Source organism: Dromaius novaehollandiae, chromosome 1 (genome assembly GCF_036370855.1).
Source record: "Dromaius novaehollandiae isolate bDroNov1 chromosome 1, bDroNov1.hap1, whole genome shotgun sequence".
In the NCBI taxonomy this organism is placed as follows: domain Eukaryota; kingdom Metazoa; phylum Chordata; class Aves; order Casuariiformes; family Dromaiidae; genus Dromaius; species Dromaius novaehollandiae.
In genome coordinates this window covers 135,711,304-135,819,465 of record NC_088098.1, presented here as the reverse complement: position 1 = coordinate 135,819,465, position 108,162 = coordinate 135,711,304, and the positions used below count along the sequence as shown (strand labels likewise).

Sequence of the window (108,162 nt, the reverse complement as noted above, 5' to 3'; positions counted from 1 at the left end):
AGAATGAATAATAAACAAACATATATAAATTAAACATATTTACTTCCAAGACTGGTTTGCATTTTAGGAACATGATTAACAACATTAGCCACACGTTGCTAATGATATTGCAAGGGAATAGCAGGTAATGTGATTTCTCCTGGGCCAGGCCTTATCTCAGCACCAGAGCTGCTATAAACAGAATCATTTATCGTTTACTTTTTCTGCAACTCATGCGCGTTTACAAAGATCATCTCCCGTGAAAGCTCCCAGTGGGTTGGCCTATTCCTAGAAATGCACCAAAGAACCGTTGGGAGAAAAGACAGTGCTCCGCACGACGAGGAGCGTCCCACAAACATGCTCTTTGCTGGGATTTATCCAGCACGCCTACCTCGGGTCATGACCTTCCTGACTTTTAAGGAATTGCTTGGCCTATAACTAGGAACATTTGCAGCAGCAAAGATGAACACGTGCGTAGAGCGTTAGGCAAGATCCCAAATTAAAACCTGCAGAGGAGCGGTAAAGAGGGATTTCATCCCCATAAACGGGGTTCTTTGCCATTAGTGTTAAAGCAAAAAAGAGAACAGGGTGGGTTGTTGGGGTTTTTTTGGTTAAACTGTCCATGCTGATCCGTTAAGATCCATTGGTGAATATCACGTTGTCTTTCCCTACTCCAGCATCCCTGCGGCGGTCTCAGGAGGAGGCGGTGCTCTCCGCGAGGCTGCTGCAGAGCGCCCGCACCTCCGGCCGCCCGGGCAGAGCGCGCCTAGAGCCGCGGGCGCCGCCTGCAAGCCGGGACGGCGGGTGCGAAGCGCTGAGCGCTGAGCGCTTCGCAGTGAGTCCCGCCGCCGCCGCGGCTCCCGGGCAGGCGGGAAGCCCTGGGAGGGCCGGGAGGGGCGGCGCTTCCCTGCGGCAGGCGCGGAGGAGGACGAGGGCGGGCGGGCAGGCGGGCGACTGGCGACTGGCGGCCGCGGCGCTGCGGAGCCGGCGCGGCGGCCGCACGGCGGAGGCGGGCGGCGGGGACGGCACCTTGCCGCCGCAGCGCCGCCCCCCGCGCCTCCCCCGGCGCCGCGGGCAGCCGGTGCCCCGCGCAGCCGCCCGCATGGAGCCGGGCGCGGCGGGGGCCGGCGGCGGGGCGCTCTTCCTGCCCCTCAGCGACAGCGAGCAGCAGCGCTACTCGGAGCTCTTCGCGCGCTGCTGCCCGCCCGGCGCCGCGGCGGCGCCCCCCGAGGCGGCCGCCGGGGGCAGCAGCGTGGGCGAGCTGTTCCGGGCCTCGCAGCTGCCCCCGGACACGCTGCACCAGGTGGGTGAGGGCCCCTGGGCCCCGCTGGTGTCCGAGCTGCTTTGGGGACGGGGGGGACGGAGCCCGCGCAGGGCGCCGCGGGCGCGGGGCCGGGCGCGGGCGGTGCGTGCGGCTGAGCGGTGCGTGCGGCCGCGCCGGAGCGTTTCCCGTGTGATCGGCGGCTGCCAGCACTGAAACGCTGTCGGAACCGCGCATTTCTTCGCGCGGCAGCGACTGTAAATGATGGCTTTTTCTTTTTTCTGTGGCTGCTTCCTACCCTTTTTTTTAATTATTACTATTTTGTAGGCAAACTACTAATATTTCTCATATTCAGCATATTTATTTTTCTTCCTGCTGTTTATCTGTAAGGGAGAGGTGATGCGCTGTTCATGATTTTGCACTGAGTCACTGGAAGAAGTTTGCGTGTAGCCCCTTGGGGTATATCTACATGCAGCCTCCCAGGTCCGTCCTTTCATGGGATTCCCCAGAAGGACCTCCTAATGTCCTAAAGACAACTCTATTCATAGGTCTCTGGATGCTTTCCGTTGATTTTATTTGTGTGCTTTCACATCAGTTTTAAATGTTTTGGTGGAAGAGAAATCTGTAAGTAAAGTGATGTACTGTTTATACATCTGTAGTTAAAAGCAAGTACATTTTGGTGGAAAACAGGAGGCTTTCTGACTAGTCGAGTTCTAGAAGAGGTTCGCAGGAGAGGTTATGAGGGCAAAGACCTCATTAGTTTTGAGGTCAGTTTGTGAGAAAGCTCATGTGATGCAGTTGCCTGCAGTGGTGAAGAACCGGACTTGGTCTTTTCCACCTGTGGATTAGTATTTTGACTAATGCACTGTAGTTGCATAATGCTTCTGGGAATAAACTAAATGTAGGTAGAGTAATGCTGATTTTTTTTTTAATAAGCTGTAAGGAATTTTATTCTTCAGTGGTTTATTTTGTGCTGAGGTATAGCTAATACCTGGCCATGGTCAGAGGGTACTAACTTCGTCTGTTCTTTTCCTGAAAACTGTCAGGCCACTTCTTAATGACTGTGTATTATATAAATTTATATTACACAAGTGATTCTGAACTAAAATAGTGATGATTTCTTACCTGAGCGAGCATATTTTTCCCCTCTGAACTTGCACTATTTACACAATGCACAAAACCCCCCCCACATTATCAGGCACTGTAGTACTGCTTTATTTTGAGTTAGACTGTGGTCTTAGTCTCATGGTGGATTCAGTGATGAAAGCAGAGATTTATCACCAACAATAGGTCTTTGCCGAGAGGAAGAAGAACTCATCTAATTTCAAACAAAAAGGCATATTTAAGAAACTTACAAAAGCCCAGTTAGCAAATTTCAGTAACTTTGGTATTAGTAATTTTATTAAAGCTTTTTTTCCAAAGAGGTATGGAAAAAAAACCTCTTATTTTTGCTATGTAGATCTTTACCATATCATTTAAGTGAAATTTGTTACCATATTGGTACATGACATTTTTGGGGAGTTTGTGTGGGCTTTTTTTTTTTTTTTTTTGACTGCAGCATGTAATTCAAGCCTGGCAATATTGTCTTTTTTGTTCATCTTGTTGCTTTTACTATTTTAGTTTATTCCCAGGTATATTTATGATGTGCTGAGAATGTTTCTTGGAAACAAATCTGTAATTGGCTTTAAGAGTACTCAGATAACAAGGCTTTGGGGGTTTGGGGCCGTTTCCATTTCTTCTTCCTGCCCACTGCCTCTTGTTTGTATGGCATTATTCACCATGGAGTTCTGGTCTGGGACTAGAGCTCCCATTCTCAAACCCCCCTACTCTCAAGTATTCATACTAACATGTACAGGAACTTAAGAAAAAATAACTAACATAATGTAAAAAAAAAAAATGGAAATGTCGATATTCTAACGGGAAGAAAACCCCCACAACATTGTTGTCGGAGATTTGCTCATCCTCTGAAAATGCAATCTAATAGTTTCTGTTAAAAAAAAGTACCATTCTAACAATGATGGGAACAAGGCATAATGGTGCATGATGTCTGTTTTCTACTAGTACAGGAAACACCCATTTTAAACAGAGGCAACTTGTTTGCGTTTCCTTTGAAATAACTGGACAGTGAAAGTTTTCTTTAAAAAAGGAAAAGAAGCCCATTCTTTTAAAATCCCTGTGTTTCACAACTAGTGCTTAGTACGCAGGTGTCCCTACTGACCCATTAAGTAATAGTCATGCTTAGTTTTGTCAGGTCAAAAATGTGGAGATTTGGATTAGAAACCAGTTCTGGATTTCAACTAAGCTGTGTCTGCTCAGACCAGAAGGTGCTTAACACCATTCCCAGGTTTTTGTTTGGACTAAGAAGGCAACTATGTACCATTCTGTAAGATATGTGCAATTTACAGATTTTTATTCTCAAGGTATTCATTGGCTAGTGCTTTTACAAATTAATATGCTTGCAGAACTGGCTTTCAGTGACATGGCAAAGTCTTGAAGCTATGCTGTTTTCTTCAAGGATTTATAGTTGTGTAGGAAGTGGGATGGGCTTTAGAGAAGGAAGAAGCCTTTCATTATACAGCATTTGATCAAGATTTCTTGTTGATCAGGAAGATGCTCTCATGTGTCAAGGGAAATGATCTTCCACATTCCTGAACTGTGAGACTGAGTTTTGCGGTCTAGACAAAAATCAGGTGGGTGCACGTAGGCTGGAGGACTGTCGTTGAATATGGCAATTGCCGTAGGAAAAGCAATGGCATGTGCTCCCAGCCAACAAGCAGGCAAAGATTTTGTTTTGTTTTAAGGTTAGTTGCATGATTCAAGAGGTTGTTTAGATGAAGCAGGCTAGGTAACGGAGAACAGGGAGGTAATGGGAGACAACATGCCAGCAGAGGAAATGCTGGAATAAATTGAAAAAATCCAAGAGCCACCAGGTCAGTAGGAGCAGATGATGTGCACCCAAGAGCTCTAAGTCTTGCTAAGAATGAAGTGATTGAACTTCTACTAAATAGAGTTTTGTTAAAATCAGCTGTTCTGCTGAGCAACAGAATATAGCAGAGATTGTACCTGTTTGACTTTTTGTAAAGAAAAGATCAAAGAATTAGTAAGAATAATTTCAGTTCGGGAAAAACGGTTGAAGTCATAACTAAAATTAGAATTCTGAGACACTTTAGAGGACTGAACTGGGTATGACAGGGGCAGAATGGCATGGGTTTTTGAACTGTAATACCTCCCTCATGTGCGGAAATTCTTGGACTATCCATATAATGTGGTTAAAGGCAGAACCATTAACATGTTTTATTTAGACTTTCACAAAGCCTGTGGTAGATCTTTCACCAGAGGCTTTCAAAGTAACTCTAAAATGTCTACAGTCTGTTGCCTGAAAGATCCATGCTAGGATTGTGGGGGGTTTTTTGTTTTTGTTTTTTTTTAATTTTATGTCAAAGGAGGAAGGAAGAGACTAGTCATGCGACATGCAGTTATGTAGACTGTCAGAAATGAAGGAAACTGAACAGTATCAAGTGGACTTAGTAGATTTACCCATGTTGGTCAAATTGTAAATGGTGTTTCCAAGTCTTGGCTCATAAAATGGGAAAAAGGAACCAAATCTAGCCCAAGGAAAAAAATCCCTAAAAAATAAACATTCTGAACTCACTGGGGTCACAAAGATATCACTGAAGCAAAGGCGATCCCGCAGAATACTTTGTTACGCAGATCCATATTGGTAATGCTTATTATTAGGGGAGAAAGAAGGCAAAGGGACGCTAGCAGGGAGAAATGATTACATGTTGGAGCAAGAGGCACTGCTGGTGACTCTTAGTAGATGACAGCAATAGATTAGCATGTCCATAAGGACAAACTATCTTTGGGATTGTAGCCTTTTTTTTTTTTTTTTTTTTTTTTTAAAGAATCTGTTTGATTGGCTAGGAGGATGGCTATGCCCCTTTGGCATGCTGAGAAAAATGAGATGGTGGTGATCTCGAAGGGTGTATGCGAGGCTGAGGAGTCTGTCAGGATGTCAGTAACAGTTCATTACATTTATGCTCCCAGAGTGTATTAGGATGTTGATACCCCACACTAATTGCTGCGCCCCAGGTGGCTATTATGGTTGTTTTGCATTGTCTCATTTTGGGCAATCAAGTGTGACCTGATTTTAAAGCTAAGCAGCAGTGAGTACAGCATCTGCCGCTTGGATTGCGTGATCCCAAAACGCATTCATTAGGTATACAAAGACTGATATATAGATTCCATATAAAATAGTACTTTACGTAGTTTTCACCTACTGACTTGCAAAGGAAAGGTATCATGTGCTAGTTTTAATATTTATCAGTATTACTGTGCATGTGTGAAGATTTTTGACTGAGAAATTAGGGAACAGGCTGATAGGACTCAAGTTTTATGCTGAAATGCTTCTCCTTTTTTGTTAGTTTTTGATTTACTTGATTAATTCATACTTCGTTATATGACGTGTACCTTTAAATTAATTCCCAGTTTTATAAACCTTAATCTTATTTGTAGGCTTCTATCAGCAGAAATCCAATTTTATTAAGAAAATGCGTTATTTCCTTTATGAATGAACAAACTGCATTATTTTGAGCTCCAAGGATGCCAAGTACTGACCGTATGATGCTGTAGCTACACAGACGCTGCATTATTTAGTCGGAGCTCTCCTTCTAGTTCTGTGTGAATAGAGAATGCAGACCAATGATCTTGCTTTTCTTCCGCATGGTTTGTGAGTTAATTTGTGTTTATGGTGACTTGTTTCCATAGTTACAATGAATTTTTTAACCATTTTGTGTGTAAAAAGTAGAAGTGTGAATATATTTTTAAAATTGCAAAACTCGTATTTCACTGGAAAAATGCCAGTAAGGTGTTGACTTTCGTTTACTTTTTTTTCCTTAAGCCTAAATTACTGCCTGTACGATAGCAGGAATGGGATTAGCTGTCAGCCTAGACAGCTAGTTTCCCTAGACAAAAAAGAATAAGAACTGTGGTTAGAATATGAGCTTTTGGAGGGAGGGAATTCTGGATTTACCATTTCTTTGTCAAAGATAAACTTAACTCTGTTGTGTACCTCTACGGAATTTGACACTAAGTTGCTCTTAGTCTGAAAATGTGATTTAGAAGACTGAATAACAGTGAGTCCATCAAAAAAGTCATGTTGGGTAGGAATACACATGGAGAAATCATATCCTACTAACATCTTTAGGTGAAGAAGAAACAAAAGGGGGAGTGCAATTTGAGTAAGCAGTATAGCACGAAGAGAAAAGGAAAACTGACGTCTCAATACCGGTAGTTCTGGCCACAGTCCCCTAACCTGTCGTTGCCTTTTTAGAGTCATAAGCTCTATTTATGCAAGTAGGACTATGCAAAATCCAGATGTAAATAACGTAGTAGTATTACTTAAAAAAACCCTCCTAAATTAGACCAAGGTAAAGGATAATACTTCTCATGAGGCAATCTTGATGATAAATTCCATTAAGAAGCATTCAGAGGTCCTAGTACATCTTTTAAACTATCATAGACATAAACTCGTACTTGATTCCAAGGCACTCAAAACTCCTGGCTGAGCTACATAGTAAAAGATTTCTGGATGCTGGTATTTCCTCTTTCTCATGTGTGTTTCAAATTGGTCTCTAAAACCAGAGAATTCCAGAATTACTTGTCATATACTTCCAATACGATGGTGAGAATTAGCATGATCAGGGTCTGCCATTCTAACCTTATTTTCCAATGAAATAAAAACTTGCTGTGCCAGTAATCTTCAAAAACTGTATAGGAGGGATGGAGGAAAAAGATCCACTAGGACAAAGAGGAATTTACACTCTCATTCTTCATGACAGTTTGCTGTAAAATGATTCAGGAAACCTAAATTCTTCTCTGATCTTTTTTGTTGTTGTTGTTGTTACAACTGTTTTTGTCATGGCAGTCAGATAAGTGTGGTGGGTTCACTAAACAATTGAGTAAAACCTCTTTTAAGTGTTCATCTACAATATCATGCTGTCAATATTCTAAAGTTTATATCCATGTTAATTGACCTTGTTCATAATCTATTTTACGAAGGAGGCATTATGCATAGAATTCACCTGTTTTATTGGCTGCATCTACTGCAGACACCCCCACAAAGAAGGATTGGTGTAAATTCTGAGAACATGAATTTAGCTGAGCTAAACTTAGCAAAGATAGATTTGTGAAAGATAGAAAACATTTCTGTGACAAGAAATCAGGATAAATAACCTATTTAAATTTAAAACATTATGAATTGAGAAATTTCTCTTTACAAATGTTGCATCAAGCAAACACGTCACAATGCTTTAATATCTAAGCTGACTAACTGTATATTAAAATAAAAAATCAGTAAGCAATACATGTTCAACTTTTGAAGACAGAAAATTCAATAGGTGAGTTACTGCATAATTAATTAGGAGAGGCTACTCCAGCTGTTGATAATAATACTCTCCTCTTCATGTACAAAGGGAATATTTTCTGTTTTCCAGTGTAGTCAACGTTATTGGTCAGTGATCGTTGAATAAAATTTGAGAACTCTGTCGGGAAGTCTGAAAGCAGGAAAAACTTGCTTTTTCTCCTGCAATTTAGATATGATACCGCAGCAGAAGGATATGGGAGGATGAGATGCATCAGTTCTATGATTCTGTAGGACAGAGTGACTAGAAATAATCAGATAAATCACTAATTGCAAATTATACTTTTTTTTTTAAACAGAAGTATTTAAAATAGAAAACATGCTTTCAGTAAACTTACAAATATTGGAATAAATAACAAAGATACAGTTTTATTTTTCTAGCAGATGAAAATGGTCTGTGTATTTTTAAATGGATTCTAGTTTTCATTTAAATTTAACTTTGCATAAATCACAGGTGGAAGAAATCTGTACCTCTTTTTAAGACAAGGATAATAGAGCATATTCCTTAAGAAATAAAAATTAAGGCCATATATTAAGCTATGTAATTGCTGAAGTACGTTTAAAAGCAGCAGCTTTGCAGAGAAGGACGGGGCATCCTGGTGGACAGCAAGATGGACATGAGCCAGCAACCCGCCCATGTGGCAAGGAAAGCCAAGGGCATCCTGGGCTGCGTTAGGCAGAGCATTGCCACCAGCTTGAGGGAGGGGATCCTTCCCCTCTGCTCTGCTGAGGCCACAGCTGGAGTGCTGGGTCCGGGCACTCAGAAAAACCCCAGAAAAAGCTGCAAATGGTTCTTATAGTATCTTGTGTTTGTATCTGCATAATCCTGTCATCTGAATGTGCAACTCGTATTGTCCTGTTTTTTAACAGGAGATGATACGGAGCTAATCTTTTGAACAGAGCCACACTTGAAACATTGGATTCAGACTTTATAATTACTATTGGCTTGGTGGCACTGAAAATTTAGAGTTGGCTAATGGGAAACATTAGGTGCAGAAGCTGAGCTAGAATTGAGACTGTCTGAACATGGCCCTTAGTAGCTGCCTGTTCATTATGATATAAGTCATGAAGCTGAATTACACCTTTGGTAGCAAATGTCTGTAAAGAGTTACTTTATTGTTATTATTATTTTAAATTTCAAGGGTTTTGGCCTCATCCTTTCAGATTTCGCCCCCTTCCCCAAAGTCTCCCTTTCCACACCAGGAAACATTTATCAGAGAAGGAGAATGTTTCCTTTCGGATCAGTTTAGGTATTGGTAACATTTCACATTTAATGCATTATTTACTTCTGGCATAATTTACAGAATGATGTCCCAAGGAAGCCAAGATGATGGTCTTTCAGAATAAAACAATGTGTCTAATTGTTTGGAAAACAGGTCGAGAGCTATGAACTAACAAATACAGTCAGAATTATTTTGTTACCAACTTGGAACAGTAAAAGGTTGAGTGAAGTACTTGTAGGTTTAAAATGCCAAAAATAAACAGGGAGGGAGGCAACCTCAATCCAGTAGGTTTTTTTTCTTTCTCCTTTTTGAATAATTGTTGCCTTTAAAAGGGCATCTTATTGTTTCCTTAGATGTAGGCTGCCTTTCCTTTGGTACCTACGTGGGAGAAAATGCAAATACAAGATGGGCTATTAAATGTGCTATAAAATATTGTCATATACTGGCCATTGTCACAGTAGACAATATAGTCTTTGATTCTCTTGATGTTGCTCTTTGAAGATCCTGTGTTCTTTAGCTGAATTGAGGATGAACACATGGTTTAGACACAAACAAGTAGATTCTCACTGACTAAGCGATGCATTTCCACACATAAGGTGCAAGCATGTTGGATGAAATTATAATTTTAGGTTTTTGTTTAGTGATGAGGAAGGGAGAAATTTAAGCTGCTTTTACAAGTGGTGTGTTGATTGGAGCTATAGTTGCAGTGAGGTGGTATGTGAAAGAAGGGCAGAATGTGTCCTTTACGCACTGTATGCAATGAAGTAATCAGCTAACATGGTTACGCCTTGAGTTAAGAAATCCTATGATAACTCTTCAGTCTTATAAAAATAATCTCAGAGCTCTGAATGAAAGAAGATTTTAATTACTGTCATATTGATTAAGACAGCTAAAGAGGAAATGTTTTGGATGTTTGCTGCATTGCTTTTAAAAACACCTGCTGTAGTTGTAAGCTACTAGGGAAATGAACTCAGAAAACGTGCCAAGTGTGATAAAACAGGATTGGTACAGGGAGCATCAAGTTTTGGGGGTTGCCAATCTAGAAAATCTCATGATCGTAATTGGCAAAGGAAGAAATTTTTATTTTAGAAAAAATTACATAATGAAATGGGAAGTACAGGCTGTATTTGGTTTTATGCTTGTGGTAAAAAATGCATCTTATGTCGTGGTGTCTCTCTTTTCTTCTGTATTAGTAAGCTCTCATTTTGTCTGCAAAGCTGAATGAAATTCAGAATTATAGTTTCATGGAAAATACCAGAATTTCTTCTGGTCTTAAAGCAAAGTTGAAATAGCAGAAATGGTCACACAAGAAATTGATTCGGAAGTGTTAAAAAAAAAAAAACACACATCATTTGAGTTTACGGAACTAAACCAAAACACTTGGTTTTGAACAAAACTTAAAGTTGGAAGATGACTAGATGTGGTGCCTGCCATCTATCTAAGGAGGATTTGTCAGGGTTTCCATACGTGTTCACCATCAGTTCTTGGATACTAACTCTTGCCATTTTTAGGAACTTGAAGAACTTCTTACCGCTTCTTTCAGAATGCTACATTTTTCTTTTTTTTGTTCTGTTAATACTATTTTAAGTATAAAAGATTGAGGGATAGGAGGTACTGAACATCAGATCTGCCATGCAGAGTTGTCCGTAATTGATTCTTATCCTGAGACATTAGAAGCAAAAAAGTTTAAGTCTCTGTTTCTGTCACTGATGAAGCTTTGGAAGACCTAGATAACAGTGGCTGCTAGAAATGTTCTCCTACTTAGGCTTAGCTATGTGAACATGTCCCATATTAACAGGAATATTCCTAACCATCCATTCTTCTCTTCTATAGACTTTGAATTCAGTATTAATGTTAGAAAGGCGTCCTGAAAATTTTCTTTTGGGCCCAAAATACAGTAACTCTCTTCTGGAACAGAAGAAGAGGAAGAAACTGAATACAAGGCTATTTCAAAATAATAGCATTTTTCTCTAGAACATAGTGGACTGACTTTAAGCTTACCTGCCTGGTTTCCTTCTGGGTTTGATAACTATGGTGTTGATGCCTTCCCACAGCTTTTTGTGCTTCTGATGCTTACAGGGGACCTCTTATGTTTCTGGTAGGAAGCATAAAGAACAAATAGACTGATACTAGTTTCCCTCTATAAGGAAATAAAAAAAGTGGAGGCATTATCTGAATATGAGAGACCTAGGAAGTAGTAGGGCAGCAGTGAGTCTGGTTAGAGTCTGTGACTGTGAAAGACGTTGGAGAGAAGGCTTAAAAGAATCAGCGAGGTGACCAGCATGTGCATTGGAGGATATCTTGTTTGGTAGAAGATCAGAAGGCAAAAACAAATAAAAAAAAAAAATCCCAATTTCATTGTCAGCTTCTGTTCTCTGTTACTGAGTAATAAAAGTCAGGAACCAGGAAGCTGCTTGTTTCTGTTTTTTATTAGATGCTTTAGATACCCTGGTGATGAGCATGTTATAAATATAAATGTTTACTGCAGCTAGGACATGAAACAGACTGGAACCTGGTAACCTTTAAAAAGGGATAACATAAGGTTTAAAATTATGCTGATGTCTGGAGCTTCCTACGGAGTCCTTGAGCAGTGTGATGAAACGCAAGTCAATAGCAAAAAAAGCAAAACCAAAAATAGTGCAGAGCCGAAAGGTTACCCAGTTTTTAGGCTGAGTTTCTCATGAAATGGCAAAGTTAGAAATGAGGAGTCTCATCTTTCTGTTTTCTGGACCTGGGATATTATGGGCGTATACCACTGTAACAAATGATATGCTTGGCTTTTTTTGTGTGTTTGTATTGTAACCTGGTGCTAGCCACACTTAGCTACAGACTTTTTTAAAAACAGCACTAAATTATTATCCTGAAGATATATTATCCTTGTAAAGTAATACAGTCATGAAGTCATGCCTTTTGAAACATATTTTGAGTGTTTTGAGAGGAAGGAACCAGGACAGGAGTCAGGATGTAATGGTGTTATATAGAGTCTGGTACCTCGCAGTACGATAGGCTTCAGTTTAACCGGCCAGAGGAAATACTGTTTCAGGACAAGAAGGAGCAGCCTTGAACCATACTGATGTCAAAAAGAAAATAATTCTTAATGTTATTTGCATTGAATTTTCAGTGATTTGTTTTCCTTCTCTCTGTTCTCAGCTGCATCATAATAACTGTACCTTTATTTGATCTAATCTAAATCAAGACTGTTCTTCTTGAGAGGAATATTCTCCTAAGGAATATTTCTCCTCAGGAAATATTCATTAACTCTTTTTAAAGACACATTATTTACCATACATGTATTTGATTGCAGGGGATGTGTGTGAGGGAGAAGACTTCAGGCTTGGCGCAGTAAGGTGCCTTATTTTACTATAACTACCAGTTTTAAGCCCTATAATATAAGTAGGGCACTCTGGAATTGGCGTAAAGGTATTCTGTTCAGATGCTGAAGGACGGTTCTTAAAATAAACAACTCTCAGTAGGTGAAATAACCAAAAGGGCAAAAGTAAAGGACAAGATTGTGGATTTTTTTTTCTTTTTTGCTCACTATGCAGTATAAATTATTTGGCAGTATCAATGTACAAATTAATACTGAGACAGACACAGTAAGCTTTGGGTCCTACTAGTAACTTGGTCATTCAATTGTAAGTTTAGTTTCAAAATATGCAAGAGTTTGACCTATTTTAATACAGAGAAAGGTAATGTGTCAAGGGCTGTAGATGTGAAGTACATTTAAAGAAATGGATTAGTGGTGCTATCTAGTTTTCCATGTTCTCAATTCTCTACCTATTAACAGAATTTTCAATTAGGAATGTCTTCAATAGATAGTTGCAGGACTGTCCTATGGCCAAATTGGCAATCATCCAAAACAACGTGCCTTCAGTTCCACAGCCCCTTCTAGGTGAGTGGCATGATTAATATGTGACTGTACAGAGCACAGAGAAGCACCTAGTTTGTTTAGAGTTGGTCCAAATGATTTTATTACTCCTAGTGTTTGAAATACTGTTTTGCTTTGGCTGTTGCAGAACACCACTTTTTCCCAAGAAATATTGTATAGCAATTTTCATTCATAGAAGAGGTGAAAGCATTAAGCCATTTCAAAACCAGTTCACCACTGCTGTATTATGGACAGGGCTTTAGTTTTGTAATGAGAAAGCATAGTTGTGTACTTCCTGGGGAAAGGTGAATTTGAATCATTAGCTAATGTATGTTACCATAGTGAACCAGTTTCCAAACTTACTGCTTAAATAATTTTAATCTAAAATACTTTTCCTTCCCGTGAAATGTGAAATACAGAATGTTTGTTTTGGTTTGCTACTGATGCTCTTGTTCTGTTACAACTTTGCCCGTCTGTGGTATTAATATCTTTTTATGATATATTTCGTCCTCTGTTGTGTTTGCTTTTTCTAGTAGTCTGTCTGTCTGTCTGGGAGGATTGCTGCGAGTGGAATTCCCGAAGTGCTCATGTGCGATCGAAATGCCCAGCTTACTCCTCCCTGGCAAAAGTAGCTCATTTATCAACAAGGTTGCAAGCAGAATGTGATAACTAGTTATATCCTTTTGTGTACATCCATTAGTCTCATTAGATACCGAAATAGACAGTCAGCATTTTATGGTTGATGGTTTTTGGAAGGTTAAACAGCTCAAGACACACTTGAGTTTTTGTATGTGTGGTTCTTTAGCAGCTTGCTTAATGTGTCACCATGCTTTTTATGCAACACCAGCTTTCATCTCCTGCTGAGAATGACTTACCAACATTTTTTGTTGTTGTTGTTATTGTTATATAGCTAGCCATGTCTATATATTCCTGACAGGTCTTGCCATTTATTACATAACTGTATAGTTTCATCTCAAGAATGAGCACAAATGAGTTATGGTCTCCTCTGTTACTGTTTGATCCACTTCATCTGTCTTAATCTAACATTTGCCAATTTCCCATGTCATAGTAGGGAAGATCGGTTGTGGGTTGTGGTTTGTTGTGTGTTTCTTCTTCTTCTTTTTTTTTTTTTTTTTTTTTTTTTTTTTTTTTTTTTTTGCAGCCTGGTTTGTGAAAGAAAATAAGGCTTGTGCAATAACACTGTTAGTTCACCCCAGTAATAACGTCTGAATCCGTTAACTATTTCAATTAAGTTTCACAGCAAATTGAGAAACTCTGAAGACGGATGAAGTTCCTAGCAGTTATGTCTTTTGGATGATTCTTAGGAACTTGATCTGTGCATTGGTCATTTGGTAAGAGATGACCCTGTTAGTTTTCCTGCTGAGGGAAAGTTCCCAGGGTGAACCCAACCCGTATTCAGCATCAGAGAATCTGTATGGGAATATCACCTCAAGACAAGGGTCCAAAGAAAACTGGGATTCATTGGTTCTACTGCTAACTTTGTCTTAGAGCGAATGTCATTATTAAATAGTAATTTGGGCATGAGAGAAAAGACTGTTGTAGAACAGCATTTTAAAAGTTACCTTGCTAATGAGTAGAGGGGAACGAAAGGGGAAGGTGAGTCTCTATCTGCTCTCTGGGGCTATTTTTATGATTCTTTTTGCCCTTCCCCCTTTCTCTTCCTATGCCGCTCCACCTGCTCTGCTCTTTTTCTTCCTTTTGATCCCAGCTGGCAATTTCAATAAGCCAAGAAAGCTGCTGCTTCAGCAGTTCTCTGCATCTGCCAGGAAATAAATAGTGGGAAGAGAAACGGAAGGGATGTGTTCTTGGTCTTTTTTGTCAGCTTTACTTAGGGCTTTTTTTAATTGTGCACATCGCAAAAATGTATTACTGTGACACAATTTCCTTCTAACTAGAGCTGAATCCTGTCGCCTCCTCAGTTTCCTTAACTTTCTGGCATGAAGAAAAACACAAGTACTTCAACATTCATGTGTTGGAACTGGATTCCGTTTTCTACCTCTGTTAAATATGTCATTGCCATTCAGAGGTTTAGTGTCGTTCCTTTAAGGCTTGCCAGGCGTTATTTTTTGTCTGCATACATCTCTTTCTCCTGGAAGGCTTTGTAAGGTGTTCTGCATGCATGCAGGTAGCTGCAGCCTCAAGTTGATCTCTGGCCGGCTTTGCCGGTTTGTCACTGGGTCCTATAAAGTCTTTCAAACTGTCTTTTTGGGAAGCTGAAGATTACGTGCCAGCACTCCTTTTGCTCCTTCTGTGCCGGTACCTTTTCCTAGGGTTTCCAGCCTTTGTGGCTGCCATCTACCTGAGGGTTGTAGAGAATGTGCCTGTTGATTGTTTATTTTTTAAATTATACTTAGACTCAGGGTTCCCTTTACCCCAAGTGATGTCTTGCCTTATGTCTGGGATTCAGATGAACAGGTAGATTATGCTTGGCAAAACATACAGGTGAGCCCCTTACACACATAAGGTGCCAGCTCAGCATATGGCCACTAATAACTGCTTTTAAATTAAATAGCCCACCTTCACTGTCAGTTGCTCATAATTTTCTCCAGTTTCCCTTTTTTGGCTGAAAATAGACTTTTTTTTTTTTTTTTTTTTTCCTGAGAGAGAGAGAGAGAGAGTGTTGGTGAAGTCTGATTCCTCTTTTTTGTGAAAGGAGACATTGATTTTTCCACTCATTTTTTAACAAGTTTGGTTCATTTAATTAAGCTTCTCTGCTGATTTCTCTTCAGAAAGTTTCATTGCTTGTGGTGCAAGAACTGTTTTTACTGCAGTGTCTGAGCTGTGGGACAGACTGTCTGCCTGATTCTCCTTCATAGTGAGACTATATCTTAAAACAAAATGTCTGTCTTGCAATGGATATAGCTTCTTATTTATCTGCATATCTATTATATTCTTAGTTAAAGGGGATCATGTCACTTTTTGAGAGTATTTACAGACTTTTATTTATGTATAGTTATCCCTTTGTAAAATTCAGTGCTTTTATTATGAATAAAAATGAGTAAGAGATTTTCATACTGTGTTCCTCTCTCTGTTCTCTATTTTTCTCAACTTGGAAGGAAAGTCTGCCTCATTTTCAAATTTTCATTACAGAAATGTTTAGGTATAAGCACTGCAGAGAGATATTTCCTTTTTTCAAAAACCCCACAGCTATTTCCAGTGGAGTTTACAAATAACAAACAATACCATTCATCTCATTGCAGAAGCATTTCTGTTGTTCTTAAGTAATTATTTTAATAAAAATTATGCAACAAAAATTATTTAACAAAATCTAGTTTTGAGCCACATTTTGCTTGACAGTATCTCTTTTGGCTTGTCAATGTGTTTGAGGGTTTAAACTGCAAAAATGTTTGCGACATGGTTTGTTTGAAAGACTATTTGGAAGGTAAAATAATTTTTCAGCCACTTAATATGGTATTGTTAACATTCTTACACAGTGCTTTGAGGATTATTAGTCAATATAAACACTTTTGCTTAAGATGAGCTAGTTTTTTATGAAAAATCAAAGCCATGTATTAGTAAAAGGCCCTGTAAGGTACATGTTGTCGGTTTCTTTGAAAACAGTGAAATCCTATATGCTTTTTTCCAACCAATTTTCCCAATCTAGAGAGCGCTTTATTCTGAAAATACCAGTGCTTAGCTTCTGTTGAGATGTAGGAAACAGCCAAGGAGCCATACATCTGTCTCTTTAGCCTTACTCAGGTATGTCTGAACAGTTGCCCACTCTTTCCTTCATTGACTCTGCCATTTTCAGAGCAAGAAACTGGTGGAGAAGAGCACCGATCTGCAGTGATTAGGAATGTTTTTAATATACAGAGAAAAGAGGGTTTGATCATTGATAAAAGAGACAGCTCAGTGAGACAGGACTTTGATTATCACTTTTATTTTTCAAAGCATTAACAGGGAATAAAAGAAAGGATATTCAGCAAAAGCATGTCTGAAAGTTTGTAGATGTTAGATGCTACTCAAAATTAATGGTTTGTTATTCTGTGAAAAAACTACAGACCTGATGAAGTAGGGTCAGAGGACGTGGCCCTGTCTTATAGGGGAATGGCTGAATTCCCATCCCCAACCCACTAGCTCTCCCTCACCCCTTGCCTTGCCCACTTCATTTTTTCTCGGGAAAATGGCAAGTGGTAGCAGGAGCACTTCATAGCACTTTTCATAGGCCAGTGGTAGCATAAGCTTTAACTGGGTCAGAAATACTTGTGTAGTGACTAGCTATCTGATGCAGTGTCAGCCCAGAAGAGGAACTGGGTTACATCAGCCTTCTGCTGAGGGCGGTATCGATTAGACTTCTTAAAAATTGGAGGCTAGGAAGTTCATGACTCTGAGACCTCTCCACTTCTTTTGAACTGAATAGAAACCAAGGCTAATGGGCTTTGGAAATTACTGGGGAGAGGGATTGGCACAGTGTGATCATGTAAGGCTCATCTGCATAGGAACTGGACTAAAAATAGGTGTGGAGAAGACCTAATGTGGTCACTAGGCCATTTTCTTTTCTACAGCAACAGGTGGTCCCATTTCTGTAGCATTTCTGAACAGTTTCTTGACTGCTGCTGATAGAAATTACAGAGTTTTCATAGGCAATGTGCTCTAGTGCTGCCTTATCTTTACTATTGGGAAGGTTTTTTAAAGGCCTATGTTGCTTTATGTCATATCTGCAGATGGTGTGAAGAACAGATAATTCCTCTCCCTTCTAGGCTGGCCATTTTTATACCTCCCTTTAGTTAAATGTTACTCCTTCAGTAATGTTGTGAACTGGCATTTCAAGTTATGCTTGTTTGGACATTTTTGCAGCAAATCTTGATAAAATAAAATTTAAAAAAGAGAATTTTTCTTCCAAGAAACTTGAAGTAGCATTTGTTAATGAGGAATGGCACAAATAGTCACATCTGACATAAGAATGAAAAACATACACGTGTGATTCTTCAAAGAATGGGAAACTTCATGTTGGCTATGTCTATCATGTCCTTGTGATGCACTCTGGGCAGACGTCCCAGTTCTCCTGGCTTCCAGGATGCTCTGGCCCCATCTGCCCATGTGGGACTTGGGTACATCCCAGGCTCAGGGCCTGTCACGCAGGTCTCTGTAGGTACCTGCTGATCCCCGGGGTCCCTGTGTGCACCACGTGCGGCGTTTGTCTGCTGCGGGCTGGCCGACAGCACTGATTCTTGTCGTGGGCCTTGATGTAGGCTGCGTTGATTTACCTAATTTAATTTCAAGTGAGGCTGCTTCAGCTGTGCTTGTACCTCTCTTCGTAGAGGCACACTGCCGTGCGGGAGGCAAGGTAGGGTCCTAAAGTTGAAAACCACCCTCTAGCTCTTGAGTAGTGCAAAATGCGGTGTTACAGGTCCCTGGACTCTTTTGGCTCTGTGCATCTGCAGCACTCCAGTGTCCTTTTAAAGGTGGTGTAAGAGTTGTAATATTTGCAGTGTGGGGAGAGGCCCGCCTTACTGGCTTACAGGTGCCTGCTGTGCACCAGGGCCGTATGCGGGGCTGCGCTGGTGTTGCAGCGCCGGGGCCTGGCAAGGGGAGCGTGACCCGGCGTGGTGCTGCGCGTGCTGCCTCCCTCTTAGGGCAGGTCCTGGGCCGACGCAGTCGCCAGCCCACTCCGAGGTTTTCCCCCGAGTCTCTGCTCGAGAAGGGATCCTGGGAGCAAGAGTTCAAGCAGAGTTGACTAGATTCCTGAAGGAAGCCAAAACACACCTAGTGACCACGAGATTTTTGCCATCTGGGCAGTGAATTAGGTCCAGGGTCGTTTCCTGCCTGGAGACCAATCCCCATGATCGAGAGGGCTGATTCGTGCGTTCATAGAAATGTTTTATTTTCCACCTAGACAGGCTTGACCGTTACAGGCCCTAAAGATATATTGAAATGGGAGATCATATTGCTCGGGGTTTTGCCAGTTTGTTTTTAAATTCTGGTTTTAAAAATATAATTCCTACTGCCAATGGCTTTGTCTTGTAGTCACATATGTTCTTTGCTCCCTGAAACCAATCTTGGTTGCAGCCCAGAAAAAGAGGCCTGTTATCAAAAGCCCATTTTCGAAGAGCTCTGGTTGACGATATTGGCACAACTCCGTAAAACTAGCTCCTCTATACTGGAATGAATTCACAGTAAACTTGCTGAATAGGAAATGTTTCTTGTTCATTCCTTGAAAAATGAGCCATGTAATTGGGGCAAGATAAGGTGGGGGATTGCCATTTTACATGTCTGTCAAGATTTATAGAAGACAAGCAATTACTGTGAAAATAATTGTATTACGTAATGCTTAATGGGGAGACTTTTTAAAAAAAGTTAAATTCTTAAATTGTTTGTTTTGTTATCTTCCATTTTGTTCTTCTGGGACTTGTATTCTCAAAGTTTGATTTGACTCCAACTTGTTCAACGTGCTTTCTTTTTTTTAATACACTGTGTTCTCATCTGTGGGTCATGTTGTAGGTTTGGACCTAAATGGAATGTAAATATCTTACACAGGAATCCAAATCTAATACTTTCCAAAGTTCTTGTAGAAAATCAATTTCCTGTGAGGTGTGTCAAGACTTTTAAGGTTAATACTCTGTGGAAACATGTCCATTTTTTTTTAATTTTTTTTTGCAAGCTGGAAAAAAATCTGTTATTATGCAATGCAAATTAATCATTTTTGTGGGCTTGATGTGCAGTAGTTAGAGTTGTGTACCTCATTACAATTTCTTTGTTAAAAGTGTGAGGGGAAAAAAAGTATTTGAATATTTCAATTTGAATTGATTCCTCTTGATATAGACGCATGGAGGCAATATTTTCAGCGTCCTGAGAATTGTTATGAAAACAATTCTGAGGGTTTGAAAAACAGTTAGGGCCTAGTGTGCAGTGCCCAAATCCTGTGAGAGTAAAAAGAAAGGTACAAGATATAAATACCCTCCATCATAAACTATAGTTTATTCAGATGTTTTTTACAAGACATGTTCATTTTACATTTTGACATGACTTGGAACATTTTTCACAGTTTTTCCATGCTCTTTTTCTCAGGAAGCCACAAACAAACCATAGATTTCTATATTTCCTTACTGCTTTTTCAGAAGAAAAAGGTAGCACAGTTTGTCTTTGGCAGAATTAAAATCATCCTGGTTTTGTGCATACCTCAAAGAGAAAATGTGAATCTATAAGCATACAATTTTTTAAAGTTGTACCTTTCCTGTCAGCAATAAATAACTCTTTTTGTGCTGGTGAGGTATGTACAGTGCAGAGATTCAGAATTATTTGTGACATCAACCTAACCACAGTTTTGACATTGTAGTGAGTTTATTCTTCTTTTCAGTGGTACATGCACATGCATTCTGAGAATAGACTTTTTTTTCATATATGATATGAGTTTGTACTGTCAGAAACTTTTCAGGAAATTAGGTGCTTTGCTTCTTGTATAATACTCAGTATTACAGTTAATTTTATTGGTTCTAGTTAAAGCAAGCAATTGTTTTAATTCAGAATTAACATAATAGCATAGATTATTTAAAAAATCTTTTTATCTTGATGTAGTATTTTCCATAAAATCTGAGGGTCTTTCAGAGAGCAATTATTGCAAAATATGCATATACTGTTTTGTTTTGAAAAGAAAAAGTACTTGTGGGTAAATGTGTTGAGCTTGTTTGTGTTCAAAATAATTGCTCTTTCTAGAGGACAGAAATGCTTTGTTCATATATTACAAAACATTTTTCATAGAAAGTTAGCGTGACTAAGAAGTTGTGAGAGAAAGAAAGAAAAAACTCTTTTGCAATACTCAGCAGTGAGCCCACAACTCTGATGAGAAGTATGTCACAGATGGATGTACTTTTTCAGTTACTTTGCAGTTGGATCAGCGCCCATATATCAGCACCCATGTAAAGCCAGCATTTCTTCCCCATCCCTTTCCAAGCCCCACCAACTTATAAGGCAAAAAACAATGTCTTTTCTCAACTCTTCTTCCCTGGTATCCTCCTCTCCACCTACTCCTAAAAACAGTGATGAAAAACAATCTAAATTTATTTTAACTATTTACATATGTGGAAAAACACTCTCTCTTCTTGACTGAAGACCTAGTTTCAACAGCAAATAAAATTATTCACAGTTGAAAGATTTCAAGTGAACAAATGTAGCAATAATGTTTTTTCTGTTATTCTGTTTTATTTGTTTTTGTTTTATTTAGACTTTTAGTTTCAATAAACTCAGTAATTAGAATTCATCTGAAACTTGACTTCCTACTATAAAATAATACTTGAGACCTCCCAAGGTGACAGTACTTTCTGTAGTAATACGCTTGCAGTATAGTAACAGGTAACAGATAGGGAGAGGAATATTTGTTAGGTAGGACCAGAGTGAAAGGGAGAATCAGAAATAGGACTTTTTTCATTTAGCCTCAGAAATAAGACAACAAAGTAGTTGTTGAAAGTCTGCTAAGCCAACAGATTCCTGTGCAAAAACATTGAGGGAATTAAAAGCCTAATCAGTTTCTGCACTCTCAGGGGTTTAAATGGTTTAGGCATGGAAAATAGGGGAAAGAGTATATATTTGGTATGTACTAATGCTTTCGCTTATTCTCTGTTAGGGTCCAATCTAACAAAGCATTTAAGAAACTTAGGGTTTTTCAGCCCATGAGCATTCCTAGTGAATTCACATGGGGTTATTTTAATGTGAATCTCGCAGAGCAAAATCTTGTGAATTGTACAGCTCTTATATAAGAAAAGAATTTCTATCCCAGGCATACAAAGAGTTTGGGCTTACTAAAATATAAATTTATATTTAAGTCTTTTGTGATTTTGCTTTTTTAAAGCTGCTGTACTTGGCCCCCCTTGGTGAATGTGTTATGGAGTTTTAATTGCGTGCTAAACTATTTGCTCCACGGGATTTCTTTTTGATTTAGTGCACAAATTGTGCAAAGTATAAGGCAGAGAGTTATTAGAAGAAAAAAAGGCTGCTGCCTTTAAGACATGAATTGGCGCAAAACACAAGCTTGGTTTTTTGGCATCCAGCTTTCATTTACTTTAGGCTATAATTCACCTAGAGATTTCTGCCTAAATATGCAATCTACAAATGTTAAAGAATAAGAACGAAAATAAAGGAATGGAAAGGAAAAATGATTGTTTAATAGTTCATTCACTGTCCTGGTACATGGGTTTAATTTTCAGTATTGAAACAAAGTAATGCTAAAAATGAACAGATATTTGGAAAAGCTGCCTATGATAAGCCTTTACAAATCCTTTTTAATATAATGTGTAGTAATGTGCACAGATGTCTTTTTGTTTTTCTGGATTAATTCCAGGAAAGTCCTGTGAAAGAGTCATGAAAGCCTTGGAGCTGATATTTTAAAATGCCTTGGCTGCTGGGATATTTTGTCTTAATAGTGGAGGTATATTAAAATAAGCATGTTGTTACGTTAAGACCAAATGATAAGCTCTGAATAACTTAGCATTTCAAATATGTCGCGAGCCCCTGCACACGCAGCCTTGCCGAGAGCTGTAGAACAAGTTTTGTCACTGTGGTGTTTTTTATGTAGTTGTTTGTCAGGCCTGCTCTGTACGTTGATTTTGGTTAAAAGTAGCAATGAGTGGAAGTTTTACAAAGCCATTCTTTTCTAATGTACCCCAGCTGAGCAGTTTTACTTGAATGAAGGAACAGTGCAGAATAATTGCTTCCTATAGCAATTATTAAAGCAGATTGTAAATAATAAGCATGTGACACAACAAACTTTATGAAGAAACACTTGAAGCTGTCTTCCTAAGGCAAATGCAGATTTATGGTGCTGTTTTAGGACATTATCCAAACATGGGTAATGTTCTGTTCATGCATTGTCCCATTTGACTTCAGTGGGATTTCTTGCAGGCTTAAAGATTAACATTGGCTCATGTAGCTTGTGTGAAATGAGACCTACATCACATTTCACATCCTTATAAAATGTGCATATGGAAACAAAAGGCAGAGGTATGAGCTTTCATTTGTTCAATGTAAAGATGGCAAAATGTTATTTGTGAACGTGTAGTAGGAGGAAGCAGATACATGGGAATTATTTTTCAAGCAGTTAAATATTTTGTGTAGAAATGTGTCAAAATCTTTCTTAAAGGGCGGGGGGTGGGAGGGCTCTCCACAAGAAAAAGATTGGTCAGGTTTTATTGGGCTTTTTCTCCCTGCTTTTTGGATAGTAGCATATGTCTCCTTGCAGTGATCAGTGCTTTTGGAGATCTAAAAATCACCATATGGTACCAGCCACAGTTTGCTCTCCATTTTACCCATCTCTTCACAATCAAATAAGTCAGCAATCCTCTCTTTACTCCATGTGTTACATCCTTCTTTATTATTTTGCTACTTTGAGCTATAAATGTTTGTTGGGTGTTGCAAGTTGTCTCAAGGACATAGAAGTTAAATAGGATTTGCATACCTATAGGAGTTGTCAAAATAAACTTTACTGTAGTGTGAAAATCCCAGCCATTGGGTTGTTGCACCTGGTACTGTGAATCTATGCAGTTCTCTGATGCAGTACAGCAGATGCCCAATTTAGAGAAAGGCCTGTTATAAGAATAATTTCAGTATCTTTGATTGAAATCTTAGAAGTCCAAAGCACTATTTGGCTGTCTGTCTCACAAGCTCAGATTATGCTGTCATTTTCTGTCCCTAAAGAAGGGAGGGAAAGGTTCAGCAGAGACAGCAGAAGTAGTGATGTGTGCTGGATCATGCAGCCTCTGCGACAAATGAGAAATAGGCTGCACCATTAGTGACTTCTGTCTTTCCAGTATGAACCTGCCTCAGCTGTTCCAAACAAATTCACACAGTTCAGGTTGTTAGGAGGGGATGTTAGAAAATCTTTTTACAGAATTTCACTTCAGAGTTACCTGGCTGTCGAAGAGTCATGCCCATTTCAGTAGAGTGAACACTCTTAGTAACATGTCAGTTAGTTTTACATTGTATAAATCTTCACTCTGCTACCAAGAAGGGGAGATTTGGAAAACAAACTTCATATTTGCTCCCTTGGAACATTAGAACAGACATAATTTAAAGCCCTCTCTGTGTGACTTTTTTTTCCTCTCCTTTTTTTAATGCACAGAATTTTTTTTATCCCAAACTACTCATAAAATGAAAAGTAAGGTAAGTTTTGCTAAATACTTAGCAACATGGGTTTAAAGATTTAGCAAAAAGTTAATGCTGGATAATAATCTCTTTGGGTAGTGCTATGGAAGATTTTGCAAAAGAGTTGTGATTCTTAAATGGGGTACTGTTTGCTTGTGCAAATCATGATAATTGGATCCTATGATTGTTTTAAGCAATAAAAAAAAATAGGAAGGAAAGTTTAATGGAAATAAGCATAGAGGAGTTGCTGAACTGAATGTTTAAGCACTTATCTGTATTGCAGTGGCCAAAGTTGAAAAAAAAATGGTGCTAAAAGGTGAATGATATGAATTATGTTAGACTAATATTTACAAAGTGCTTTATCTTTGGTTTTTGTATTGGAACCAAGGCATACTGAAAACAAATAGACCAGAGGCATTATTTTGAGTTCTGTCTTGCAGAAAAACCTCACTGTGAACTGGATCTTATATGGGAGAGAGCATCCTGCTTTGATACATGTGCCAGGCTTGCTTTAGTGAAATCCCCAAACCTGCGATTGGTAACTTTGGTGCTGCATTTTTTGGCCAGCACTGCAACGTATGAGTCACCAGTTGGATCACAGCATTTCAGTGGGATCTGGGACTGTTTCCCAGCTCCTTGACCTGGGTGTGCAGGATGGGATGTGCTCCAGGAATGCACCTCTCTCTCCGTACCCTTGCCCTGTCCACCTGCCCTTGGAAGGAGCCCTGGCCGTGCCCCCAGGGTGTTCAGTGGGCGAACGGGCTGATCCTGGGTGTAGCTGGCACTCACGGGATTCATGTAGCAACTCAGAGTTCAGCATGACTGCAGAAAATTCAAATTTCTGCTCCGTTTTGGGTGGCTGCCTCTCCTTATTTTTAAAAAGTAGTCTTATTCTTTGGGTAATTGTTGAAGGTTATTACCTTCCCTGTATTTTAAGAGGTTTGTCCCAAAAGTCATGGGAAAGCTGAATCAATCAAACGTTTGTGTAGAGCAATGCTGAGCAATGCTTGATTTAACCCTTTGTCTCGGAGTTAAAAAAAAAAAAAAAAAAGGCAAAACTATGCAATGTTTTAAGAAAAAATAACGACAAAGCTGAAACAAATACAAATAAAATATTCTTTTCATACTGTCCTAAAGCAGCACTGGATTTCACACCTGAAGTATAAATAATGATGGTAGCTCCGTGTTCAGAGAGACGGAGATTTATAACAAAGAGAAGCTAATGTCAGGCAAAGGGGAATAAATATGTCCAGATTTGAACAACTGATATGTCTTATTGCTTGGCCTTTGCATAAGGTTTGAAATGTCAGAGCAAACCAGTTTGTGGGTTGGGCCTGAGTGTTTCTCAGTGAAGGGTTTTCCAGAAATCCTTGCCTAGGGTCATTAGTGTCTAAAAATAGAAGGCCTGTAGCTTGGCAAGAGCTTTCCTATACTGTGTTGCCTGGTGTCTTCTGAACTGCTGACATAATTGTAAAAGGACTTCAGAACTGAGTGGACTGGAAAGAGAAACGTCTTTTGACTTTCGGACGAGGATTCTGTAAGAGTTTCTGGGAGGAAACTTGAAGGCTAGATCATCACACAAAAGCTGGAGTAGATACAGCCTTGTAATCTGTGATGCTACTACTGCTTATGAGCTGAAGGAGGTTGGCCAAAATGAGGTAAAATGCTGACAATGACTGAGAGAAAAATTTTGGACGCTGCTTCTCCCAGTGATCTGAATGACTGCATCTGAGCTATTTTTCCCTATGGCTTTTCAATTTCCTGGACTGCCTACTTAGTTGAGATAAATTCCCATGTACTAGGTCTCAAATAGCAGAGGTTCATGTTTATGCAGAAGCTTTAAAGCCAGAAGATCCTAAATTTCTTCATAGGCTTTGTACTATAATGATTTCAGCCGTCACTGAAATGCAGAAATGTAAACTTCAGGTGTTTTTCCATAATCATTCTAGTCAACCTTAAGTATGGTTTGGCATCAAAAATTGGTTTAATTCCATAGGTGTGCTGCGAGTTAAGTTCTGCCCTGTGAGGCTCAGTATCTGGGTCTGTTGGCCCAATGCAGAGGGAATTCAAAGTGCGTTGTTTGATGATGATACCAGGTTAAGCATTCTTTTACACAGAATCCAGCTGAGATAGGTGCACAACTGCATCACGACTGTGGTGGCTGCTGGAGTGGTAATGTTCCATCAACAAGTAAAATGCACTCATTGAGAAAAAAGGCTGTTCGCTTTCCAAAATAAGTAAAGAAACGATTTTGCCTGGATACGTAAAGATAGCAGTAACTGTCATGAGGTCTACTGTCAGTTGCTCTTGGTATCCTTTCAGCTCTGAAAAAAAGAATACAAATGGAACAGATTGTAAAGTTATTCTGGCATAGCATCTAAGAATAAAACTTGAAATATTTTCATGCTGAACTTGCAAAGAAATGTGGAAATAATCAGGCAGCCGTTGTAGAGGCTACAAAAGTATCCTGTGGTACTATCTGCAGACAGTCACGCAGATCTCTTGATTATGACAATGAATTAAAATAGCTCTGTTTTCCAGGATTTGCCGAGGATAAAATAAGGTACTATGACAGAATGATGCCTTTAAACATTGTCATCAATTGAGGAAAATAAAGATTTAATTGCATTGTGCCATTTTTGGCATATCCTTGGCTTGAGTTCATCAGTGGAAAAGACTTCTGATAGCAGTTAATTTCTATACATTTGAAAAGGATATTACCTACCTTTCTGCCCGTTTTCCTCACTGCTGTTTGATTTCAGGATTTATGTAGGAATTTTCCATTTGTTTTTCCATATGTGCCAGAAGAGTCTGAAGAGTCTGAGGAGATATTTTGCTTGTCTATTCATAAAATGTTGTGGTTATGTCCACAGGAGATTGTCATCTCTTTGCTGTGAAGTTCAAAGCTTTTCAGTTTTTTCAGCTGTTGCAAGTTACTTTTTGTATGTTAGCTGAGATTTGGCTAGCTGCTTCATTGATGATGGGGAGATGTTTTAACAGACTGAGTGTTAGTTATACTCAAGATTTCTATGATGCTATTTTAATGTTAGAACAAAATGATACTGTATTGCTGAACTTCGTGAGTTTGCTTATTTATTGAAGGGTAAGTTACAACAAAGACTTGATGTTAGATTCTTTGGAGAGTAAGATAAATATTATCTAAAGAACACATCAAAATGAAACAGATTTTTCAATAATACCCATTTGTATTGCATGAGTAGTACTCGTATGTCTGACTGCGTTTTCACTTCAGCAAACAAAATTATTTGAATGAAATCAGCTGGTTTTTTTCCTAAAAAACACTGGTGTCTCAGAAAATGTAGAGCATTACCGAGAGACTGAAATTTGATAAAAGGTGGAATAAAGGTTGTTTGTATGAATAAGATACACTGCAAGATTGAGTCAAATGTTATTGTGCAGGCTTGGGGAATCTTGTGTTATGAATGGCTTTATGTTCTATTATCAGACCTAAGTGTTTTTGATTCTTTTTTTTTTTTAACTTAGGATGTGTGTTTTAATCCATACCCCATTTCAGCAACGGAGAGACCATTTTTTTTTCTGTATAAAAGACCTGGACAGATTGCAGAAACTTTTCCCAAATAAGGTTTGATTGTTAAGACTGAGCTTCCAGTTGAATTTAATTTCAGCTGTGTTTATGTAAAGAGTGCTATGGATGGATTTTTAAAAATAAGCATATTGAAATGCATTGAAGTTCATAATAAATGCCATTCTAAGTAACGAATTCAAGTTTATAAATGATTGTCATATTTTAAATCAATGATAATGTAAGCTCAAGAAGAAAATATGCTAATGGAAATGCTGCTTATGCAAAATATTCCTTGAAATGTTAACAACTTTGTTGCTGAAGTGGTCTAAAATGATAAAAACACAAGGATATACTACCTCTCCCTAAAATCTGTCCTCATTAGTAATAATGTCATTCTTTAATGTTCATGTGATCATGCTGTATTTCCGTCCCAGAAGGGTATCAGTGCAGCTCCTCTGCAAAATGTGGCATTTCCGCTTGAACCAAATCGGAACTGTCCATTCACTCTCACTGGTAGTGAGATGTTTGTATACTATTTTCAGTTCAGCCTCCAGGAAATGAGAGTTTCCCAAACTGATGCATATTTCAGTTGGCCCAATACCAGCCCTGGCCCAATTCCATTTTGGATAGTTATATGTAGTTTGCCTACCTCAAATTCTGCTTGTAATTTCAATTCCTTGTGGGTCTGGGGGCTTTGTATAATGTCTCAGCTGAGTGAGTGAGACTTGAAGGATGTGGGTTCTCTTCTCTCATGTCCCAGACCGTTTCTGTGTTATTTCCACAGACATGTTCTTGGAAAAGAAGAGGTTAGGAGGAAGATGAACAGAAATCCGTGGAACAGCTAATGACTTTAAAGAAGCATATTTATAATATATAAAATGTATAGTATTAAACATCTGTGAGGTGAGATCTATGAAACTGTCTCATGTTCATGAGAATGAAATATTCTTGGCAGTTACCTGCTTCAGAAGAAAGTCAGATAAGCCCTGTGGAAACTTCCTGCAGTCTACTTGTTTGGATGGGGTGATGTGACAGCTTTATATTTCTCCTTTTACTTAGGATATTATGCTTCCTTGATTCTACAATAAGATTTGAAAAGCAGATAAATATCCATAGCCAAATACTGTCCATTCCATTGGATCTCAGGTCTTAATAGTGATTTTGGCAAGGCTGTGTGTACAGCATTTCAGAGGGTGACCTGATGAATACGTGCATTTCCATATCCAGATACTGAGAAACTGATTACCTATGAAGAATATGAAGCAGTTCAGCAAATAAGTAAAATAATACTTTTTTAAAATTCTGTATTGAGAGTTAGTATCCTTATGAAGATTTCTTAAATTCAGAGTAAACTGTTTTTAGACTTTTTTTGTGTTCCCAATCTAATAAGGTTAGTTAAAATTTCACGTATGATCCTATATAAATTTATTTGTGCAAGCTGTATTTATTGACCTGCATAGATTTTATATAGATTCGATACAAACTAGTGAGCCTAAGGCAGCTAGAATAATTTCAGATAGATGAACGCTTTTTGTCAGATACAGCATTCATTTGCAAAAAGGAAGAAATAAAATGTAAGGAGATTTTGGAAAGTATTGCTTCATCTCTTCATCCCTGCAGGCTTTTTGCATGCTCCTAAAGGCATGTGTTTAGTGAGGGTGATGCTAGGTTTCTTTTTAAAAGAAAAGATGTAATCACAAAATGGGCATAACTGCTTGCGACATAATTCTGTAGGCATTGCTATTGTGAAAATAATTTTGTTTCCCAGCACTTATAGACTTTCATATGTTTCTCAGGAATAGTGATTCCTAAACTTGTCAATAAGAATGATATTAGATGACAGTCTCTGCCTTTTCAACATCACATACAGATAAAGGAAAAAGAGATTCATTAGTATTTGTATATTAAAGACAAAACGCTAAGTATAGGAAGCTGGATTTATTTTATGTACAGTTCAGCACTTGTAAGTATTATGATATATCAGCACCATTTATTCACTGACAGAGTCTTTCTGGCCAACACTCCCAATATTTGAAGTCTTTTGTTTAATAGTGCTGAGTTACATGTCATGGTAGCTGCGTAATTCACATAAATATTTTTTTTAACTTACAGTATGCTGGCATTGCCTGTTTTCCTCTTCAAAGTATTACATGGTTTGCATACTCTAGTTTCTCTAGGCACCTGCTACTGACTACTGCTGTCCCTGTGTCACCCAGCCACAGGAATCTTTCCTGATTCAAAACAGGTTTTTTACTTCTGCTCAGGAATTGACTTTTTCTAACATATAAAATATTTTTGTTGTTGTGCTAAAATATGAGACTTACAGAATTGTTTGAAAATGCTTTTAGTAATTTTAGTGATCTTGTGTCCCATCAAGTAAGCCATTTTCAACTTCTGTTGAAAATTCATTTGTTTTAGGTTTTGGAGCCCTGTTTGCTCAGAATAGCTAGATTTTAGGAAGTACATCAGCTTATGTTTAAAAAAGTCTAAAATAGACAAAGCATCTGTTTTTAGAAGACAAGATGACAAAATAAAATACATGGTTACTGAAATACCACTGAGACAAAGGAGCAAAACTAGCAAACTAATCCATAACAGCGTGTCTTCCTCTGTGCAGTTTGATGCCTAACGGCTCCGTTATGTTCCTGCTTCTTCCCTCCCTGGCAGCAAGGTATCCTTCTGGATCCAGGATATGTTGTTTCTTACTTTGCTTTAAATAATGAAGAGAGATGTAGCCCAGGCTCCAGGTACTGTTACAGATATTTGAACAAGGATGCCTTCAGAAAGAAATATCCATTTAAGAATGTAGCAGAGCATGTCTATAACAAGCAGATCAAAGAATCTATAAACACAAATTAAAACAAAAAAGCAAAGTGGGTCAGATGCATGATACAGTTTTGAGATAAGCTGTTGATAAGCTGCCTCTGCAAATGCTCGTCTTTGAGACAGTTGTATTAGGATGGTTGATTTTGAAGGGAGTCTCTGGTTATTCCTCAGTTCGGTTCTGAGGTGTGTTGTTGCTACTGTTCTTGCATCAGAGGGCATTTCTTGAAGTGTGTCTGGCGTTATTGTAGGCATTCTGGGCAGAAGCTATTTAACATCTTCCATAAAATGCAGAGGCAACTGATAAATTGGAAAATCTTTTTGCCTAGTTTTATCACGAGCAAGGACAAGTACTAAAAATTGTCCTTTCAAAGGTGGGCTGAGACAAAAGACGCAGCTGGAAGATATCCTTTGACCTAGGAGCCAGTGTTTTCCATCATCTTCATTTTTCGGAAAGAGTTGAATATGAAATTAGCTTGTATGTGTTCCTAGCAGTGTCTTAAGTGCTCACAAAGGCTTGAGCTCCTTTGGGCTGGATTTACCTGCAGATGAAAGGCAGTGATAATCTTCATGGCAGCTCGTGACAAATGGGCAGAACAGACAGAAACTGTGTGCCAGGTGGATACAGAGGATGACATAGCACACTTAATGGCTGAGTAAAAAAAATCAGAAGTCCCAGCTCTACCTTCGCCTTGCAGGTGAAAACCTTTCTCTTAAGGCTGGAGGATGGTCATCTTCAGCCTGTCCATCTATTCTAAGACTATTGAATGGTTGTTTCTGATTTCCCCCCTTTCTGTACTTATAGAAAACAACCTTCAGCTCTAGGCTTATGTTTAAATCCTGAAGTTTAGCTCATGCAATCTAAATTAGAGCTGCCCAGGGTGTTTGAGAGGTCAGCGCTCTTGGAGACTGCCGTGGAAACTTTTTGGAGAGAGTAGGGGAGAGCTGGAACAATGTCAGATTGTGCTAGGAAAAGCTGCTCTACGTGGGATGTCTTCAAGGAGCAATTACAAAAATAACGCTTGCTGTCAGCCGATAGAGCAGAGCAGTGAGTGGATAATAAATACAAAAATTTGCTTTTTGTTCCAGCATCTCAAGAGTAAGGGTTTTCTATTAGTACTTTGCATGGAGAACAGTAATTTAAAACAGCCATTCTTCCAAACAGCTCAGAGGCCCTGGTGATACCATAGCTACATTTTAAATTTTAATGTTGATAAGTCAAAGGTCTCTCTGAAAAAAAAAATGCATTTTTACAAGCATAGAAAAACTTCTGGCCCATCAGAAGGGTGTGCACACATGTAGATCTTTCTCACCATCTTTTGTGGCTGCATGATAGGAAAGATGGTGTGATTCTTGTACAGAACATATGTTTTAAGGCTATCTGTTGAAATTCCAGTGAATTTGAAGGCATTGTTCCAGGACTGATTTAGAACTAACAAGAGATGAGACATTATAGCTTTCCATACTTCTCTGAGAAATGTTGTTTTTGCATGTTGTTTGAATTGACTTTTTTTTTTTCTTAATTGGCCAGTGACCTGTGAATCTGTTCCATATGAGCTATTACACCTTGCAGAAATTTAAACTTGGTTTTAGTCTTTTCAGCATCATATTCTTGTCTCACAAACCATTGAACAGGTCTCTCTGACTAATGTTTAGAATCCTGAGGTCAGATTTGGCAAGCAAAAGCAGTAACCTGCCACCATGAAAAATTATTTCCCAACATGTTCTTCATTAAACTTTTGTTCCATATTCAGCTATCGTTGAAGGATTATGGTTTGCTGCTGAAGAATTTTTAAAAAAGTTTTACAATGAAAATTGATTATCAATAGTTCTGTCTTAAAGCCCCTTGTAGTATCAAGATGTGCAATTTGTTTTGTTTTACATGCTCACCTGTTTAGCCGTACATGAATAGAAGATACCAGCTCTTTCCTTATTAACTTACTGAAAACTGTGTAACCTAAACGAGCAACAGGAAAGGATAGAAAGATCTTGTTTTTAAACATCAGTTGAATGAAAGCAGAACTGATGTTTCCCCTGTCTTTCAGGGGATATTTTCATATACCTTAGTTCCAAAGTGCTCTCTGTTTTATTAGGTGGGGAGTCCAGTTTCAGCTTGAAAAATATCATATTTCATTCATTTACAATGCTTTTAATTCAGGTGGATCTTAAAGATTCTTAATAGTATATTGCAGAAACTGCTTTAACTTCAGCAATGCATATTGCTAAACATAATCTGCCCATCAAGAGACTTGCATGCACTGGCCCTGCAACAGGTAAAACCAGCAAATAAAAAAATGCAATATTCAGTTTAAGCTGCTGTGAGAATTTAAGCAGGCAGCGTGTTCTGAGGAATTGATTTTGAATAAAGGCTAATCTGCCATCTACCTCTGTTGCTGGAGAGAGAGGTTTCTCCAGCTGGCAGCTCTGAGCAGTGCCCTGATTTAGGTAGTAAGAATTGCTCTCTGGAAGGGAACTTAAGTACTTCTCCTTTAACTATACTGTGAATCTAACGAGAATAAATGCTTGTGCCTACAATTACTCTATGTGAATAGCTCCAATTAATTGTGTAATAAATTTGGCTACTGTATCAGCTTGCGTCTGTTGCTGTAGGCTATCAGCAAGAAATCGGGATTTTGTTTGTTCAATTTTTAATTGCAAAAATAACTTGGAGGAGATTGTGCCTAAAAATATTTTTCTGTTGTTACTACCAAAGAGCAAAATTACAAAAAGACAGTTTCAGAATGATTATTTGTAAGGGTGCTTGAGCAACAGTGCAGTATTATTGAGAGAGGCTGTGTCATTTACACATTTTTTAGTCTGCTTTATCAGAATTAAATGCTTATGTTGCCATATTAGGGGCAAGCTGAGCATGCATGGTGTTCAGTGGCCTTAATATTTCAAGGTATAGAAAAATATATACAAAATCAACTCTTAGTTACTTTTCAAAAGGTAACAATTTGATAGCAGAAAAAAGATCGTAGCATTACAATGCCCTGTGTCAGTCCCGGTTGCTCCATGTTCTCCTCTTTCTAGCAGCTGGTGAGAGAAGACATAGCTCGTGCTAATGCCGTCGTTTTGTGCCCACAAGCATAGGGTGGCAGGGCAGGAAAGAAACCCTGGAGGAGAAAAATCCCTCCAGGAAACATCTGGCCAGCTGTGCCTGCCCTTGAACGAGGGATTCTGCTCAAGGTCTTCGCAGCACAGCAGCTGTAGTCACCTCTGCCCTGGGAGCCCTTCCTAAATCACAGGGGACATGAGTGCTCCCAGCCTCATCATGCCGGCCTTGGGGTGCAGGCAGGGCAAGCAGCTGATCCACAGGTATCCCGTGCTTGTGCTGGGCACAGTCCTGTATTCACTGCTAGCCTTCGCCTGAAGAACTGCAGTCCCAAATAAGAGCAATTGTGCGTCACAGTTTAGTTGTGAAGTGGTCACGGTCTAGGTGACAGCAGCAAGGTTTGCCTCTGAAAATGATTGTGGCTGTATGTAAAAAAAGAAGAAAACACTGTGTTCTAGGCAATGATGCTGCCTCATCGATTGAGCAATTTGTGCAGACTTGGGCAAGGTGGTCCATCAAGCATTGCTCAGACACGGGGACTGATTTTGTCCTTACTTTACTACTTCTTCCCCATAACAAACTAGTGCCATGTACTTAGGTTGAATTTCAGTAACTCATATGTGTCTCTGCCCCGCTAGCATGCAAACTCTGGGTAAGTTAATCAGCTGGTTTTAGACTAGTGAGACTGAGAACATACATTAGTGGTGATGCATGTATGCAAAAGGCCATGCATAAGAATAAAGCACATGTACAAACATATTCTATGAGAAAATTGCTATCTTGGAGAGTGGGCAGAGGAGGGGTCATTTTGAGTGGTTTATAAGTTAGGTAGCTGAGACACTTTCTTTTGCTAGTTGTGCTGTAACAAACTGGGATGTGCGTATGTGAAAACCTTGCCACAACCGCAGTGGTTTACTAGTTTAATGGATCGGTAGATTTCCCCCTGCCTCAGCAGACAACTTCTAAACTGGGAGCAAAGGAGTGTGGCTGCTGTAGCTCTCTGGCCAGCGAGCTGTCTGCAGCTGCGTTGCCCCAGGGCTTGTGTCAGGCGGGTGCTGGATATTGCACCTGCGATTCGTAGGAAGCCTCAGGCCAGACGGTTCCTGTGTACCTGCCACTCCTGGGCTGAGCTGGGGATGGAGGACGGCCCTTTGGTGCCTGGCGTGCCCTAGCGATGCTGCGCGTGGGAGCCGGCGAGGCTGAGGCCGTGCTGTGTGCTCCTGGCTGATGCTGGTGGACCTGGTTTGCTTCATGCCGCTGGGGAAGGCAGAGTTAGCAGGTCAGGCAATCGGTGGGGAAACACCACGTAGGAATTGGAGATGTGGAGGAAATTAGGGGCTCGTCTAGAAGCAAGGGGAGGGCAAGGGAGGGAAATATATACCTGCTTGGGAACTCAGGAGCTACAGTGTTGATGCGCAGCCATCCGAAAATGGTGCCAGTGCCCCCAGACCTGCTGTCTGCCCTAGCGCTGCCCCTGCCTTACGCCACAGGCAGGCAGTCTGCCCGTCGCTGCTCCCTCAGCAGAGAGGTGCTCCAGCCTTTGGCATTGAGTCCTGGCTCTGCACCCTGCCAAGGTGTCCTGACAGTCTGGCTGTGGGATTACCTGCAGGCTCAGTGGGGCGCTGTGCTGGGCAGCATCACTTCTTGTAGCACTGGGGAGCCGAGGGCAGAGGGGGTCCTGGCGTCGTGTGTACAGCCCAGGTACCCCTGCCATGCTTTGCTCCTTCACGTGCCCCGCCGTTTGCAGTGGAGCACAGGTCATCGCTGTCAGAGGCCTGGAGGCTGTCCAAGCACAATTCCTCTCCATCTGCTGCTCCCTCCTCACAACTCTCCCATTTTTAAACACGCTTCTGCACCATCCCTCTCAAGTGTGTGCCAAATGCCCGGGGTTCCCACTGGAAAATAAAAGAAGAAGTTGGGCCAGCTACAAAAAGAAAATAAAAAAAATCAGAGTGACATCAGAAAAAAGATATGTAGAAGAAAGGGAATGGCAAATTCCACTGGTTAATTGAAGCTGTACGCTTACAGAGAATCAGTCTCCCTTTTCATCAAGCAGTAAGAGAAAAGAAAGCTGCTTGATGCATCTTGTGATCAAGGAATTAAGCCATGCATCTCGGAAACTAGCAGGAAGAGGAGAAAGCCAGCGCTCGTTCAATCAAAGCAGCAGCCACATCCAGAGAAGAAAACATTTACTTGAAGAGAATTTTCTTTGATCATTAAAAATTGCCATTCTGAGGTGTCCAGTTCTCAAAAATTGTTGCACGTTACATTCTGCCACAGTATACATAATAATTTAGAAAAAAAATGGCTATTCATTTGTGCTGTTTGTTTACATGCATCAAGTGCAAATAATTTCCTTCATGCATCCCATGATTGGGAGTACTGACACTTGCACTACTGGCAGAGTTTTCCAGAGAGCAGAACTTACCATGAAAAAACAGCAGAGCTCTAGTATCAGTCTGTGCACAGGCCCCGAAGTCTCAGCAGTGAGGAGGCATTGCTAATCTATATGTATTTTTAGAAAAAGAATTGGAGGCTCCCCCCTACATCTGAGGGCAACATTGTTTCATTCTAACCTGAAAGCATGACAGAAATTTGTTTGTGAGCATCTTGCGGCTCCAGGCATGGGAGAATTAGCATCTGTGTTTCAAACCCGCTGCTAGATTTTGTTTATTTAGCTGTTGTCTCTGTGTGTGAAACTGGAATGGTTTCCTTCGCAGAGGAGGTGGTTGAGGTCTAGTTAAGGATATATGGAAACAGGGTGGGGGAAACAGTTTCTCTGCTGAGACAATGTTAATTTTTCACAAGGAAGAGTGTTTTGCTGAAGTAGTGTGCTGGGATATTTCTTGTGTTATATTTATATTCTAATTACAGTGATTGTCTGAACTATTGTTATAAGGGCTATCACAGCGTCTATGATGGAAGCATTTTATGGGACTGCGTACTTACAGTGATCATTTCACCTGCTACTAAAATTCAACCACTTGTGCTATGAAAGCACAATGTGTTTCAGAATAGCAATGTCACACAGTAATACTTCTGAAAAGGATAATAAATAACTGCTTGTCTCTGATGTAAGGGGAGTATGATCAGACAGGAGTGTCCTGAATTGAAACAATTACACTTAATAGAGAACTTCAAATACAACAGGCCTTTTGCAATTGTAAAGACTTGTTTTCTTTGCTTGTTTACTTAGTGCTGCTTACATTCCCTGTAGGAGTGAAATGCATTTTACCAAAAATATGCCTCTTCTCTCTTAGATTACAGAAGTTTGTGGAGCCAAACGTGTGGGTTATTTTGGTCCTGCTCAATTTTATATTGCTTTGAAGTTAATTGCAGCAGCACAGTCAGGGTTTCCAGTACGGATTGAGAGCATTAGGAATGGTAAGTAGCAAATTTTGCTTGCAAAGCTGTGCACTTGTTTCTTCCCTTCTTTAATGCTTTTAAGCTGTCTGTTGTGGTAAACTTTTCTTCTAACTTGTTTATGAAGCAAAACTGTATTTTGGGGAATGGAGAAGGTCTGGTAGGTAATGTTACATCCTCCAAGTGACTGGCAGAAAATTACGGTGAATTGCATGTATGGCAGAGCTGACTTTACATCCCCGTCTATAAAAAGCATTATCAAAAAAATGCAGAGAAAGACAGCTGCTCAGTGTTATGGATCCATTTCTTTGTCACCTTCAGCCTCTAATCTTAAAAGCTGTCCAGAGCAGGGGCTGGTGGCTCCTTCTGGATTGCAGTAATGTTTTTGGGGTTGTGGAGTCCTCAGGGGTCTTTCTTGCATCACTGACCTGTTTTAGCAGATAATCCTACTGAAATAAACAGGCACTGGTGGTAAAATCATAATGCTTTGTATTGCTATGTATGAAAACACGTTAGATGTGGTGTAACATTTTTTTTTCTTCATGAAGAATTGACACTGATATTAAATATGCCATCCTGATGGAGAAAAATAGTTCTTAAAAGAGCTCATCAATGTCTAGTCTAGAGAACTAGAGAAAAGCAGGTACCTTTAAGCTGTGAAAGCTTGGTAGTGAGTCAATGGCAGAAGCTAGATACTTTTGCCTTGGTGATCCATGTTCTGCCTCAGCAGTGCTTGGATTTCACAACAGATGGTTTTCCAGTTGTGATTCATCCTGAACAGGTTTGAACCCTTAGCTCCCATGTTGCAGGCAAGTATTTGAAGCATCACATGAGGATGTGCTCTGGGTCACAGTGTTTGCCACCCTCCTACTGAAGCCAGTAGCACAAAAGACCATGAGATGAGCGAGAAGGTAGGAAAGCGAGGACCTACCCATAGCCTTGTAGTCGGGGTGCTGTTTGGCAGGTCAACCCTAGCAGCTGTATTCATGTATGTTTTAAGGAGCAGGGATTGGATTCCCAGGTCTGCCTCTTCCCTGCTGAAAGTTGGGCTTGGGCACATGCAGACCTCCGTTAGTTAAGCTCCTTGTCCAAGCTTCCGCACTTGCGGAGCTCCCTGTGAAGTGGAGGTGATCTGATGCGGGTACCACAGAATGGTGAGTAGCCATCAGGAGAGTTTAAACCAGGGGTAAAACAGGCAGCCTGGATTTGTCTGTGGTAGTTTTCCTTACAGACAGCTTATTTTCTCTCTCTCTTGCATTGGGTTTCTTTTTAGGGGTGCTATTGTTAATTTGAGAAGAAACAGACTAATCTAGAAATCTGAATTAAGTGAGATTTACTGAGTAGGTTTTGTAAGTACAGCATCTGCAAATAATGCATGAATTTGAGTGAACAAGGATACTTTCAGTTCTTGTATTGATGTCCTGCTTACTGACTGTTACTGAAGCGCTTCCAGTGCTAATTACATTTTCTCTTGAAATATATTAGTGCTTTCAGAGTGGGATGAGTAGCATGCAGCAGACTTGAATTGATTTCTTTTTCTTTCCATTAGTAGTTTTAGGTGTAGATGATTACAGAGGTGATGTAGGGCTTTGCTTGATTTTGGAGCCTGCGTTCTGTTAATTTTAGTTGTATTGATCTTATAGGGTGACTGTGCACAAAAATAAAGATTTCTAAAAATATGATGTTCTCTCAAAATAATCCTGAATTGTCTTAAAGATGCATTTGGTTAGAAGTGCCCTTTTTTGCTCTGCAGAGCGGAGGCAAAATGGGTTCTTTTGACACCATAGACTCATCAGGCCTCGAGGTGATCTCTGAACCCTAGCATTTTTAATTTGTTTCTCTTATGGTGGCTCTGCTGAGAATACCATGATCCTGACCTAAAGAATTCATTAGTCCCACAGCTTCTGTGAGAAACTATTCTTTTCATTTTAGACAACATTTCCAAGACAGGAAATGAGTTTGACACTTGCTTTAATAATGCACACAAGGCTTATTTCTTTCTCTTTGCACTGAGAAAGGATGTATAGAACTAGTGAATGCAGCTTTGCATAGCATTCACATTTTTCACTAAGACATAAAATAATCACAAGAGTTCCACAGTTACAAATATTACAAAACGTAAATACTACTCTTTACTCTTCCATTGGTTTTGCGATACAATACTGCTTCAAAGACTTTTAATATATCACAGACTCAATTGAATTTTTCTTTCTTTTAATGAAGAATTGCCTCTGCCACGGTTTATGGCGCTGAAAAATGACAGTGAAATACGTTATGGGAATCCAGCAGAACTCCATGGAGTTAAATTTCAGGTTCCACATGCAACTTTGGAAAAAAATTCCTACAAAAGAACAGATGAAGGGGACAAACAGGTAACTGGCCTGTCTCCTTCAGGCCAATATATCATTATGCATACTCCTTTTGGGTCCAGTCCTGTAAATGACTACACTCATATGAGCTTGTTCAGTTTTGCAGTACTACACTCGAATGAACTCCCTACTTGCAAATAATACCCATCAGGACTGTGCGCTTATTCTGATGATCTCTCATACCAGTTGTATCCCTGAAAGGAATTTCTTTATATGAATTATCAGCCCTGTAATATTCTGTAGAAGTTCTTTCAATGCTGTCCTCCTACTTATTTCTAGCTCTATTTCTTGGAGAAGGCAGGGGGAGGAGGAGCAAATAGAAATCTATCTTTTAAAGGGGGGAGATAAATAGGAAAGTGAATAATTTCTCATGGTAAGTGTAATCTTTAGTTGCTACAGAAATACTCAATTGAAAGAGAGGTGTTGAAAGGAGGGAAAGCCCATCATGAGTCACTATTCCAGGGTAGAATAAGGCTATGACATTTTTTTCCATCTAGTCTCTCCCAGGCGTAACATCAGAGTAGCCTAGAAGAAATCTGTTTTTCTTTTGTCTTCAGTGAAACATCCTGCCGATTTCTGCTGTTCTGAATTGCCGATTTAATAATGCTGTCAAAATGAAATTTATGTTACTTGCATTTAGGAGAGTTGAGAGTGCTTATTCAAATACAAGGGACTTCACACAGCAAGCATTATTTGCATAATTCTTTTCCTAGGCCTGACACCTCTTCTGGTACTGTATCAGGTCATGTTATAAATGCCTTGTGGCAGGCACTTTATCTTTCTGTAATGTGTGCATGCATTTGTGACACTGCGTCAGTGTGAGTAACGACATTCCCAGCCTGAGGTTAACCAACAGTAATGAGTTGATGACAAGATGTTTAAAGCAAATAACAGGATGAGGAAGAAGAGCATGTACTTCCATCTGTCTGTGTGTATTGATACCGAAGCAGAATGCTGCCATCAAACCTCTGGCTCCATCTAGGTTGTCTCTGTTGTGGTTTTTTCCTTTTATACAGTAAACTGTTTCAGGATCGCATCCTCCTTTTAAACAATCTCTGTAAGTCAGTGGAAAGAGAACACTCTGGGATAGATACTCAGTAACATTTGCAAATCCACAGAGTACTTAAAATACCAATTCAGAGATTTATTTTATTTTTTGTATGTTTTTTTGGTATGAAAAATACTCTCTCAAACAAAGAATGCATTCACGCCAATAAATGTGATACATAAATTCAGAGACAGCCACTAACATTAAGCCTTTGACAAATACTTCAGGCATATTTGGAAGTAAAATGTCTTAAGCTGTTAATTGTAAAGCTTTATTACAGCCTTGCTGTGCTTTACTCCTAGAAGAAGGCTCAATACCAAAGCCTGTCTTTATTTACACACACACATTCTCTCTCTCTCTCTTTTTTTTTTTTTTTTTTATGAGAATTTTCAAGAAAATAAAGGGACTTAGGGAGTTGCTGTGTTTTAGTGTTCTTTGCCTATGAGGCTGTATGTGTTTGGATTATCACGCAGAATTACTCTGTCATTTTATTGTCATCTCAAAATTCCATTTTCTGTTGATATGTTTTTGAAATAGGAGCCCAAGTCTCCTCCGATGTCACCAATCTGTTCACCTCCTGCTTCTCCGTCTAGTTACCAGAGAACACCCTTAAGTTATGGATATGGTAAATCAAGAAATGGGCTGGAGCAGCAGCATGGAGGTAGGATAAAACTTGGGATGCACGCATTGTATTCAATTTTTTTTTTCTTATAAGCTTCTAAATTTCAAATGCAATTAACAATCAGGCTAATGATTTCAGGCTTTAATTAGATGTGTATTTTGGGAAATGATCCAATCATCTAATTCTGTTTTGCATGAAAACTTTTCTTTCTGATTGTTCAGTCTTGTCTTCCTGTTTGCTTTCGGGTAAATTAGGTAGATTTGTGTGTTACTGCTCACAGATAAATGCTAATACCTAATTTTTGACAAGACTGTGTAGTATATTCCAATAATGGAAAGTTTGTGAATATGCTTAGAGTGCATGATGCTTCTTGTTTACTTAGAGGAGAAGAAAAGCCAACTTCTGATCTCAGTAGCTGCTCTGTTACTTTTCAAATTTCCTGCAAACAAAGGTTTATTGTAAAGGATAATAATCTCTCTGGTTACATAACAAAAATAATAATAGGATATGAATATAAATATAGTCCCATGATGTAACCTAGACAAAATAAACAGAAATTTTACAAAGATGTTTTTGTCCTTGATCTTGCTGCCATTAAAGTTGGTGGCAAAATCCCCTCACTTTAGTAAGAGGATAGTTTATATCTTAGGAGGACAGAAGCTTTTAGTGAACTTTTGGGGTAGAAGCCAGGTTTTACCAAGGGTTTAGAGCTCCTGTTACTGATAAGGTGCCTTTTCCTCTCCTGATTGCAACATCTGATGACAAAGATGGTGGAGATATTAGGCATCAGTGTACCATCCTTCTATCAATGGGACTAGGAAGGCAAGAAGACTACTATGAATTAGTCTGTAGTATGTTAGGCCTTTACCAGTTGTCCTTGTTTACAAATGAGTGAGTAAACAGAGCTATAAAACATTTTGAAACTAAGTACAGCCATGATAAAAATGTGTGTGGACACAATCAAATGGCCTTCCAGTTAAAAATCGTATTAGTACTGATTCACAGCCATTCATTTATTAATTAGGTAAGCTACCATTCACTCAGATGCAGATGTTTTTCCCACCTCACCCTCAGCATAAGTAATTAAAACAGTAATGTTTGACTTCGGAAATAAGCAGCAGTGGTGACATTGTCTTCTAATGCATCAACAGCAGAGGTTCTGCTCAACCGAATGGCACATGCTGCAGGTAACATAGGCTCTGAAGAGCAATGCACTGAGATATGGGAGGTTATTGGGAATAGTGGTCTGTATTACCTGTAGAGCACTGTACTGCTTTCTGGGATTCTTTAATGCCCTGTCAGGGTTACAGCTTTTTTGGTGTGGGGTTGCGTTGGAGGGGGGGTTTGTTTGTTTTCTTTCAGCGATATTCCTCATGGAATCAGAGGCTATGCAAAGTGAGTAGAAACAGGAGAATCCAACCTAACTGGAGTGTCAGATTCTTCTAAAATTAATTATTCAACCGTGTGAATTTTTAAGGTGACAGAATCCTGCAGGTTTAAGACACTATGCTTATTTTCCAGAAAGTACTGAGGATTAAAATTAAGAGCATAGAATTTTTCGACTCAGCACTAGATATCTTTCTGGAGAAATGTTTCAGTCAAATGTGTGTTAATGTTCTCAACAGAAGTAATGGAGTAAAATTTTATGACCTATGTAATACCAAATGTCAGGCTAGGTGACCTAATGGTTCTCTCTGGCTTTAAAGTTAATCTTCCAGTCTTTTTGAAGATCACTCTAGCTGTAGGCCTGACAACAACTGCATTTGCGTATGTGCATGTAGTGATAGCTTCACAAAATTGATCTTTTTAGCCTGTTTTATACTGGAAGCATGATTTTGAAATTAGACAATGTGTCTTAAGAATAATTAAAGGTCAACCCTTTGTACCACAACTGTGACTACGTACTAATGAATTTTACTTTTTTCTTGATAGTTTTTGAAGTTTATCTTGATAGCAAACACATAGCCATGTGGCCTTGTACTTGCATTTCCTCTTTAAATACTTCTGTATATTTCACAACTTCCTTCCTGTGTTTTTTCTGAAATTAGAACTTATTTGTACAGGACTAAAAATAGATACCAATACAGGATAAGATCACATAGAAGGTGAGGGTGTTACGGATACAATTTTTAAGATCTCTTGGGGCTTAATAAAATGTTAAGCTTTCTTGTTACTGCTTTTCATCAAGAGTCTCTTAAATTGCATCTCTCTAATGCAGAATAAGTTTTTAGTGTTACATTTTAAATACTCTGGCAGCAGAAGTTTACTGCTCTGTAAGAGAGTTTGGAAGTGAGTTTCCTTTGTGTTTGTGTACTTGACCTATTTTTAAAACATTGTTCTTAAATAGACATTATGTCACTGCTTACATTCCGCTGCAGCAAATATAGTAAGTGGCTTGACTTAGCTAAAGAAGTGGTGATTGTTGCTTTTCTTCACTAACTTTACTTCAGATTATGAGATGTGCTGAGCTTCTTATTTTGCTTTTCAATTGAAATTCGGGGACAGGGGGAAGAGGAGTGTATGGAAGATTAGTGATTTACTCTGTCTGATAACATTGTCAAAATAAGCTTGTCTGCAGCTCGGTTTAACTATTTCTTACTATTTGCAATGTCGTCTTCTGCTATATAAGGCTAGAAATATTTAAAATTTATAAATATATAAGCAGGCTATATAAATATATATTTCAACATTATGAGCAGTGATTTATGTCGTCTAATAAGATAAAAGGACGGTTCGTATCAGTAACTTCTGAAGAAGAATGATATAGTATGAAAGACAAGCATGTAGCTGGGATTTTGTTGCAGAAGACAAAATGGGCTTTGATAATGATGACATTAAGGTCACTGATGCTTGAGTTTGTAATATTTAGCTTTTACTTTAGCCTAGTAGAACCTTATTTATTATCCTTTTATTTATTTATTTTAAATGTCTGTAGCACCTTATGAAGTCAGACATTCTACACACCAGCAAGATGGACCGTCATCAGGGAATTATGGAGCCAAATCTGCACATGCACGTTCCACTCTTAATCGGGTAATGAATTCCACATGTTTTCTATAATAATACTACTAATAAAGCGATAGAGAAATTAAAAGAAAAAAAGGCAAAAGATTTCTCGCTTACGAAGTAAAATGTGTTCTCATTGGTAGTTTTAGATGAGAAACTAAAGCATGCTTTTTTTAGTAGAGGAAAAAGAAAAAAGCAAAACTGATAGGAAGGAAAAATTTTAATTCATAATCCAATTGGTGAAGCTCAGTAAAATGAAAAGTACAACCAAATAACATAGATAGAAAAACTAGACTTGAATCTTCGTTTCAAAAGTGAAAGAATGTTGAGTCTATCCTAGCAAAAGTAAAATGTTTTCCTTTAAAATATATGAGATTTCACTGAGATTGCTGCTTGTTTTTGAATGTCATCTGTAATACATGCACAGAATCCATGGCATAATACCCAGCTTATTCAGTTCTGTTGCCCCAGTTTATTAGGAGGAGTCTCAAGCAGAACAACCAAAATGTCTGGACCTTTGTTTGCTTTTTGTGAAATGGGTCCTATGTTTTCCTGCTGGCTGCAAAACTAGATCTTTCCAATACTCCAGTTTATCTGCTCTGCACTTACTGTGCAAATGGGTAGTTTTTCTTGAAAAAAATCTTGCTGATTTACCAGCAGAACTCTCTTCTCTCCCCTACTCCTTGGGTTGTTTTAAAACCAACATTTTTTATGGCTGTGCGCTCCCTTTTTTCTGCCTTCTGCCACCAAGGCAAGATGAGGCATGGATTAGCTGTTTAGGATTTGGGACTGTTGGTGTGGGAAGGTTTGTTTGTTTTTAATTCTGACAGTTTTTCCTACCCTACACAGACATCTATTTAGCAATCAATGAACACAGCTCCTGTAAAAATTATTCTTTGTTTATATGCTGACATACTGATGAAGTTGCGTTTTCAAATTTTCCTCAAATTTAGTTGAACACAGTGCACTGTAATTCCAATTTAGAATAGCTCACTTATGCATCAGAGTCATTCTGCAACAGAAGTTGTACACATTTACCAAGACCTGCATAATAACCGAAGAATAATTTTAAATCTTTTTTTTTTCCCCCTAAAGCTTGCCAAATATCTTCATGCTTAATAGGAAGAGGTTTTGATGATAACACACTTGCAACTGGAACAGAATAGGTTGACTTATAACATGTACCATTTGTGGCTTGTTCTGTTACTTGCGTTCTATTTAAACTTTCTTGAAGAATTCAGATTATGCTTGCTTGCACAGCTGACTTGAATAAGTTCAAAAACTCTTGTTGTTTTAGTACTTAAAACCCATTTTTCAGGTGGAGCAATTATGAAAAGTGTCCTAGCCACTGAGCTAAAGTAGGAGCGGGAGAGCTGTGGGATGGACAGTGTCATGGGGACCCCCATGCCCTGGGGTGAGCCTGGAACTTCTTATAGAGGCAGAACAAAGCACCTAGAGAACTAGACCTGCTCTGCCTCTTCTGGTCTGCTTTTAGTTTGCTTCAGTTTTAACTTCCAAGAGAAACATACTGAAATGCAGTTTCTTTCTCCCAAATACACCTTTTTACACAAGGCATAGTAATACTTTAGACACTTAGTATTTCCAAGAATAATAAAAAGTATATGCATCTTACCCCTAGCATATCTAACGGGAAGAATTTTAGGGAAGGCGGGGTTATTTTGGGGAGAGGCTGGCAACTCTTTTCGAATGACCAAGCCAAAAAAATTAAATAAAATAAATCACAATAGTCTGCCATGCCTCTTTTCTCTTTCCAAAGGTTTTATGAACTGTGAATTCATTTCTAAAGGTTGCACATCTCAGTGTAAGGAAATTCTCCTTTCTCAGTCCTTCTCATTAAGAATAGTAATCCTGGAACAGGGCCGAAACAGGTTCTCCTCTTGGAGAGCTCATGCAGTGACACAGCCAGTAATGCCAAAGCTGACGTTACCAAAGGACAGACGTAGTGGGTGCTTGGAACAGCACTGCTGCTGCCAATGCAGCAACGGCTTTCAGATGGCATGGGCGCACGGAGATTCTTCAGGGCAGTCAGGTGTCTTTGTGGCGTGGTGCGATGTAGACCTGAGCCGTGGCACAAAATTCTGAAATACTCCAATCGCTTTTTCAGAGTCCAACTTTAATGAAAAAATACTGAGCACTGAAGTATTTCTAATAAAAAGCTACATACTTCAAGCAGAAAATCAAAATGGTAAAAAAAAAAAAAAGCTTCTTTTTTGCACAGCCATTTTCTATCTAGATGGCTGGGTTTGTAGCAGCCATTTTCTTACAAATTCGCCTGTGTGGTTAATAGTGGTGAATCTCCTTCAGTATAGGCAATTTTGAAGGAATATGTGGAGGTCAGATCAGCTGCTGACATTTTTAGGCACTGCCTTCTCTAATAACATGAAAGGCAAGGCTGAAAGTGCTGCTGATTAAAATTCTGATGTCTTTAGTGGCTTGTGCAGATAATCTCTATTCCAGGGGCAACAGTGGTGGGGAATTTTAAGGCGCAGAAATAACCAGGCTGATTAACATAGCTGTATGCTTGTCACTGACGTTGCTTTCATACGGCTCAAAATTTCCTTTTTCTCAGTCTCATTTCACTGTTTGGAGGGTAAAAATCTTGTCAAATAGGTGTCTATTCTGTTTACGTTCCCGAGTTACGCGAAAGGACTGTAGAAAGACTAAAGAATACAGCTATGTATTCACTATTGTGCAAACTTTTGAAATGAAATTTTCTAGAGCTCCATTATAGAAAAAAGGCACAACTTTCCTAATAGTTTTGAATTACTCATATTATACTAAACAGTTCTCCCTTTTTAATCAAAATAAGGGAGAGCTTTTCCTAAATAAATAAGATCCAGGGACTTGGTGCCTTTTTACTAGTGCTTAGCACCCCACACCCATGATAAAATGTCACCTGAGCCTCAGGAAAAGATCTACAGATAATGTCACGTAATTTGTGCTAACTTAAATGAAATTGGGTGCATTTGTGCACTACTTTGAAATGAAATTTAGTCTTCAGCTTTACTATGTTGCTTGTTTCAGAGATCTTTTGATGTATTTCAAAACCGGTGTTTTGTGTGTGATTCTTAGAAAACTGACAGATATGTCAGAGCAACATTTCAAAGTTGTTTGGGGCATGGTTATTGTTCATTCTTGCCCTCCTCTTTAAGCATGCTTGTCATTCAGGCTCAAACCATCTCAAATATTAAGTCATTCCAGTTTAACAAGACAGTAATTACACTGGCAGCCCTCTTCTGGACACTACCACCCAACTTACCAAACATGCAAACCACCCTTAAACAAGACAATCTAAGAGCAAATAAATAGATAAATAAAATGTCCTTCTCCTCCTGAAGGATTTGTTTTCTGAAGCAGAGTTTTTACGAAAACTGGGGGAAGTGACAAAAAGTCAGGGGGGTCTGTAGGATTGTGTGTGTCTCTCTGGTTCAGTGTAATAAGAGCTGAGTTACTTGAGCAAGCTGAGAATCTAGAGGCCGTGTTGCTCTGTAATTACGACACTGCTTCTAGGCTAAATGTGCAGTTTCTTAGCAGAGCTAAATTTTTCATGTGCTATGCTGCATAAATGTAGCTTTAGGTCCTTTACGAGTGCTATCCATTTTAAGCATACAGTGTTCAGTTCAGGGTTGTCATACATGGCAGCCTGAAACCCCCAAATGAATCCAGAGGTAATAAGGTATGACTTTGAGTTTCCTTTTTGCTATCAGCAGTAGTAACATTTCCTTTTTCTTTTCGTTTGTCATGTAAAGCTTCCTTTAACTGTTAGGCCAGAGGTAGCTAACATTAGCCTCAGCTTTAGAAGATAAGTAATGAGACAGTAGTCAGCGTGGCCCTTTCTGCCAGTCATCTTTTTAAAAAACGTGTGCTAGTAGAGGAGAGTGAGTTGGGTTTCTTGAGGTGTCCCATGCTCTGCTGGCCCCTTCGGCCGCCCGGCTGAGCGAGTGCCAGTGGCTCTCCCTTCAGTCTCTTTCAGCAGAGAGGGAGCCACCGGACAGCAGCACCCATTACGCAGATGACCCCTGGAGAATAACTGAGGAGCAGCGAGACTATTACGTCAACCAGTTCCGGTCCCTGCAGCCTGACTTGAACTCCTTCATTTCAGGTAATATTTACCAAATGATCTGTATGTCAAGTAGAGAGACGAAGCTGAGAGATGTGAAGTGCTGAATAGATAAAGTAAATTTTTTTTTTATTTTCTCCAGAGTATGTTTATGAAAAAGAGTTGATTGTGTTTTATTTAAAAAAGGCAAACCACTAAAACACCAACTAGTACTGTGGGCATTATGTTTGTTTGTTTTGTTTTTTTCCTAAATATTCATGTTAATTCTTTCAGAAGTGGTTCTGTTCTAAAAGCTGACTGTGTGCAAAGCAGAGTGTATCACACCCACTTTAATATTGCAGACAAAATATCTTTCCTTCTTTCACTTTAGTCCCTGGAAGTTCACTCTGCCACCTGAGAATCAGACAAGTCTTCCCCCCTGTGCATCATCCTAAGAAATCCAAATGTTGCTTTCTGTTACACAGTGCCATCCCATTGCCTTCATGTATTTACACAGATGTAATTGATTGGGATTAAAAAAGACAGCGTTAGTGCTGATGCAGATCAGGTTCCTTCTCTTGGTTAAGCTGCCTGTAGAGCTCAGGGAAAAAGACATGAAAAATCGTGACTTGTCACTAAAACGAAGTGATATCTATTTCCAGTGCATTATTTGAATCTGTTGAGAGAGAAAGCACCCTTGCTGTTCATACTTGAGGCAGCACTCTGAATGTGCAGTCATCACGTCAGGAAAATATTTGCATCTAAGAGAGAAGTGTTGCTGTTCAATAAAAATTGGAATAAACCCTGTCGCTCTGAGGGACAGTATTTGCCAATCACACCTGTGGTGTGTTGAGTTGAAAAAACTTAGGCTTCCCAAAAGAAATGTGGCAGTGCCGGTGTGATGAAAGTTAAGAACATAGTTAACTGCTCTGTCTGGTCAAGCCTGAGTGTTTATGGCTCTGAGAGACTGAGACTTTAGTCTGTAGGTCATTAATAGGAAATCTTGGAGAGCACACAGCTGGTAAAAAATATTTTAACAGCATATCGAGATTGCATATTTGTCCTGAACAGGCAGATCAGACTGCTTGTGAGAGGAATCATTGTAGGTACTGAGTCTGGTGAGGAAGAAGTCACAGGCTTTAAACTGAGGCAGCCTTACTTAGCCCTGCTGTATTATTGCTCTTCAGTGCTGTCTGGGTTTCAGGAGGTTCTGATCCAGCCAAAAGTTTAAATAAATTACTTGATGCTGACAAATTAATGCTTCACCAGTTTTTTTTGCCTCAGTTCAGTCTTTTCCATATGGTTTGCCTGAGAGAGAAGAGAAAATGGTGGTTCAGTAATACTCTGTTTCCCCACACGCATGTATGTATCTCTAACTGTGTGTGCATGTGTGTATGCATTTTCCTATGCATATGTAGCCTCTCTGGGAGCTATGCATTTTGCTTTATGGTGAGCAAGACTCTCAGGCAGTCCTTGCACATCCAGAGTTACTGTTCATAAATGGTAAGTTCTAGCTTCCACAACATCCTAAAGCAGTTGATCTGTAGAAATCCTTGCTGTGTGGTGATAAAGATGCCAGAAGTTTGTCTAGGTTTACAAAGTGATTTAACAGATCTGTGATACAAAATTAATCAGAAGGTACTGAATATTTAAATGTAACCTCTGGCTTAAGAAGTTCGTGAATCACAAATAGTCAGAGGATTTGAGGATGTTCTGGAGCTGTGTTATTACACGACTTTGTTGTGGTCCTGTCATCTTCTGCAGGCATTCAAGGCTTGGAGACGAGGTGATAGGCTAGATGGATCTTGGTTGTGTCCAGGTTACAGCTTTTCTTGTGCACTGCAGTGGGTGATCTGATAGGAGTGTGCAAAGGAAAGAGGAGTATAGATCTGGAAGTCTGGGTATTACATTGCCATAAGTTTTGTAAGCCTGTATCCAAGAAGGCCTTCCTGGCTATAAGGAAGCTTGTGCTGCTGCTCTAGCTTGTTCATATGAGATAGTGAAACAGCGGATCCGTTAGCTAGGAAAAGAATGAGAGGGGATGTTATAGCAGGGTGAGTGTGGATCCATGCTAGCAGGACAGTAGCTATGTGCTCCTGAATCTCCTGTTTTTCTTTGATGACATTTTGGCCACTGCAAGGGAAAGTCATGGCTGAAGCAGCAGCTTGGGAGAGCAATACACCACAGCACTGCACTGCTGCACACATGGCTTCTGGGTGAAACAGAGCCTTTAGTGTCCAGTTTCTCATCACTGGTGACATACTAATTATGCTGGTTAGGATCAGTAGTACTGGAGCAGGTTTTCCTTTATTTATTTTTCCCATATGGAGGGAATGGAGAAATGAGGTCAACAGCTCTGTCTGGCTTTCTCTGTCACTTACTCCCTGAGAGACTAATGGTCCAACAGCTATGTTAGCATGCAGTTAATCGGAGTGTCTGTTGAATGCAGAGTAACCAGCTGCTTCTAGTGCAGCAGCCTTGGCCAAAGGTAAACAATTGGGGAATCAATGTTAAATAGTTGATCAGCCACCGTCTCCCGACAGGTTCCGTGGCAAAGAATTTCTTCACAAAATCAAAGCTTCCCATTCCAGAGCTTTCTCACATCTGGTAAGTACTGTGATAGCATTTGGGGTATGTATCTTGTTTTTTAAAATATCTTGAATTCAAGAGTACTTGTTAAATTTTTAAAAAGCATCTTTAATTATAATTATCGCTCTTACCTCCAGAATCGCGCTCTGGCCCAAGCAGCAGGGTGCGCATTGATCTTCCTGACGCACTTGTTTTCTGTAGGGATGTTCGCCTGCTCGGCAGGACTGGGAGGATTCGAACAGCAGTGTAAATGAGAGCTGTTCTTACGTATATTATAAGCAAGATCATTAGCTCAACGAACTGACATTTTCATGAGATGTTGTAGAGGAAAAGGACATTTGGAATGTTTTAGATGTGGTGTTGGTTTTATGTTTCTGGCTGTGTTTTGTCAGATGAGGCCTAATTAATACCTAATTCTTTAATAAGTGCAACTACATAATTCATCAGTATTTTTCTAATGAACCGCACTTACTTTTAATGAGCTTATTTAGAAACAATTGTAGATGGAACTGTACACAATAAAATTTGACAAGGATGCTGTTATATTTTCGTAAACAACATAGTGCTTTGTAGTTTAATGTCATCCTTGTATGTAGGTATGAAGAACAAACAGTTTTAAACATTGATCAAAAATGCTGATAGAGTTCTTTTATGAAGGTAGATGTGGAGAAAAGCTTGCAAGAGCCTGAACATCTGTTGGGGTCAAATAATATGTCTGGAGTCTTTTCAAAGCGCGTTGTGAGTCACAAAAATAAAAAAACTGAAGAAACGTTCTGTTGGGGGAAGTGAACATTGGAATTTAATTAAAAATTTATTTAAGAAAAATAGGTTAACCCTATACAAAAACAGACCATTTTATTTACATTGCTGACACAAATTGTTCTCTGCACAAAATTTAAAGAAAAGCGTTGAAATTTTGTGGTGATGTGCTTTTATCAGGTTGTGTGTCTGTTAACCACTTGAGGTCATAGTTGCAAAGACTGAAACACCCCAATAGCTTGAAAAATGCTCATTACTTTCAAAGATTAGGAAGTTACATGTTTATTTTAATCACTGGGCTAATAATAAATGAATACTTACTTTTTGCAGAAGAGTTAGCTTATAAAACTGAATTCTTGAATTTCTGAAATCCAGTTCTGTTGTTTGAGAAGCATCCTAGAATTAAACAGAGAGCACCTTTAATGAGCAATTTAACAGTAACATTTAAACTTGTAACAAATATTAATTTAATTTCTCAGTTTTTGCGGCCAGTCAACACTGCCACTGATTAAAAGTTTGCTGAAGTCCATTTTTATTTTTTGTTGCTTGAACTGGTTTAAGATCCTGCATGAATTAGCCAAAACTGCTTCAACTTGCTGGAAAGTTAATTTCACCCTTGGAACTACAGGATATGTATTTCATGCTATGGTATATACTATTGTATTGCATGATATGATATGTAACAAAAAAGTGCTTTATTAACAAAGAAAAAAACCTGCAAAATTAGCCTGCTTCATTTTCCCAGGGCAAATGTATAAAAAATACATGTTTCCATGTATTTGGGAATTGTTAGACTCGAGCATCAGTGACAGAGAGGCTTGTCTTGTACCGAAATTAAAATAACTCTTTCAAAAGTTGCATTTCTATATCTTCTGTGATTGCACACATGTATTTCACTGAAGTTATGGCTTGGAGAACGTGTGAATGTCGTGTCTGCAGGGAACTGAGCGACGTAGACTGTGATGGAGCACTGACACTTGCTGAGTTTTGTGCGGCTTTCCACCTTGTTGTTGCTAGGAAGAATGGTTACCAGCTGCCGGAGACACTGCCGGAGACGCTGCTGCCTGACTACCTGCAAGCAGGTGAGCTTGTCATATTCCCGTAGCCATCTCAGAAACTCGGCATGTGCGGAAAACAGATTTTTATTTCTAAGTTGCAGGTAGAGTTGAAGTCTAAAGTGAGTAATGGCTCTCCCGTCGCTTTTTAAAACGTGGGTTTTTAAATGTGTTTACAAGGCAATTGCTGAAGAAGAAATGTGTAAAAGCATAAAATAGCGATGCAAAATGTAGCAGTTACCTGCCTCCTAATGTCTGTTTCTTTGCTTCAGTGCGCTTCAGGTGTCGTTATAGCTAAAGTGGCAGATGATTGCCTGTAGCAAAGATAATCTAACAAGGTGTACGTGGCTCTTAACGCTTGTGATAGTTTTCCCCTATGTATCTGTCTCTTGGAGATGTGTTGAAAATGATACTAACCTGCTTTAGAACCTACTATGCTAATTTATTTTGTTGGATGCATTTACCAGTTCTGTCAAAGGTGGAATTTTTTTATAACTCATTTTCTGTAATCGACAGCTTCTGCTATAAATAATTTGTAGTAATGACAGGGGATTACAACAGTTTGTGTTGAACAAGGATAAATTAATCCAAAATAGAACTTACCTCAGTAACAATGTGCAGTGAAAGACATGCCCTTTCAATTTGTTCTCTTCAGTTACGTCTCTCGTAATTATACATGAACATTGAAATATGTTCTGTTCCATTTAAAAAATGTGCATGACTTTCTAGGGCAAGGAGTATTAATCACAGATGATAATTACAGTTCTAAGGGATAATATTTAAGACCTAATAAAATCTCCATTAAATTTGGTGGCGCCAAATGTATTAAAAGACAGGAAAAGAGCAAATCAAGCTGTAGTTAGGAAAATTAAATGTTCACCCTGTATCAGATTACTGAAGTAATTTCTGTTGGAGTCAAGTTCCCTATAACCCACTGTCCTCATATCCAAGAGGAGATGCTCCTGTAAAACCTACACTATCAAATCATCCTCACTTTTAGCCTCTCTAATTATACTCCGCAGTCATAATTACAACTACCCTTTTCCTCCCACGACCACCACTTTGTTCAGTAGTCTCCCTCCTGTTCTCATCATAAATTAGACTGTAAACTCCTCCATGCACGTTCTTGTCTTCCTATATACTTGGTGATGTGTCTTCACATTAAGTCTTTTGGTATAAAACTACAATGGAAGTAAGTATTAACAGTAATAAGGAATCATAATATCAACAAAAGGAAGAGCATGATAAGCTGTGGTTGTTCCCTGGGAGCCCCCTTTTTCCATAATTTGCCCCTTTTAGGACCAAAGCTTTTATCATTTTCTTGTATGCTTATTGTTTTGTGTGTTGCACACAGCCAAGCATTTTGAGCTGATCTGTGTGAGGGAGTTAAAGGGACTGCTTTGTTGGTTCTAGGCACACTAGTTGCTCAACTACTATGTTAGTTCCAGTGGTTTAAGGGTCTGAAAATGTATCATGCTGAAAATGTATCATTGTGCTGTCTAGTCAAGATTCAGATACCTGTCTTCTGAAAGATACAGATAAGAAAAAGCAGAACATCTCAACACCTTGTAACACAGTCAATCACAAAAAGAGAAGAGTCCTGGTTATACCAACTTTTGAAATGAAAGTGTCAATAAGCAAATCAGCATATGCTTACCTAAACAGAAGAAGGTTCTTTTTTCATATAAGAAGTCCTAACAATAATTTGATTTAACTTAAATGAAACTTAGATTTTATTTGGCTGATTATATGATGAAGATTAATAGAAATTGTTTTTCATTGGGTTGTTACATTAAGTTCTGAATGAGGCAGACTGATACATTCTTTAATTTGGCTCAAGCAAAATATTTGCTTGTGATAAGAGTGTTAAAGCTTCAAATGAAGTGACCTGGAGCATAAGACAGAGCATTTTAGAATGAATTAATCTTGCTAGTTTTATGGCCTGTTCTATAACTCTGCAAGTGCAGAGTCAAATTTTATTCTGACAGGGCTCCATTGGGAATTTGGCCCATCTTTTTCTCTGAAAGTCTTTCTTGAAACAGATTTTAAAAATCTGGAAAACTCTTTGTCCTGTACATAACTCACTGTATTTTAAATTAAGCTAGATCTGCAAGAGCTTAATTTGTTCAGGTGAACCAGATGCTAGCTAATAACTAAATACTGGACTTGAGAACTGGTTATTCTGCATTTCAATATAGTGATCATAAAGGAAAAATGTTTTCCAGCTCTTAAGATAGATTTGTGTCAGAGGAACTAATCCCAGAGTGATATCAGCAGAAGGACCTGGTCATATGGAATAGAAACATGGCTGCTGAGAATATTACTGTCAAAGGTTGCCGAGTTGTTTTTTTTTTTCTTCCCTGCTCTCAGTCTCTTTAGTTAAAGAATACCAAAGATGATGCATACTGCAGCAACAACTGTATTTAGTGTGTTTGGGTTTTACTGGCTTTCAGTTTTAGTGTATAATGTAGGTTCTACTGTACTTTCCAGTATTTGAAGTTCCAAAAACTGGAATTGAAGGTTTGGTAAGTACCTTTATCATTCATAAAACAGCAAGATGTAAACTACAAATCCAACTAAGCTGGTTCTGGACTACATGTAAGGAAAGCACAAATAACATTTAGTTGTTGTTTTGGAGTTAATGTTTACTAATAAGTACTTCTCCCAAATTTGACAGTTCTACAACAGAAGTTATATATGTTATTACTTTAATGACCTCTGCTCCAAAATGCAAGACAGAAGGATTTTTTCACAATGTTTATCACGTGTGGCTTATAGATCAGTTTTAATATTTTTAAAGGTGTGTATTAACCAAAGACTTGGCATGTCTTTGTGTTTCTTTTTTCTTTCCCTTCCAGCTTCTTTGAAGCCTAGGCATGACTGCACGTTATTTGATTCCTATTCTGAGTCATTGCCAGGCAGTCAGCAGACTCGGGACTTTAATCGGACAGAGGTAAGAATGTGTAAGTAGGATAGTTATGTTACAGAGTTCAGAGAGATAGACACACTTAACAATTAATGTGGTATGTGTAGCAGCAGAACTGTGAATCTTTAAGAGGGCCGTTAGTCTCTAAGTTAACCTTGAAGCCATCTCAAACCCATCTCTTAACAATTCTTTCAGTGTCTGGAAAGGGCTGAAAGGTATTTTTCAAAAGATATTTCTGAGTAACAGGGTTTACACTAGTCGTCCAGGGACTCCAGCCTGGCATGTTGTTGGAGTCTGCGTGGAGGAAAAAGCCTTAACTATTCGTGTCCCATTGTGCAGCAGTTGGTCCTTCTGCATTGGGAACCAACAATGTGAAGGACAGCCCATGCTGCAGTAGGGACAGTGTGGCACAAGGGCAGTCCTTTAGGTAAAATTCTTGTGAATCTGAATTGGTCAAAAATCGTAGGCTTCAGGTGCAGACTTGGCTCTAATCAGGCGGTCCTGACCATCTAGCTATTTCCTCCCTTTCAAGGAAAGTTTCTGCCATTTACAATAGTCCATTTCCATGCTTTTCCCCAAAAATTTTGTTGGTGAGAAGAAAAATGTATTGGCTCACCCTGGTTCTTTGTACTTTACTTATTTGGAGACTGATAGTATCCCAGGTTTTGTTTGGTATGGATACGCATAATTCTATGTGATTCAGTCTCCATTTTAATAACCAGCCTTCTTTTAGTCTAAGGATCTAGTGTGTAAGGATCTAGGTAGTAATTGTAAAGAGCTTAGAAGAGTGCTTTGAGGGAAGAACAGGGAGAGAATCTAAGGGATCCATTGTAAACAAAATCACAACAGATACCAACCTTATAATGAAAGACTGTTGCAAGCAAAGTAACTCAGTTAAGGAGAAGAGGAGTTCATTGCAGAGGTTTTGAAGATCCTGTAAGCTGAATTAACTATGGATATTGCAACTCTCACTATATACGCTGTGGGATTTAAGGGGTTTATCCTTTAAGTAGTGAATGGCAGACTGACTGCAAGAACGGGGCTACAGCTCAGAGTTGTTAAGCCTCTGTAAACTGTCATGGATTGCTGCTGTGACTGAAGGAGAAGGCGCTTCTGATGCTGCTTCCAAGTTAAAGAGAATGGTATGTCATACCAGCTCAGCTAGACACCAGCAAGGCTTTTCTCCAGATATTTCATCCCTATCTCTTGTTCTGGGAAGCTTCCAGGTCAGAATCCAGCTCCTCCTTCATCAAATTCATCATAGAGTGGCACAGCCAGGAAGATTCTCCTAAGCTGCTACGCCTAACAAAACTCAGTGTTATTTTCACTTTGGATATCATTGCAGTCTGTGCTTTGAGCATCTTCTGGAGCTGTTAAAATGTATGTGGCCTCCCCAGTGCTCTCCCAACTCACTGGGTATTGCTTTTGGTACAGCACAACTGGACTAAAATATAGCAGTAGTACTGGGTTTTGAAAGCGGTGCTGTTATTTTGGCAGTATAGGCAGAATAGCCTTGCGCTGTTAATATGCCCTCCCTCTGAGGGTGATTAGCAGTGAGCGGCCAGGTTCTGCTACAGGCCACGTTCCACTAGTACTTTTGCGCTTTGTTGTAGTGTGGGAAAGCTAAGCTTTTCCTCGATAATGTGCCTCATTAGCACATATGTCTATTGCTTTGCAATTTAAATGAGCATAAGAGGCAGAAATCAAGGCGATTTGTGTTGAAAACTCGTGTTTGTTAATGTCAGCATATAGTCATACGTTACTCCACTTCAGATTGCAGTAAGTCAACTGAGTATGTGAGTTAACTCATTACATCAGCTTAAGATCTTTTTTTTTGAGTCATTTGTCTTCTGCTTAAAAATTGTTATGTCCCTGTTCAGATACACTTTTTTGTCATTAGGCAAGTCCCCTGAATGTCAGCTTCTCTTTTCAGTGTGGCATTTTCATGTGTGTGCACAAATATGTGTGTGTGTGTGTAATGTGCGCGCACACACACGTACACGCACACACATATGCGCACACATGCATGTGTGCGTGCGCGCACACACACTGTACAGATATAGATAAATCCACTTCTTTGTCTCTGTGGTTTAGGGCGTCCTTGTTTTTGTTAGGATACTGACTTCACAAATGCTTACCCAGATATAGAAAGTAGTCTTTTGTCGTTGCACAATTGTGAGGAAATTTGCTCTTTAGTAGCACAGCCTTTGGGACTGTAAGATTAAAATGTATGTTTATATGTTTCAGAAGGCTTAAAAATCTTCCTTTCAGTATCATCTTGTGTTTCTTAATAATAAAAATATCATTTCAATAACCTAATTAATAAAATTTGATAATCTTATTAAGCATCTGACTTTAAGGATCAGCTTGCTTGTGCTCCTTGAATGTACATGCAGAGTAAAGATAAATCTAAAATGAGATGATTTCCTAAACACCTAAATTGTATGTTTCTTTGCTTTATAGGTTTGGTTTTTTTTTTTTTTTGCTTCACTAGAGATGATAGTAGGAATGGTATAGTAATAATAAAATCGCTGCAGCAGGCATATGACACAAAATGTAAAAAGAAAAAAAAAGCAAGAAATTTCCCATTTTACATTTAATTTTTCATTGAATTTTCCACAGTTAAGCTTTCAAGCCTCCTCTGCCTCATCTCTGCTCTCTTCTTCTTAAATCTCTCTCACCATAACTACCAACAGCTTACAGACTACTGTGCTGCCTTTGTAATCAGATAGTGTTCTTGAGGCAACAGCTGGATGTTCTGCTACGCCATTCCTAGTTTCTGCAAGGTGGCAGAATGTTCTGTAAAATCAATAATTCCATGGCTAAATTGAACATGAGAGAGAATCTGTTGCATGATTGTTTTTTGGCTGGCAATAGATAGTATTATCTAACTATATCACAATTGCTTGACTGTTTTTTGCTCTGCCTGGGACCTAGACATGTAGGGCTGAGCTCTCAGTCGGGTTGTTGCAGGGTCTTGTTATTTTGGTCCTTTGTCGTCCAAGATTAATGGACTATTAAATCTCTTCTCAAAACTGATTTGAGCATCATTTTGACTTAAATGTTTCTTTTTTGTTCAGTTGATGCTTTTATTTTCAGAATTGATACACTGAATATCACTTGGAAGGGCAGTAATTCATCTCCCTCTGTGGAAAATACAGTATTTCACTGTTGAAATATAATTTGTAGCTTGGCTGAGAAAATACGGTTTAGATACTTGAACAGTGCATTAAAAATATTATATTAGCAAGGCAATGAATTATGCATTATCTCTGTGTCTTCCTTTCTTTCAGTCTATCATCAATTCAGGTTGTCTAATTTAATTTTGGAAAACCATTTTTATTGTGATTGCTGAACTATGGTCCTGCAGTACAGTGGAATCAGTTCTTGAATGTACGCATAAAGAAAATAATGGCAGGAGACAGATCACTGAATAATAGGCTTTGCTAAACTTAAAAAACACAGAGACTGGTCAATGATATGTTCAAGAATGGCAAGAGTTTTTGTTTTCTTTTTTTTAGCCAAAAGGTTGTGTCTGTCTGTATTTCACCGCCTGTATTTGTCCTCTCCTCTGATTCTGGTCTTTTTTTTTTCATTATTATTGATTTGGCTCTTTTCCACAAGCTTTCTCACTGCCAAAAGCTTAAAGATGAGACACAAGATTTCTCATTGTATTTATAAAATGACTGGCTGGGGTTACTCTGATCTCCCTCAAAAATGTCATACAGTTCATTGGAATTTGAGAGAGTCATTCCATTGATTCAAACATGCATTGAGTTAGGTCTTTAGTCTGATGCTCTTTACTTAACAATGGGCGAACCCCAAAGAGAAACCACTGTGAAGCCTCATCCCCTCACTCATTATCGCAACACCAATGGTTGCTGGTTATTTTATTCTTGAAACATCAAAGCATCAAGACATGAATCTGAAATTTGTAGTAGAATTTGGCAGTTCTGAGACCTTTCACTTTGCATTGCTTGTGTGCATCTTCCTCCCAGTGTTTTTGTTCCTGTTTAACCAGCTGGAAACAGTCTGGGAAGATCCACTCAGTGCAGCCATTGATTCTCTTTGATGTAGCAACCTCTGTTGCTGTTGGTGAGCCAGTTGATGACTTTTTGTTTTTTTTTTTTTTTCCTTTCTTCCTTGTTGCCATGACTGTAATAACTAGAGCATCAGGGCTAACTAGGGAAGTTAAATTGTTTGTTCAAACATTTTCAGAGCACTTAGGCTGTGTTTTTGCTGTGTTGCTTCCTCAAAAGCATCCCACATGCAACTTTATAAAATAAATCGCATAGCCCCTTACTCTGAACATGGTCCTCTTGAATTATCGACTTGAGATTTTTGGTTTTTTAAAACAGCCTACAAAATCTATGTTTTCGAATCCGTTTTTTAAGGCCCAATGGATTGTAGCCTCTTCCAGGCCCCTGGGAAAAAAGCATCTCTCTGTGTATAGAGAAGCTTGGGTTTACCGATGTTTGTTTTATTGTTCTATCATTTTTCTTACAGATAATGGTAGTAGAATTTCTTCCTGTTTGCTTCTTGGCGATCTAAGTAGCAGAAGTTACAGAATAGCAAATGCCTATATTTTAAGTTACTGCTGAGATAAAAAAGAGTTTAGGAGTAAGACTGAGACAAAGTTCCCTGTCTTCCCATCAGAGGCCTGAATAGACCTGCAGAAGATGTGCTCATGAAACTGTTTTTCCCATCTCTATGGTTAAATATTAAAAGAGAAGAGTAGATGGAGGATCAGTTATCTCAGCCAAAACACTTTAGATGCAGAACTGTTGAACTTTGCAGTATGGCCTAAGTTTTGACTAGAGACTACTCTGATGGAGAGGAGCTTGTTACGCATGTGAAGAGACTTTAGAAGGTTTCCTCAAGCCTAATATAGCTGTTTTACCCAAAGAAAAAGGAAAACATAGAATGACATTGCTCCATTTTAAGAAATCTCTCCTTGCATATAGTCCTTAGTCTCTTGTGATTCATGGTTGAAGTACTGCTTTAACTAATTTCAGGTGTGGGACTGGTGCAGCTTGAACAGCAGAGTTATAGTTGCCTTTTTGATAGTCTTCTGTTTCTTTTTCTCACAAAGCAAGTCTTGATGCAGGAAAGACTATCACCTTTATTTCTGTTAGTCTGTATTATTAAATATTTGACTGTGGAAATGTGTGTGTATCTCTGCTATACTAATCAGCATAATAAATCAGTCTTCTCTCTTTAAGAAGACATCAGCTGAAGAAATACCTGATAACTCTGCCCTGATACAAGATGCAAAGAAGGATGATAAACAAGGTATTCAAGTAAATAGTGTTTTTTTTTTTCTATTAAGAGTTAAGTTCTGTGTGTTAACTGGTAGTCTATGTGTTTGCCAACAGAATCAGTGGTATGTTTAATTTCTGAGCTGGCCATGTGTTGCTATATATCTGAAGAGAGAACTCACTGACAGCAGCTGAGTTGAAGAAAAATATCTGAATGATACAAAATACAGCTTCTAAAGTGTATTCATTCCTAAGACAACTAATGTTGCACTTCAGACTTTACCCATATATGTTTTATTTAGTAAAGGCATATGGAGGTGTGAGATTTCATTCCAAGTGGTAATTTATAACATAGTGTATTATTATACTTCACTGAAATATGCTACAGTGCATTACCAATGTCTTGCTATAAGCTATTAATAAAGGAGGCACAGACACTGGTGGAAGGGGAATAAGCACAAAGAATTGGGATTTCCTAAATTTTAAGCCTGGTTCTGTCAGCGCCATATGACATTCCTTGGGGCAAGCTGCTTAGGCTTCAGTTGCCAAAACAGTCAGTCGCTTGTGTGCCCTTGGTTTCTGGGTTTATAATTTCAGACAGATAAGTCTAGCTCTCCCAGTTGTTGCTAGCTGCATGTTCTATTGGTGTCTTTGTGAAGGCTCTGTATCTTTAAAGCATGAGTCCTTTGTTTTAGACACCCCCAAATTCTGAAAATTTGGGATTATTTGGCAAGTTGAGTGTAGGCCTCTCTATTCTTGACTTTTGCACTCTGAAAATGGAGTTACTTTTTGGGGTATTTGGGTGTTCTGAGGGTGTTTGGTTACTGCTGGTTTCTTTTTTGGATATGTATGGTGTTATTGGATGTTCTAACTGGTGTCGTTTCAGATATTCCTTTCTCAGACCTGATTTTCCTTGCGCATATTTAAAATAACTTTCATTTTTTTGTTTTTATTAAGTTCTTAAAACAAGCATTGCTATCAAACCAATACCAAAGGAATTTCAGCACTTGACTGTGAAAACAGGTAAGAATAAAAAAATTCATGTGACTCTTCCTTTAGAATTTCAATCAAATGTTTTTATATCACAGTAAACCTAAATTGATGTAACCTGACTTTTTCAAGATCTTTTTGCTCTAGTAATATATTACTACTGAAATGATCTTTTACCTCATAATGACTGCTACTTGCAAAATTAGGCTTAATTAGTACTTAAAGTTGTCAAAGTTTTTTTCTTGCTTTCTTTCCCTTAATTTTAGCAGATCTGGTGGTATTCTTGTGTGGGAAATATATTAACATAGCATTTCGTGAGGAGCCTGAGTTTTACTTTTTGTAGTACAAATGAGATTTGAGAGTAAGAATATTGTATCCATTGATAAAAAGCCATTCTCAAGTATAAAATGGAGACACAGACCCTATGGCATCGACACAAGCTTCTTTTTCAGAGGTGTTTCTCTTGTGAAACCACTCCTGATTTTTCTCTCCAACTTGAACATACTGTACTTGTTCCTGTCCTACCAGAAAAATTTATTTCTGGAATGGCGTATCTAAAAGTTGCTTAGTTACTCCAGAAAATTCCCATGTGTTCAATTATCAGAACTCCCTGGTCTTACCCTTTTTTAATCTCTCTCTTTGAGCGGTAAGGGTGTTTGCAAGCTCTCCTTAGTCTTAGAGAATATAAAACCTGGACCTGTTTTCTTTTCCTTTCTTATAAATGTCTTTAGTCATGAAGATATCCTTGATCAGGAAAACTGACCCAAGTGTCTGTCCTGGCAGTTTTGTCTTATAGCTCAATTTATTCATGGCCACTCAGTAGCTGTATGCCTCATTTCCCAACTCTTTTTTTTCCTGGCTTCTTCCCAAACACTTGACAGCTGCCAGACTTCCCATCTTCAGCTCCTATTCTTGAATGATTGCTGCTTCTCCTTCACACATATGTCCCTCTAAAGGAGAGAGTTGGTGACAGGATTTCAGTTCTCTTCTCCCCTGGTTTTGTCCAGGAACTCCCTTGGAAGGGAGTTGTATTTTCAGTTCAGCAATTCCATCTTTGGAATGTTTAGGAAAAAAACTGTCGCCTGCATGTCTCCTTTGCCACTGTCATTTTCCTCCCTCGTCCTTCATCGCCTAATCAGGGAGTCTTCTGGATGTTGCTGTGCTCCTTTAGCAGTGTTGCCATGTTCATATACCAAGGAAGAAGGTGGCAGAGTTTTGCTCCATTGTGCTGACTGTTGTCACGTTAGTAACTTCACCCTTGCTGTCCTGGACATTAAGGATTTGAGCAGGCACCCTCTCAGGTTGCATGGTAGGATTCATTTTAGAAGTCAAAAGATCTATCTATCTAGTGTGCTAGCTACAACACAATAATTGAGTGATTCTTTCAAAATTGATCATCATTCTGAAAGGTCATTGTAATCATTGACCTTCAGGATGCAAATACAGTTGGGATGAAGCAGGAGAAAATTTACATATGTTTTGATTATTGATTCAAGCTATTTCTGTAAATTTAGGAAAGGTGATAACCGCTGTAGTTCATTACAGGAAAGTTTTCCTTGCCATCAGGAGAACTAGCAATTGGAAGTCGGTAAAAACTTTCTATGCTCAAAAAAAACTTTCTGTGCCAGAAAATCTGGCCACTTTATGTAGGCTCCTAAAGATCATTGTTGCCCTTAGATTACTGAAGGATTAAGGGCCAGTGCTGTGAACATTTAAGTTCTACATTTCTGCCTAGGTCATCAATAAGAGCTAAAAGTTGAGTCAGTGCACAGGTGATTTAAACTAGTGGGGAATTGTTTTGTTTTTCTCCTTAGCACTGTAGCCTGCTTGCACCATTCGTAGTACAACTTTCCAGTTAGTCTTCAGCCTTTAAAGCAGGTAAGCAGCAGTTGAGCATAACCTGTTAGGCTACAGCCAGAAGTTGCTCAATCTGTGTCTTTAGGAATGTTAAAATGAAGTTTTATTAGTTGGGGGGTGAAGGGGCTGGGGAGGTGTTGGGAGCAGTTAAACACACAAAATGGGAACCTTTCTGCTCTCTTGTGATATGAATGAATGGATATGAGTTCATCATCGTATACAGATTTAATTAGTCCAGACAAGGGTGTTCAGTTCATCTGGCCATACTACTTCAGGAACAATATAAATTTCTAAATAATAAATGTAATTAATTTACTCAGCAGCTTTGATCTTTTTTCAGTTTCATGCAAGTTTGGTTTACGTATACATAGTAATAGGAATATGGAAAACTCATGAACTCAGTAGATAGTTTTGTATCGTTCTGATTGTATTGTGAATGTGTATAAACCTGCATCTCATACAAAAAGTATGCACCAACTGAGCGTAACAAAATGTCTGCACACTTTATAAAAATGTTGAGACAGTAGTTATTTGCATGTCCAAATAATGAACTACTTATTTTATGGTACTTTGTATCATATACTGTATTTTAGGAAAGGTTCAAGCTAGTGCTAAGTCTGGGGATTGTGGAATTGGAGCTTTGAATTTCCTGATTTTTCAGTGGCTGAAAAGCAAATCCTTGGCAGTAGTATTACGTTGCTGTATTTTTTTTAATTACTAGTCATTTCAGGTTTTTCTGTTCCTTTTGTGTTTTCCTGTTTACCTCAACCAGATGTCCTCAGAGAGTTATATTGTCAGTTTTACCTGTAGTTTTGTGAGGTATTCTGAAAGAAGTATGAACAGAATTACTGTCTCCGTAGAAGAAGGAAAATTTGAAGTTTCTTAAACATGGCTTAGCTTGGAAAGGATTATACTTCCTATTTCTAGATGGTATATATTTAATAATTGTGCAGGTAATTTAATAATCAGCAATTTCAGCATTGGAAAAATTGGGTCATATGGCTGTAGGGAAGCAGTTTCTAAAGTTGTATTCTCTGGGAGTTTGACACAGAAAGAGGAGGATTATCACCACTGCATATTTTAATAATAATTCCCTCTCTTCCTCTTTAGTGCTGGTAAGACTTTGTTATACAGAAATCTAGAATGACTGTGAGTGAGTTTGTTAATGACAGTAATGTACTAGAAATTGGTTTATAAGTGTTTTTTTGTATCTCTGCCAGTTATGCTTGGGTTTATTCCATCCAGAGCACCAACTAGCACTGTGCAGCCCTAAAAGCAGCTTCTTTTGTCAAGAAATAGTGTGTACCTATGCATAGGGTGCATGCTATCGTTTTCTGTGCATCTGAAGCCCGCTATGTAGGGCCCATACAATGTAAGCTGTTAGAAAGTCAGTGTTTGCCAATTACTACCACAAGCAGCTCCTGCTCTGCATTTTGAAGAACTCTTTAGTAATCTCAGGTAGTGCTGTATAGTAGCTCATGATAAATATCTGACCTAGAAATAGGCATATCTCTGAAGGAAGCTAGAAACACTGAGATATTTTTTATTCACAGCCTACTTACTTCCCTATAGTGTTATGCCCTAACTAACAGAACAATGGGAAAAGTGCAAGAATTCACCTTTTATATGTGTTGGGATCATTTATGCTGCTGTAATTACCTTGAGGATATCTCTTTCAGTGAGTGGAATTTTAAAGCAATCAAACAGATATGTTTTATCAAGATTATTTTATGTTAGTAAGAAGAGTAACAGAAAAGATATGAAAAGACTATATAAACCAGGGAACAACCCAGAGGAGGTAATTCAGCACTGTTGTTTTCCTATCACGTAAAACCTAGATGCAGCATGGCATTCAGAATTCATCCAGATAAAAGCAGCAAATTTTTTCGTCGATAGACATTTTTTGATCAACACAGCCAGTAAAACTTTCTGCCTTAAAATATCTTTCCTCCCCAATGTCAAATTAGTCTCAATCAGATGCGCAGAAGAATTACGTGCGTGGTAAGAACATGTACATTTGTGATAACTAGTTGAAGTATTTAGGAAGGACATTAATCTTCATGCTTTGGGATGCACAACTACTAGATAGCTAGACTAGGAGTAGGGTGTTCTCTGTGGGAAACTTACGCTCTTCCTGTGTTCCTTGGTGCCACTGCTTCGTCGTAGCTACATCCTGGACTGCTGGTTAGAGCTATCAGATCTGTTGCAGTTCCTGCTTTCTGGTAACCAAATTAAAAGGTGACGTTCTGACTACACTTGAGCTTTTGAATTCTTAGGACATTTATACACCACAGAAACCAAGGTGAAGGAGAAGTGAAAATAATTAAATCCTCATTGCCCATGTGGGAGTGCACTCTCACGTACACATTTGCAACACTGACATTTTTAATAATCACTGATCCTGCAACTAAAGACACTTATTTAAAGTATTATGTTTTAACAGTTCTCTTTTCTTTTCTAGTTGCTCAGGAATCTAATGCACTTAAAGCCAGACCGAGATCCAGGTACTGCTTTCATTTCTACTTCAGAAGACATATTCCTCTGATGTTAAACACAAGGTCTAAGAACTGGTGTTGCAATTTTTATTGGTGATGTTGTGCTGGAAGTACAGATCAGATCAAAGACAGATTTATCCAGCGGGATCCATAAGCTACAGACACTTCTTAGGTACTGCCTAGGGCCCTGCAATCTCTGGTCATATGGTGCTGGGACATTTGCCTATCTGCCCAGCCCCACTGCCTCATCAGGGTGGTGACTGCCTCCAGGCCTGCCCATCGGTATCATGACAGGACAGCAGACACCACCCCTTTTGGGGGGAACGTTTTCAACAATTCCTGCTGTTAAAACCTGCATGGTGGTCACATGTGGAGGGAGACACTGCACAGTCCCTGGGAAACAGCAAAAATAGCTTGATTCTCAGATGTGGGTGAGTGAGCTTTTGTTGCCAGTTGTGCACTTAACTCTGGCTGGTTGGTGTATGATCGAAGGGCTTAGTGGACTTAGCTGTGCACTAAAAATGACATTGCTGAATTTGGATACTTGAAGGATAGAGAAGTGAGATCTGCATCAAAATAATGTGTAGGAGTGGATTATGTTTTGGTTTTGGCTTCTCGCCATTCTAGTATAGCAATATCATGCATTGCACCTTAAAACTTTTCCTTTGAGCTGGTCGGATGGCTTCATTTCTTTTTCTTATGTAATGAAAGTATAATCAGTCTGCTAATAAGATTGGCCATAGCAGGAGGAATTAGGATGGAAATTCTGTATTCTTAAGACCTACATTCAGGAAGACTGAACACCCTGTGTGCCATTTTTATGTTGCTATCCAAAACTTTTTATATTGTTTTAAATTTTTTTGCTGTGTTACTGAGTCATAAAATGACTAAGAAATGCGTAAACAAGTTTGAAAAAATTGCTTGAATGAAGTATTTTGATGCAAAATTTCAGACTAAAAATTCTTAAGCACACCAGAGCTTCTGGTTAGCTGGTGCCTACGTAAGACACATGACCTCAAGGTTATAGAGCCCCCTCAGTCCCCTAGCTTGGGGCTTGGGACTAAGCTATGGCTTAGGGGGCTGTATGTCTTCATCTGTGCCTGATCAACCTAGGATAGGATACAAGTTGATTACAGCTCTCGCCTCAGGAGCTTGACTTTCTAGCACAAACAGTGCGGACTCTTAGCTGTGAAGGTGCCCAGGTCTGCATGTAGCAGTGGCAGTGGTTCATTGTCATGGGGCTCTGTGTTAGTGCTGCTGGGCAAGGCAAGCTTTCACCTGGTAGCTGCTATCCCACCCTTCCTTTTAAAAACAAAAAACGAAACAAAAAAAAAAAGTCAAAGTATTAAGTTGTAAAATTTTAATACGAGCAAAATATACACGACGCATTTTGGAAAGTAAAGGTACAAAACTAGGGTTTGGATCAGGTCTTAAATGATATGGCTATGGAATTGAAAACCCTACCAAGGCAAAAATTCAGCAGCAGCAGAGGTTATTGTGTTACATGTAAATTGTGAAGCAATTATGGCTTTCCCTCCTGTATTTATTAAAGTTTACATCAGAAACATAGGATGAACTTTGCCAAATGTCTGTTCTGCTGAAGAGCTGTGTTCTAACAGCAGCCTGCTTGGCAAAAAGCTGATCCGTTTCCCATTAGTGGGAGTTATTTCTGTTCTGCTTGAATGTGTTTTGGGTCTTGCCTGTCATGCATAATGTATTACAGCAAGTGTAATGTCTCACATTGTCAGTGCTCATTTTGAACAAAGCTCTTGGTCTTGTAGAAGAAATGGTAACTACAACAGCTGAAAAACACTGGATCCTTCAGCAAAATCAAAATTCTTAGCAAGTACAGTACGCTGGGATTAATGTGATATGGAATTATCTGTAACAGCCTGGAACTGTGTGGAGTAGTGTACTGAGACATGTATTTGAGCAGTGTTGGTCACTTTACATCCATTCAGTTTTTCTCGATTTTGTGGAATCTGACTGCTTCTATGAAAAATTTACTCTGATAGTTAAAATATGATAAATTATAAAATGCATACTTGCAAGAGGCAGATTGAAGTTATAAGTGCATAAACATTAACCACGCAGATAGGAAAGGTGAGCAATGGAAAAGGGAAATTATTATTTTTTTCCTCAGGTTTATTCAAAATTGAATAAATAATTATCAATGAATTAGTTAATATGAATGAACAGTTACCAGCTGCCCCATTGGCAGCTCAAGTCACATGAGAAGAGCCTGAAGCTTTAATATAAAAGGCCTTAAAAAAAAAAAAGGTGAAACTATTAGCCCTGTAATAGTTTCATTTTCAGATCCCTTCATTTCCCTAGGTGCATAGTTCCTCCATTTGTTGCCAGTTAAGTCTGTTTTGTTACAAAAGGGAACTTCTAGTCAGTGGGGCAAGGAATTTTTACCAAATGCTTGAGTTCTCATCAGAATTTTTTTGGATATTATTCACTGTATTTGTTTAAAATGAATTTCTGAAATAAGATATTTTTCTGTTTGTTTCTGTTCCTCCTTAGGTCTTATTCCAGCACATCAATAGAAGATGCCATGAAAAAGGGAGAAGAGCCCCCTACTCCACCTCCAAGGCCACAGAAATCCCATTCCAGAGCTTCCTCTTTGGATCTGAACAAAATATTTCAACAAAACGCACAAGGTAAAAGTTGTTTTCTTAGATCAATTAGATCAATGTTTAGATCTTCCCATTCTTTTGAGACCAGTTAGAGTAGCTGCGTATTTGGCAACTTTATCTTTTTGCCCAAATGCTTGACGGTGTATGCATAAGCTTGTCTTTACTATAGGCAGGAATATGCTATAGAACTGAAGAAGTTGCACTTTATTGCATTACCTCTCCATTGAGGGGAAAAAAAATCTCTCGGTTGCTATAATAAAGTTGATCATAATGTCTTCTGGAATGATAATGGGAAGTTAACATGTGGTAGTCTGTCATCAGTTACTGTTTATAACTAGTCTCTCTGTTTAGAGAATTCTCAATAGCCACAATGCATTTAATTTTTATTATCATTTATTGTTTTTAAGTTCAGAGTCAGAAGAAAACATCTAATGTTTAAACTGGGACAAGTGAAATTTGTAGCATACAAACATGTTTTAGGTTAAATCTTCTATATGTGCGGGAGCAATTAAAACTGATCTTTGAGTAAAAAGAAAGGGCATTTCTTTAGAAATGGGTGCATGTTGAGGGGAGAGAAAGGAGATGTAGGTAGTAGCTGGATGGAAATGAAAGAAAAACACTCCTCAGTGCTTAATATTTGAGTGTTCCTTTTGCATTGTGCAGTGAGCTGTGGAAAGAGGAGTTGTTATAGCAGTTATAGCAGTCACCCAGCATGGAGAGAAGTGCGTTGTGCTTTGGCAGTGTCCTTGAACCAGACTAGAGTTTTACACAATACACACCAATCATCTGATTCGAGGACTAGGTTAAACATGGTCATGTTTATGCTTCACAAGAAAGCCAAGGTTTAACTATGTCAAGGAATGTTTTAAGTGCGTTCTCTAATGTGATTGTTGGAATAGAAAAGAAAGCATTTCACCTCTTGGTATATGGGACATTTTTTGTGTAAACACCAGACAGAATTCAGGAGTCCTGTTATGTGTGCTGAACCCTGAAACCCAATAGAAATAAACAATGTTTTTTTGCCTCACACAGAAAAGCAATTCCTGATCTTTGACTGTGGTTCCTGGTTAGCAATCCAGTGCCACCAATTTTGATTTCAGAATACATTTAAAAATAAAGCACAGCCAAATGCATATTTTCTAAAGCAGAAAATTCTCTCAGAATTCTGATAAAAAAGTATAACTGGAAGGAAGTAAACTTGGATTAAGATTTTTCTTGGAACACAAATGAAAATGTAAATTCTCAAGGAATCTTGCTTTGAAATGGATCATTTTGAGAGTCACCATTACATTTTAAGTAACAATGATTTCTTCTGGACAACATAAATTGAAAGAGTTATAGAATGTGAGTGAAGGAAAAGATAATTCATCCTATTGTTACATTTTGGAGGATTTCATCACTGGAAATAGGACAAATAATTAAAGACGGACAATTGCTTGTTTGCATAAAAAGAAAGTCCTTTGGTCACCCTAAAATTCTTTGTCACATTAAATTCAAATTCACGGATAGTTATAGTCGGAACAAAAACTGGCTGTAGATTGACAGAACCTGAAATGTGGTGTGCTACCAAATTGAGGAAATGCGAAAGGGCTCCCAGAGGTTCAGTCTCCTCCTTTACCTGTAGGGTCCTTTGCCTGTAATTTTTTGCTCTCTTGAAAGTCCTCTGGTGGCATTGCTAATTATTCTCTGCGGTCATGTTTCAGTCTCTGCTAATGAAGCTGTTCTATTTTGTGTCAAAAATGTAAATACTCACCTTGAAAGAATAATGAGGAATTTGTAGCCTTAAAGGATTTATGGAAGAATTCATATTTTCATAGCCCACCGCTAAGAAGGGTTCCAGTTTGAATAAATCTGTATCATCAGGAGGGAAATACATCAAACCATCCCAAAATGCCCAAGTACTGTGATGCATTTACCTTGCTTCTCTAATGCAGACATTTTTAATGAAAGTAGGGATATTTTCAGTTCTTCATTCTGCGAAGAAACGTGGACACTCCCTTTCCTGTCATTAACCCCCCTGTATTTGTTGTTTTGTAACATCCTATTGACAGTAAGACTTTATACAGCTGCTTTCTTTTCATTCACTTCTCGCCTCCCTTTTTTTCATTCTTTTCCTACTGAACTTACTTCTCAGTAGAAATTCCAGCCTCATCATTTTGTGTATGCAGAAGCCTTTGCCCTCTAGAGACAGTTCTTCCTCATGGAGTGGCAGTGCTTAGGAACCAAATGCTTTCATGAAGTACGCTTTCTAAAGAAAATGTTTAGAATAGAGCAGAGAGATTGAGAACTGCCACCTTGGGCCAAAGAGTTCTGCAGAAAAGAAAGTGTGTGCATATTTGTGTGAAGTAAATTGCACACGCTTGTTTAATAACAAGCTGTATTTTATTTCTGCTGACAGTACGAAAATGAAGTTAGATTAGTTTCCATCTGCCATCAGAAGGTACAGTTACAGATTCACAATATAGATGATGTGGTGGCAATGTACTATTTAAGTTTCTTGGGTATTGGGAAAATGTAACCTGACATAAATATCCAGCGTGATGTGTTTCTACCCACAGTTCAGTTTATTGCTTTCTGTCCTAACGTATTCTTGACTAAATTTTTGTTTTATGCTTTCTCCCTTCTCTCCTAGCTTTTCCAAAATAGTTTCATTGTTTTATCTGGGTCACAAAAGGTAGCAGCTGCAATGACCCGTCCCTTCTAGCAGCACTGTATTGTCGAGTTTCAGTACAGAAAACCAGACTGTAGAATCAGCTGTTCTAAGAGGTTTCAGGGTATGTCCTATGTGATTAGAATAAACCCATTTCTGTACATTAGCTTTTATCCTACTAATTTTTGTTCAAAATAATAAAATTAGTAAGTTTGGTGGAAGTGTGCTCCCATACCTGCAAAGGAGCTCAGTTGTATTAAGATTTATTTTCAGTTCCCGATTGATCATGCTGATCTACAGATATCACTTCTTCAATTGTAAAGCTTCAATGGTTTGGGGTTTTCTTTTGTTTATTTTGATTTTAAAGGGGAGAAAAAGAAATACCTATCTTCAGTTAAATTCAGCCAACATCTGTGGTAGATCCCTGTTGTGGGCACTAGTTTTTTGTTTTTGTTTGGCGTTTTTTTTTTTCATTTAATGTGTGTGTTATGTCATGTTTACCACCTATCATAACCCTCGCCTGGCAAGTAAATGCGGAGAACGTTTGTGCTTGTTGGCTGGAATGTCCAGTAATGCACCAGCCGTGGAAGCTGTGCTTTTAATTGTTGATTTGGGAAAAAACTGCACTTGAGGAGGATGCTTCATTCATGTTCCACTGGGAATATGCACTCCTCTGGGATACTGTATCTAGTGTTACCCAGGAAAAACACACGAATAGAAGAGAACTTACTGAAAGGCCCCCACTTCTGAAATGAGCTGTAGAAACAGTGAAATCCAAATATATGCCCTAGATATTTTTAAAATGCATGGAAAGAATTAACTTTTTCAAATCTACTATGATTATTGAACTACTCTTAGGTAGACATTTTATAATGTACATAATAATGTTATTGATCTATAACTATATATATGTGGATATATAAAAAAGAAATAAAGCAGCTTTGATTCAAGAAGACACTTGAATTCGGGAAGACATTGTGGATGGTGGTGATCTGTAGGGATGTATTCGATCATATACTGAGCTGTATTCCTCAGTTGTAGCCCAGGAATAATTTCTCAGATAAAATTGTATGGTTGAGAAAGCCTGTATGGTAGTGTGGCCACGTTTAATGTTAAACAGAACCCAAGAAGTTCAATATTGGCATTAGTAACTGTCGCGTCAGTGAAGCACTGTGCCTATTGCCAGAGCTGTTTTTCTTCTCCTGAAACTGTTCATGGATGCCTGTGCTTTTTGCATAGTTGTGAAGATTGCATGTTTTCTCAAGCCCTACACAAGCAAGTTGCTGCAGTTGAACTTTCATTGTCTTCATGCAACGTATTTTCAAAGCCCCACTAGCCCCAGAAGAGTTTTTACCACAATAGCAGTGTTTAAGAGTGTTAGTGAATTTAACTACAGGAAAATCATTGCATACCAGTCCATCCTGTATAGTCTTTGGGTTGCCATCTGACAGAAGTTTAGTACAGCTAGATTTTCTATGTATTTCTTTTTGTTGAATGTATAATCTCTGGCATTTGGCCTATGTGCATATTAAAAAATATTTGGCTGGGTTTTATGCATTCCTGGAAAGACAATAGCAGGTTTGAAGTACAAACAAAAATGTCACTTTAAATACATATGTGAAATGATTTACATCTTTATATCTTCTGTAGTCCACTGTCTAAATAGATACAAGCGAAGAGTTTCCAAAGTAAGGCCTATGAGCCTGTGGCCTGCAAAGCTTTTCCTCCATGTTCACAAAGGATTGACTCATTTTGGCAGTTTTTCACAAAACTAACTGTTCACTAGGGCTAGTTGTGGCTTATTCCATCCTCCCCAGAGTCTAGGTGAGTGGGTTTATTGAGGGGGGCCAAAACTGCCCGCTGCTCGGACCCCAGCACTGCCTGCCTCGGGGGTCTGCCCGCCGGGCAGGAGGCGTGCAGCAGTGCCTCCCAACCACCACCTCCTCCCCATCTGCCCTTTATGGCAGCAATAGGCCAGGGTCCATCTCGGGGTGACTCTGTCATGGGGACTGGGATGAGTCTCAGCTTTCCGAGCGGGCCTGAGAGGGAGCGGCGAGTCCCACGGGTGGCCTCAGTAACTTGGGGCATAGAAGATGTGGGAGACTCATCCCTCATGGAGAGGTGTCGGGGCTGGTGGGAAGGGGAGTCTGTGTGTGTTGGGATGGGTTGGCAGAACCTGTGTTTTGCTGTATCCCACCATGAACTGTAGTTTTCTGTGAACAAAAAATGCAGGTGGGTTTGGAGCAGAAGGGTATGGTTTGCAGGGTGAGGACAGAGTAAAGCAGTGTACGGTCAGCTAGGGCAGCCTCACATTTTCAAGACTGACGTTACCTGGGGTCTGGCAATGACATGAAGAAGCCACTTTTTGGAGCTGAAGAAATGAGTAAGGTGTGTTCTCTTACTTGTGCTGTTGTGAAAGTATGGGAATCCTCCATATTTTTTCTCTGGGCATGGATATATGTAAGTGGGAGAATCTCTACTGAGAAAAATACAGCCCTGCCAGGGATGGAGACATTTCTGTACACTTTCCCAAGCTTTAAGAATTAAAAAAAAAAAACAAAAAAAAAAAACTGCATTCACTGCCTTCAGGCATTTTGTTCAATAACATTTTCTGCCCATGAAAACTACTGAAGTATTTACTTCTGAGTGATGTTCTGGGCAATTATCTGTTTATAGTCAGTGACAACAGTCCAGGTCTTGTTAGACTGATACATATGCTTCTGAAATATAATTAAATATAGAGAGAGTAGAATACATTTTATTTCCTACTTAATTTCATTTTTGAATTGCATGACTTCTTTTGATTTACAGTTCTGTAGAATAAAAGATACTTGTTTTGAAAAGAGAATTTGCTGTGATGAAACAACGTAGCTGTCATGAACAGTGTAGTTCATGATGATATAGAAGCAGATTGAATGTCTGTGTATAATTCATCAAAGCATCCACATAACTATTTACAAATGAATTTTTGACTGAAAGTTAAAATGGTCATTTGCTTTTGAAATTTATGTCCTGCTGAGGCTATTCCTGCAGTAAAGGATACATGGAAAACGGGCAGAATTTTGTACATGAGTACATAAGCAAATACTCAATGTAACTTGGATTCGTTCCTTTGGGGATGTTGGTTTCAGCCGTACAAGCCAGTAACTTGAGGCTGATATTTTTATTTTTTTTCTCTCTTTCAAAATGTGAGGTATTAAGTACCATCCTTACTTGCAGTGTTTTCTGTTATGGATGATGATTTTCTAATTACAGTCAGCCCTGCAGCCTCTACTTATCTCTGTTGTGTTAGTTATGGCTGCCAAGCAAGAAAGTGTCTCCTCTGCTTTTCTGTTCACAGAAAAGAAGCAAGGGAACAGATTTATTGGTAGGCCTCCACATTCTCATAAGTGGTCTAGGTGTGTCCCCACGTCATTTGTGTATTTCTTCGCATTTACATTTCCCATATAGCTTTAAATGGTATTTTTATCTTAAGACTCAGTCAGTAGAAGCTTCTTCCTGCACCCTTTCATTTTCATTAGTGCTAGAGGAAGGCTGGTGCTGAACATCATGTTTCATCCTCCTTTAATGTCTTTGAAGCACACGATTCTTGGATTCTTTTTGATATTTCATCAAGCTGTAAAATTAGTACAATCTTTTCTTGAACATGCAGGCTTGGTCACAGGCTGTATTCGTGAAGTCTGGAGATTTCTGAATAATGAAAGCATATTGAGATGTCTTTGGTTTGTCATATTTGCCCAAATGCAGCCAAATTTTATGCATTTCTGACCCTTTTTAGCCTGTGTAGCCAATAAACAGTTCTGTAGTTGTGTGGAGAAGACTCAGAGACTTAAAACGATTGCTGCTTCATTGTGATAAAACATTTTGATACAAGCCAGTCCTCTCCACTGGTTCTCAATATCTCTTTTTCCATGTCTTACCAGCTTCACATCTTTTTTGTAATCCGACAGTCTGCCGTCAATTTGCATTGTTGGGACTCCTGGATGAGGCAGACTTTAAGCTCAAAAACCACCATATAGGGAAGCTGAACAAATAGTTACCTTAATACTGCAATCTGCTTTCAGCTGCATCATATTTCTAGCTCAGTGAGTGAATGCTTCTCAAAGGTGACCTTCTGTTTTGAGGACATGGAAATGGGTACTAAAAAACCTGCCAAAGTTAACTTAGATAAATATGGTTACTGCATTACCATTTTTTTAATGTTTATTTGTATTTTCTGGGAAATAGCTGTATGTATTGAGGTTAGCTATCTGCAATTCTTAGTAACTAAGTCAATTTTTTTAAGTACCAGTTTTACGCAGCGGATTGTGTTGTTTGCATTGCCATAAATAGAGATTTCCCAATTAACTTTTTGATTCAATATTGAAGTGACAAGAGGAATCTGGAATAGTAATGTCCTTCTTTATGCTGGATTTAATTGTTTAATTAAGTTAATTATGATCTAATTTGCATGGCCTCTTCCTCTCATTTCCTGTTTAGTCTTCTATTTGGTAAAATCCAGCTACTTTCTTGGATAACAGGGTAGCATTTTGTCCATGCTGTATTACTGTGCTATCTTGCGTATTACTGTCTTGTGTTTGTTAATCAGACCAGAAGATTAAATTAGGAAGGTGATAATTCTGGAGGACCTTTATTTTAGAATAATAACAATGTCAAATACCAGCTGTAAAACATTGAATTTTTCTAAATATTTTTTGCACAGTATACAAGAGTTCTAGTGCAGAGTCAAGTTAACATCTCTGGTTGTCAGGATATGTAACAACAATTAAAATTAAAAGTATCTTTTACAGATAAACCAAAGCAGACAGAACACATAATTAAACTACCATTCATACTACTTTTCTCCAGCACTTTACCACTGCAATGAAAATACTGCAAAACTTTTGTAACAGAAATGTTGCTAAAAATTTTTTTAAGCAGAGAATAATGTTTTTGTTTAGGGGTTTTATAGCTCCTAGCACAACCAGCTCCTGATCTGTAACTGGAGCTGCAGTTTCCCTCCAGTTCTATTCCCCTTCAGAATCTACATGATCACTGAGCCAAGCTTATTCTGAATAAAATATGAATGTCTCTCCTCTGATGTGGATGGAAGAGTTCTGTGCCCTTCAGCCTCTTTTAGAGTTTTTTATAAAGGATATATGTATTTACAACTATGTAACTAGCTTCTTTGCCCAACTGGACAAGGGCAAAATTAAGGTTGAATGGGCTGAAGAAAATGGTGAGGATGTAAATGGGTGAATGGTGGTTAGATGATAGGAATTGGAGTGGATAGCTTATTTCTGTGTTTTTAGACTTTTAAATTTTTATGTGTATCTCTATATGCTGCTTACAGAGAGTACTTGTGTGCAGATTGGGGTAAACCTTAGCAGCCTTTTAAATGCAACTGTTTATTGACAGTATGTATAAATGGAATTTCTCTTAAATGATGTTTTTTCTTTTCTAAGGAATGGTTTGTAATCTATGTCCATTCTATTACAGGTTGTTAAAAATAGGAAATACTTTCATGAAATCTTAATTCAAAAAAAGTGGTTTTCTACTGAAAGTTGTTAAGGCTGAAAAGTTCTTGGCTGCCCTACCAGCCTGACTGACCTTGGCTGACCTACTTTCATGGGTCCCACTTGGCTTACTATATTCCATGAAAAATATTAGTCCAACAGCCTACAGTCCAAGTTAGAAGTTTTCCGATGAAGGGTCTTCTCTTTCTGGTGAGGAAGAGATGCAAGTTGCCTTCTTGCAGAGAAGACTCTGCAGATATAGATATCCTCAAAAAAGACAGGTCTGACCCACTGGTAGGACTGGAGGGATGGTGGTAGCTCATTGTTCTTCCTTCTCTCATGCACTCGTTCTGAATTGATCTATACTGAAAATAGTCACAGCCAGCGAGTGCAGCTGCGGCCTCTCTGGGAGCCTCCAGCATTCTCACCGGCAAATTCTGCAGGTCCTCAGCAGCGAGAGAAACACCGGCAACACGGATCTGCCAGAGCTAGGTGGAGGGACTGTGCCTCCCTGTGGGTGGAGAATGAAGCTAAATGTAAAATAAGATAGAACAAAACCATGAATAGCTTTCATTTTAGTAAAAGAAAAAAGAAGAAGAGCGATAAACAGTCCCCAAATAGAAACACACAGAAAATGAAAGGGTAGAGAAAACAATAACTAGAAAATGAAATGGTTTAAGAAAATGAGGATCAGGAAGCCAATAATACAGAAGTCATGGGTACGTAACACAAAACAGAAAACAGAGATTAGAAAAATCTGTTTTACAGTAAAAGCATGCTAAATTGCATAGGGCATTAAAAAAACAAGACATCATACAAACACTCAACTGCAGTGGTATTTCGCTTGTTTGATTTGGAAGTGTCCCATCAAATATGTAAGAAAGCATTCGTGTCCTAAATGAAGTTATACACCTGGGAGTTCATGCTGCAGAAGTATTAGTAGTGCTTCATGGCTGGCTATATCTCTTCCTAATTACTTGGAAAGTATAGATAATTTTTCATGCAACCGAGGTACAAACGTTGTTCTGTGTGATTAGCACATGAAACATATCTGTAGCAAGAGTGTGTCTGTGACAGTAGATACGTGTATCAGTTGCTAAGAAATGTGAAGCTTTATTGCTGAGCAGTTTATCAAAACCAACTGTAAGAAGAGAAGGAATATTACTCAACCTGCATGCTATCTCCAATACTGGCATTGCTGGTGCCATGCTTGAACTTCCTACAAACCTTATAACAAAATTAGTATTAGGAGTCTTAAGATCTTTTTTTCCTTGTTACTACCTTCTGAAGATGTATTAGTGAGAATTAGTAAATCAGACCCTGGGAAACCAGATATTTCACAATCACCTTACCAGAATCCTTCATTAAGTTTACATTCCTGGCTACAGGTTTAAGTTTTTTAGGTTTTTTTTTTCTTGTGACTTACTGAAGGCATGTTAATGAGAATTAATAAATCAGATCTCTTGAAAAACAATTATTGCACAATCACCTTACTAAAGCTGTAGTCAGGAATGTAAATTAATGAAGGGGTGGGATGAGGGTATCAGTATGATATGATATCTGAGTATGCCAATTTCAGTGAACAAGAAGGGAAGTTTTATAAGACAGAGGTAAGCAAGTACTGGATTTCCAGTTTAGAGACAGAACTTTCTATGAAAGTACTCAGAACTTTCTTCTATAGTCTGCTTTTTGGCAACAGAAGCAGGAAAAATAATTCAGCTCTCCAAACTAGCCTCAGAGAGGAAGGGCGAAGATGCTGGCTTCCCAACTGCCTAAGGCGCTTAAGTAGCTGGTGAGAACCCTTAGTCCTGAAGTATAATATTAATAATTCATTTTGCTGGCTTATGTTTTTGGAATTGTTTCCAGTATCACAAATCCTTTGCTTTCTGATAGATTAAAATTAATTGGTTATTCTTCTGTTAAACCTGATTTGGGAGCAGATCACTCTGAGGCGGCATAAACTGATCTAATTCTGTGATGCAACCATTCTCTCCTCTCCCGTGTCCCAGCAACAGTAGTTATGCTGTGGGCTGGCCCCCATCATCCACCTGAAAAAGAGCCCTACCAAAAATTAGCAGCCAAACCCTCCCAGAGGAACTCTGTCAGTGTTTTCTGCCCACTTCAGTCCTTGAATGGGCTCCACTCAATTGCAGAAGGGTATTGGAAAATGAAATAGAAATGAAAACCTGGATTTAGATCCTCTAAATCCATGGCAGCCTGGATTTATATTGACTCTGGTTGCTGTAGGACTGCACTCGCAGTGTGATCTGACAAACACAGGAGTCTTCCTCCCTTTGCGAATGGCAACCAAATTAAGAGGAACTACCAAACTGCGTGCCCTTTTGATCATGGGGTGGAAGGTTTGTAGTGCTGAGACCCTCAGCTTACAACCAACTGTAAGGGCTCGTTCAGGGTTTTGACATCAGATGAGATCAGCCTCCTTTGGCAGGCAGTAATTAGTGCCGCTTTGGTCAGAAGGGTGTGAAATGGCTCATGACCCAGGGAAATCACCCTTCTTTCAGGACACTCCTTATATATGTATGTTCTATTTCAGATGAGAAAAAAGAGCACATTTTTTCATCCAAACAGCATTAACTTGTCTGAGGTGATACCCAAGGTAAAAGGTAGGCATATAAAACCAAGAAGGAAAGCTGCAAATAACTGAAATGAAATAAATACCTGACATGGGAAAGTTTCAGGAAATATACGCTGCTGCTCCAATATTAATTAATTAAAAAAGATAGCATGCATCCTGCAGCTGAGTGTATTGTGGCAATTTTTTTTCAATAGTAAGAAAGAAGAGGATAAGTCACTGTCATTTAGTTCAAGAGATGCAGCATGTTGGACTTGCAGGTTGGTCTAAAGTATCCTGAGAGCCCAAATTTATTCCAGACTAGTCTTGGCATCCTTCCCTGTTGCAATGCCTGGTGAGCTGAAGTCATACTTCCTATGGGTTAGACAGGACTCTGATTTTTGTATTTTCTTTGGAGTCCCCTTCTTAGACCAAATGAGTCAAATAAAGGAGCTGCTCTACGATGGTCACCATAATTTGTCTCTTCGACTACCATAGCTAATGAAAGTGTGGAGGACTCACTATCCTTAATTGCTTTCAGTAGGTGGTGAGTGTGTTTTCTACTAGGGAAGCTAGAAGCACAGCAACTTAGCTAGGTGGGATGGAATAGCCTGTTCTCAGAATGTGGAATTAAATCATGATGTTTGTTATTAAGTGTTAATCTAGCTCCAGATTGGAAAGCTTGTTGTTGTTGGGTTTTGTTTTTGTTTTTTTTCCTCCTAATGTGCTGTCCTGTTAGTGTTAATAGACCTTTGTGATTACCAAAACAGGGCAGAAAAATGGTCCTGGAAGCTTGCCATCCTGATAGTCCAGCACAAAGTGTAAACATGCTAAGTAAAGAGCCATGATTTTTGTACTGGAAGCATTATCGCGTTCTCTGTGGGAGTAACTAGTGCATGAAAATGCTATCGTTTACAGTAATACATGGGATACAGATCCTGGATATACTTAAACCTATTTTATTGGTACCTGTAAGCTCCTTCCATAATGTTGCCTTTAAGATTTGATGTATGTCGCTCACTCTAGTATGAATACTACCAAGTTGCACAGTAGCAAAGCAAAATATGTGAGTGCTCAGACAGCGAAGGCCCAATCCTGCAGTCTGTTTTCAGTGAGGAAAATCTGTGTGGCTGCAGCTTGCTCTGTACAGCACCAAGTGGTGTGCTCCCCCAGCACGTGTCCGTGTTTTTCTGTGAGTGCTCCTTAAGTCTAATGTGAGGAGGCTTCTCAAAAACATGGTGGAATGGGACAGCAGATCGGTGGGGCTTGTGAATCCCTGACTTGCATCTTCAGGACGTTTTTGATCTTGTCATTGCCAGTGGAGTTGGCAAGGGAGCACAGCCGCTGGAGAGCAGGAGGGAGCTGTTGTTTTCAGAGCAGCCGCAGGAAAGGATTACTGCGTTGTCATAGTATGACCTGTAGGACAATAAGTAGAACAGCAACAAACCAAATGTGGATAATTACGTGAAGGGAAGTTTACTCCATCTTACCCCATGGTTCTTCTGTCCGTGATTCCTCCTGCCCGCCCCTTTTCCCTCTGCTTTTGTGCAGGTTATGAAAACGTCTTTTCAAGGAGCTTATTCAAGCTATGGGTTGTGCATGCCTGAAAATACGACATTTCTGTTTTTGATGCTCTATCCATACTTGTTTTCATTTTAGAAATAGACCACCACCTGTATTTGTGTTTCCTTTCAAAGCTAATGTAATGATACTATCTTTAACAGGAGGAATTGAACTGTGTAGGACAGTATCCCAAGAAGGCAAACATTCTGGAATAGCCTAATATTACAAGTCATCTGCTGATGCACGTAAAAGTCTATCAGTATCAGTTAGTATTGCCCTCTCTTAGGGTAGTGATACTGGAAAAGGCTGAAGCATATAACTTGTGTCATTAACTTTTTTTCCATTGGTGCTTTGGAAAAAAAAGCTCTTTAATAATAAGTTGTTATTAGTCCTCAAAAGTCTACTGACTCTGAATCTTGTCTAGCAATTGTGCTAGCATAAGCATGATTTCCTTCTAACAACAGGCCAAAGATGTTCTGCAACAGCAAGGATTTTATGAATATTTCATGAGTAGCTTAAGTTAGAATTTGCAGGATTAAAAAAGAGGAAACTGGGTCAAATGCACATGGTGTAAGCATCCAACTTCTTTAATGCTAAATTCATTTATGTCATATTTTGAAAGCTGAAGAAGCAATTTTCTTTTTTACTTGACCATTTTACAGAACAATTACTTTTCCCTTCTAAATTTTGTGGGGCAAACTCCAGGAGCCCTGCAGGGCTTCACAGTGCAGGGCTTGGGAACAACCTCAGGACATGTTTTTCCAGCAAGACCTGTGCCTTTTGCAGTAAAGACTATCCTGTTACTTTTCTAGGTATATCGCTGAATTTGAACAATTGGGGAGCAGGATAGTAGGTGCCGTATTCTCTAGAGCAACGCCGAAGTTCAGACCGATTCCCAATGGATGAATCTGTTGCAGTAATGCATCTCAGAGGCCTGCTAGAGTTTAAGCCACCAAACACAAAAATCGTAGGTGCTGGAAGAGGGCTGCATACATTGAGAAGGCCAAAGGAGCTGTCAAACTGAGTGCCTTGCCTGCACTGCCGCTGGTGCCTGGCCATGGGTGCCTGCATGCCCTTGGCCTGTCTCTTCCCAGGGTTTTGCCTTTCCGACCCTCCTGCTTATTACAGTAGTGTACTCTGCAGCTTTGCGTTTGAGCTGCCAGGGCACGTTAAGAAATGTACATGATCATGCTACCTGCCTTAGCTGTGACATCTGAGCTGCATGGAGGAGTATAGATGATAGCATAGGCATAATAACTGGTGGTGAGGGCAGATAAAATGCATGCAGTGTTTCCACTGAGTTTTGAAGCACAGCTCCTGTAAGGTTTCCTGAAGATAAACTTATCACTTTGAGCATATGTACTTGTCTACTATTAAGGTAGGCGGCTGATTGACCTACAGGGCTCTTGTGTTTGAGTTAGATTGTGTTTTCAAATATTGTTATTAGCTGTAATTGCCAAAGCACCTGCCAGTGCTCAGATAAATGAAATAATAATCTGAAGTTCAGATTAGAGGAAAATAAGGTTTTTTATTCCATTGTCCATTTCTAAAGAGCAGCTGGAGAATGGCTTTATAGACAGAACTAATTAAACACAGGAGAAAGGATCCTAATCACTTAATCTGTGCTTTTTTGAAATCTCTCTTACACTTGTAGGTATGATAGTGGCTCCCTTGTTTAACCTAAGTTGGGTTTTAATTGTTCTACCTCCCTCTTTGGCACTGTGAACAGTGATTTTAGGCTTCATTTTGATTGAAGAGGTGGTGATACACAAGATGTAAAAAAAAGCAATGTATTTTAAGCCTCTTAAGAGCTGTATATAGCCAATAGAACTGTTCTCAATATTTCCACCCACACATTTTTACTCTGATGTCACTGCTATCCTTAATGTTTAATATCATATATCTTTTCTTTTTCCCAACCATACAGACATTTTTAGCCTTGGTGTGTAAAATATGTAAATGGCTAAGCTGTAACTAAGCTCATTGTGGTCTTTGTGGCTTTTTAAAATATGTCTGGAAATAAAAAGTGTATAAATGTAATTGCTTTTGTAGCATTATTGTGGTAAAAGGCATTTCTAAATTTAATATTGCATTTTTTCCTTTACAAATAATCATCAGTGTAAGATGGGACTGTCTTGTGTCTTTCCCAGTGCAAGTGTAGGCACACAGTGCAGCAGGGGCCTCGGGAGCGGTAACCCACTAAAAGCTCCTGTCAGTCCCATTTGATATCTGTGTGTTAGCCTTGTCCTCCTCTTTATAGTCACTTTTCAAAGACTTCATCTGTCCTGTAGTTTTGTCCAGTGATAGCTCCAGCCACTCTATTTCTCAATTTCCTTAAAATACCTGAAACTCATGTGGTTGCTACCCTACATTTGTGCTGGCTCAAGCTGAAAGTCTGGATTATATTGTGTTGAAGGGGCCTAAACTGGCCATCATGGATTGTCTTTCTTCCATTATTTCTCCTCCTCCCCCCAGAATATCCCCAATGAGTAATTACACTCAAATATACAAAACAAAGCTAAAGCTAAATGATTTCTTTTTGGTTCATTTAGGCTTGTGTCTTTCTAATTACATGTCAGAAGTTTTCTTTTCAGGGTACCCCCCGTCATGTAGTGTGTTTTATCTGCAGCGAGCTCTGATGTCTACGTTAGATATTGAAGCATCACGTTTAAAAAAAAGACTATAATGTTAATGACAAAGAACAAAGTCTCAAGGATAAGTTGACCCTGTTTCTGGGTCTCTTTAACTAGAATTAGATTGCTTTAGCTATAGCTCTGTGGCTGACTGGCTTCCATCTTTGCTTTTTTGATAATGTTGTGGATTTTTTTATAGCAATTAAATCACTGCTCTTTTTATAGAATGGTAAGCACTGGAGGAAGCTATTTCAGAAAGGGTTTGCTCATTATCAAGTTTCGTTTCTTTTTAAAATGTTGAATACTGTCTCTTCATTAGGAATTGTCAGGGAAATTGCTTCTGGTTATATTTGTGAGTGAGTGAAAGTGGGTTGGTTTATTTATTTATTTTTTTAATTTATTTTCTCTCACTGTTTAGCTGCGAGGTCTGGCTGGCTGCCACCACCACCACCTGCATTGCCCCCTCGACCTTCTGTAACTCAGGTATGAACAAAGTTTTAGCACTTTTTTGTGTATTACTCCATATTTGTATTACTATTGTGGTGGTTAAAACAAGTTAGCTTGGACATCTTAGCTGTTCTCATTTCCAAGTTAATGCACGTGTGCAGTTTGCTCGGCAGGTCCATACATGTCCCTTTCCATTGGTCTAGTCAGTGTGTTGCAATGTCAAATTACCGACTAATTAAATCTCTTTGTAGTGAAGCCGACATGCACCCACTAGACAAAATAATAAATTAAAGGCCACTAAGGCTAGTCTGATAATAGTTTGATGCCTGGAAGGCATGGGCTTGATACCAGCTTTTGGTTTCTCAAGCTTCAAATGTTCAGAGGGCGTCTATTAAGGGAGCCACAGCATGTAAGAGTTTATTTCACCCATGGGTGTGAAAAGTCACACTGAAAGGAAGTGAATTCATGTCAGTTGTGTTATTAAGTTTCAAGCCATTGGTGGCACGCTTTTTTTGTTGTTTAGACCATTGCACTGCCATAGCACAATGCAAATAAACATAATTTTGAATATCTGTATGCAGATACTTCTTTGTATTTTAGGAAATGATGGAGGATCAATGTCTTGTACTTTTGATGCTGTTGGCTCTGTTAAGTGTTAGGCAGCAGTACACTGTATATATTATTCCCTTAGGGTGAGATGTAAATGGAGGACAAGTCCACAGGGAAGCTAACAGCCCATTATACACAAAAACTTGGTGAGGCACCTTTATTGGGCCAGAAGCAGTCATCACTTGAGTTTTGGATCTACTCTAAGAGTCTAATGTTAACCTCTCTTGTTGCCCATTGCTTATGACAGAATTATTAAAAGGCTTGTGGCCACCCACAGCTGCACAAAAAAAATCTAATTGTTCTCTTTTTACCCCCAACGCTCCTTATCTGTGTCTGAGTGTAGCTAGCTTTTTGCCTTGAGGACTGTAGAGCATTCTGGTTTGAAAGTGTGTGCTTCACTTGAGTCAGGATGGCATTCGCTTTGCTACTTAGTGCACCCATCCAGTTTTTGCTTTGTCTAATGTTCTCGGAAGAGCAGTGTTTCCCTGTGGCCTTCCTCTGATCCCGCGCCGCTGCTTCCTGCCTCCTATCCGTTCTGCCTGCCAGCAGCTACCGACAAAACCTGCACCAGCCCTTCTGCCTCTGCTGTAATTTATACCAGCTGTCACAGCCACTCTGTCTCCATGTTTTGCAAGCCCTGTTACTGCCTTCTAGAGAAACAATAAATATGGCAAATCCCCATTCTTAGGGATAAGAACGTTGTTTTCAAGCAAGATTTTGCTAATTGTTCTTGTTTGCTAATTGTTCATTTCTTCACCAGGGTAGTGAGGAGAGCTTTTAATTTATATGTTCATGTCCAGCAGCTTCCTTACCACATAAATACGGAACCAACTGCTTATCCTACACTGCGCCACATAGAGTACAGGACCTTTTTAAAATTATAAACACAAGATCCTTGTGTGAAATTCCTGATACACTCCCCTCCAATATAAAAGTGTGTTTTCTGAAAAGAGGAATGACTTCTGTGTCTAGTCAGTATTGAATATGTAGCTGATAGTTTGCTTTCATGTATTGCTTATATTTACTCAATTTAATTCTGATGATTTTTAAAGTTATTTAATCAAATATCTCTCAAAATATTGTTGTCCTGACTTCTAACAAAAATGTGTATCAAAACGTTTCTTGAAGCCATTTAAACTTCACCTTTGTCACATTCTGTTTGTTTTGTCTTCAAATGTGTCTTTCTGTGATAAAGGTAATCAGCAATAGGGGTGTGTGTGTGATGGGGCCATAATTCAGCTTAGCTGACTTTATGAATGGCATGTAAGGAGTAGTAAGCATATGGATTACATTAGTCCAATGGGGCCCTTGATTTAAAGAGCATGAAGAAATTGGAGAGAGGGATCTGCTTTTAAAACAGAGACAGGATCAAGAACTGAAGAAAAGCCATGATGCTGAAATGACATATTCAGCTTTTTCCTGTTTCAGGATTTACCAAGCTCTTCTTAAATTTCTGTTTTAACTTCTTTTCAACAACGTTATTGAAAATCTCTTTTATTACCTTAACATTTTACTGTATGTCTGCAGTTAAGTACTGTGAATGATAAATATAGCCTGGAAATGAAGTGATCCCCACATATTTCAGGTGACTGTGCACCATGTAAGTATGCTTGCGGTGTGATTATTTTGGCTCTGCTTTGAAAATCAGTTGATGGAGGGGGAAAGGGAAATCATTTCTTCTGAAGACTACAGTTTTTTGTGGATGGCTGAGAACCAGCTTGGACCGGTGGGCTCTTTAGTGTGAGATTAAAGAGCTCATTGGATGTAAAGACCAAAGTGCATAGAGGTACCAAGGGATAGGTATTACATTTCAATAAAGCAGAAGTCCTTCTGTGAGCTTAATCATAAGGAAGATAGAAATGGCTTCTTTACTTTAGTCCTTGGTTGCTGTTGTTTTTAGTAACATTTGTTTCAACCTTAAGGAAAACATTATTTTTCCTGTCAAACCCTCCAAGGTAATCAAGCTCAACAAGTTACTGAAACACTGGTTGTTCATAGTGTGCCAAACGTCTCTAATCGGATCGCAAACTTATTAAATTATATCCACATCCAAATCTGCCTCCATAATGCAGCTAGGTGAATAATGGGGGAGAGGGACTGGGTCACTGGATAAGTGTAGCACAAAGTAAAACATAGAGCTAATATAGCTGTGGCCTGAACTCCAGGTCTGCTTCTGTTTTGACCACGGAGTACTCCGATTTTATTGTGTAACTGGACCTCAGTCATAACTCAATGGATACACAGGCTTACTTTGACAGGCTCAGTTCTTGGGGTCTTGTGATGACTTATCCAGTTCATAGGGAAATAGCAGCTGGGCTGACTTCTCCGGTCTGAGTTCCTGCTGCCAGCCCATGCCATTTTGCACCATTGGAAGGTAGACATATTTACAGGTGTGAATGCATTTGTTCTTAACCTCTACACCAGATTTTAAGGTTAGTGGATTAACTGTGCATTATTTTCTTCATGATTGTCTGTAAAGAACTCTGGTAACTCTGTGTCCTCAGGATTTTTCTCCATTGCCAAAATCAGCATTGTATGATCTTCCACCTGCATCAGTCTACAAACTACACCCTAGTTTCCTCTAGGTTTTCACCAGATGTTTTTCTAATGCAGTGATGCTTTTATCTGAGGTCCCTGGAATGACTATAAATAAAGATGGACAAAAGGCAAGTTGACATAATATGGAGAGGTATCATGATAGACCATTATCTCCAATTTAGCATCTTTTATCCAAATTACATCCCATAACAGTGCTCTGCAAGCCATTTTGAATTGATGTCTCCAGTAAGATGTTGTGAAATGCAGAATGAAATGCTTTATTAAAATCCTCAATTCTTAGTGCTTTTCTCTTAAAGGCAGTTCAGTTTTGTCTAAATTCTGTGAAAGTCACTTGGAAAGACTTTGCATGGAAAAAGGCTGATACACAGACTAGAGTTTTGTTTTGGATAATACATTATTTTGAAGTATTTTCTTTTTACTATTGTGTGTACATTCATGTATAACTTCAGCAATGAATCCCTAGTGACGTGTCACACTTAGCAAGTCTGTAGTACCTACTTGTATTTAAGAATAATTAGCATGTGTTTTCCTTCTCTTTCTGACCATAAGTGTGTAATATGCTCCAAGTTATTGCACAGACTTAGGACACTGGCAATGTCCTCACCTCTTTTCCTCACTCCATATGGCATGCTATAGTTATGGCTTTTTCTTGTTCAAGAAAAAAAAAAGGCTGCAAGTCTTTAGTTTGTTTGGCTCCATGAGTGATGTCACATAGAACAGACAATCTATAGCTCTTCGAAATTTCTGCTATTGTCTGGCTTGTAGAGAACCAGATTCAGTGTCCCAAGTCTTTTTATTCTGGTCCTGTGTTCCTCACTCACTGGTAAAGGTAAGTCATCAAGGCAAAATGAAATCACTGTGGCTCCAAAACTTTGTGCTGCCCCAGGGTTACATGGAATATCTGTATAACTTATAGACAGTAGGAATCATGATAGGAAGGCAACAGCGTACACAGCTGATTTTCAGTGACACAAATTTCAAGCAGAAAATAACTTTGGATGCACATGAATAACATTCCATTGAAGCTGAACTGGAACTGAACATGCGTATGCACATCTCAAATAAGCCTCTGTTATTTTTTTTAATGGAAACCAAAATAATACTTTATTGCTGTTGGCTTTTAAGCCTACAGAAGCCGTTTACCACAGCTGCTTACTATGGGAGACCGAGTAGCATATTTATGTTAATAGGAATTGTGGATGAACACTGAAGAGCAAATATAACTCTTCAGGATTTTATCCAACGTCAGCTAACTATCTGCAACATTCTGCAATTAGATCAACCTTCTTTTATTTAAATGACTCTATTTCTGTACCTTCCTGTCCAGTAATGTTGTTACATCTTCAATCTTGCCTGTGCTATATAAGGAGATTGGAAAACAGTGGGACTGGAAGATAACTGTATATCTTGGCTGAAAAAACTTGTTCCTAGTCTCTTCTCCCGGAGTCTAAATTTTAAGCCTGTTGGTTTTGTAAATTAACACTGATTTGTACTGGGGTTTATTTCTAGAGTACCTTGGAACCTCGTTTTCCCCTTGGTTCCATACTGGCAGTTTTGACAAGCACTGGAAAAGTTACATACTGAAGCACAGTCTTCAAGTGAAGTGGAGTAGATAGGCATTTGTTGACTTTGTCAAACTGAAGTATCTTGAGTGCATTGCAGTTCTAAAGATGAAAATCTCACTATGTTATATGAACTCACAGTTAGACTGTCAATTTAGTGACCATCATTAGCATTAGAAATTATTGATTCAATGAAATCATGGAGACTGTTGTGCTAAGGTCTCAAAGTGTTGTGAGGGATGACACTTGTGGGGTCACACTTCCCAGCTATAGGCACCTGGTTTTGTTTGAAAGCTTAAAATAATATTCTTTTTAACATATTGAATATTCAGCTCTCACACTGTTACTTGATACTTCCTAATTCTTTGAAGCTTTGTGACCATTCATCATTAAAAATCGCAAGTGAAAATTGGGACCTGGTTCAAGAAATTGTCTTTATTAACATGCCTCCCTGTTCTGCTGCATTCACAAAGAGGCATTAAGTGTTGGGTGCATTCAGGCTGTGTCTGTAATAGTGAATTAAATATGCCCACACTGATCTCTGGCACTGAGGCCAAGAAGCACAGAATAGCTCGCATCCATGTTGCCGAAAAGCGTTCGCCTCCTGAACAGGATGGCCGCATGCAAGGTCTGCACTGGGAGCCGGTCCTGGCCCCTGTGCCAACTCCTGGCTTTGCCTGGGAATTGTTTGAGAGCGCTTGTTGGTCCGGGCCAAAATCAAGCCCAGGACTACTCTAACAATTTAATGGTGTAGACAATTAAGTTCCAGTTCCCAGTAACGCTCCTTTGCTCAGAGTGGTTTACTGCTGTAAACATAGCAACGCTGTCTCAATACCTAAGAATTTGGCACCCGCTGGAGACAGCAGGAATACAAAGCTGCAGAGGCAGCAGTGCTGTGCCTGAGCAAGAAAAAGCACTTCAGCATTTACAGAGACCTTTGGGCAAAAACTTTGGATACCAGAATATCTTAATGGTTAGGCAAAGCCTCTGCAGATTGTCCGGCCCTTGTCATCCACAATCAATTCACCAAGGACTATTTAAGACCACAGAAATATTCCATTTTCTGTAATGGTCTTTGGATCAGGTTTTTTATATATGAGGATGATGATTATTTTCATGTTTTAGTACTGTTCAGTCATAGTTAAAATTGGAAATCCTGACAAGGCTTCCTTGAGTGTTGGATTTTTTCCCCCCTATGCTGGCCAAAGCAACCCACATCTGCTGGTCCCCAGGATATGTTCTGTGCTCTGTTTTTACAGACATTTGGATAAAGCTTGAGATAAATAGAGGATGGGATAGGGTTTGCTTATCTCTGTTACGGGGGTTGTTTTCAGAAAGTGTTTAGCCAGCTGAGGTGCCTTCTTACACTGTAAAATTATGTGAGGAATTTCAAGTGTTGGCAGGGCACCTGGAGCTTTATGGGAAGGAACTTTTTTTGCAGAAAAAAAAGAAAAAAGAAATTTTGCTTTTGGCAGCCTCCTATTTGTGTATATATGATGGTATTTTTCCAGACAACCTTTATATTATTCCAGATAACCTTTATATTAAACCAAAGAAATACTTTTTTAGCTTGTGTTTACAACCAGTGTGTAAGAAAAGGGTTTTTTTGTTGCTTTTTTAATAAACTCCACTGTTTTGGCTGCAGATTAATGTATGTTGTATAATCAGTGTATTAGATACTGGAAAAGTCTGTAATAAAACTAAAAGTCTTCTGTAACATAAAAGATTTTGCCATCTGCGACTTTAATATAATACAAGTGGATTATCCTCCTCTGTCATGAAAATTATATATTAAATCTAAAACGGCCAGACAAAATAAATTATGATTTAAGAAGTGGTGTAACGCACAGTTAGAATTGAATTTGGGGAGTAGTTGATGGATACCATAAAATACTTTCTAAAGAGGTTTCTGGGAGGGTGGGAGAAGGGCAAATATCTTAATGAAAATATGTTGTAATAGTTTTTGAATTTGGCTTCATATTTATTAAAAAAAAACACACACCCAAAAATCCAATGCCTGTATCTCTAGTGGAATGCACATACCCCTTTCTAGCTTATGCTAATCTGGTTTAGTAGAAGGGAAGTATTGAAACAGATTGTTAATACTTCCATCTGGGTCCTGTTCTTTCCTTGCGAATGGGCTAAACATTGCAGCAGTTCATTTATATTTACTGCCTTTTTCCTAAACCTTATCACTAGCCCTCAGATAGCTCAGGAAAAGAAAGCTTATCAAAACTTCAGGGCTGCACAGTGCTGAGAAAGCAGTCAGCACACTAAGACCCTGGCACCTTGTTGCATTTGCATCCCTATGGGTTTTCTGTCTGTCTTATCATTTTCAGTTTCTTTAACAGGCAATAGAAAAGAATTGATGATTCAGTGTGGTATACACTAGAGTCACAAAAACTGGAATTGAGACATCTTGACTTCTTAGAAATTGCCATTAGACACAAAAATATGAATGTTTAGAAAGGAGAAAAATACCTCTTAAATGAACTTATGTAGAGTTGATAAAAGATTGCAATGGGCACATCCTGAGCAATAATCCTATTTAGTATCCTGCTTTTTCTTGTAGATAAGCTGTTCTCAATACATTTTTGCAAATCTAAGCAGTGGCACTGTAAGTAATGATTATGGACTATTTCAGTGAATGCACAGAGATAATTTAATTCCTGTGAGTAGTGCCATTGACTATAATGGGACTATTTCCATGTGTAAAGTTACCATGGAGCATAAATATGGGCAAGACTGAATCCAGAATACATGCTTTACCTCTTGCAAAAATGCTGTAACAGAAATATGAAAGCTCCATGAAGACCACCTGTAGTTGAAGATCAGTTAGGGATTGTCTTGAAAAGTGGGCATGAAATCTACATGTAATCCAGCATTGCTACACAAAAAAAACTAGAAATATAAGTGAAGAACTAGTTGTAAAGTAATTCATTATCTTACTCTTTTCAAAAATCTGAGGCTTCCATTTAAGTACTTTTATACTACTGTAACTGATTTTTCCTTTAGAAGACCATATTGCATAAGCAGTATACGCATAACAGGGGTTAGATTCCAAAGTTTTATAAACCAATGTTAAAGAGTTTTAAACCCTACTGTAATGGCGAGAAGTTTTCAAGATTAGAGAAACATTTCTTTAGGACATTTTACCACTGTGCTGGAGGAAGCTTATTTGCTGTTTCTGAATGAAATGAGTTCCTCAATACTAAGCATGCAATAAGAACAACCAAGAAGTAGGATTAAATAAAGGGAACCTACTTTAATTGGATCACTTTTTCCTTATACACCACTATAGAGCTCAGACAGGAATATTTTGGAATCAGTCTCGCTCTACCGTCAGCAAAAGGCTATAGGGACTGTCTTTCACCCCCTGTCCAAAGCAGTGATGGGAAGGAAATCTGTGAAGGATCCCTCTGCCAAAAAAAAAAAAAAAAAAAAAAGGAGGAGGAGTGATACACCATTATCAATGCCAGGTTATGTCTAAGAGTATTAGCCCCATTCCCTCCCTGTGGAGGGATGCTTCAACCCTCCTTCTTTGGAATGTTCTGCATGTATTTTCAGTAGTCAGCAAGGTAGTAGATGTCTTCCTAAGGAGAAAGTTCAGGCTCCCAAATCTCACGGTATTACAAGTGGAAATTTCCAATATCCCCTTGGAGGATTTTTCCTTTAAAATCTGCATGGGGACAGCGTGGAGAGACACCAGATTGTAAGAGTACTTATAAAGCCTCTAAAGCCTTGCTGGGTTAGCTGTATCAGAAAACCTTTGCATTGACACAGGTTGCAGTTATATAGAAGATTTTTGCCTGGGTTAAATGGTGTCAGCCCCTGAACAAAATCCACTGCAGCAGCAGCATACAGATTTTTCTGTATCATCAAATACTGCAAATCACTGATGCATAGACCAGGCTTCTGTGTGAGAGCGGAGAGGGATGCTCCAAGGAAGTATGTCTCACTCTCTCTGGGTATTTGTCTGCCCACCCTGTGAATGAATCTGAACCACAGGTTCAGTCTACAAGCACTGAATACGAAGGCAGCTATTTTTTGCACTCTAAGCAAAACTCAGAAATGGCTTGTTCTATGTGCCACTAGGTGGCACTTTAGGGACATGGCAGTCACTTGGTTTTATTCATTATTCATGGACTGCCTCACCAGAACTGGTAGGACTTTTTTTTTTTTTTTTTTTTTTCTGGTCAACTGTAGCTCTTTCTTTATTTTACTGTCTTCCTGCACTGTCCAGGCTGCTGAGCTTTGCATACCTGGTTGAGGTAGTCCTCACTGTCCTGACAGCAGGGAATAACAGCCAGCCCCATGGCTCCAGCCTAAGCCAGCGGGTATGAGAGCCCTGTAGTTGTCACGGTTGTTAGGCTGCCAGCCACATCTCCACACTCAGCCAGTAAGAAATACATGCTGCACCATTAGGGACTGTGATAGTGGATTGTTGGAAGCTTTGAAATCTTACCCTTTTGGCATCAGCAACAGCACTCTCTTTTATATTTGCTTCTACCAGGACACAAAGTTTGTCCTTTTTTCCATTTCAGTTTTCTTCCATTTAAAATAATATTCTCTCCTCCAATGAGGCCGTTTTTTTGGTCAAGTTGGGCTTTTTTTTTCTTTTTTTTCCCCCCCTCCAGGTCGTATTACCTTATTCTGATTTCTGTTTTCCTGTTTGCTTGTAATTGACATTGTGGAGTACAAGTCTGTTAGTCACTTCTGTATTACTTGGTTAGGCTGGTTCTTGAGAAGTTACCTTTTAACCTATGAACATACACAAGTTCCATGTCTCTCTTTCATTCGGTGGAATTAGATGCTGTGTTCTTGCCTTGCATGCAAGGTTTAATGTTGACTGCAACTAGAACAGAAATTAAATAATGCTCAGGATATGTCGCACAATGTGGCACCAAGAAGGGTTCCCTGAGCACTAGCTCAAAATAACTTAGTTTGGGCACCAGAAACTGCCTGGCCAGGTTTGAAGGGGTATCTAGTGCTCCCTGTCCAAGGTAGGTCATTCAGAGCCGGTTCTCAGTTAACTCTGTCGTTACACTGTGTTTGGCAGCAAAGCTGTATGGTGAAGTGCGTATAGTATATGTATTGCATGGCTTGCTGAAAGGCTGTGTTTACTCTTAATCCCCTTAAATGAATGCTTTGTCAAAAGGATGTATATTGGGACCAAATTTACTGTGTGACTCTATAAGGTATTTGAGCTTTGCTGCCCCAAATCATTCATGGAGGCCTCATAGACTTTGCCAGACTACTGTTACCAGTGCTTAGAACCTTGATTTTTTTCAAGTATATAGAAAGTAGTCCTAGAAATCACTGATTTTATGGGCTATTCAGCTTGCTAATAAAGAAGTGCTGTGTTGCATTATATGCTTTTTTAAAGATCTTTGATTTTTGTAGACAGAACAGAAGATTGCTTTTTTCCATTTCACTCTCCTGCATGCAACAGAAATCACTGATTGTAACAGAAACTCTTCAATCCGTGAAATGGTTTCCAGAATTGGATTGCTAAAAGCCAGTAGTTATTAAAATCCAAATATTTAAAATATTAGTGTTTTAAAACTACTGGAAAATTACAGTAGACTTATTTTTTAGCATCAGATAACACTACAGATACAGCCCAGTTAGAAGAGTGGGAGAGAAATCTCATCAGCCAAGACACATTTTCCTCTTCTCCAGAGGAATTTCACGTGCATTTAAAAAAAGATCACAAATCACACTCCTCTGTGTACATGTTCAACATTGTATAGTTGAAGAACAGCAGTAGCCTGACAGAACTCCTTTTCCCCTGCAGCTTTTTGTTGAGCTCTTATTGTTTTTGTTATGAAAGAAATGGAAATGTTATAAAAAAAAGTCCCTCCTTTTTTAAAACATACCAAATTCTGTACATTCTGTCATTTTTTTTAAACTTACGATTAAGCACTGTGAAACTTGTGACTGCTACAGAACTTGATGAGTCTAAGCAACAGGAGATTAGACTCTCCAGTGCATGACAGGTTATTATTATGGCTAAAATTTTGGCCCCACTGAAGTTCTGAGTTTTACCTTGCGCTTTTTTTAGCCACAAACTTTTATTCTTGTAGAAATGAGCCATTTCTGAGAAAAGAGCATGATGGCAGGTTGCCTATCCTGCCTGGGGGCCCTTGTCAGCTGGGCTCCATCCTCACAGAAGCTGGGAAAGAGCGGAAGAGGCAGTCTGTGGGGGCTGAGTGTCCTCTGCCTCCCCACTCCTTCCCTCCCTCCCCTTCTTGAAGAGCCACCTGGTCGCTTCTCTACAGAAAACGTTCATACCGAGTTTGTCATAGTATGCCCAGGGACAGATAGCTCCAAATCCTGGTACCCTTCCTTAGCAGAAATGCTGCACCATGTCCTGGTAAAGCAAACTACAAAGATACGGGAAGATTTGGAGGCAGGGAAAGAAGAGGATTTACGCTCCATTTTAACTTTCTTTGGCAGACGTATTGGAGGCAGAGTGTTTTGTCTGCCTTAAGGGTAGACCCATGTTTGAAGTCTTAGCCTAGATTTCTGTTTGAAACCTGGGAAGGAAGGAAGGAGATTATTTGGCTTCTTTTAGGACTTGTATTTTTAGTAACTTTATTGTAATTTTTGGTATATTTCATACTTTCTCACTCCAGCCTTGCATACTTCAAAGACAGAGGCTTAGTCCAATGAATTTTCATCAGTTTCAGGAGATGATAAGGTGACAAGGTGCAACCAAGATCTTTCCAGCTTTTATTCCCCACCCTGCCCCAGGCCTTAGTTTTTTCTCTGAGTACTTAGGCGATAAGGGTAACTCTAGAAGATATCCTGGGCACTAGGTCATTTATATTCAGAGACATGGTTCCTAACATTTCACAGAAAAAAGCTTTTCTCTTGTTTTCCTATCACAATAAAAAGAAAGAAAATAGTTTCATTAAAAATCTACAAAAGACATATGTCATCCATTCAGCTGTCACATTGGATCTCTATTTCACTCGCTGTTGAATTGTTAAGGTAACTTTTCCTTTGTGTATAATGTTTCCTTTCATTGACTTTATTGTATGTGACTGCTAGTCATTTTCTGGGTGTAGCAATGACTGATTTGTTGTTACAGACAGAGCAAGTATCTGAGGTTGAATTACATCCTCAGATGAATAGAGCCCCATCACAGACAGAAGAAAACAGTTCAACAAAGAAGGTGAGACCTGCACATGTTGTTTCATTGTTGAGTGATTTGCCTTCATCAACAAATGTAGTTGTTTTAGGTTTTAAAGCAATTAAACTGAGGGTTAGGGTTACATTTTTACATGTTTACCTTCTCTGGAGGTCAAGACACTAGAGAGAACTGGGATCATGTGTGACATCAGCTCAGATAAATCATTAAGCAAGGTCTTAGTACGTACACATCAATGTGTGTGCTTTAAGAAAGGCAGCTTGCCCTTTGTTTCAAATCAGTAGGGACTCATGGAGCCTTAGGGAAGACAAAAAAGTATTTGATTGTGTTTGACCCCTGTTTCACTGTAATTCTTCCAAATTCTGACACGCTTGCTTCTGGTTATTAAAGATTCAGTTTTGATCCCATATAAACACACCTGTTTGCTAGAGGTCAGAATCTGCTACTAAATGTCTGTAGAATTTGAGAGATTTCCTCAAATGTTTGCTTAAGACATACAGTTTCTATTATGTTTTTGTATAAGCATATAATTTGTATAAATTAATCACTAAAATTGCAATGACAGTCTTCACAGAGCCTCACTCATGGATGGAGTGGCCTTAGGCAAGCATTTTCCTAGCTCTGCTCACACTGCCCCTGCCTCCTCCCACAGATTTTTGATAGAGGGCAACTGGAGATTGCCCCCAGCCCCTACTGCAGCCAGGGAGCACCTGCAAAATCTTTGCTCAGCTCAGGCAAGAAGTGTTGGCAGGTGCTATATCTGGCAAATACCTTGCCCAGGGAGCATCATTACACTTCTTGCCCTGACAGGGGGGCACAGGCAAATGCCCCAACATCATTTTCCTCTGTACGATAGGGCTTTTCAGGCAGCGTCCTTGCTCCACTTGTGTCCACGGCCTGCTACTTCGAGCCAAGCTGCATATTTTCCTTGTTCTGCTTTGCACCCCTCCTGAGAAAATTTAATTCTCGTGGTCCACCTACTTCAAAGTTGCTGTCTTCCCAGCTCACTCCCTAAAATATAGACAAGCCACAGGCTGTGGGACACAGGTTGCGGATTGTGGGTGATATGCTGACTGTGGCCTTCAAAGGACTGGTGCAACAGCAGTCTGTCAAAGACCCCCTGTGGAAGGGTCTGATTTTAGGAACTGGCATTTCTTCCAGTATTGTGTTTGAAATGGGGAAGGAGTTACCCTATGAATTTTGGAGTTTTTTGGTGGTTTAAGGTAGTTGGGGATTATGTGTTTGGCATCCTACCAGTTTATAGTTGTAGAAGTCATGCACAAGTTCCTCGCTTGCTCTACATCATCTTTACAGACAGCTACACATAAGCATAGGATTTCTAAGCACAGTATTGTACGAGATTTATGCAGTGTTGATGTGCTGGTGTCCTGAGCAAAAGATCTCATAATGTTTTAAAATTATTTTTCAAGTAATGATGGAACTGTTAGTAATTTTTTTTTAATATCAAAATTCCTTGTCCCTTACAATTCTAATTCCTCTAATAATTCTAATTCTTCTAATTCTAATTATTGGTGGATTTATGTTGTTTTCACTCTGTATCGCTCATAGTAATCTCGTCTGCTGAGTCAGGCTCAATACTTCAGGATTTTTTTCTTATGACTGCTGGCTCAGTTCAAAGTAGGGCACCTCATTTAATTTCTTCCTATTTTATTAGCATTTGGCCAAAACATAGTAAGATAGTCTAGCCCAGCAAAAGGCGCATTGCCCGAGTGATGATAAAATTTGGGTTCTGTTCTTGACTGTGACACTAAATGCCTTTGTCAAGTCACTCCATGTTTTTGAGTTTTAGTTTCTCATTGATGAAATGGGGCAATAATAGTTATATCCCTTGTAAAAGAGATCTTATAAAATTCACTGAAAAGTAGCATATTTATATTGCAGTACCGAAGCAGCTATAAAGTTTTAAACTACTTTCATTGTTAAAGAAAGGCTATCTTACTTTAAAATAGTGAAAACTCTTCTTACTGTTAAAGGCATAAAAATCCAAGACTTTTTATTTTACCTGTGAGTCAGATTATCTCTTCAATGTAAACTGTCAAGAGAAAAAGCTGATCTTCTACACATTCAACATGTTAATTTTGTATGGATAATTTTACACACATATTTTTCTAAGCTAGTTTCAGTGCTGCTTCATGTAAGAGAGTAGGAGAAGAGAAGGAAGAGAATCCATGCCAAAGAGTGAGGCATTGAGGCAGTAAATTGGGGTGCAAGTGATTGATTATTGATTCTTACCAAACATGTGCAATTAAAAGTAAATCTTATTTTGGTTTAAATGCTTTTGAGCTAACTGGGAACTAGTGCATGTGTTTGTACATAGAGCTATACAGTCCAGTTTTGAGGAGTCTGTAATCCAGATGAAGAAAATACACTAGTATAATAGTTTCATTCATTAGGGGGTTGTAAGAGTTATTGTTTCTTTGAACAAAGTCAAAAAATCCAAGAGGCCTTTACCAAATTTAAGTTAAGCTCTGTACCTCTTTAAATTATGAAATCTTAAGTTAAACATCAGCTATTTCTGTGTCTTCTCAGGCTTAGCGACTGGACACCTATGGCCTGACTTAACCTTGCTGTGCTTGTCCCTTCCAGGAGGTTGTGCTTGCTCAGCCGCCCTCCAAACCCGTCCGCAGGAAGTTCCGGCCTGAGACGCAGGCGCTGGAGAACCCCGAGCTTTCTCCCACCATAAATGTGACTTCTTCTTTGCCAGCAGTTAAGCCTCACCTCCCAGTCCAAAAGTAAAAACCCATACCAAGCATGTCAAACTGCACCATAAGATCTGATGTAACTGGGGCTGCTTTTTGCATAAATCTTGTGCTTAAGACTTCTGGTTTTGCAAATTCATCATGAGATACAGGCCTCTTGGATCTGTATTTGTACACTCAGATACAGACCAAGTCTGTACTGACTGAAAGCTGGTAATATTTGATAGATGGCCTCTTCAAAATATACTGATTTGCCCACCTCCCTACCTAGTAAACATGCCTGAAGATCAAGCCTTGTTGCTCAGCCAACATCTCTAACAAAGATCTCTCTTTAACTCTTTGGGTGTGTGTTTTTACCTTGCACAAGTCTTTTGGAATTTTGCTCATTCATTTTGACAGATATAATCAGTTAAATGTGCAGGAAATGGAATCATAAAATGCTCCAGATTGGTCATACCCTTGTGATATTTCTCCATAGCAAGGAATGCTAGAAATGAGCTTGCCATTGGTATGAGCTGGGACTTCACAGACTTCATGTGATGATCCAATAATTGCCAAATGCAGTGTGTGTTATTTTGCTCTCATAAATGTAACTGTTGAAGCTGTCACAAAGAAAGAGTTCTAGGGATTTCAGCATATATTTATTAAATAGCCATGTGGATGGGGCTATACTACTGAGGCATGGCAAGTGAAGGCCCTTGAAGCCCATCAGGGCCTATACATCTCCCGCAACTGAAACAGCATACAAACATTATGGCTTGCCTTCACTCAAAGCCTTTCAAAGACATTAGCTCAATCTGAAACAAACCCACACTGCCTAAATCAGTCAAGCAGTTCTTGGCAAACTTTATTGGTAGCCTGAATCTATGCTTCGTAATTGGAGATCAGACTAAATAATAGAACTTCTAGGATGCCCTTAAAGTGCTGTTTTGTGCTTTGGGAGTGCATATTCCATAGTGGTTCAAAGAAAGATAACATTTGTTAACTTTTCAACTTAATCCTCTCCTGTCTACATCTTTCCTAAAATGTTTAAATGATGGTGGGGATATAGCACTCTGTTTTGTTTTGGTTTTTGTGTTTTTCCCCTTATCATTATTACTCTGGAGCCTATGGAGAGAGGTTTGAAGCAAAATAGTTAAGCAGAAAAATAGCAGTTTGCTGGAAGATAATAGCATAAAGACCATCCTGTTTTAAGAAATGGAGGTTCTGTTGCAAAGATCACTGCCATCAGCTCTGTTTAGGAAAAGAGCTAATGGGGACTGTGTACCGCTATGGAGTTATTTAGGTAGGGCATCTGTTTTAAACTATGTTGTCATTAAACAGTTGTTGATGTCTCATGTAAAACTTTAAAATAATCTATTTAGAAGAGGGTTTGCTTATTCAGCCCATATGTTATGTTTTCTTTCCTTTTTCCTGTTGTTACCTCTGTTTCTTAGAATAAGTTGGTCCTTATGTACTGAACTGTCTCTTTTTCTACCAGTCTGCTTAACTGTAATTTGCTCCAAACCACTTAGCATGGACTATAGAGCAATAATAACAGGAAGAAAATCTTTCTTTAGGCAGCAAAAGAGGAGGGAAGTCCATAATTCATCTACCTGTTTCTGTTTGTGACATCAGATGGTTTCATGGAAGTGACTGCTTTGAAAAAAAGAAAGATTAATTTTTCAAGTGAAGAAGCAGCAGAGTCAGCTGTGCCCTGAAAAATCTAAGACAATATTTTCATGCAGATGTCCTTAATTTCCAAATAAAATGATTTTTATATTTTCTGTTAACCACTCATGAATCGTTAGCCTCTACTGATTGAAAAGATCTAAAGCAAAGATTCTGCAATAAGTACTATGCAAGGATTATTCTTAGGCTGAATCAGACTCCAGTGATTTTAAAATAATTGAGACAGCCTAGAATGTTTTTGTCATTCAGCTTAACAAGTGTGACCATTTTACTTTCAAGCAGTCCACCTGATTCAGCCATCTGATTTCAGTGTTACATTTTTGTTCCTTAGATTAGTAGTTTGTACCTTGTCCTTGAAGTGTAGTCCAGTGTGTATAGAGACACAAAATGGATGGTTGGTCTTTTGGCATCAGCTGCTATTGAGGCTCCTAATTGAAATGTTTTGTATTTATCTGTCTGGCAGACAGTCTTCCAAGCAGAAAAGGGCTATTCAGACTGCCATACGAAGAAACAAAGAAGCCAATGCTGTGCTAGCCAGGTTGAATAGTGAGCTCCAGCAGCAGCTGAAGGTAAGGAATGCATTGAAAAATCATAATGACAAAGCTCCCAGCTATCAGTTATGTGTCACCTCTAGCAGAGAATCTTGTTCATTTTTCAGATGAAACCTACTGCATTATTCCCTGCTCTCTGGAAGAGAGTAGCTAACATCACATGTGGCTAGAATGAGACTTTCTAGGGAGAGCCATAGCCTGTGTGCATACAGCTATCTTGCCAGTACGTTTATGCTTCTGAAAAGCTTAGATAATGTGATGGTATCACCTAGGGCAGATGAGCAACTCAAGCATAGCTTTCATTTTTTCTGATCACTTTTGCTGCATAGACATTGATTCCAGGAGTCAGGCATTCAGTGTGAATTCAGACAGACGGTGATCTGGCTGAACCGTGCTTGTATTTTGAAGTGTTCCAAAGGGCTACTTTCTTATAAATATAAGCACTGTTTTTTTCTGTTGTCCCAAACCAAAGGTGTTACAAATCTCAACTTTTTATCTCCTGCAGCTTTCACTGGTATGGAGAGGTGAACTCGTGTTACAGGGTTCTTTCTAGGACTACTGACATCAGTCACTAATCGTACATTGTTATTGAGGGTTGAGAGCTAAATGTCTAACTGTCCACAACACTTCCAGTTCTGAATGGCCTGGAAATGGGACACTGTGACCAGAACTGGTCTTCTTCTGTCCTGCTTAAACCTGCAGTGGTTTGCACTGAGTTGGCCTCCTTTTAGCTTTCTTCAGCATATCCCTCTGTGCCCTGAGAAATTTCTATTCTGTATTATTCCTCATTTCCTATCCCAGTCTCTATCCTTGATACCCCCAGTTAAACTTTTTCTTCAGTCAAGATGAAAGTCTGATTCCATGTTCAATTTTTCTTTAATGTAATTTCTGAATTTATTTTCAAGGATCTCCCTAGAGTGATGCAGGGTGGATGCTCTGTACTGAAATCATAGCAAAATATAGGACAGTGATTGGAATAAACATGGGGATGAAAGCTTTTAATGACAGCATATTATATTTTGCTCAGATTATCTGTAATCTTATCTGCCTCCATACTATCTTGAGTGTGCTTACACTCCCAATCCATCATGAAATAGGCCAGTGTTGTTAGCTATATTTTACAGCAGGGCAAAGGAGACACAGAAAGACTGAGAGATTTGCCCAAGTTCACACAAGAGCAGAAAACTGAAGTTGTCTTTCAGGTCAAATTGCTGGCTGGAAATTTTCTGGTGGAATGGAGCTTTGCTGTTCTTATGGAAAGCAGAAGACTTTATGGGAACACCTCACCCTCAGTGAACTTGCACTGAAACGTGAGGAGCTTTCGAGTGGAGCCCTGCCTGCTCTTCTGAGGGCACAGACATCAGCTGGGCTCCCGGGGTAGGGCTCTGAGCCTGCCCGGATGAGGATATTAGTGCTTTTAGGAGCTGCAGGTCAGCCCGACTACCCACATGGCCCAGGGAGCCCTTTGACAGGAGTTCAGCGAAAGCTGAGTGCACCTCAGCACAGGAGCAGCCTAGAGATTAGGAGAGAGGTTTTCCTGGGATCACAGGTCCCGAAAGCTTTAGCAGTTTCTGACAGAGACTGAGGTTCTTACTGCTGCAGTTGTCAAAGAAGTAGATTGTAAAGCCTCTTTCATTTTAGCAAGGCTAAGTCTTGTAATTTCCAAAATGAAAGAGTTTGGTTCTATGCACCAAAAATTTTTACAAAGCAGTTTTGAAAGAAATGTGATTTCAAGAATAACATGATTTTCTTGGAGTAAAAATCCCTTCACTGCAACCCAAGCTATGCTGCTGGCCAGTAGATCGCTACTCCCCGCTGTTATCACCTGAACAAGCAATTTAAGCTCCATATTGCTCAAATATGAAAAAAGAGACAGTAGACTGTTGTGAAGAGCAGTTGTCTGGTGTTTATACGATGCTTTGAGACTACAAGGAGTGTTTACGTACATAAACAGTAAAGCCTTGAGTTTCTCATAAATGCTAGTGGTTTACCAGACAGCTCTTTACTAATGCGGGGTTGTGCATGTGAGTGTCGCAAAAGTTACAGTGCATCTCTCTCCATGCTCCAGGAAGTTCACAAGGAACGAATTGCCTTGGAAACACAGCTGGAGCAGCTACGTCCTGTAACAGTCTTATGACCTTCGGCACGTTATTCAGTGGCAGGAAGAGAACACTTGTGCCAAGAGTCTTACAACAATAGGAGCACAGCACAACTGGGTAAAGTTTTCACCGGGGTGATGGCAGTGGGGAAGAATAGGTTGTCAGGTCTCCTTTGTGCCCTACTGTGCAAGTTCGCCTTTGCAGATGAAGAAGGTATAGAAAATAAATATCAAACTGTAGGATATTTCTGAGTGGGGGATGGTTTACCCTTTTCCCACCCTCTTCCCAGTCTAACATGTAAATGCAGTTTGCCACTGAAATGAATAGCCTAAGAGTATTTTATTTATGTAAAGAATTCCTGATTTATATACATTGTTGGAGCACCTCTTGCTGCAGTTATTAAGAGGTACATAATTCCAGAATTCTTGTTTAAAACTCATTCTCTGAGATGGGTTCCTGGATGTTACTTATTCCTGTAGGAGTATATCATGGCAGAGTATCTATGGGTTTAAAGTAAAACCAAGAATAAAACTTACTGGACGTACAGAGTCTTTATCTGCAATCACGTCAGATAATTATTTTCTTAATACTGTTTATTATTCAATCACGGATGTATTTTAATGTTAGAGGAACTGTATTTTATAAGTAACAAATCATATGAAAGAGCAGTAAAAAGTGTTAAAATTTGATTATTTTGGAAATTACAAAAAAATCTTTTTTGGGGGGCTATAACTGTTTGCTACCACTAGTGTTTGATCTCTTGCTTGCAACTGCTAGTGTCCTTATAAACTGTTAGCATGTTTGAGATCATTGGTTTATTGCTTTCTTGTTTGTTTTTAAATCAACAGTGTAGTTCTACTAAGAGGTTAAAAATGCATTCTGCTCAGCACTTTTATAAAAGCTATTCTATGTACGTTTGTATTAGTCTGCTTTCTTGTCTTAATAGCTGCTGAATTGTTCTAAGGATGTGTACAAGAACTGTATTTCCAAAAGAAATGAGATTGCACAAGTGCTATATATGAGGTTATAAAATGCTGTGATGGAAATTGCCTCCTACAGCAAGCTATCATTAAGGTTCCTTTGCACCTCACTGGAGGTGCTACTGATAGGATGAAGCTGCTAATGCCCATCTATTTTCTAAATGAAGAAGCAGAGATTAATTTTTAACCTGGGTCTGGTGAAGAGCCAACTGAATTCCATGGGAATTTTTCTGTGGATGCAGTGGTCATTGGATTAGGTCTCAGTTCTAGCAATGGAAGCCAGTCAACTAATGTTGTTTAATTTCTTGAGCCAATACTCATATCAGATAATTTCATGCATAATGATGTCAGCCGTGCTCCCTTCACGGTATGATGCATGCTTCATTGCAAGGGAATGTCACCTGCCTGCTAGCCACCTTAAACATGACACTGGATGTGTTTCATATCCTATTGTTCAGTGACCTAATTTAAGTGTATGCATTTGGCTTTCAAAAAATGTGCATCGTTTTTCTTCTATTTCCAGGGTGATGCTTTCTCCCTGTAGCTAGAGGATGGCCCTGGGGCAGGGAGAAAGGAGAAGCAGGTTTGAAATACCCAATGGTTGCAGTGGGATATCAAGCAGCCAAAAGTTTTGCTCAGAGATAAATGAGAATGACATCAACATGAATGCCTAAAGAGGTGACTAAACAGACTACTTTTGCTGAAGAGATGTGTGATACAGATCCAGAAATTCAAAGCTGGAAAAAATGAGCATTTGCACAATTGTTACTAAAAGTCTGTTTTTTTTAACATACTGCTTTTAATTCAGCTAAATATCACAGTGTCAACAGTAATAGCCATTTCTTTGGATTTGGGCCTTTTTGTGTGACTGGTCCATAGCTGGAGGGAGATGGTCATTCACAGTCCATGACAAAATACTAGAACTGCAAACTTTCCCTGTGAGCTGCAAAAGAACTGCTATCCTCTTGCTATTAGTGGTAGTGTTCAGAAGTTAACATCATTTATTCTTTATGTTCGTAACACTGAATGATTACTGAGATTTTAAGAAAGTTAAATGCTTTTTGTTTGCTTTTTAGTTCTCGCACTGTCATTTGGTTAAAAAATAGCTATTTGATAGGAAATAATCATGTGGCACCTCTGGTTTCTCTTCTCACTGTAAATTAGGATACCTGGATAACCATCAAGGCAGTATTTACTCAGTCATTACTCTACCACAGGAGTTAATAAATTTAAAATTTAACTGTCACTGAGGCTACATTTTTAGGGGTGCAATCAAATGCTCCACTTGGCTTCAAGGCCTGGAATATTAACTGATCTTCTATTCTGTTTGGTGTGGTATCAGCTATGATGATGATATACTGCTTTATAAGGAAAGCAGAAAGGAAAGCAAAATATTCAAGGAGAAATGGTAATGTGTTACATTTATGATGCATGAAATTATTCTCCTGTAGGTCTCAGTACTTCAGCAATCATGGTATTCCATGTAAAATGAAAAAGTGACTCTTGTTTTGGGGGGTTTTTATCCTTCTGAGAGGGAGAGGAGAAGGCATAAGGAAGTTACAGGCACTGCTTCTGGCAACCAGTTGCTCAGCACAGCTATGCCCATGGCTACTGTTTATACATCCTGGCTGGTCCAAATTCACATATAAGTCCAGTATCACCAAATTGCTCAAGAAATATTTTTCCATTGGAAAAATGGAGGTTCAGAGGAGTCATCAGTTCTTACAGAAACATTTACTTGATGAAATTTTGGATGGGAGATGCTCCTAGACCCAAGACAAAGCATCTGGTCAAAATGGGAGATCTCACAGCTGATTTTTTTTAATGTCTAAGATACTTTCTTGGGCTACAGGAGAGCAATGAACTTTCAAGTGCTTGGTCTGCCTGACCTAGGACAGGAATGAGGACCTGCCTGTCCCAGCTTGCAGCCTTACTGGTGGCAGAAGCGCCTTTTTGCTCTTTGGGGTTCGCTCTCTTCAATTCACTGATTCTGTAGGTATTTACGCAGAGCAGAGGATTGCAGCAGGGGAGGCTGCCTGGGAACAGGAGCTAAAACACTGCTCCCTCGGACCCGACAGGGTGTGCTGACCCCTAGGTTGGCAGGGTCCATGGCCTGCTGCCTCTTCCTAAATGTTCACTTTCCTACGGCAATCCCAGTTTGGACAATTTAATATTCTTACACATCCCAGATAAGGATCCTCTTCAGTTTGGGTATGTGTGTGTATGTAAATATGTGCTCATGTTCTTTCTTTTGATCATACATTTCTTTGTGGACTCATTCATGTTTGTTACACCTAATACCTTCTATGAAATACTTGTTTCAATACAGGGTAATTCACAGGTGAAAAAAGGAAAATGTCCAACTAAGTGTAGTGATTTTTACCTTTGTAGGTCAAGCTGTCATTGAGTCTTTAAATATAAATAATGACCTAGTATTAAGCAAGCTGAACAGTTTCCATCTCAGAGGCATCAGTTTAAACAAACTACCTATTACAAACAGCCATCCTTAATAATTAGGAGGAGGATATTGATCACTAAATTAATACTAGGATGCAGTGGAAATAATATCATCTCTTTCCAGAGAGTTCTCACGTGACTGACATAGCAAAAATGTCAGTCATCGGTCAATACAGCCCTGTTAATGGTATGTTGACAAATACCCTTTAACTCAAAAGATTATCTCCAAACTGTTTTTATGTTTTGCTGCTGGGAATTCTTTTGCTACATCAGGGAGAGGAACTTGTTCAACTGTCATCCACATATTAAGAGCGTGATACTATCAGGGCTAACCAGCACAGGGAGAGGATGGCTTGTGTTGTAAAACAACCCCAAAGGGATGGCTGGGACTCAGAACTCTTCACAGAAAGCTTTTAGGATTGACATAATATGGAAATTACCTTTCCTTGGTGTATGAGCTGCTTTTCTCTCAGCTGAGCTCCCAGAGTGGGATAAAGAAAAGTTCCTAGCCGGAGTATGAGGAGTGTCAATTTTCCACAACCATCAGCCCTTTAGCCTTCAGCACACATAGTCCTTGACAAGAAAATGCACGGTGTTATGAAAGTCAGAAGGAAAAGAGGTCCTAATGAAGCCACGTATTTTTTTGACTAAAGTGAAAAAATACTTTTTCAGGGAAATAAAACCCAAACGATGTAGTACCCTTAAGAAAAAATTACGTATTTTGAAGCTTTGTTCAGTTATCTTCATGATAATGTACTATGAACATATGTGTTTTGTTTTATTCTGATACTGATTTTTTTAGTATGAAAAAAATGGTATTGCAAGCATTATCCTTGTTAATCTACAAAAAAATACCCTGAGGCTACTAAATATTTGAATTTTAACTTATAAAGTAGATAGCCAGATTTAAGCAATTTGTTTTCACAGCTGCAGAATGTCCATGTATGTGATATGAAACTGGGTGCTACATTAAAATAAAAGTATCCAATAACTTCAAATTGCCTTGCTTTTGTGGTTTATTTAGGATGCCAGTTGTACAGATCTAATAGGAGAGCAGAAACTGTGGCTTGCTACAGGGTTGAAAGGGCTGACCTTCAACTAGAAAAGATGAAATCACTTACACTGAGATTGCGTGTATGCAAGAGAGACCAAGAGAGACTTATTTAAAGTGAAATCATACCTTTTTAGATTTCAGTTAAGTTGAGACTTCATCTTTACTTTGTCAGGCCTCTCTTTGTCAGAATTCAATCCTAACTTTCACGATTACCTGTTTTCCAACTTCAACAGGATAAAAAGGAAGGAATAGTCCTTTTGGAGGGTAGTCCGGGGGTGCCCAAACAGGAGCAGTGAGAGAGGTCAAGTAAGTCCCCACCAGCACCCCCTCATAATCACAGCATTTTCTCTCACTCAGGCTGCCAGAAGAATCTGTTGGATCCTAAGGAGTGTGAGATGGCCTGTCAACTGTGAGAGTTAACATTAAACTGGGATAAGTAAAGCATATTTGAAGATCTGTCCTTTATGTGCAGGGAGCTGGAGGGAATGGTGTGTTTCTTCTACTCTTCAGCTAATGCAGGTTAAGAATTATGTCACAGCTATCCAAAGAGTAGGATTTTAAAAGAAAAAATAATTAGTGATGAATTAATTCTTACAGCATTAAGCCATGACAAGGGATGTTTTATTGGCCTAAAAGTATGTCTCTGGTGCATGTGAGGCACAAAGCCAAGGCACTAAAAACTTGTAAATATACTGTAGGGAGCTATTCTGCATTGGCAGCAGGATGGATTTAGATGACTCTTCCATTCTTAATTTTTACAATTATATGGTGCTCTGGGGTGCCTTCATGCAATTCTGGATTGACTTTCCATGTTTAAATTCATGTTTCCAATAATCTTTGTTAAAGAACAGAAGATGCACCTTCCCACTCTAGAAAAATAGTTCTTAGTGGAAATGGGACAGAAAAGAAATTAAGAAGCTTCAAAATACCTTTTTATCCTTCCACTGTTTTAAGATAGAGCTACTTTACAAGTCTTCCTTTTTATATAGCAGTTTTTGCTGGTAGAGTTCCACCCATTCTCTCTTATTCTCCTTGAAATGTTTTGCCCCCTTTCAGCATACCAGGTGGGCTGACCAG

At 39.0% G+C, this 108,162-nt stretch overlaps 1 protein-coding gene across 8 annotated transcripts; it reads left to right on the top strand.

Moving 5' to 3' along the window:
* Nucleotides 1-884: 884 nt before the first annotated feature.
* On the top strand, nt 885-107,029 carry REPS2 (RALBP1 associated Eps domain containing 2). Of its 8 annotated transcripts, none has more exons than XM_064499645.1 (18): nt 886-1,282; nt 36,532-36,655; nt 38,858-39,006; nt 40,589-40,712; nt 43,609-43,706; nt 47,664-47,802; nt 50,283-50,346; nt 52,105-52,169; nt 55,001-55,095; nt 60,276-60,360; nt 61,284-61,349; nt 65,635-65,677; nt 68,195-68,331; nt 83,639-83,703; nt 95,494-95,577; nt 98,161-98,306; nt 100,408-100,513; nt 102,564-107,029. In XM_064499645.1, the coding sequence occupies exons 1-18, from the start codon at nt 1,082-1,084 to the stop codon at nt 102,630-102,632; spliced, it is 1,860 nt and encodes a 619-aa protein (XP_064355715.1). In that variant the 5' UTR covers nt 886-1,081; the 3' UTR covers nt 102,633-107,029. The 8 variants fall into 8 exon arrangements, with proteins under 8 accessions (XP_064355723.1, XP_064355715.1, XP_064355719.1 ...); XM_064499643.1 differs by having other exon boundaries at nt 887-1,282; nt 52,027-52,169; nt 104,098-107,029; XM_064499630.1 differs by having other exon boundaries at nt 887-1,282; nt 52,027-52,169.
* The last annotated feature ends 1,133 nt before the right edge of the window (nt 107,030-108,162 follow it).

Coding starts and splice junctions, on each gene's coding strand:
- REPS2 (XM_064499630.1), top strand. CDS start 1,082: ATGGAGCCGGGCGCGGCGGGGGCCGGCGGCGGGGCGCTCTTCCTGCCC. Junction 83,704..95,493: donor CTCGACCTTCTGTAACTCAG/GTATGAACAAAG, acceptor TTGTTGTTACAG/ACAGAGCAAGTATCTGAGGT. Junction 100,514..102,563: donor AGCTCCAGCAGCAGCTGAAG/GTAAGGAATGCA, acceptor TCCATGCTCCAG/GAAGTTCACAAGGAACGAAT.